Below are 129942 nucleotides of genomic sequence, written 5' to 3'. Positions count from 1 at the left end.
TTTCTATCTAATCGTATTGTCCCGATTGGGATAGAAAATCTATATTCCAGCTCGAAGTTTACAATGGGGATGCTTTTGCAGGGCTCCACCGGATCTCTGACACAGGTATTCTCCGGAAGGTTTCCAGATTCTTGCCTTCGCCAATGAATGTGTATCATTATGATATTACGACAGTGGAAATGTGGAAAATACACGTGTCATCTGGATAAATGATATTGCAATTGTGTTCCCATAAAAAATAAAAATGACTGAAATGAAAAAGAAAAAAAGAAAATAGCACGAGAGAAGAATTGTTGTGATTCATCCAATCTAGACCACTAGAGACCTAGTAATGAGCATGGAGTGGCAAGATCAGGGTTCTGAAACATCGTTATCTCACAATGCCCGTATTCTAAATTTTGTATGTTCCGCATCCAGAAATCGAAAGTATGACCGCGCGGACAAATTCCTTTGCCACAGCATTTTTTGAAAATTCTTTTAAAAGGGCCATTCGCGAAAGTTTATAGACAGAAAAAAACATCTGTAAAACTGGGAATAAAAATTAACATTTATACACCCCCGTCTCCTTAAAGTAAAATGTAAGATTTATACATCCCTGTCTCGGTGAAGTTTTGAAATCCAGGTGGACTATAAAAAAGGTAAAATACACCGTTAGTAACGTTATAAGCATCTTTCAGCCTTTTCAAGACCTCGACCGAAGCATCTCCGAGCCTGTCATAATTTTACCCGATGAAAATTCCCATTTCGCAATGCTCTTTATTTCTACTTGGCCTTCATATCCCTATCTCATCAAATGGAAATTTAAGGTAGTTAAAAGGAAAACCGTACCAAAATTCTCACGTCATTTTTTAAGTAAAAATTACATCGAATGGAAAAACATCGAAACAAGATATTTTTGCAGCTTGAACTCAAAGGAAAATCGAACTAAACTCGCTAAGAGGTGGAAAGTTTCACCCCTTGTCCCGGTGGTAATAAGCGTCACTGAGATAATATGATGTACCGTTTCCCCACTCTTCGCCCGTATTCATAAAAACTCTTTAACAGATATGAGGGACATGTGAGACAGGGGTGTGTTTCTTTTCGTAAAATTAGCCAAAAACCATGTCATGGTATTGGCGAAAAAAAGCCATAAATAAAAGTCTCACCTGTCGTTCATAATTGACATAATTCTGTAACTTTATAGTTACATTGTTTTAATTGATTTTCAGTTCGTTTATTCCCAAGATAATTACTTCGCACTTTTAACGACTTTAAAATCAACAATCATCGTTCGTTACAATTCATTACACATCGTGTTTTAGACGATTCCAATTTCAGATAACTTGAGATCCACCGCAGATGATTGAAAAAGTCAATTCTTCGTGTGCTTCAACTTCACAAACTTCGCCAATCCTGGTGGTGATAAGATTTATATGAGAGTAATCTTCACGAAAAGCGCTAATAAAATATCGAAAAATGGAGATTCCCAAGATTGGCGAAGGTATCTTAAATCTTAGTTAAAAAAAATCTCTTTGATCTTTCTTTTTTTTCTTTTGTTAATTGCTTACGTCATCGATGACTTGCGAGATATTTCTCATGATGAAAACACACGGGTTTTACCAAGCTGCTAACTGGTCAAGTTGCCGAACTGATCGAACTAATCTGTAGTAAACCAATCGAACTAATCGAAATTAATAGAACTAATCAAACTAATCACCTGACGACTCATCGAACTAATCGAACTCGAGTTTTATCAAAAATTGTGAGTGTTTGATTAGGTTCGATTAGTTCGACTGATCGGGTCTGGATTAAAGAGACCATAATTGTCTGCGTGTCTAGTCCCATGCATGTGGTCTGGACGATTAAATAAGCAATGTAATGAGGTTGGGAGTGTTTTATTGTTGACATACGAGTAAATGAGTTTACAACATTGCATGATATATAGTTTGTTTAGATTTAGAGGTTTAAAGTCATCAATTCCATCAGGATTATGTTTATTTAAATATTATGTATTATTTTTTCGATTATATTAGATATAGGGAGCTGTTCCCTTCGTTGAAGGTGACCCCCATGAAGACAATCCATACTGAATTTGTGATTGAATGAAGCTGAAATATAAAACACGGTTGGTAGAGTTCGAAACCAAATAGCTTACCTTTCTTAACATACCAGAGGCTTCATTAACTTTTCCTAAAACATAATTTACCTGCCCTGCTGTCCATTCAAGTTTATCGTCAATCATCATACTATTAGCTTAAAATCTTGGCTACTACTGTGATGGAAACTGTGAAGAAATGAAGGAATCAAGAACTTTACTGATACCAGGTTATATTGTTTTAAACTCTTATACCAGGCACGATCAGGTGACAATTTAAACCTGAAACCTGAATTGTGGTTTATAAGTAGAACAATCAATCAAAATTTAGGTACTTTCGATTTTAGTTTTTTTTTTCTCGCGTGGTTTTCTACCATTTTGGCGTTCTGCAAAATACATTGTTAAGGGCCGATCTAGATGTAGAAAATGTTAAATTCCGAGCATGTAAGCCAGTCTATAAAAGATCAAAGTCCACAACACAAACAAAGGTCCACCACAGCATCCAATGAATTTTCTGCTGGAAGAAAACAATCTAATCATCAATCACCCAACGTGACATTTGACATTTGATTCCAATTTTTTTTTGAAGTTACCAATAGCAATTGATGTGACATTGTAAGTAATCTATTTGTGTACTTGTTTATACAAGATCCATATTATCAGTCATATCAAATCAATTAATTTTTGCTGTGTTGATATCTTGCTCAATCTTGATGTTAGAAGGTTTAAGGTTTTGGGGTTTATTTTATTTTAAAACGTTTCTTTAAACATCTTGACTTTTATTATTTATTACCCATTCAGGTAATGTCTCACCTTCTAAAAACTTAATTCTAATTTCCTTAGGAAAAATCATGATGATATTGTACCGTGAGTGGTCCTAAATCCGACAGCCTTTCCTAAATCCGACCCCCCAAATAACTGCAATGAAAAAAAATTCTTTGTTTACAAACATTCCCTCTCCAAGTTGAACAATAAACTATATTGCAAGAACTCTTGAAACAAAACATCTAACAAGATGACTAAAATGTCAAGATGTCCATTAATGTGATAAAAAAAAGTGCGAGTTGTTAAAATAATTACCTCTATTATTTTGAATCCGTTGCTTGTGTTTAAAACGTTAACAATTTTGTAATAAAGAATTATGTTTTGTATAAGAAGCAATTAATGTTTTGGTTCAATTGGTTCGGTGAATCAAATCTCTCAGTTTAGTCGACACTTTGGTATCTTCATTGCGTCACAGCAAAAAGTTTGTTTTTATTTTAGTTTGTATCTTTGAAAGACCCCATCGGATTTAGGCAGGGCTGTCGGATTTAAGACCACTCACGGTATCATAATAACTAATAGGTATAAAGCTACGATATTTACAGCTATAATATATTGTATGTTGTTTTATCTTTTTGTTGTTTTGACTTTGTGCATGTGTTTTTCATTGGTGGAACGTATTATCAGAGTCAGAGATGACAAAGGAATGTCATGGGCGGTAGCTGTGTTTGTAACCACTGTCAAGTGTATAGACCTTTTTTTCAAAGAGGCCGCCCTGTTGAATAATTATGTAGTCCAGCAGAAAAACAATGATAAAACCATGCATAATTATTACAATATGCATGATACAGTAATTATGCATGGCTCTATCATTGTTTTTATGGCTGGACTACATAATTATTCAACTGGACGTCCTCTTTGAAAAAAGGTCTATTCATTTAATGGAACATAATACTAAGATGTACATATGTCCAGACGGTGTCAATCGAACAGATCGAGCGCCGAATCAATCGAATGCAATTGAACGCAATCGAATAATTGCAATTCGATTGTCGAACGCAATCAAATCGTAATTGAATATTACCCAGGATTTGCTGTTCGATTGCTTCCATTACGTTTGATTGTATTCGATTCCGTTCGATTGATTCAATTGTATTAGATTTTCGCTTTGGTATGGTGTACTTCAAGCACTCGGCTGCCCACGCTAAAAAGCTCTAACAGAGTGATCCAATTTAATTTAATCGCAATCAAACTCATCGAACATAATCGTAATTGAAAGAAATCGAAGATTAATCCAATGTAATTGACAATCAATCGAACCAATCGAACATAGTCAACTATCAATCGAACCAATCTAACCTTACTTGAACGCAATCGAACACAATCGAATATTACCCAGGAATCAGACGTTCGATTGAGATTTGATTACGTTCGACAATCGAATCCCAATTATTCGATCACGTTCGATTACGTTCGATTGGTTCAATTGCAATTTTTGTTTGAAGTTGTTCGATTGACACTGTCTGGATATGTTAGAACTGAAATATAAAAATTGAACAAAAATTATATTTTGAAAGTACTCGAGTGACTTAGGGCAAGTCTAAAAAACCTAACAGTTTACCCTAAGTTTTCGCTACCAATAGCAGCCAGATTCAGAGATCCACTTAGGGCTCTAAAGTACCTCTATACCTTGAAGTTTATGAACCGGGTTGTTACGTAATTAAATATCACCCCAAAAATCTATAATTAAAGAAATTGTAATCATGACGTCATGATCGAATTTGATGACGTCATGAATCGTATAAACGCTATAATATTAAGAATACATGTCCAATCTTTCCCAAATTTGAACCAAAGATGCATCTAACTGAAATGTAACTTTTTGAGAAAAAAATTTTTGGAAAAATTTGATGTTGTCAGGAAAAAATAGCATTTTTCGATTTTTTTCATTTTTTGCTGACGTTATCAAAATTTTCAAAAAAATTTTCATTGAAGGGTTTGGCACAATTAAGATGCATCTTTGGTTCAAATTTGACAAAGATTCGACATGTACTTATAGAGTTAGAGCTAATTTACGATTCACACTTTCTTTAATAATTAATATTTAGGTTAATATTTAATTACGTAACAACCAGGTCCTGAAACCTTATGGTATAGGATATCTAAAAATCCATAAGTGAGTCCGTGAGAATGGGTGCTATTGGTCGCGGATTCGGGATTTGTGATTTTTAAAAATCTAGACACGCCCTAACTCACCCGAGTATAAATATGAATAACAAAGTTCTATAAGTTCAATGACGAAGTACGCTCTATTCATAATCAATCAATCAACTTTGAAGCATGTCTGACGTTGCTTACCGTTAAAATTAAATAAAAGTTTTTAAATAAGGTAAAATTTCATTTCTAGTTGTTCAATACAGTATTTTATTTATTTTTTCTGTGTTTCCCTGTGTTTTTTAGTATTTTTTCTCGCGAGACTGAGTTTCCTGTCCCAATTTCTGAGTCACTTCTGTCAATAAAAGTATAGACGTAACAAAAGGGTAAAAGCATTAAAAATGGCCTAAAAGTGCTCCTTTATGATGGTATAGCATATTGCAGCAATGGAAAATTATCATGGAGGTGAGGAATTTAAAGAGGCACCACACCATAAAACTCAAATTAAAAAAAAAGTATTTACCAACTTTACCGTGCATTTCAAAATATAAACAGAGAAAGTTAAAAATGTAACGGAAGGGACAGTGTACTAAAAATGTGGCCTTTCCCCATATGTAGTTTTTTGTATTTTTGCGATTGCTGTTCTTATGTTTCTGCTTAGAATTTTTAACTTTTCATATCTATTGGTTCTAGGGGGAAGATGATACTTAGGCAAAAATGTACAGGCTGTTTTTTCACCTTTCAAAGTCTCTCTAAGGGTCTCAAAAATCAGAAAAATTTGAATCAGTCTCTCCAAGGATTGGAAAATTCACGATGGCTAAGAAATGTTTTTGATTTAAAGTGAAAAAATTGTAAAAAAGATTCTCTAAGGTAAGGGTAGGGAATTTTTCAAAAATCGAAGAACATTTTTCAAAAAAGCTCCAGGGGAATAAGGAGGGCTCTAGGAGGTCAAAATTCTTGCAACATTACAAATCATTTTCATAAGCTCATTTTAGGCTCAAACGAAGCGTATAACTAAATAAAGTAAGATCCAGTCTAATTTAAATTTTTTTTTTAAATCGTGATGACGTCAGCATTTTTCAAGGATTTCAGTTTTTTGGCTGAAAAGTATGAAAAATATGCATCTTTTGTGAAAATTTGAAATTATTTTGATGATTCTATCAAAAGTTATTGGAATTTCAATTTATGTGACGTCATCAAAATAGCGCAAATTTGAGGATTTTTGCGAATTACGCAAAATATCAAAATAAAAAAACATCTGCCTAGACTGAATCTTATTCTACTTAGTTATACGCTTCGTTTGAGCCCAAAATGAGCTTCTGAAAATGATTTGTAATGTTGCAAGCCTTTTGACCCCGCCTTAATCCCCTGGAGAGTCTCCCTAGGGTCACCTTTTCAGCAAAAATCAGTTACTCTCTAAGGGTTGGTTTTTGGAGGTCTCATTCGCACATACCCCTCATCGGCCAACCTTAGTACCCCCCGTTATTTCTTGACAGATTGTTAGATTGGTTTGATTCAAATGTTTAGAAAAATAAAATAAAAAATAGAAAAAAGCGTATAATTTGGAAATAAATATTTCTTTTTTTATGTTTCATTTTTAATAAACGGTGGTAGCTAATTAGAGGGTATTACTCGTAATTGCTCTACTTTTTTCACATGAAATATCAAGTCGAGTAGATAGAGATATTCTAGGAATCTGATTGGCTGTTGATGATGTAATGCCATTTACAATCGCGGCTAAAATTAAAAAAAATAATAGCTGGCGAAGTCATTTAGATTTGGAAAAGGTCACTTCAGTTTCTTATATGTTTGTAGTTCTAGTTAAAAGCTCATATTGATTAGCCTCGAGCTAAGTACACATTGTACTACTTTACATCAACTTTAAAGAAAAGAAACTAGACTAGAAATTAAACCAAAGAAATTTTCGAATCTTTGACTGAAAAATAATATTGCTTTTATTGTGTAGATGAAGGAAATTATGAGACATTAAGCAAGTAACATCTACCTATATAAAAAAACATTATAGATTTTTAAATCACCTTCACAACGAACTCATTTAGGGGCTTATACATCCGCACGGACACTAACGACTGTTAATAACAGTTAATAACAATTAATAACAGTTAATAACAGTTTAATAGTCACGCAGTTAAAGATAAATAACTTCCGTCCGGGTCCTAACGACGCTACGTTACGAAATAACCCGAATCGAGGAAAGTTATAAAAAGCCCTGAAAATGAACAAAAAGGGGGGACGAGAAAAGAAAAAAGAAAGGAAGAGAGCTGGAAGAGAGAAAAAGAGAACGGTCGTAAAGTATTCTCCAGCAGTTTGTGTAGTGGAGCCTGGAGTGAATATATTCTTTCAGTTTGATTGCATTATATAGAATTATATATAATTATATAATTACCTGAGTGGACTCTGTATGCTAGAATTTTGGCATCACCTGCACCCTTTACATCCCTATTCTTCAAAATATCTGTTCTGAAGGTATGCAGTTCCCCAACTCTCTTTTTGGAAAATTTAATCTTGAAGGTTGCCCAATTCTTTACAATTTGTTCTAGAGATGAAATATAATGTCTAGAGAAGAAAATGTCTCGTTGGTATGACACCTCATCTCTAGATTCGAACGAATCTTTGCCATTAATTGGATCACCATCAACACCACAAGAGAACTGCCGTAAAAGCAGAATTCACACACAAGCCAATTATTGGGGCTGTGTTAAACACACACTTTCTTATATTCTACGTTTTTTATTCTGGTCTGCTGGATTCAACCGTCACAAGAGCATCTTCACTAAAATATACAGTTGTACTATTCTATGCATTTGTTGGTATCAAGTTGTTTACGAGATAGCTCGTAATTCTGGACATTTAAATTTTGTTGAGAACAAGAATACCTCTGATATAACAACAAATCAGAAGTTAGAAAATGCATCATTTCTTACGTCAGCTTTTGGTACAGCATTTTCATATACTTTTATGTATATCTGCTTAATGATTATGTATAAACCAAGCAGCAATTCAATCACTCCTTATGCTGCATTGAGAGATATGGGAAATACAAAAGCTCGTATCATTCTGTTTACTTGGTTGTTTTTCTCATGTATTTTTGTTGGATATATTTTGATTTATGTTTACATACATGGGTCAGAGATTAATCACCATTCAACATTGGTAAATTTAATCAAATATTTCAGCGAGACAACGGAGTATTTAGCACAATGGGTGGCAACAGTTTCCATGTTTGCATTTTCCTGCTCAGCATTTGCAATCGGTAAGCTGTTAAGAGATCTTAAAGAATCATTTTTCAAGACTTTCATGCCTTCCCCTAACAAGTTTCAACTTTTATTTAGCATTTCCTAACTCGGTATTTATTTCTCCAACTTGTCTTTGCAGAATGCAGAATCTGAGTGATATATTTAATTAAGAAAAAGAAAGTCTCTCTGCTATCAGGTTTTCTTGTGACCAACTCATTGAAAAGAAATCTAATCAAGCAAATTTGTCCCTCCAAGTGTTTACTCGCAATTTATAATTAGGCTGAATTACTTTCATAATATTGATAATGCCATTAATTCATATCTTTTCTGTCTACATTTTAAGGTACTTTTGCATCAGACACTTTTCGCAGAATCAAAAGTCTCAATGGTGGATCAATCGACAGCGTTATAACAATACATAAAGAATTACGTGCCATTGTCACTGAAACTACAAATGCTTTTTCCTTCTGGTTTCTATTACATTGGCTCCTCTACGGCATTACTGTAATCATAGGCTTTGTTGTGGTGGCTTTACACAAATTGGGTCATTCTGAGACAGACAAGAAGATCTATTTTGGAACCTTTTTTGCCATTAATGTTTTCTCCTTTGTTTATCCATGCATATGTGCAGCTTACATAACAACAGCTTGTGCAGGTGAGTGTTATACACGTTTTTTTATAAGAACATCCAAAATTTTTGGAGCTCTGGGATTCTTAACTTTTTGAGTTTTTAAAAGTCTAAAAATGTCCTTAACATGTTTTTGTTTTAATCATTTTGTGAGTATTTCTGTTCAGAAATTGGGTGTTTTAGATTCCACTGAGACTTAAAATGTTCTTAACATGTTCTTATTTTCATCATTTTGTGAGTATTTCTGTGCAACTTACTAAGAAATTGGGTGTTTTAGATTCCACTGAGCCTTAAAATGTTCTTAACTTGTTCTTAGCATTTTGGTCATCGATGCCTTATGTTCTTATATAGCTTGTTCTTATAAAAGTCGATGTTAAAACCTTTAATGTCAGTCCTCTACAACGATTACCGCTCTACGTCAAAATTTATGGAAACTTTTTTTGGACCACCCGGTATAGTGAACTATTTGGCGCTAGATATTCTAGATGTTTATTGATAGTTATAAAGCATAGTAACCAACACCTAAAAATCAGGGCGTGATCTCCCATGAATTTAGAAATCATCTCAACCCAACCTAATTTGGAAATCTGGAGGTTGTTTGTCTATCCCCTTCCAGCTGAGATGTTGTGTAGCTCAGTCTTATACTGGAGCTGTTAAAAAGCAGGCTCGGTGGAACAACTTTAAAAGTGAGGAGGCTGAAGGCTCAAAATGAGATGAAATTTGCTAGAAATTTGAGAAAAAAATCTCATTTGCTCAAAATTGGTGAGGTTGAAGTCTCCCCAATCTCCCCGCTTTCGCCGGGTCGGAAAAGTGAAATTAGTTTTAGTTTCTTAAAATATTTTCTCCAAATTTTATTTCAGCCATTCCATCTCGAATCAACAACACCATCAGTGCTGACTGGCATGAAGGACATATTTTCAAAGAACGAAAAGAACTGCAGTTATTTGTTTCGTATTGTGCTGCATCTCCCGTATGTTTCAAAATTGGAAGAATCACTTTCACGTCAACTTTAGCATGGTTCTCTTTCTTTTTTGGGAGTACTGGACTCTTGTTCCATTTCTTTTGAGAAGGTTATCTCCATAGGCGGTTTTAGACCCTGTCGAACTTATCAGGGGAAGAGATTTGTAATTGTAATTTCATTGTCAATAAACGAGCATTGCACTCCTTCGCATGTTTCCAACGTACTTGCTCTATTGTCTTAAATCTGCCAGTGATCTCTTTCTTCTTTGGGAGCACTGGACTCTTGTTCCATTTCTTTTGAGGAACTATCACTACTAGGCCAAAAAGCATTGATGAGGCCTTACAGCAAGTTTTATTGACCGTCACAGTTTTTCATTGACTGTCAAATATAGAAATTAATGACTAGAAATATTATTTACAATGACTGTCAATATTTTGTTTTACAGTCAATGTTTTGTATTTACTGTCAATTATTTTGTTGCCAGCTGTCAAAAAATTGACTGTTAATATTGACGGTCAATATATTCTTTTAGTTTTCAAAAAAATTGATTGGCAGTCGATGTAAAACATTCTTTGTCAACAATTTATATTTGACGAGTCAATGAAAAGCATTGAACATGGGCCTAATCAATGTTTTTGACCTAGTAGTGCTTATCCCGGGAGGTAGAGGGGGCCCTCAAGGTTAAAGACCAACCGTACGTGTTGGCCTTTTTCCAAGCTTCCAAAGTGCGATCAAAGTGTAGAAATGAGCAAAGATGAGAAAAAGTAAACTCTAAGGGTGTAAAATTTGTAAATCTGCCCATTTTTTGCGTTAAAATGGCCACAACCATTCAAGAAAATGCACCGTAAGGGTCAATTTTCGCCCAAATTTACTCAAATTTAGCTAAATTCTCGTTTACGACATTGCCAATCGTCTCAGTTACACATGCCAGGTTTATTTTAAGTATGTAGAAAAAACATTTAAAAACTTGACCATGATCTGTTAACACTTCTCAAGATTTTTCAAAATTTGCGAAGGTAATTGTATTGAAGTGAGATATTGCCTGAACCTTTCATAAATCTGCTGATTACAAATTACAGTATAATAGATCTAATCGGAGTTTTTGATTTTTCTAAAAAAGCGATGCATTGTGGGATTGTTTCGGGAGTATTACAATAGAATTCTCTCGAAGAATTCCAAGAGATTTCTATTGTAATACTCCCAAAACAATCCCACAATGCATCGTTTTTTTTGAAAAATCAAAAAGCTCCGATAAGATCTATTGGACCACAGGTGTTAAATAAAAACCCTACACTAACTGTTTTTAGAGCAATACCTTAAAATATTGACCGATGTCAAAAAGTATTGTCCCAAGCTAGATAAATAAAGGAGGGGCAGAAGATTTCTCGGATATCAATAAAGTTAGATTTAAAAAACAATTTATATGTTAACAGCTAGTTTTTTTTCAAATGATTCTAGGCTCATTTGCAAGGAATCGACAATCGAACGAATAAATAGTCTGATGTTTCGATCTTTAGTGATGTTTGTCGGATTTGTTCAAAGATGTCGATTATGTCATTCAAAAATGGAACTAATCCAATTTACAAAGTTTCGTCAATGTTTCAACTGATTAAATTGTCGATTCCGTGCGATTGTCATTGTCTGGATACTACAGTTGTGTCTCCATAACTCAAACACACGAGGGGAACGCAAATTTGTTCGATTTAAGGAAATTGAGTAAAGTTTATATATAAGTTATTGTCAATTGAATGGACGAGAAAACTTGTTCGAATTAAGGAAACATTCGAATTATAGAGGTTCGAGTTCTGGGGATCCCTTCTTTGTTCAATTTTATAATTACACGTTTTTTTTTATAAGGAACACGTTTATAAGGAACTCGAGGCTGAAAATGGTCTGAGAAATAAGGAATTGTTAAGGAACTGCTCAGGCTGAGAATAAAAAATCAAGTTAAGAAACAGCAAGAGCTCAATTTGAACTTGCACACATTTACAACAACCTAAATAAAAAGGCGGAAAATATTGCTGAAACACCTTTCAATATGTCAAAAAAAACAAAAAATGCTGATAAAGAAGCCACACACTTAGCAAATCCAAACTTAACATCTAAGTAACTAAGGAACTCGATAAGGAACTTTGAAGCTGAAACTCTCTGGCAAAATAAGGAACTCCAGGCTCGGAGCCAAGTTAAGGTTCCTTATAAAAAAAAAACGTGTAATAGATTATCATGACAATTATATTATAATATTGAATTTACCGATAAAATTTTTTAAATACACTTTTTTATAAGAAAATTGAAATTTTGATAAAATACAGTATAAAACACAATAGTATTTGTAAGTTTTTAACAGTTTTTGTAACAGTAACATTTTGTAGTCTTTGTAGTATAATAATTTATTGGACAGTAATCTGAAATCTACATGTCTCATTTTTTTTGACCACCCCTTTATGATCGTATACACCTTTTCGACCGTAGCCACCGATTGCCGCGTGGGCATTTTTTTGTCCGCTTTATCCCACTAAAACCGCGTCCCAATCCTTTTTTCACACCTATAGACCATAGAAAAATGTGTTAAAAAAGGATTGGATCGAGTTTAGGGGGATAATTAAATAATCAAATGGTACGCGCCTGACTGTGCGACTAAAGTACATTTCAAATTAGCTGGCAGTAAATTTTCAATTGCGTATTACTTTTGATAGATTTTGAATTAGATAGCGATTTTATACTTTTTGGAAAGGTAATCCAGAGTGGAATATTATGCGTGTAAATTTTTTCTAAAATTTTCAAACACAGTTGAGCAATGCTATAACTACCATTTTTGGACTTGAGAAACTTCAATCTTTGCCCATGTCAGCTGTGAAATTTTTTTCGAAAAAAACAATTCATTCGAAAGATTTTGGACACAAAAGGAGTCTAGGTAGTACTTTAGGGACTTCAGGTGTATTAAATAATATATTCTTTTAAACTATGTCTAGAACTAAATGCGCAAAGAAATTTGGTTTGAAATAAGTTATCAAAGCCTTTTCTAGAAAACGAAGACATAGGTTGCTCTTGACGTAACTTTTGAAAGGGCGTAGTGTCAATATTGTGCTCTCCTTCTAATTTGATGAATCTTAAATTGTTACGTTACATTTTCTCGTACCATATTGTTCGACCAAATCCCAGAAATGGCTATCATATCATCTTTCCCAGCTGGCACATAAAGTCGTTTCAACGTTTTTCTAAAATTCTCAACGTCCATAAAACGTTAGATGAACATTGAAACAACGTTGTGTGCCAGCTGGGTTCAATCGAGTTTTCCCAACAACTTTAGAAATTATAGTGAAAGTCTTTAGATCATGTTCCCCATTTAGTTTATCGGTTGTAGGGGTGCTGTGGTATAGTGGTCATTGACCTTGGTTTCTGTACAGGCGACTGAAGTTCACTCGCAGTGGTTCACTTGGCATGTGAATGAGCCTTCGCCCGGGTCAATCCATGCCATGTGAGCTCGGAATTGGGTAGCCAGTCCAATGTGCTGACGAGGCGCTCATTGAAAGCCTTTATAGTTTCTGAAAATTGAGTTCAAAGCCAGCCATATAGAAAACAATTGTTCAGACGAAACCGCCGTCTGTACCTTTCACGGCCCGTTATCCGGCAAACGGGGACGGCAGAGTGGTAGAATTTGGCGCGCTTTCTCCCTTCGATATGCCCAAAACATGATTAAGTTTACATTTAAGAAACAAGAAAGAACTTTACTAAAAAATCAGAAAGATGTTTATATTCGGACTTTGCTGTTTCTGATATTTCATTAAATTGTCTGGTTTTGCAAGTTTACATTTGTTACGGCCAATTAGTATACAGTCAAGTTTCATCTAATTGAAGTCATCCGAGTTGAAGATTGAGTTTGTCTTCGTTTCATTTCTTGTTTTCCAGCTCGATCGAAAGTATCCCTGACACGTTTTTTCTGAAAATAATGCCTTGTATTCAAATGTTTTCGAAAAACCATCACAAAAACTTTTTGGCCATACATGAAAATGAGTACGACAAGGCTGTTCGCCATTAATGCAATTTGATGGATTACACTTTTTGTTTTGTGATCTCTTTGGAAGTAATAGATGGGGTAGACTGAAAGAAAAAACATGGTCGTGATGAAGGATAGGTAAAGAATAATCATGACTTCGCTCAGATAGGCTGGTAGTTTTCGACATCTGTATGCTTCCCAAATACTCACCATTTGTATTAGGATCATAAACGCAATCAGAATGTTGTTTTGCTGTCCGCCAGTGCAGATCTCCGAGCGCTTGTAGGTAGTGAAGTCAAGGATAAGCTCAACGGCAGGTAATTCTGAGTAAGAGATGACTGCGTATAGAGATAAAGCTATTATTACATTTACCAATATTATCAAAACTTGTTTTAGTTTGACTTTCAACACCTCGTTACCTTGAACTCTGATCTTAGCTTGGAACGCCATGACTAGCTTATGTGATTTAATCAATATAATTGAGATATTTAGATTGTATAGAATAGCAATAACCAAAGGTCGAATTATACATTTCCAAGAATTCATACCACCATAGAAATACAGGAAAAAGTTGGCAACGAATATCGATAGATTGACGACTAAGTGAATAACTGATGCAATGATGTCAGAGATTTTGACGATAGGTGTATCTTTGTTTTTGACGAAAACTATCAGGAATATGGCGGATGTTAAGGTACCAGTGGTGATCAGTAAGAAACATAGTAATCCACTTCCTTTGGTGAATTTAAGAGGATCATCTATGAATGGATCCATGCAAGATGTTTGTTGCTTGTTTGGTATATAGAAACCAGGGCATTGTTTGCAAGGTGTGTTTCCTGGGTTTTGTTTGATTGTATTGGTTGGACATGGTTTACATATGTAGCCTATTTCGAAATCCCATTTAGTAGTTTGATTATCTTTGATACCAAATGTTTGGTATAAACCGGGTGGACATTCGACTATCAGACACTCAGATCTGGTCAGGTTGGTGTTTTTGAGTGGTTTTTCATTCATTCTTATGTGTTCGTCACTCATGTCCAGATAGAAATTAGCCTGCTCTCTATTAAAGGATCCAGCCTGCATTGCAAGTTGGTTCTCAACGAAATTAATTGTATGCAGTAAGTGCATTTCAACTGCTGCTAATTCTTGGAAATATGGATTTTCATTTCGAGTTTGCAATCTGTCTCGATTATTTACAAAAAATTGTCGCCTATAATCCATACTGTTTATAATTTGGAGGCGACCACTTTCGTCTTTAGTCGACCAATCAAAAACAACAAAAAATATTGAAGAATATGTAAAATATGTCTCTTGAGCTCTTGCAATGAACGTTTTAACAGCGTTGTATGATCCCAGTAGCAGTACAATTTGAGTCTGATCTAGAGGCACCTTTTTAAGAGTTTCAAGAATTTCGTCAAAATCCATCGTTGCAATTTTAGAAGCTCTTATACACCTATCGTCATTCAAGTTTAGTTCTTTAATGCCGTCTTGATAAAGTATATCAAATATTTGAGTATTCGTATCTGAGTCGTGTTGTAAATGATAAATGATGACGTCATTCCAGCCATATTTGTTTGCATTATGGTTGGTTTCTGTCATAAACGCTTTGAAAGGCAGAATCCATCTGTGGTGATACCGGAAGTCGTCGGGTACACTGTTGTATTGAACGATGAAAATATCGGTGAAAGTCAAAATTTCTTGCAGTAGCTTGAACATGGATGATGGTATATGTACACCAATATTGAGTATGATTGATTGTTGACTTTTTGAGATGGTTTCTGCATAGCTGTATTTGGAATCTAGAAGCAAAACTGTCACAAAGTGCAGTAGTCTTTCATTTTCGGTACAAACATCAACAATTTCAATGTTTATATTTTTGGAATGGAACTTTTGGCTATCATTCAAAATTTGCTGGTTTTTCAAAGTGAATTCCGTTTGGAGTTGATTGTCCTCTTTGCAAAGAGAGAAAACTTGGAATATGATGTACTTGGATGCCCATATTTGTTGCAGACATAAAATCAAGAGAAAGCTCACCATTGTTTATTGTTTTGTTCCGTCATTGTTATTTTTATGCGGTTGAAAACAGAATGTTTATGAAATTGCCTCCCAGTTCTTCAATGTCCCTACAACTTTATTCATGAAGGTATGGTAAGATAATTCTACCCCCTGGTCAAGAAGGCCATGAAAACAAAACAAAAAACTGATCTTGGTAAAGTGCCCTTGATTGACTTGGCTAGCCTTGTAAAAAAAACAGCATTCTTCCTTCTTGGAACTGAAATTAGTATGTTATACCCCCCTAGTCTATTTCTTCTCATTTTATATAGAAAAAAAGCTAACGAAATATATAATGAACCGTGATTTTCCTCCTACGCAGGATTCTAGCTCAAAAGTTGGTTTTCAGAAGTATTTTTGTTAAGATTTCAAAACCTAGAATATTTTTTCTATTGTGAATGACCCAACCAAAAACACCCCCTGTTATGAAATTTTTAAAAGGTATTCGTCTGCAAAATTAATATTTATTAATTATGTTTAACCAATTTCAAAGTTCCTAAAGCACGCCAAAAATAAGAACAATGTTGAGCCTGGAATTATTCAATTTCAAGCAATTTAGGGGTCAAAGTGGTGGAAATTGGGTATAAATCCTCAAATACTTCAATTTCACCTTATAAATAAGAACAGGATAAGAACAATTTGAGGCTTAAAGTGCCAAAAAAATAAGAACAGCCATAAGTCTTAAAAATCATAGGTTTCATTCCATGGTAAACTTTTTTTATAAGATTTACCACACCCCCTTTCTCACACTGGAATTTTTCAGCTTGTGGGGATGAAAATAACGGACCATAACTCGAATTAATATTCCAATGTTTTTAGGGAATGGTCAGAAAGTATCTACTAGGGGTGTGTCAACATTTTTTCCAACCCTTAGGAGGGGTCTCTAAAAAGATTCATGTCTTTAGGAGGGGGTTATATATTAAAAGGGGGTGCCGAAAATATATCAACTGGTTAGGGGGGGGCTTGACATTTTTTTGAAGATATCAAGGGGGTGCAAACCACTCCTTTATGGCTGGATTTGAATTGGAGATTGAAAGAAAAGCACAATATTTTGCTGTGGGATTGGCTTTTCTGATTCTATTCAGCGGGGACAAAAATTATAGTATAATTTTTCACTGGGCAGTAGCGTTCTCAGGGGTGTCGCAAAATTTGTGTAGGAGAGCAAAATTTTGTTACGAAGTAATTATCTTTTAATGTTATGAATAGATAATTACTTTGTCATAAAAATCTGCTCTCTTCCACAGATTTTCCGACATCCCTGCGAAAGCTACTGCATGCTGGGGGACGATATTTTTGCCAATTTTTCCAGTGGGAGGGTGTCCAAGTGTGAATGTGAGAAGGGGTGTATTACAGATAGTATTGAACAGAAAGAATGAAAAGGGAAAAAGGAGACAGTTTTGTTTTTACTTGGTCATTTTAAATATTTTGGTAAATTCTGGAAGAATTCCCCTCAGATAAATAAGTAAATTAAATTACAAAGTTTGTTTTTCGTTTTTGGTTCGATTGTTTTCAGTTTTTCATCGTTTAATGAGATGGCTCGGTGAGGTATTTGCCTTCGTACAAGCAAGCATTTTCTTTTTGGTTGAATTTCAAGTTTCCTGGGCAAGCAATACATCCGACAGTGACTCCCTTCCAGCAAGCAACGTATTGACGGTCATTGCTTGGGTCTTCAACGTTTCCACTGAAGTGTGGTCCGTAATGGGGGCATTTGTCTGGGCAAGAGAAAGTGGTGGCTGGGTGCCATTTTTGTGTGGTGACACAGTCGTCCTTTTTGCTGTACAAACATTGGTTGCAAGTTTGACTGAATTCCAAGGAGAGAGGGAAGCAAGCTTGACAGTAAGCTAATCCGTTGGAGCATTGGACAAAGTAGTTACGTCTGTATTGGCCATAGAAGTAGTATTCGAAGTTTCCGTCGGCTTTTCCTTTGCAGAGGGAGTCTGGGCATGGAACAGCTGGTGGTGTGGTTCCAGTGATGGGTGGATTGGTGATGGCTGCAGCAACTAAAAGATTGAATGAAAATGAATGTTTAGAAATTATATTGATTGCAATTAGTTTTTATTTGAAAATTCTAGAAAGTTCTGAAAAGCCGGTAACTAGATCAAGCAACTTTATTTGATTACTAGAATGATTTTCGTGAGGTGAAGTTGAAGAAAATGAAAATAATTTCAAACAGACAATCGTTGTAAACATTGTAGCATTGCAATGAAACTTACCAGCGATAAGAGCGAAAGCAATGATACACTTCATCTTGTTGTTTTGTGATTGTCAAGTTCTTCAGAATTCAGAAATTGATGATTGAAGATATCTCATGCCCCACCTTTTATAGTGAAACCCTTTCTTATTAAAATGCCATTGTAATTAATGTTTGTAACACTGTCTATTGTTCTAAAGAACTTTTAAGGAAGTGAGTTAATATCTAATTGTTAATTGTTATAAAGTTATTTATTTGTACACAACAAGCAATCAGATGATTTGCAACTTCCTATTACAGTTATTAATTGATATTGCTTTCATACCTTTCTTGTTTGTGAAAGAATATACTCTTTTTCTTGTAAGCATAATGTTTATAAGTATACTTAGGCTCAAACTCAGTAAAAAATAAGCATAATGCTAAGCATTCCTCCAAGCTGAAATGTTTACTCACCTAGGGGACCTAGGGGTACAAGTATTTTGTGGGGGGGGGGGTGGGGTTATCATCTCGGGGCCTTGGGGACCTAAAAGATACATGAACATGGTGGGGGTATATAGTATATTTTCGTCTCGGGACATGCATTACCCAGCTGGCACACAACGTTGTTTCAACGTTCATCTAACGTTATATGGACGTTGTGAACGTTAGATAAACGTTGAAACAACGTCGTGTATTGATGCATTATGATGCGTTTAGATTTCCATCTTTGTTATAATTGTTATAATGAATAAGCTTCTGTCTTTTTCTTTAACCCATCAATTTGTTTGCTAATGATTTGTATACAACAAACAATCAGATTTGTTGCAACCTGTTGTCAGTTGTTGGTTACCATTAATTGGAGTCATTATAATTAATTGATATTGCTTTTGTGATTTATAATATCACCGAAGAAATTCAAAGGTGATTACTGTAATATTACTGAAAAAGCCATTCAAAGCGGGGCTGTGTTTCATGTTTCATGAATCAAGATTTCTTAATTTTGTTCCCATGGAGATATATGTACACGTTATTTATAAGAACGAACCATATAAGAACATAAGGTTTCGATGGCCAAAATGTTAAGAACAACTTAAGAACATTTTTAAGGCTTTGCGGACTCTTAACACCCGGATTTCCTAGGGAAATTGAGAACAATATTCATAAATGGGGAATATAAGGACGTTAAGAATATTTTTAGTCTTAAAACTAAAAAAGTTAAAAACATCCGAAGGCTTCAAAAAATTTTGAATGTTTGTATAAAAAATACGTTTATATTGTATCATTTTTTCATTCTTCTTAATGGCCTTCTCAAGTCGGGGCTTTTCAAAATCATCTTTTTTCTTCCAAGCTTTCGAAGTATTGATTTAATTTGAACTCCCGATAATACCCCTCTAGCTTATGCGGAGAAGAAGACCTAAAATGTCTGCCCACGTTTGGCTGGTAGGCTACAAACGCTGTCGGCATGGTAAAAACACCCCTGTCTCACAGCCCCGGTTGAACTTTTTTCCTTAGTGGGGATAAAAATTCCTATTGAAATCCCTATGGGGAAATTCTCTTGTTCCAAGGTTGAAAGATCCAGTGGGGATTGTTTTGGAGGGCAATTTTGAGCAGGGAATTTCGAATGGGGATGAAATCAAAGTCAATTTCCGAGTGGGGCTGAAGTTCCGGGGTATTCTCCCACTGGGGACAAAATATTTGCCAAATCTTCCAGTGGGGTTGGGGTCCCAGCGGGTCTGTGACATACAGGAGTGTTAAAAACGAGTGGTTAAGCTTGTAATGGGTTTCGAATGGCCTAACCAGTGATGAAAGTGACTGCCTGCGGTTGGCTGGAACGTCGTCAGAGGATAGCAACAAAGAGTGTTTCAGCCCCTCTCAAGTAGCTCAAAGCTACTGGAATAAAGTTGACTGAAAAATCTTCCCAGTGAGAAAATACCCTGAAATTTCTTCCCCATTGCAAAAATATTGTCTGTACTGGGAAAGTCGGTGTGAAAGATTTGGCGATCCTCATTGAGTAGACTTGTGAGCAATGGAATATGAAAGCCCCACTCATTAAAAAGGTTTAAACATTCTCTTTTCATATGTTTTTATTTTCATTATTTTGGGGGTAGTTTTGTTGTTCATTTTCCTAAGATATCGGATGTTTTAGAGCCTGGCAAGGCCTTAAAAATGTTCTCAACTTGTTCTTAATATTTTAGCCATCAAAACCTTATGCTCTTATATACTTTGTTCTTATAAAAAACGTGTATGAATTCGTCTAAAAGCTAGAAAATATTCTGATGTTGCTGATCTAGATCCATCTCTGAAGTTTTTTCTGGAGTGCATCATACTTTGTTTAAATCTGATAATTACTTCAGATGATCTTCATGGTTTAAGAGCAGAAAGGAAGCGGTTTTTTTTACTGCTGGATTTCTGGTGGATGTTACAACACCTAACGCCTAGATGACAAGTCTAGGACAGATTTAGAATATAATCAAAGAAATTGCGGAAATTGCGGAATCCTAAGTTTTTTGTAAAGCAATATGATTTTTGAAAGAGAATGTTTTTGAAGGTCTAATAAACAGATTTTGACAAATATGGAATGAAACAAGGCTTAAAATTAAAAACAGGCCCAATGGCTCCTGAGAATTAGATCAGTAGTTTTTTTTCATTTCTATAAGTGGAATCCCCAGTTAATGATTACAGTTTTATGAGCTGTATACTTCTATTAGACTCAAACAGACTTCGTTCAATATTCGCGAGTATAATGATAATTGTTCTGTTGTTATTCCTTGGAAAAAGCACTTTGTGAAAGTACTACCATCACGGCTATCGATGTATATAGTATGGTATATAGCGACTATATGGAATATTGGCTAGTTTATATGTAATCGGAGGATATCGAGGGCAACAGTGATTGAAGTCGACCTAAAACAAATTCGATAGTTGATGTACGGCCCAATATCACCTATGCTCACCTAAACAGACGACGGTTTTTTGGTGTTTTATTTTACCGTCGTCATTCAAAGGGAAATTTGTTTTATATCGTCCCCTTCGATTTATCTCGAATACATAAACTCGCTATTATTGGTTTCACTTTGTAAACAGAGTCCTGGCAAAATTCTAATTTTTTTTTTCATATCATGAATTTTTTGAACTTTTTTTCAGTACGAGGTTATGGAACGATTTTAAAAGCGCAACCAGTAGACGAAAAGCGTCAAATACAATACACTCGAATGTTTTTAGGCCTGATACTCTATCTTTACCGATGAAAGTCTCTGGTAAGTAAATTTTAAGGCCTCTCTCAAGATTTACGTGATGGTGTTGTATATTATAATTTTTTTCTTGCGTAATAGCGTGATTCCTAATCTTTTTGGTGTAATGGTGTGATTTTTATCAAATGCGTAAGGGGAGAAAATTCAAGGCATGATGCATGATTTTGACTATTCTTCACTATAATTGTGTGAAGATTTGGCAAACTTCCGAGCTTGTCCGCCAAGGGGACAACTTCTTAAACTATTACGCCCCCTATTACATACAAATTCAAAGTGGTAATAATTCTTTCTCTAAGATAAAAATTTGAATATAACCAGATTTGGGGTTCGTTGTGGAAAAGTATGGACAAATATGGATTCAGTGTCAAGCGTAAGCTTGATGATAAATTCTTAAATAAAGAATTCCCCTATTAAATAAGTAAATTAAATTACAAAATTGGTTTTTCGTTTTTGGTTCGTTTGTTTTGAGTTTTTCATCGCTTAGTGAGATGGCTCGGTGAGGTATTTGCCTTCGTACAAGCAAGCATTTTCTTTTTGGTTGAATTTCAAGTTTCCTGGGCAAGCAATACATCCAACAGTGACTCCCTTCCAGCAAGCAACGTATTGACGGTCATTGCTTGGGTCTTCAACGTTTCCACTGAAGTGCGGTCCGTAATGGGGGCATTTGTCTGGGCAAGAGAAAGTGGTGGCTGGGTGCCATTTTTGTGTGGTGACACAGTCATCGTTTTTGCTGTACAAACATTGGTTGCAAGTTTGACTGAATTCCAAGGAGAGAGGGAAGCAAGCTTGACAGTAAGCTAATCCATTTGAGCATTGGACAAAGTAGTTACGTCTGTATTGGCCATAGAAGTAGTATTCAAAGTTTCCGTCAGCTTTTCCTTTGCAGAGGGAGTCTGGGCATGGGACAGCTGGTGGTGTGGTTCCAGTAATGGGTGGGTTGGTGATGGCTGCAGCAGCTAAAAGATTGAATGAAAATGAATGTTTAGAAATATTGATCATCTTCTGTTTTGAAAATTCTAGAAAGTTCTCAAGAAATCTCGGCAAGCAACTTTATTTGATTGCTAGACTGATTTTCGTGAAGTCAAGTTGAAGAAAATGAAAATAATTTCAATCAGACAATCGTTGTATGTAAACATTCTGGCACTGCAATAAAACTTACCAGCAATAAGAGCGAAAGCAATGATACACTTCATCTTGTTGTTTTGAGATTGTCAAGTTCTTCAGATTTCAGAAATTGATGATTGAAGATATCTCATGCCCCACTTTTTATAGTGAACCCCTATCTCATTAAAATGCCATTGTAATTAGTGTTTGTAACACTGTCTATTGTTCTAAAGAATTTTTAAGGAAGTGACTTAATGAAGGACGTGTCTTAATATCTAATTAGCTTGTTATTATTTGTATGCAGCAAACAATCAGATTTGTTGCAACCTGCTGGTCATCAGCAACTTCCGTAGTTACAATTATAAATTGATATTGCTTTCGTGATTTATAATTCTGAAAGAATGTTTTTAAAGCTAGATTCATTCCATTTGAAGATATCATCATTTTGTTGTTTTTAATGTTTTGTGATGTATTTAGATTTCCTTTTTTATGATTGTCATAATGAAAAGCTTTTGTCTTTTTATAGAATTTTCCTCTTAACTTTTTTTGTGATTATAAAGAAGGGAAATTACTTCTTCTATGTTTCATAATAACACGTCTCTCTGCTTAAAGTGATAATAAAGTCGTAAATCAATGAAGAAGCGAAAAAAGTTCTTTGACTAAAGCCAGTTTCAAGAAGGTGCGCAGTGCTTTTATTTTTGACCAATAATTAGTTGTACGTAAGATAAAAAGTTTTGTATCGTTGTTGGAAAGATATTTACGCGAATATTTTTCCTCTGATTTGTTTTTTAAAATTCGTCCAAGAAAGTAAAAGAAATTAACCTCTTGTAAAATTAAAATAAAAACACTGCACACCTATATGACATAAACTTTGGTATAGTTCTTTTGTGAAGGGCGTACGGTTTTTCGGAATAGCGGAAATCGACCCTTTTTTCTTCGGAATTTCGGAAATCAGACAAAATTCCTTCGGTATTGCGGATATCTGAAATTGTTTTGGTATTGGAAATCCATGAATTTTTGCTTCGAAATTTCGGTATTATTAAGTTTTTATCCCCTTTTTTCGGAATTCATACATCAAAATATCAAATTTTGATGAAAAATCGGTCAGAACGAGGAAAAATACCCCAAAAAATTGGTATCGGAATTGCAAGTATTTTTTTTACGGAATTTCGGAAATTTTGGCAAAATTATTCGGTATTTCTGAAATCGCAAACCTTCTTTTGTTGGGTTTCAACCACAAGAAACGAAATTTATAAATCTAGTCCCTGAAAAAAGAATGATATCCTCGTTCTTTGATCTGGCTTTATATAATGATTTAAATTGCAAGTATTTTTCATCGCCATAACATTAAGAAAGTATTTCAAAAGGTATGTATATGGAGTCAGAGCCTATATGAATATGAAGCAGGGTAAAATAAATTACAGTGCAAGTTGAGGTTCTGCTTCAAAGTTCAGAAATTTTCAAAAGGATAAACTTTTGATGTATTTTTGCAATAAGGAATAAAATGTAACAGTCTATTCCCAACTGGGATGTCTATTTCAAAACCGTCTCTGACTGAGAAAATGACTGTTCCCATTTTATATCCGTCAACAATCATATTGTATCTCTCGTATTGATCATTTCTGAAATTCATCTCGACTTCATTACACTTTGTTTAAAATCTGATAATTACTTCAGATGATCTTCATGGATTAAGAGTAGAAGGAAGCGGCATTCTTTACTGCTGGATTTCTGGTGGATCTTACCGCACCTAACACCAAGATAACAAGTCTAGACAGATTTAGAATATTCAAAGAGTTGCGGAATCCTAGTTTTTTTGTAAAGCAATATCATTTGTAAAGATAATGTTTTCATAAGGGCTAATGAAACATTTTAACAAAATTTAATGAGACCAGTCCCATCAAGGATTTCCTAAATAACTGCAGTTTTTATTTTGAAAGCAGAATCGTAGGGTAAAGATTATAATTAAATTTCTTACTGTGCACTTTCATTTCACTTGTATTCTACATTAAGCAGTTCGTGCTACAAACTCCAAATTGATTCAAATGCATTCCGCTCAATATTGATAACTTTGTGAGCTTCAAGCTCAGAATCGATCCAAACACGTTCTCCTCAATATGATAATAAAAGTTGTGAGCTACAAGCTCTGAATCGATTCAAACACTCTCTGCTGAATATAATAAAAGTTGTGAGCTACAAGCTCTGAATCGATCCAAACACGTTCTGCTCAATATAATAAAATTTGTGAGCTACAAGCTCTGAATCGATCCAAACACGTTCTGCTCAATATAATAAAATTTGTGAGCTTCAAGCTCAGAATCGATCCAAACACGTTCTCCTCAATATGATAATAAAAGTTGTGAGCTACAAGCTCTGAATCGATTCAAACACTCTCTGCTGAATATAATAAAATTTGTGAGCTACAAGCTCTGAATCGATCCAAACACGTTCTGCTCAATATAATAAAATTTGTGAGCTACAAGCTCTGAATCGATTCAAACACGTTCTGCCCAATATAATAAAAGTTGTGAGCTACAAGCTCTGAATCGATTCAAACACGTTCTGCTCAATATAATAAAATTTGTGAGCTTCAAGCTCCGAATCGATTCAAACACGTTCTGCTCAATATAATAAAATTTGTGAGCTACAAGCTCTGAATCGATCCAAACACGTTCTGCTCAATATAATAAAATTTGTGAGCTACAAGCTCCGAATCGATTCAAACACGTTCTGCTCAATATAATAAAAGTTGTGAGCTACAAGCTCTGAATCGATCCAAACACGTTCTGCTCAATATAATAAAATTTGTGAGCTACAAGCTCTGAATCGATCCAAACACGGTCTGCTCAATATAATAAAATTTGTGAGCTACAAGCTCCGAATCGATCCAAACACGTTCTGCTCAATATAATAAAATTTGTGAGCAACAAGCTCCGAATCGATTCAAACACGTTCTGCTCAATATAATAAAATTTGTGAGCAACAAGCTCCGAATCGATTCAAACACGTTCTGCTCAATATAATAAAACTAGCCGGTACCCGGCGTCGCACGCCGGTTAAGCTGTTTGCTGAACGCATTTAAAGTCCTTTGGATGTTGGAAAGGTGGCTTAAACACGATGAAATCAAAATTAAAGGGAAGAATTCTCTTCAAAGTTTGACTCTATCCCTCCCGGGTGACGTATCTTTTAACCATATTTTGAAAAAGATTTTTGTGGCAAAAATGATCAGAAAGCAGAAAGGGCGTCATTCCCAAATTACACCATACCGGCGACCAGCGACGTCCGAGACGGCTCTGCAATTTTTTTCTCGCTTCGCTCGCTTTATATTTGCCGTAGTTCTTGATGTTTAGGAAAACTTTGATGTCAAGATAAGCGGAGTGAAATAATAGACATGACACGAGATTCGTCGAAAAAAGGCAGCCCGGGGGGGGGGTACTTAGGCAAGAGAAGGGTATGGGTATGTGCCGGCCTTAAAGGTGCCTTTTTTGAAACATGGCAGTTTGAAAAATCGGAAAATCAAACTTCAGTCCCACTAAGAATCGGAAAAATAGGAACTTTTTGCCTCCAGAAAGATAGAAATTTAGTGAAATTAGTCCCAAAAAGTGAATTAAAATTCACACAATTATTCTGCTAAGGGTCCGAGGGGCAGGGCCGAAAGTCAGCTCGAAACCATAGTCCCCCCCCCCACCCGGAAGGCAGCTAGGACACGCAGAAAAAAAGCGTGATAGCGCAATTTTATGTTGCTTTTTATAAAATAACTTCGTCATAACTTCAATAATTTTTCAAATTCAACAATGACTTAGATTTACAGCAAAATAATTATCGACATACATGTTTAAAGGTCCCTTTTTACGAAGAAAGAACTCTAGTTTTTACCGCCTTTTGAATGTATTTTTAATGTTGCTGTTGTTCTAACAAACTTGTCTTGTGATTCTTATGTTTTATTTTATATTTGTTCTTTTCTTTAACAGATTCTGTTTAAAAGATTTTCTTTTGTTTTGAAAAGAATTCGAATGTCTCAAATCAAATAAGGTCGTTAATTACATTCGAAAACATAAAACAAAAGAAAAGAAAGAAAAAAAAAGACACAGTCAAATCTATCAATCAAAACAAAGTCTTTATAAAACGGCGCGAATCTGATTTAACACATTTGTGGAGCAAGAAGCAAAAGTCATCTTTTAAAAGAACAAAACATTGCTTGCGAAAACGAAAGTGACACACAAAAAACAAACCAACAAACACACATACAGACTACGGCTATTAATATATAGATTTGTGAGCAACAAGCTCCGAATCGATTCAAACACGTTCTGCTGAATACTAAAATACTGGAGTAAGACCAATTGATCACCATCCTCACCTTCTCAATTTACACCCCTGTATCACATTTCATGGTTGGGCCCCTAATCCAACGCAAAATTTGATCAAGATTTCGTTCCAGTTAGATCCCCGATTCGAAATTCATTGTAAAAATTGCTTTCCAAAACCATGTAACTGGAATTTTTGAGCCTGGAACAACAGAATTTTTATCTTGGATCTTGATGGAAATTTTTTATCCGAACGGGGAGAAAAAGAACCATCGGGTCTGTGAGACAGGGGTGTTTTTAAGTTCAAGATGGCCAGAAAAATGAACTCAAAACGAATTTTTTTTGAGGAATATACATGAAAAATCAATCTGATAAGAAAGAAAGAAACAATTTTCACAAAAACTGTTGGGGGCCAATGCAACGACCCCCGCTGCCTTACCCGGTAGCTACAGCACTGAAAAAGATAAACCCAGACTTGGCAAACTAATTGGTTATTAAGTAGATACAAGACTTCTGTTATTATTCCCTTTGAAAAAGCACTTTGTGAATCCCATCTCCTGGATGGGAAATGAATAGTCCTAAACGCGCGACCCACATGGTTTTCACACAAATGCTAGATTGAAAGTAAAACATTATCGCCAGATTTTGAAAAATATGCTGCGTGAAAACAAAGAAAAAGCTAGATTCAATCTGTCATTCTAAATGCAGCGCAAATCTTAAGGCTTCAATGTTTCATGCTTGGGAAAGGTTGAAGATTCATCTCCAGTTCCTTTGGGGCTTCAAACTCAATGAGTGGTACCCACAAGACATTGCAATGTTAAAAATTAACATTTTTAAATGTTTTATAAAATATCCCATCATGGACCATCACTTCAGGATTGCTCCCAAAGGGATAGAGAATGGTGTGATATTTCGGGAAATTTGCGATCGTTATCCTAATGCTGCTTGTGGATGTGTGAATATGGAAAAATGGGTACCCTCCCTAGGAAGTGACATTCAGAGGAGGGATAAAATTAAAAAGGTTTTGTAAAATTTAGGTGCAAATACGGAAAATAATTGAAACTTGAAAGGAATATGAATCATAATTTTATCCTTATATTTTTATGCAGTTTTTCTTATGCTCGATCCCTGTAAGAAAATTTTCTTGCGCCTATTGTAAAATATCACATCATCCAGTATCCAACCAGGATTACTCCGGGTAGGATAAAGTTGGTGTGATATTTCTGGACATTTGCGGTCGTTATCCTAAAACAGCTATGTAATTTGTAAAATATCAGTGGAAGAAATTGATAGCCCCTCAAAATGTTTGAAATTATGTATCTTTTATAAAATATCACATCATCCAGTATCCAACCAGGATTACTCCCGGTAGGATAAAGTTGGTGTGATATTTCGGGACATTTGCGATTGTTATCCTAAAACAGCTATGTAATTTGTAAAATATCAGTGGAAGAAATTGATAGCCCCTCAAAATGTTTGAAATTATGTATCTTTTATAAAATATCACATCATCCAGTATCCAACCAGGATTACTCCCGGTAGGATAAAGTTGGTGTGATATTTCGGGACATTTGCGATCGTTATCCTAAAACAGCTATGTAATTTGTAAAATATCAGTGGATGAAATTGATGGACCCCTCAAAGTGTTCGAAATTATGTAAAGTTTTGGATTTTTTGAGGTTTCGAAGTTTGTTGAATATGATATTTTTCAGAGTTACATCAATTTTGTAAATGAAGTATTTTGTGGAACATGTAAAAATATTTTATTTTAATCGGCTTTTGGAAAATAAGTACAAATTATTGATCTCGTAACGAGACGCTACATCATCAAAAGTATTGGAGGAAAAGTAGATCTAGCGCTTTCGATACATTTACACCACTATCGTGTAGTGTTACCATTAGGGTACCACTATCAAAATAACTCTGTTTTAAAATTGTTTTAGTGTGATGCAGATTTTTGTGGTTATTTAGTAAATGTGTGATTTTTCGCTATATTTGTGCGATGAACAAATTTTTTTGAATTTTAATGAGTCCTGTTATTTGGCGAGTTTTTGAACTTGTCCGTCAAAGAGGCCAATTTCTTATATAAGTTAAATTCATATAAAGTAGTAGAAAACTCTGAGAGATACAATGAAAACAGATTTAGGGTTTGTGGTGGAAAAGTATGGACAAATTTGGATTCAGTGTCAAGCGTAAGCTTGATATAGTGTACTGTATTGATAAATTCTTAAATAAAGGATTCCCCTATGAAATAAGTAAATTAAATTACAAAGTTTGTTTTTCGTTTTTGGTTTGATTGTTTTCAGTTTTTCATCGTTTAATGAGATGGCTCGGTGAGGTATTTGCCTTCGTACAAGCAAGCATTTTCTTTTTGGTTGAATTTCAAGTTTCCTGGGCAAGCAATACATCCGACAGTGACTCCCTTCCAGCAAGCAACGTATTGACGGTCATTGCTTGGGTCTTCAACGTTTCCACTGAAGTGTGGTCCGTAATGTGGGCATTTGTCTGGGCAAGAGAAAGTGGTGGCTGGGTGCCATTTTTGTGTGGTGACACAGTCGTCGTTTTTGCTGTACAAACATTGGTTGCAAGTTTGACTGAATTCCAAGGAAAGAGGAAAGCAAGCTTGACAGTAAGCTAATCCGTTGGAGCATTGGACAAAGTAGTTACGTCTGTATTGGCCATAGAAGTAGTATTCGAAGTTTCCGTCAGCTTTTCCTTTGCAGAGGGAGTCTGGGCATGGGACAGCTGGTGGTGTGGTTCCAGTGATGGGTGGGTTGGTGATGGCTGCAGCAGCTAAAAGATTGAATGAAAATGAATGTTTAGAAATATTGATCATCTTCTGATTTTATTTGAAAGTTCTAGAAAGTTCTCAAGAAATCTCGGCAAGCAACTTTGTTTGATTGTTGGACTGCTTTTCGTGAAGTCAAGTTGAAGAAATTGAAAATAATTTCAAAATGACAATCGTTGTAAACATTATAGCATTGCAATAAAACTTACCAGCAATAAGAGCGAAAGCAATGATACACTTCATCTTGTTGTTTTGAGATTGTCAAGTTCTTCAGATTTCAGAAATTGATGATTGAAGATGTCTCATGTCCCACCTTTTATAGTCAAACCCTTTCTTATTAAAATGCCATTGTAATTAGTGTTTGTAACACTGTCTATTGTTCTAAAGAATTTTTAAGGAAGTGACTTGATATCTAATTAGCTTGTTATTTTTTGCATACAACAAACAATCAGATTTGTTGCAACCTGCTGGTCATCAGCAACTTCCGTAGTTACAATTTTTAATTGATATTGCTTTCGTGATTTACCTATAATTCTGAAAGAATGTTTTTAAAGCTGGATTCATTCCATTTGAAGATATCAACATTTTGTTTTTTTTAATGTTTTGTGATGTATTTAGATTTCCTTTTTTATGATTGTCATAATGAAAAGCTTTTGTCTTTTTATAGAATTTTCCTCTTAACTTTTTATGTGATTATAAAGAAGGGAAATTACTTCTTCTATGTTTCATAATAACACGTCTCTCTGCTTAAAGTGATAATAAAGTCGTAAATCAATGAAGAAGCGAAAAAGGTTCTTTGACTAAAGCCAGTTTCAAGAAGGTGCGCAGTGCTTTTATTTTTGACCAATAATTAGTTGTACGTAAGATAAAAAGTTTTGTATCGTTGTTGGAAAGATATTTACGCGAATATTTTTCCTCTGATTTGTTTTTTAAAATTCGTCCAAGAAAGTAAAAGAAATGAACCTCTTGTAAAATTAAAATAAAAACACTGCACACCTTTATGACATAAACTTGGTATAGTTCTTTTGTGAAGGGCGTACGGTTTTTCGGAATAGCGGAAATCGACCCTTTTTTCTTCGGAATTTCGGAAATCAGACAAAATTCCTTCCGTATTGCGGATATTTGAAATTGTTTTGGTATTGGAAATCCATGAATTTTTGCTTCGAAATTTCGGTATTATTAAGTTTTTATCCCCTATTTTCGGAATTCATACATGAAAAATCAAATTTGATGAAAAATCAGTCAGAACGAGGAAAAATGCCCCAAAAAATTGGTATCAGAATTGCAAGTATTTTTTTAAAGGAATTTCGGAAATTTTGGCAAATTTATTCGGTATTTCTGAAATCGCAAACCCCGTACGCCCCCTTCTTTTGTTGGGTTTCAACCACAAGAAACGAAATTTATAAATCTAGTGCCTGAGAAAAGAATGATATCCTCGTTCTTTGATCTGGCTTTATATAATAATTTAAATTCCAAGTATTTTTCATCGCCATAACATTAAGAAAGTATTTCAAAAGGTATGTATATGGAGTCAGAGCCTATATGAATAATCAAACAGGGTAAAATAAATTACAGTGCAAGTTGAGGCTCTGCTTCAAAGTTCAGAAAATTTCCAAAAGACAAGTTTTTGATGTACTTTTGCAATAAAGAATAAAATGTAACAGTCTATTCCCAACTGGGATGTCTATTTCAAACCGTCTCTGACTGAGAAAAGGATGGTTCCGATTTTATATCCTTCAACAATCATATTGTATCTCTCGTATTGATCATTTCTGAAATTCATCTCGACTTCATTACACTTTGTTTAAAATCTGATAATTACTTCAGATGATCTTCATGGATTAAGAGTAGAAGGAAGCGGCATTCTTTATTGCTGGATTTCTGGTGGATCTTACCGCACCTAACACCAAGATAACAAGTCTAGACAGATTTAGAATATTCAAAGAGTTGCGGAATCCTAGTTTTTTTGTAAAGCAATATCATTTGTAAAGATAATGTTTTCATAAGGGCTAATGAAACATTTTAACACAATTTAATGAGACCAGTCCCATCAAGGATTTCCTAAATAACTGCAGTTTTTATTTTGAAAGCAGAATCGTAGGGTAAAGATAATTATTAAATTTCTTACTGTGCACTTTCATTTCACTTGTATTCTACATTAAGCAGTTCGTGCTACAAACTCCAAATTGATTCAAATGCATTCCGCTCAATATTGATAACTTTGTGAGCTTCAAGCTCAGAATCGATCCAAACACGTTCTCCTCAATATGATAATAAAAGTTGTGAGCTACAAGCTCCGAATCGATTCAAACACGTTCTGCTCAATATAATAAAGGTTGTGAGCTACAAGCTCCGAATCGATTCAAACAAGTTCTGCTGAATATAATAATACTGGAGTAAGACCAATTGATCACCCTCCTCACCTTCTCATTAAACACTCCTTTGTCACATTTCTGGTTTGGCCCCTACTTCAATCCAAAATTTGATCAAGATTTCGTCCCAGTGAGATCCCCAATTTGAAATTCATTGTTAAAAATTGCTCTCCAAAGCCATACCCCCTGGAATTTTCGAGTTTGGAACAACATAATTTATATCCCTATTTGGATTTCAATAGAAATTTTTTATCCAAACTGGGAGAAAAAGTTCCATCGGGGCTGTGAGACAGGGGTGTTATTAAGTTTAAGATGTCCGGAAAAATGTACTCAAAACGAATTTTTTTGAGGAAAATACATGAAAAACCAATCTGATAAAAAAAGAAAAAAGCACTTTTCACAAAAATTATTGGGGGGTCAAAGCAACAACCTCCGCTGCCTTACCTGGTAGCAACACTGAAAAAGATAAACGCAAGCATGGCAAAATAATTGGTTATTAAAGTCTATTCACGATAAGTGTGCACTCTTTTTTCTTTTACCTATAACTTTTGAAGGAATTCTTCAATCTTTAGAAATTTGGTATCATTGGAAAGATAGCAGTGAGTGGAACAATTTGGAATCAAAAAATCTTTTAAAAAATTCTAAAAATGAAGATGAAAACGAAGAAGAAAAGATTGAAGAATTCCTTTAAAAGTTATAGGTAAAAGAAAATTAAAGAGTGCACACTTATCGTGAATAGACTTTAAGTACATACAAGCCTTCTGTTATTACTTCCTTTGAAAAAGCGCTTTGTGAATCCCATCTCCTGGATGGGAAATGAAGCATCATCGAAAAATATGCTGCTTCAAAACAAAGAAAGTGCTAGATTTAACCCGTCATTCTAATTACGTTGCAAACCTTAAGGCTTCACTTTTTATTGCCTGAGAAAGGTTGAAGATTCACCTCTAGTCCCTTTGATGCCTCAAACTCAATGAGTAGTTCCCTCAAGACATTGCAATGTTTAATATTAATGTTTAACGAGACGGTACATCATCAAAAGTATTTCGGGAAAAGTAGAGCTAGCGCTTTCGATACATGTACACCGCTACCGAGTAGTGTTACCATTAGTGTACCACTATCAAAATAACTGTGATCAAATATTTTGGTTGACCGATATTGAGAAACTTTGTCCAGTGTTTATAAAGCTGAGTAGTAGAGACAAATCCAAAAGACGAAAAGTCAACAATTTTGAGTTTCTAGTTCACCAATGAGATTTTCTGGCAAATAGTTTTATGAGGCCTCTCTTGTAATTACTCTAAAGGTGGTGTGATTGCAATTTATTTTGCGTGATCCAGGTTTTCTGGAGATTGAGTAAATGTGTGATTTTTCGCTATATTTATGTGATGAACGAATTGTCTTGATTTTGATGAGTACTGTAATTTGGCGAGCTTTTAAACTTTCCCGTCATAGAGGCCAATTTCTTATATATGTATAAATTCATTTAAAGGAATAGAAAACTCTGAGATACAACAGAAGCCAGATTTGGAGTTTGTGGTGGAAAAGTATGGACAAATATGGATTCAGTGTCAAGCGTAAGCTTGATATAGTGTATTGTATTAATAAATTCTTAAATAAAGGATTCCCCTATGAAATAAGTAAATTAAATTACAAAGTTTGTTTTTCGTTTTTGGTTCGATTGTTTTCAGTTTTTCATCGTTTAATGAGATGGCTCGGTGAGGTATTTGCCTTCGTACAAGCAAGCATTTTCTTTTTGGTTGAATTTCAAGTTTCCTGGGCAAGCAATACATCCGACAGTGACTCCCTTCCAGCAAGCAACGTATTGACGGTCATTGCTTGGGTCTTCAACGTTTCCACTGAAGTGTGGTCCGTAATGGGGGCATTTGTCTGGGCAAGAGAAAGTGGTGGCTGGGTGCCATTTTTGTGTGGTGACACAGTCATCGTTTTTGTTGTACAAACATTGGTTGCAAGTTTGACTGAATTCCAAAGAGAGAGGGAAGCAAGCTTGACAGTAAGCTAATCCGTTTGAGCATTGGACAAAGTAGTTACGTCTGTATTGGCCATAGAAGTAGTATTCGAAGTTTCCGTCAGCTTTTCCTTTGCAGAGGGAGTCTGGGCATGGGACAGCTGGTGGTGTAGTTCCAGTAATGGGTGGGTTGGTGATGGCTGCAGCAGCTAAAAGATTGAAATAAAATGAATGTTTAAAAATATAGATCATCTTCTGTTTTTATTTGAAAGTTCTATAAAGGTCTTAAAAAATCTCGGCAAGCAACTTTGTTTGATTGTTGGACTGATTTTCGTGAGGTGAAGTTGAAGAAATTGAAAATGATTTCAAAATGACAATCGTTGTAAACATTGAAGCATTGCAATAAAACTTACCAGCGATAAGAGCGAAAGCAATGATACACTTCATCTTGTTGTTTTGAGATTGTCAAGTTCTTCAGATTTCAGAAATTGATGATTGAAGATGTTTCATGCCCCACCTTTTATAGTCAAACCCCTGCTCATTAAAATGCCATTGTAATTAGTGTTTGTAACACTGTCCATTCTTCTAATAGGAAGTAGCTTTGAAGAGGCTAATTAGCCATTATATATTGATTGCGAGCCACGATAAACTAAATACCATATTATGCTATACTGTAATGATTTGTACATATACAGCAAACTGTCTGATTCCTCCCAACCTTTTAACGACAATTGATATTGCTTGCGTAATTTTTTTTAATCCTGAAAGAATAAGGGTTCCAAGCGGAAAATTGATTGAAAAATTTTCTATCAATTTTCATGGTGATTTTCTTTCTATTCTCTCTTTACAATATACCTCAAATGAATGTGCCTTCTTTTTTTCGGTTTCTAGCTGGCCATGTTTGTTGAGAATACACGAACGTTCATTCCATTCATTGAATCGAATCTTTGCTAGATTTTATCGACGTTGGAATGGACTTGTTTAGAAATGTTCCGCATCCCTCCCTATCGAGGATATCCATTTTCCGAATTCCACAGCCGAATATCTGACCTGAAAAGAAATCACCCCTTGATCTTCAAGTTGATAGAAGGGTTGACGATATCCAGGCATTTTTTCCTGTACCCTCTGGATATATTATTCCTCTTATATGATCCTACTCCCTGGATATCCAGATAGCATTGGACATCCCTGAATTTTCGATATCCTCAAGGGGAGGGGGCATGGACTATTTCTGAATAATCCAAATAAAAGATTCATCCTTGGTATACAATCCAATCCCTTTTGGTTCATTTTTGAAATTTATTTTCTAAACGTTTCGGCCTCAACAGAGTACCATCATCAGTAAAAAATGTTTGTTGTAATGAAAGTAAGTTTTTTTTTTACTGATGATGGTACTCTTGAGGCCGAAACGTTTAGAAAATAAATTTCAAAAATGAACCAAAAGCAGCTTCTGTTACTAAATTTTACTGAAGATGTATGGAAGGATTGTTTTTTTTTTAACCCAACCCCTATATTGTACAAATAATTGTACAGAAAAATCCCCAAATATCAAGTTAAAAATCAAAAAATCAAAAACTATTTCTATTTCTAAACGAGATATCTGAAAGCCATAGTAGAAAGTTCATAAAGTACAAGACGGATACGACTTTTTCTCGATACATTCTGTGTACATTCTGTGTACATTGGTGCTAAAACTAAATTCTCTGGTGAAAGCAAAACACGTAATAAATATCAACTTAGTGATAACAAATCGCGCTGTGGGGTCACTGACCTTTATACACCCTGGACCAAGTTTCTCAATCCTGGCCAAGCAAAACCTTTGATCGGAGTTTTTTTTGAAAGTGGTACCCTAATGATAGCACTACTCAAATGCATTGATAGCGCTAGATCTTTTTTTCCTCGAATACTTTTGATGATGTAAGGCCGTTAGTTAAATTTTAACATTGCAATGGCTTCTTCTTGGGTACCAATTCATAAAAAACTCCGCTCAAAGACGTTTTACAATTTTTCAAAGAACGATTTAAATCTTTGAATTCCATCTCGAGTGCATTACAGAGGTCCCCCCAGTCGACCCTCAATTCACGTATTCACGCACAAAATTTTGCCGATTCACGTATTCACGCGCAAAAAAAACGCTTTTCACGTTCACGCCAATTATTTTTGCTTTTATATCTTTGGTTAAAACGATTGTGACCTTATTGGGCTAAATATGACCTTTTTGTGGTTTTTTAAGTAATTTGACCAAACATTTTCGCCAATATGAAGTTTTCTACAGTTTTGTAACCTTATTCTCGATAGCGTCGACCTTTTAAGGCATCTTTTATAGCTATTCGAGCTTCAGTAAAGCAATGTTTTAGGTCTGCCGCTCCAAAGTTACAAAGAACTACCCCTCTGGCGTATGGTGGGCTTTTGGTGTGGGATTTTCTACCTCGCAGAACCGTAGGAAATCTTTTTTAATTTTAAATCGAGGATGGGCCAATCATGGTTTGAGAAGCCGTAGATTTCAAGACAAGCTTCAAAAAGGTGGAGCGTTAGTACAGTCAGAGGACTCAAATGCCAATGCAATTCCAAATCGAACCCTATCTCATGGAAGGAAATGTATTGAAAACAATAACGCGAGCGAAGCGAGCACGAAATTTTTCGACAATTTTCGCTCTTTTATGACTGACAAACGGGCCTTTACGTTATTGTTAGCCAACTATGCCTTGCTTTGTCGCACAATTCTTTTGAAAATCTTTGATTTTATTTAGCACTGACCATTTCTTGGCAAATATCTGGTACAGCAAGCAACGTACCTGCCGTCCCTGGTGCGGTGTTCCAAGAGTTTCGCCCAAGAGAAAACTTTTAAAATTTAGAATGCCTAGATTGCTTGAAAACGCATCACGTACATCATTATCTATGAGAATCATGGCCCCCGGCGAGCCATTTTGAGTGAGGGGGCCAAAATTTTAGAAAAATGGTTGGTCGACAAAGAAAATTTTTCACTTTTTAGACACTCAAAACACCTTAAAACGATATCTAATTGGGGAGAATAATAGTTTTTGTGGTTTGATTTGGTCTCAAACCAGCTTAAGATAGTAACCCTTTAAAACGTATGACATGGTCTACGAAAAAGTGTGGGGAGCATGGACTTTTTTGTTTTGGCTAAAAACGCTTTCGTTGGATGCAGTATTTGCATCACAAAAATTGCCATTAAAGATGAAAAATACGCCCTCAGAAAAATAACGAAAATATTTGTTTAGATATCTTTGATGATTTTAATATTACCGTACATCCGTACATCATGTGCCAAAGTTCAGGAGTTGCCATAAAGCCATTATGGTAATAACCGAGATGGCACATTGCTATACATTGATTTTAATATTATAAAGTTTTGATTATTTTGAATGACTTTACCATGACAATGTTACCAAGTTAATATGACAATAAGTTAATGAAAAACTATGCGAGCGAAGCGAGCAAGAAAACTTTACAGATTTAGGTCTTACATTTTTAGAGTTTCCTTGTGTTTTAGACAATGATTTGCTTTTCACGTTCACGTTAAAAATCTCGATTCACGAATTCACGGAGGAAAAATCTTATTTTCACGTTCACGCTGATATCTCAATTCACGTATTCACGCGCTAAAAAAGTCCAATTCACGTATTCACGTCCGAAAAAAGGATCATTCACGTGTCACGCCAGCCCCTGGGGGAGCCCCATTACACTTTTTTTAAATCTGATAATTACTTCAGATGATCTTCATGGATTAAGAGAAGAAAAGAAGCGGTTTTCTTTACTGCTGGATTTCTGGTTGATCTTACCACACCTAACGCCTAAAGTCTAGAAAGATTTAGAATCCATAATGAAGATGATGTTTTCCAATTTTTTCTAAATATTTATTTTAAAAAGAAAACTTCTAATATACACGCTTCTTCTTTTATAAGAATATACTTTATAAGAATATTTCGGATGAAATTGACCAAAAAATTAAGAATATACTAAGAATAGGAAATACATGTACTTTGGCAACTGAATCTAAGAATGCCAATTTTTAACTGTAAATTATCAATTATTTCCCAGCTAGGCTGAAATAGGACCCTGCCGACGCACCGGACTTAACGAACACCGGACACGCGAAAGTCCGGTGTAAAATGAGAATTTCTACACCGGACTTAAGGGAGTCGGATGTCCGGTGTCGGAGAAGGATATTTTTTCCCACCGGACAATCAAAACACCGGACATGACAAGTCCAGTGCGTCCGGTGTTTCTTAATTTTTTGTTTCATAAATGTCCGGCGTCCAAAATTCTCTGTATGCAACACCGGACTGACACCGGACTTATTGCGTCCGGTGTAGCGAAAGGATACTTTTTGCCACCGGACAAATACACCTGACAGTCCGGTGCGTCGTCAGGGTCCTGCTGAAATATGTTTCACAAAAATGCAAAATTTTAGCTTGAGGTTTGTATTGCATGCTTTTGGGTTTAGATTCTAGCCTAAGAATACTGTAAGAATATTTCAGGATAATTTCCCCCCCAAAAAATTAGGAATATTGATGAAATGGAAAACACCATTTTACAATAAAAAACGTTAACGTTAAGTATGTGTATTTATTCCCTAATTATTCTACAAAATAGTTTTAAAACCTAGATAACCTGTAGGCAATATAATAAAGGGACATGCATCTGGGGTGGGATAAACTATATACCTAATGAAAACTTTTATTAGTAAAAAAAATTCAAGGAATCCCAAATTGTCGTTTTGGCATTTAAAGGACATTCTTTTGTTTATTCTGCTTTATCAGCATAGAGGCGCGCCTTCTTTCTGTATCATAAAAAAACACTACCCTGAGTATCAGACCCGGTCAGTTTCCCAACCAACTGGAAATTTTGGTTGAAATTTCGTCCCCGGAGGGAGAAACACCCTACAATTTCAGCCCCACTGGGAAATTGACTTTGACCCTTTCGATACTCAATGTAAAATATTACGCTCTAAAACCATCCCCACTGGATTTTTCGATTTAGGAACAAAAGTTTTAAGCTCCATTTGGAATTTGACAGTAATTTTTATCCCCACTGTGGAAAAACATTCACCGGGACTGTGAGACAGGGGTGTCTTTAATTTCAGAGTTCTCTCACAGGAAATATGTATATTGATGTAATAGGGTCTAAAACTTTTAGGCTTGAAGCTCAAAGGGGCCCTCAAACAGCTAAGAACATCCTAAGGCTAAAAATTTTTAGACGTTCTAATAAAGAACCGTGTATTTCCATACTTACTACCAAACGTCGAGTCCTTTTTTTTCGATGCAATATATGTGAAAAAGCTCCATCGGGATAGGGGATAGGGCTACCGTGAAAAGCACAGGTCAATATTCTTTGAAAACTTAACCTCTGATACTCAGGGTAGGATAGGGCCATTGAGTTTAAAGTCGGATAGGCTAGAGAGGTATCTTCAACCTTTCTCGAGCAAGAAAAGCCCATGTTTTTTTCTCATGTTTTCCCATGTTTCTCATGTTTTCACATGCTCTTTGATAAAGCTTTCTGGACATAACAATTTGTTAATCTTGATCTTTTTCAGCTTGACGAAGCCAGTAGCTTACTACATCCGCTGATGGGGAGATATAAAAGATGGCGGTACCCGAGGGAATTCGAACACAATTTCAGGTTCGTAAAACTTTAAAATAGTCGTTTTCATCAAGCATTTTCCTATTTTTCTAAGTAGGGGAAGCATCTCCCAGACGGCACACAACGTCAAAACAACGTCCATGTGACATTCACAACGTCCATATAACGTTATTTGAACGTTGAAACAACGTTGTGTGTCAGCTGGGCTGGGACGAGATGGAGTTTCTACAAGTTCTTATTTGATTTGGTTGGTCGTTAACAAGTAATAAAACAATTTTGTTACTTTTTCTAAAGAACGCGTCATTTTTATTACTTCAAATGACCAATTAGGTATCTTGTAAAAACTCCATCTCATCTGAAGCATCATGAAACCTCTTTAAATATCAAGCTTGAAAAGTGCTGCAACCTTGAATTATTTTGGTATATTTTGATAATGGGATGTGATTTGAAAATGTTTACTTCAGCTCCCTCTCTCTGGTTAGTATGTGATACAAACAAGAATATAATTTTGACTAAAATCATGTATTGACTGACTGGCTCGTTTAATGTGATTGGTCTGTTTCTGAAGGCTTGCTTAAAATACACGCTACCAGCTACAGTGCGCAAGGTTGTGGGTTCAACCCCCAGCTGGGTCATACCAAAGATTTACAAAATGGTACTTGATCCCTCTCTGCTTGGTGCTCAGCAATTAAGACACGGATCAAGGGTAAGTGGAGCAATCCAGGGAGAAAGAGTGGCGCCCTCCCCTACCTTCGGGTGGATAGCTATCGAAAGAAAAGCGTTCGGGTCGCCTCCGACTGCGGTCGCAGACTTACTTGCTTAAAATACACGTCGATCCTCTGTCATAACTCAGAAACCGCTGAAGCTTTAGAAATTTTACCAGTGGTAGATATTGACCATCTAAGACGATGCACGTAATCTCAGTTCGGTTACTTGTGTGGTTGGTATTTTACAAACCGGTCCTTCATTTATTTAGCTCACTTTCAGTATAACTGCTAGTCCGATTTTGCTGAAAATTTGCCTGTAAGTTTGTAAGAGTTTGATATGCCTCCATCTATATTTTGGCCAACCTCCTTGTACATTTAGAAAAATGATTATATTTGACTAATACTGACAAAATGATGAAAATAAGAACATTATTAGAACATTTTTAGGCTTATAACTCAAAAACTTTGGATGCTCTTATACAAAACGTGTAATTAACATACTCAACGTGTCAGTAGTTCTTTTTATTCTCCATTCTCATAAAATCATTCAATAGGAGCCACACCAAAAACGAAAAAACTATTCCATTTTCCATTTTACGCAATGGTATTTGTGTTTAGAAATACAAGTTTGTATTTTTAATAAGAACATCCAGAATTTTAGAAGCCTTCGGATTTTTTGAGATTTAAGCTTGAAATATTCCTAATTTTACCATTTTGTGAGTATATTTCCTAAGAAAATGAGTGTTTTAGAGCTCATAAAGCCTTAAAATGTTCTTAGCTTGGTCTTAACATTTTGACCACCGAAAGCCTTAAAATGTTCTTATAAAGTTTGTTCTTATAGAAAATACGTGTACGAGGGTACATAGCATTTCATTATAATTTTTGTTTCGAAACAGGTCATCCATTGCGGAAAGAAAGAAATGTTTTTGAAAAATTTTGAAAAACAAAATAATTATATAGAACAATTTCTTTTTCATAATACAGTTAATTACTTTTCGTCATAGACACAGAAATATCTTTTCGATTGTAATTAATCTTACCGTGTCAGCGCTTGCAAGGATGTAATTGTTTGCTGTATACAAATCATTAGTTTGTCGACATCAATATATAATGGCTAATTAGCTTCTTTAAAGTCACTTCCTTTTAGAACAATAGACAGTGTTACAAACACTAACTACAATGGCATTTTAATGAGCAGGGGTCTGACTATAAAAGGTGGGGCGCGAGACATGTTCAATCATCAATTTCTGAAATCTGAAGAACTTGACAATCTCAAAACAACAAGATGAAGTGTATCATTGCTTTCGCTCTTATCGCTGGTGAGTTTTATTGCAGTGCCAGAATATTAACTTAATATCACTGTTTTTTTCAAAAAGATTTTTTAAAGCTGACCTATTTCCAATCTAGATCTATGAAAAACTACCCTTTAACAAGGAAGCAAAGTTTCCAGACGGCTTTTTTCAGGAATTTTTAGAATTTGCAAAATACAAACCGATGGTAGTCAATGTTTTTTAACTTTTATTTTCTTATTCGATCTTTTAGCTGCTGCAGCCATCACCAACCCACCCATTACTGGAACCACACCACCAGCTGTCCCATGCCCAGACTCCCTCTGCAAAGGAAAAGCTGACGGAAACTTCGAATACTACTTCTATGGACAATACAGACGTAACTATTTTGTCCAATGCTCAAACGGATTAGCTTACTGTCAAGCTTGCTTCCCTCTCTCCTTGGAATTCAGTCAAACTTGCAACCAATGTTTGTACAGCAAAAACGACGACTGTGTCACCACACAAAAATGGCACCCAGCCACCACTTTCTCTTGCCCAGACAAATGCCCCCATTACGGACCACACTTCAGTGGAAACGTTGAAGACCCAGCTAATGACCGTCAATACGTTGCTTGCTGGAAGGGAGTCACTGTCGGATGTATTGCTTGCCCAGGAAACTTGAAATTCAACCAAAAAGAAAATGCTTGCTTGTACGAAGGCAAATACCTCACCGAGCCATCCCACTAAACGATGAAAAACTGAAAACAATCGAACCAAAAACGAAAAACAAACCGTTGTAATTTAATTTACTTATTTAAATAGGGGAATTCTTTATTTAAGAATTTATCAACACAATACACTATATCAAGCTAATGCTTGACACTGAATCCATATTTGTCCATACTTTTCTACCACCAACCTCAATCTGGTTATCCGTTGCATCTTCGAGTTTTCTACTACTTTAGAATAATTTAAGAAAATTACCACTTTGGTGGGTTCAAAGTTCAAAAACTCGCCGAATTACAGTACTCTCATTAAGATCAAGAAAATTTGTTCGTCCCACAAATATAGGGAAAAATGGTCAAAATCACGGATTCACTCAATCCCCACAAAAATATGGATCATGTTAAAAAAATTGCAATCACCATACCATCAAAGCAATTACGGGATAGGACCCTCAAACTATTTGCCAGAATATGACATTAGTGACTGGGAGACAAGAAATAGACACAAAGTTGAGTCGTTTGACCCTGATGAAATATATTCTGTAGTATTTTATGAGTTTTATGTACAAGTGTGGCGGATATATTGTGGTCACTCCTAGAGGAACTAAGTGGATGGCGTAGTATACCCTTAATTCAGAGGGCGTATATCATAGGCGGCATAGCCTTAAAACAGAGGGCGTATACTAGAGGCTCTGTACAAAAGGCAAGATGGGCGGCGTGAACATTAGAGGCCCTAGAGAATCTAGACGTCACAATCAAGTGACCAACCGCGACATGATAGGAGAGACCCGTGTGGGCGCAATTCAGTAAGGGTGGGAAGGTGGGAAAGAAAACACGACTGAATACTGAGTGGGTTGAAGAAGGAAGAACACGAGGGGTCTGGGTACAACTACATACATGAGAGGACTGGAGAGAGTCGCGGGCGGTCTTCTTGTCTACCGATACTAACCACAATTTCGCGCCCTCGCCCGAAACTGCCATTAGTGACTGGGAGACAAGAAATAGACACAAAGTTGAGTCGTTTGACCCTGATGAAATATATTCTGTAGTATTTTATAAGTTTTATGCCTTGGAAAACATTCTCTAACAAAATGACATTGCTTTACAAAAACTTAAGATTCCGCGATTTCTTGATTATTCTAAATCTGTCTGGACTTGTCATCTAGATGTTAGGTGTGGTAAGATCCACCAGAAATCCAGCAGTAAAGAAGCGCTTCCTTTTTGCTCTTAATCCATGAAGATCATCTGAAGTAATTATCAGATTTAACCCTTAGGAGTCGAAATACGTATTATATATACGTTTTGAAAAGGTCATTTTACCGATACACAGTCTTTTGGTCATAACTCCTGACCACTTGAGATTAGAGAAAAAAAATCTGCTATTCTTTGTAGCTGAGAGAAAGAGCTTTCCAACGATACCAAAGTTGATACCTGAATCATTTGTCCTGGTCGAGAAATTGCCTTTGAAAGAATAAATTTCCAGAAAAAAATGATGAACTTTTTGGCCTTTTTCAAAAAGGTTAGCGGCTTTGAAAGGTTAAACAAATTAAAATGCACTCGAGGAGAATTTCAGAAATGATCAATAAAATATGATTGTTGAAAGATATAAAATCGGATCACTCATTTTCTTCTCTCAGAGCGAAAATACATGAAAAACTTGTCCTTGGGAAAGTTTCCGAACTTTGAAGCGGAACTTCAATTTCCACTATAATTTTTTTCACCCCGTTTTGACATCATTGGGCCATTCCATTTTAAATCCATATGCAGGAGGTGGACGTATAATTCCAGGGGGTCTAAATGAGTGTTTTTTTCATGAGGGTTAAAAGACTGATTATAGTTTCCGAACTTTGAAGCGGAACTTCAATTTCCACTATAATTTTTTTCACCCCGTTTTGACATCATTGGGCCATTCCATTTTAAATCCATATGCAGGAGGTGGACGTATAATTCCAAGGGGGTCTAAATGAATGTTTTTTTCATGAGGGTTAAAAGACTGATTATAGTTCGTTCGTCCACCGTCACTTTAAGGTATAAAAATAGATTTTCAAAGGTTTTTATGCAAATTTTGCCATTTTCTAGGGGGTATTCCACCCCCTCCCTGTATGAAAAATTAATGGGATGTCACATTGCATTACTTTTGAAATACTTATCTTTTCTTATTAAGATGAACAACCATTAAATAAAGTCAGAAAAGTAGACGAGGGTGTCATTCCCATTCATTCTTTTTCAGGGGCTAAGTTTATGAATTTCATTTTGTGGCTGAAATCAGCCAAAAAACTACAGAGATCTTCTGTTCACTTCTTCATTGATTTGTGATTGTCACTTTATGCAGAGATATCTGTTATTACGAAACATAGAAGTAATTGTTACGAAAAGAGAAGTGATTTCCCTTTTCTCATAATCCCAAAAAAAATGAGGAAAATTCTAAAAAAAGACAAAAGCCACTCATTATAACAATCATAAAGTAAGGAAATCTAAACACATCACAAATGAACAATAAAAGCCTGTTTCCATCGATCGCGCGAGCGTGCACGCTAGGCCAAAATTCTTAAAATAGATTTGGCCGCACACTCCACGCGATCAATGTTTGATTTCCATCAAAAACATACACAATCTGTATGTTTACATTTTTTTGTTTACTCAGCAGTTTTTCTCTTTCTTGATTGGTTGAAAAATTATCAATTGAGATGTGCGCTCCTGTACGCTCAAAAAAGTTGAAAATTTTCAGCGTAGAAAAGAGCACAAAAGCGTACAAGAGCGTACACTTTTTGTGTACAAGAAAATTTAATTCGTGACGTCAATAGGCTATTTTTTAGGAAATTTCGCCCTAGCGTGCACGCTCGCGCGAGCGATGGAAACAGGCCTTAAAATGTTGAAATCTTCAAAAGGAATGAATCCAACTTTAAAAACATTCTTTCAGAATTGTAAATCAATATCAATTAATAATTGTAATATTACGGAAGTTGAAACAAATCTGACTGTCTGCTGTATACAAATAATAACAAGCTAAGTAGATATTAAGTCACTTCCTTAAAACTTCTTTAAAACAATACACAGTGTTACAAACACTAATAACAATGGCATTTTAATGAGAAAGGGTTTATAAAAGGTGGGGCATGAGACATCTTCAATCATCAATTTCTGAAATCTGAAGAACTTGACAATCTCAAAACAACAAGATGAAGTGTATCATTGCTTTCGCTCTTATTGCTGGTAAGTTTTATTGCAATGCTACAATGCTTACAACGATTGTCCTTTTGAAATCATTTTCAATTTCTTCAACTTGACTTCACGAAAAGCAGTCTAACAATCAAACAAAGTTGCTTGCCGAGATTTTTAAGAACTTTCTAGAATTTTCAAACAAAAACAGAAGATGATCAATAATTCTAAACATTCAATATTATTTAAACTTTTAGCTGCTGCAGCCATCACCAACCCACCCATCACTGGAACCACACCACCAGCTGTCCCATGCCCAGACTCCCTCTGCAAAGGAAAAGCTGACGGAAACTTTGAATACTACTTCTATGGCCAATACAGATCTAACTACTTTGTCCAATGCTCCAACGGATTGGCTTACTGTCAAGCTTGTTTCCCTCTCTCCTTGGAATTCAGTCAAACTTGCAACCAATGTTTGCACAACAAATACGACGACTGTGTCACCACACAAAAATGGCATCCAGCCACCACTTTCTCTTGCCCAGACAAATGCCCCCATTACGGACCACACTTCAGTGGAAACGTTGAAGACCCAAGTAATGACCGTCAATACGTTGCTTGCTGGAAGGGAGTCACTGTCGGATGTATTGCTTGCCCAGGAAACTTGAAATTCAACCAAAAAGAAAACGCTTGCTTGTACGAAGGCAAATACCTCACCGAGCCATCTCACTAAACGATGAAAAACTGAAAACAATCAAAACCAAAAACGAAAAACAAACTTTGTAATTTATTTTACTTATTTAATAGGGGAATTCTTTATTTAAGAATTTATCAGTACAATACACCATATCAAGCTTACGCTTGACACTGAATCCACATTTGTCCATACTTTTCCACCCACGAACCCCAAATGTGGTTCCGTTGTATCTTAGAGTTTCCTACTACTTTAAACTAATTTAATATATATTTAAGAAATTGGCCTCTATGAAGGGGAAGTTTAAAAACTCGCCAAATTACAGTACTCTCATCAAGATCAAGACAATTTGTTCATCACACAAATATATAGCGAAAAATAGCATTTACTCAATGTCCAGAAAAACCTGTATCACGCAAAATAAATTGCAATCATACCACCATTAGAGTAATTAAGGGAGAGGCCTCATAAAACTATTTGCCAGAAAATCTAATTGGTGAACTAGAAACTCAAAATTGTTGACTTTTTGTCTGTTGGATCAGTCTCTACTACTCAGCTTTATAAACACTGGACAAAGTTTCTCAATCTCGGTCATACAGTTTTTTCGATAGTGGTACCCCTATGGTAACACTACTCGATAGTAGGTGTAAATGTATCGAAAGCGCTATATTTACTTTTCCTCGAATAACTTCTGATGGTGTAGCGTCGTTAAATATTAATTTTTAACATTGCAATGTCTCTTTTGGGGATGAGCTGGAGTTTGTATAAGATACTTCACTAATTGGTCATTTGAAATAATAGAGATGACGCGTTCTTTAGAAAAAGCAATAAAATCCTTTGTCTCAAGATTCAACCATCAACCAATCATCGAAAACCTTGTAAAAACTCCAGCTTGACCCCTCTTTTGCGGGTACCACTCATCGAGCTCAAAACTTCCAGTTAGATGGTTTTGGAGAGCAATTTTTATTTCTGAGCTTGTAGCTCACAAATTTTATTATATTGAGCAGAACGTGTTTGAATCGATCCAGAGCTTGTAGCTCACAAATTTTATTATATTGAGCAGAACGTGTTTGAATCGATCCAGAGCTTGTAGCTCACAAATTTTATTATAATGGGCAGAACGTGTTTGAATCGATTCAGTACCGTGAAAAGCACAGCTCAAAATCATATATTTACGCTGTGCCGACGAATCGAGATTCTATTCATCGCGCAATCAGCGAAGACAAAAGTAACCATGACGACCATCCAAGATCTTGGATGAGCGTCATAGTCGATATTTTTATTCCCGTCGTTGAAAACACAACTTACAAAAAGTCATCAATGCTTTGTAAAAAGAGTCAGTGATAGAGAATCATAACATAAAGTCTGTCTATTATTTCGATTCAATTAAAGTGAGATTTCCATAATTAAAAGTTTAGTAATTACTGTTATACATTTGGGGATCATGTAAAAGATTTCTTTCGAAATAAACTCATTTCAACTACACTTGGAGGTTTCTGGGGAATTCGTAAATAGTAAACTGCATACTGATACAGTCTGCTAGACATTAATATGGTAATATTTGCTCTTCATCTTTGATTTTTTCTACAGTGATTAGATTGACACATGCGCGATAAAATTTCTATTATTTGTCTTCAGAGGTTACTATTTTCTTTGAAAACTTAACCTCTGATACTCAGGGTATCGATTCAGAGCTTGTTGCTCACAAATTTTATTATATTGAGCAGAACGTGTTTGAATCGATTCGGAGCTTGTAGCTCACAAATTTTATTATAATGGGCAGAACGTGTTTGAATCGATTCAGAGCTTGTAGCTCACGAATTTTATTATATTGAGCAGAACGTGTTTGAATCGGTTCAGAGCTTGTAGCTCACAAATTTTATTATATTGAGCAGAACGTGTTTGAATCGATCCGGAGCTTTGTAGCTCAAAAATTTTATTATATTGAGCAGAACGTGTTTGAATCGATCCGGAGCTGGTAGCTCACAAATTTTATTATATTGAGCAGAACGTGTTTGAATCGATTCGGAGCTTGTAGCTCACAAATTTTATTATAATGGGCAGAACGTGTTTGAATCAATTCGGAGCTTGTAGCTCACAAATTTTATTATATTGAGCAGAACGTGTTTGAATCGATTCAGAGCTTGTAGCTCACAAATTTTATTATATTGAGCAGAACGTGTTTGAATCGATTCAGAGCTTGTAGCTCACAAATTTTATTATATTGAGCAGAACGTGTTTGAATCGATTCGGAGCTTGTAGCTCACAAATTTTATTATAATGGGCAGAACGTGTTTGAATCGATTCAGAGCTTGTAACTCACAAATTTTATTTATATTGAGCAGAACGTGTTTGATTCAGATTGTAGTCACAAATTTTATTATTGAGAGAATGTTTGATCGGTTCAAGCTTTTGCTCACAAATTTTATTATATTGAGCAGAACGTGTTTGAATCGATCCGGAGCTTGTAGCTCACAAATTTTATTATAATGGGCAGAACGTGTTTGAATCGATTCTGCTCAATATAATAAAATTTGCAACCAAAAAGAAAATGTAGATTCAGTGTCAAGCGTAAGCTTGATATAGTGTATTGTGCTGATAAATTCTTAAATAAGGAATTCCCCTATTAAATAAGTAAATTAAATTACAAAGTTTGTTTTTCGTTTTTGGTTCGATTGTTTTCAGTTTTTCATCGTTTAGTGGGATGGCTCGGTGAGGTATTTGCCTTCGTATAAGCAAGCATTTTCTTTTTGGTTGAATTTCAAGTTTCCTGGGCAAGCAATACATCCGACAGTGACTCCCTTCCAGCAAGCAACGTATTGACGATCATTGCTTGAGTCTTCAATGTTTCCACTGAAGTGTGGTCCGTAATGGGGGGCATTTGTCTGGGCAAGAGAAAGTGGTGGCTGGGTGCCATTTTTGTGTGGTGACACAGTCGTCGTTTTTGCTGTACAAACATTGGTTGCAAGTTTGACTGAATTCCAAAGAGAGAGGGAAACAAGCTTGACAGTAAGCTAATCCGTTTGAGCATTGGACAAAGTAGTTACGTCTGTATTGTCCATAGAAGTAGTATTCGAAGTTTCCGTCAGCTTTTCCTTTGCAGAGAGAGTCTGGGCATGGGACAGCTGGTGGTGTGGTCCCAGTGATCGGTGAGTTGGTGATGGCTGCAGCAGCTGAAAGATTGAAATAATATTGAATGTTTAAAATTATTGATCATCTTCTGTTTTTATCTTAAAATCCTAGAAAGTTCTTAAAAATCTCGGCAAGCAATTTTGTTTGATTGTTGGACTGATTTTGGTGAGGTGAAGTTGAAGAGATTGAAAATGATTTACATTGTAGTAAAGCAATAAAACTTACCAGCGATAAGAGCGAAAGCAATGATACACTTCATCTTGTTGTTTTGAGATTGTCAAGTTCTTCAGATTTTAGAAATTGATGATTGAAGATGTCTCATTTTGGATAAAAAATTTATGTTGAAATCCCATTGGGTATGGAAATTCTGTTGTTCTAAGCTCAAAAATTCCGGTGGCGATGGTTTTGGAGAGCAATTTTTAACAATGAATTTCGAATCGGGGATGGTATCAAAGTCAATTTTCAGATGGAGCTGAAAATTGTTGGCTATTGTTCTCACTGGGACCAAATCTTGATCAAATTGTCCAGTGGGTGTCTAATGATATGGTGAGGATGGGGGTCAAATTGGTCTTACTCCATTATTATTATACTGATCAGAACGTGTTTGAATCAATTCGGAGTTTGTAGCACAAAATCGTTAATGTAGAATACAAGTGAAGCAAAAGTGCACAGTAAATAATTTATTAATAATCTTTACCCTAAGATTCTACTTTAAAAATGAAAACTGCAGTTATCAAGACATCAGAAACCATACGGCCAGTTTTCGCTTTCTTGGGACTGGTCTCATTCCACCTTTGTTAGAATCTGTTTATTAAGTCTTTGGAAAACAGGCCCGGCTAAAGCGGGGAGGCTGGGGATGCTGAAGCTTCCCCACTTTTGAGCAAATTTGACTTTTTCTGCGATTCCTGGAAAATTCTATCTCATTTTGAGCCTTTAGCCCCTCCATTTTTACGGTTGTTTCACCGGGCCTGGAAAACTTACTTTAAAGAATATATTGCTTTACAAAGAAACTTAGGGTTCCACAATGTTTTTGGCTATTCTAAATCTGTCTCGACTTGTCATCTTGGTGTTAGGTGCGGTAAGATATACCAGAAATCCAGCAGTAAAGAAGCGCTTCCTTTCTACTCTTAATCCATGAAGATCTTCTGAAGTAATTATCAGATTTAAAAAAAGTGTAATGCACTCGAGATGAATTTCAAAAATGATCAATACAATATGATTGTTGAAGTATATAAAATCGGAACAGTCTTTTTCTTTCTCAGAGTACGTTTCGAAAATAGACCATTCCGGTTGTGAATATACTCTTACAATTCATTCCTTATTACAAAAGTACATCAAAAACTTGTCCTTTTGAAAATTTCTGAACTTTGAAACAGAACCTCAACTTCCACGTTATTTTATTTTACCCCGTTTGATATTCATATAGGTCCTGACTCAATATACATTGCTTTTGAAATACTTTCTCATGTTATGACGATAAAAAATACTTTGAATCTAGATCATTATATAAAGCCAGATCAAAGACGAGGAAATCATTCTTTTTTTCAGATTTATAAATTTCATTTCTTGTGGTTGAAACCCATCAAAGAACTACACCAAAGTCTATAGCAAAAAGGTGTGCAGTGTTTTTATTTTTATTCTACAAAAAGTTCATTTTTTTCTTTTTCATTTTTTATCCCACTTTTTTGAACGAATTTTGAAAAATAATTTAGTGGAAAAATATCTGCATAAATATTTTTCCAACGACGAAACTTTCTATCATACGACAAATTATTGGTGAAAAATAAAAGCACTGCGCACCTTTTTGATACAGGCTTTAGTTAGAGAACTTTTTTCGCTTCGTTGTCACTTTACTCAAGAAACCCCCGGGGGGGGGGTACTTAGGCAAAAATGGATGATGGGTATGTGCGGACGGTAAGGGTCGGTTTTTTTACCTTTCAAAGTCTCTCTAAGGTTCGGGAAAATCAGAAAGTTTTAAATTAGTCTCTCCAAGGGTCGGAAAATTCAGGATTTTTAGAAAATTTTTTGATTTCCAGAGAGAAAATTGTAATAACGTCTCTCTAAGGGTATGACTTTTTTCAAAAATCGAAAAAAAAACTGTAATAAAGTCTCTCTGAGGGTATGAATATTTTCAAAAATCGAAAAAAAAATTCAAAAAGTCTTTCTAAGGGTCACCTTTTCAGCAAAAATCAGTCTCTCTAAGGGTTGGTTTTCGGAGGTCCCGTCCGCACATACCCCTCATTCGCCAACCCTAGTACCCCCCCCCCCCCCCCCGGGGGAAAACCCCTTCTCACAGACCAACTGTGACCCCTTCCCACTGGAAAAATTGGCAAAAATATCGTCCTCAGTGCGAAATTATACTTTAATTTTTGTCCCAGTAGAAAATAACCAGATGAGCAAATCTACTGCAAGATATTGTGCTTTTTTCCATCCCACTGAATTTTTTGGCTAGAAAACAATGGAATTCAGATCCCCAGCCATTAGAAACATGGGACTATCAATCCCCATCAAGTTTTGGTCCTTTATTTTTACCCCCACTGGCTGATAAAACGATCCCACCGGGTCTGTGAGAAAGGAGTGTCAAAAACATTTCTCTAGTTTACTTCAGTAGTTATTACGAAACAGAGAAGTGACTGTCTTCCTCATAACTATGAAAAAATAAATGAGGAAAATTCTATAAAAAGACATCATTATAACAATCACAAATCTCAATGCATCACAAAAGAGCAATAAACCCAGCTTTGAACATTCTTTCAGAATTATAGGTAAATCAAGAAAGCAAAATCAATTAATAATTGTAACTACGGAAGTTGCTGATGACCAGCAGGTTGCAACAAATCTGATTGTTTGCTGTATACAAATAATAACAAGCTAATTAGATATTAAGTCATTTCTTTAAAACTTCCTTAGAACAATAGACAGTGTTACAAACACTAATTACAATGGCATTTTAACGAGAAGGGGTTTCACTATAAAAGGTGAGGCACGAGACATCTTCAATCATCAATTTCTGAAATCTGAAGAACTTGACAATCTCAAAACAACAAGATGAAGTGTATCATTGCTTTCGCTCTTATCGCTGGTAAGTTTCATTGCAGTGCCAAAATATTTTCTTAACTTAAAATCACTTGTTTTTTCAAAAATTACTTTAAAAACTGACCTATTTCCAAGCTGGATTTATGAAAAACCACCCTTAACAAGGAAACGAAGTTTCCAAACCGATAGACGGCTTTTTCAGAACTTTTTAGAATTTCCAAAATACAAACCGATGGTAGTCAAGTATTTTTAACTTTTATTTTCTTATTCAAATTTTAGCTGCTGCAGCCATTACCAACCCACCCATCACTGGAACCACACCACCAGCTGTCCCATGCCCAGACTCCCTCTGCAAAGGAAAAGCTGACGGAAACTTCGAATACTACTTCTATGGACAATACAGACGTAACTACTTTGTCCAATGCTCAAACGGATTAGCTTACTGTCAAGCTTGTTTCCCTCTCTCTTTGGAATTCAGTCAAACTTGCAACCAATGTTTGTACAGCAAAAACGACGACTGTGTCACCACACAAAAATGGCACCCAGCCACCACTTTCTCTTGCCCAGACAAATGTCCCCATTACGGACCACACTTCAGTGGAAACGTTGAAGACCCAAGCAATGACCGTCAATACGTTGCTTGCTGGAAGGGAGTCACTGTCGGATGTATTGCTTGCCCAGGAAACTTGAAATTCAACCAAAAAGAAAACGCTTGCTTGTACGAAGGAAAATACCTCACCGAGCCATCTCACTAAACGATGAAAAACTGAAAACAATCAAAACCAAAAACGAAAAACAAACTTTGTAATTTATTTTACTTATTTAATAGGGGAATTCTTTATTTAAGAATTTATCAGTACAATACACCATATCAAGCTTACGCTTGACACTGAATCCACATTTGTCCATACTTTTCCACCCACGAACCCCAAATGTGGTTCCGTTGTATCTTAGAGTTTTCTACTACTTTAAATGAATTTAATACATATTTAAGAAATTGGCCTCTTTGAAGGGTAAGTTTAAAAACTCGCCAAATTACAGTACTCTGATCAAGATCAAGACAATTTGTTCACCACACAAATATAGCGAAAAATAGCATTTACTCAATCTCCAGAAAAACCTGGATCACGCAAAATAAATTGCAATCATACCACCATTAGAGTAATTACAAGAAAGGCCTCTCAAAACTCAAATCTAATTGTTGAACTAGAAACTCAAAATTGTTGACACTTTTTGTCTGTTGGATCAGTCTCTACCACTCAGCTTTATAAACAAAGTTTCTGAATCCCGGTCATACAGTTTTTTCGATAGTGGTACCCCAATGGTAACACTACTCGATAGTGGGTGTAAATGTATCGAAAGCGCTATATTTACTTTTCCTCGAATAACTTCTGATGGTGTAGCGTCGTTAAATATTAATTTTTAACATTGCAATGTCTTTTTTGCGGGTACCACTCATCGAGCTCAAAACTTCCAGTTAGATGGTTTTGGAGAGCAATTTTTAACAATGAATTTCGAATTGGGGATATCACTGGGACGAAATCTTGATCAAATTTTCCAGTGGGTTGCAGGTCCAAGTAGAAATGTGATATCGGAGTGTTTATTGAGAAGGTGAGGAGGGTGGTCAATTGGTCTTACTCCATTATTTTTATATTCAGCAGAACGTGTTTGAATCGATTCGGAGCTTGTATCTCACAAGTTAATTATTATATTGAGCGGAATATGGTTGAATCGATTTGGAGTTATTAGAACAAACTGCTTATAATGTAGAATACAAGTGAAGCAAAAGTGCACAATAAGAAATTTAATAATTATCTTTCGTAATCTTTACTATCAGATTCTGCTTTAAAAATGAAAACTGCAGTTATCAAGGCAGAAAACCATACGGCCACTTTTCGGTTTTGGGACTGTTCTCATTTGCCACCTTTGTTAAAATCTCTTTATTAGGCCTTTGGAAAATATTTCTTTTTATTATATTGCTTTACAAAAAAAAACAAGACTTCCACAATGTTTTTGACTATTCTAAATATTCTAGACTTGTCATCTAGGCGTTAGGTGTAGGAACATCCAACAGAAATCCAGCAGTAAAGTAGCGCTTCCTCTTTAACTCTTAATCCATGAAGATCATCTGAAGTAATTATCAGATTTAAACAAAGTGTAATGAAGTCGAGATGAATCTCAGAAATGATTGTTGAAGGATTTAAAATCGGAACAGTCCTTTTCTTTCTCAGAGTACGTTTTGAAATAGACCATTCCGGTTGGGAATATATTCTTACTCATTATTCATTCCTTATCACAAAAGTACATCAAAACTTGTCCTTGGAAAAGTTTTCGAACTTTGAAGCAGAACCTCAACTTGCACTATCCCCCGGGGGGGGGGGGAGTGGGTTTATCAACTACGGTATGTGCCGCGAAAAAATTGGCTTTTAGAATCGCACCCTTACAGTGCAGAAAAAAATCGTTGAAATTCATACACTTACAGTGCATTTTTTCAAATTTTACACTCTTTTAGAGCAAAAAAAATCAACATTTTCGAGCAAATATTTGCAATTTCTCCCAGATTTGCTGAAATTTCCACCCTTACAGTGCATTTATCAAAAGTCCACCCTTACAGTGCATTGGGCTTTTGCAGAAAAAAACCGTATAGCCCCTGTTGAGGAGGTCCATTTCCGTTCCAAGGGGGGTAAGGTTTGATATGTGGCGAAATTCTATAGGGAGATGCAAAAATCTGCCTAAAATAACTGGAATTCCGTGGGGGTAGCTTTTTAAATCATATTAAAATTCCGAATTCCAGAGGGGTTTAAACCTGAAATTGCCTGGAATTCCAGGGGGTTGCAGCATTTCTAACCACAGAGGGATGGATCTCCTCAACAGGGGGTATACGGTTGTTTTCTGGAAAGGCCCATTTCTGATATTTTGAAAAACATACCCTTAACCGCCGCACATACCCGTCGGTCAATTTGCCTGACTGCCCCCCCCCCCGGGGCACTGTCACTTTTTCACCCCTTTTTATATTTGTATAGGTCGTGACTTCATTGGGCCATTCCATTTTATATCCATATTCAGGGGGTGGACGTATAATTCCAGGGGGTTTAAATAAGTGTTTTTTTCATGAGTGTTAAAAGACTGATTATAGTTCGTCCACCCTCACTTTAAGGGTATGAAAAGGAATTTTCCAAGGTTTTTAATGCAAATTTTGCCATTTTCTAGGGGGTATTCCACCCCCTCCCTGTATGAAAAATTAATGGGATGTCACATTGATTGCATTGCTTTTGAAATACTTATCTTTTCTTATTAAAATGAAAAACCATTAAATAAAGTCAGAAAAGAGGACGAGGATGTCATTCCCATTCATTCTTTTTCAGGGACTAAGTTTATGAATTTCATTTTGTGGCTGAAATCCGCCAAAGAACTACAGAGAACTTTTGTTCACTTCTTCATTGATTTGTGATTGTCACTTTATGCAGAGATACATGTTATTACGAAACATAGAAGTAATTGTTACGAAACAGAGAAGTGATTTCCCTTTTCTCATAATCCCAAAAAAAAATTAGGAAAATTCTAAAAAAAGACAAAAGCCACTCATTATAACAATCATAATAAAAGGAAATCTAAACGCATCACAAATGAACAATAAAATGTTGAAATCTTCAAATGGAATGAATCCAGCTTTAATTATAAAGCAATATCAATTAATAATTGTAACTACGGAAGTTGCAACAAATCTGACTGTCTGCTGTATACAAATAATAACAAGCTAATTAGATATTAAGTCTATTCCTTAAAAAATACTTACAACAATAGACAGTGTTACAAACACTAAATACAATGGCATTTTAATGAGAAAGGGTTTGACTATAAAAGGTGGAGCATGAGACATCTTCAATCATCAATTTCTGAAATCTGAAGAACTTGACAATCTCAAAACAACAAGATGAAGTGTATCATTGCTTTCGCTCTTATCGCTGGTAAGTTTTATTGCAGTACTAGAATGTTTACAACGATTGCCCTTTTGAAATTATTTTCATTTTCTTCAACTTGACCTCACAAAAATCAGTCCAACAATCAAACAAAATTGAATAAAGTTGCCAACCCAGATTGATGGTTTTTCAGAACTTAATAGACTTTACAACTACAAACCCACACATAGAAGTGAATATCCTAAACATTCATATTTAACTTTTAGCGGCTGCAGCCATCACCAATCCACCAATCACTGGAACCACACCACCAGCTGTTCCATGCCCAGACTCCCTTTGCAAAGGGAAAGCTGACGGAAACTTCGAATACTACTTCTATGGTCAATACAGACCTAACTACTTTGTCCAATGCTCAAACGGATTAGCTTACTGTCAAGCTTGCTTCCCTCTCTCTTTGGAATTCAGTCAAACTTGCAACCAATGTTTGTACAGCAAATACGACGACTGTGTCACCACACAGAAATGGCACCCAGCCACCACTTTCTCTTGCCCAGACAAATGCCCCCATTACGGACCACACTTCAGTGGAAACGTTGAAGACCCAAGCAATGACCGTCAATACGTTGCTTGCTGGAAGGGAGTCACTGTCGGATGTATTGCTTGCCCAGGAAACTTGAAATTCAACCAAAAAGAAAATGCTTGCTTGTACGAAGGAAAATACCTCACCGAGCCATCTCACTAAGCGATGAAAAACTGAAAACAATCGAACCAAAAACGAAAAACAAACCGTTGTAATTTAATTTACTTATTTAATAGGGGAATTCTTTATTTAAGAATTTATCAACATAATAAACTATATCAAGCTTATGCTTGACACTGAATCCATATTTGTCCATACTTTTCCACCACGAACCCTAATTCTGGTTCCATTGAGGGAGTAAGTAGGGCTTATAGCGGTAAAAAAATAGGGTAGGTTATTAACAAATTTTGTCACAGGACAGTTGCTCCACGTAGCCTGATACCTAGCTAAACTTTGTCTTTTGAATACACCCCCCCCCCCAAAAAAAAAAAAACATCTACTCTTTCTTTTACATTACAATATAGATTTATTAGTCCTTTAAATGAAAAATTCTCTAAATAAAATATTCATAACTATTCTTCAAAATAAGTAGCGGTTCATGCGAAAATACAGTGCTATAGTCGACATGATTAAAGTTGTGCTTTAGTGAGAGGAACTTTAATTATTTTGACTTTGTGATGGAAAGAAAACTTAAAAACAATACGAAGAAGTTATTGACTAAAATTTTACAAGAAAAAAATAATTTTGTCTAATTTTAAGCCGAACGTACAATACTTTTGATCGAGTGAATTCGGTTTTTTTATTCTTCTATCCACCCAGTTGGCACACAACGTTGTTTCAACGTTCATCATCTAATGTTATATGAACGCTGTTATGACGTTGTGTGCTAACGTCGTTTTGCATAAGATTCTCATTCCTGCAATAAGATTTCCCTGACTTTTCCGGAATCTTTCCGCTATTTTTCCCGGGATAACCGGTATGAGAAGGAAAGGATTTGTTTCTAAAGGTACGAAAAATCTTGTGTTTACTCACGAAATTGCTTAACTTTCCGAAGCTCATTTTCAACTACCCGGAGCAGTAGCGTAGACAAGGGGGGGGGCGCAAAATCTGTGTAGGAGAGAGTAGATTTTTTATGACACAGTAATTATCCTTTCATATTATGCATGGATAACTACAGTGTCATGAAAAATCTGCTCTCCTACACAAATTGTGCGCTACTACCGGAGCGCTGGTCTTTTTCCGATAAAAGAGTGGTAGTGGAATCATAATGCGGGAATGAGAATCTTATAAAAAACGATGGCAGCTGGGAAAGCAACAAGTTGCAATTTTCTAGCTTAGTTCTATTTCATCTGTAGGGTTGACAGCAGGGGATCCTTTCTCGCATTGATCACCACCGAAACCTTTCTTGCATTGGCAAACATAATCGTTTGTACCAATGGTCAAACATTTTCCTTCGTTCTTACATGGTGATGTTGCGCACTTGTGTGGTCCTGAAACATGGAAAATAGTTGTGTTATAATCTGATAGTTCAGGGTACTCCTCCGGGGGTGTATTACGGTTGGAGAATGTTGAGAATACACGGATCGGACCGAAAACCGACCCTTAAAGAGACAAAATTTAAATGAATTGAGTAATTCCAAGCGTTGCAGTTCTCTTTTATATTGTTATTATTCTTTGGAGATTTTGAGCCTCATTGTTCTTATAAAATAGTTCTCATAAAAAAGGGTCTATACCTTGTTTCAATTCGTAGACTTTGTTGGCTTTCCACTTTCCAGCACATAATTGAGCACGACATTTTGTTTTTTGATCGACATCACAAACATCAAATTTGTTATCAACGCATCGGTCGGTTTTTTCATCACGTTTAAAATTCGTTTCGTTATTCCCTAACCAACATTCACCTGAGAAAAAAAAAAGATTCTTAGGCGAGGCCAATTTAATTTGTTGTTTTACGAGCCAAGCTACCCAAAAAAAGAGTCGGTCGGTCGGCAAAAATAAAAATAAAAGTAGAATTACACTTATAAAATCTCCTAAAAAGACAGTAAAAACTACTACTAGTCCCCTAAAGAAAGCCGACCGCGGCGCTGGCTATCATGGCAGAGCAATATTAAATTTCGAAGATTTCTCACATGTTGGGTTACTTTTAAATGTAATATGTTAGATGGGAACATCCCTTGATCTGTCATGATAGTTTTCTATTAACTGAACAGGCCACAAATTATTGATATTCGGAAAGTTAAATTAGAATCCGCCATAATAAGAATCTGTAGAATGGTTTCGCTCTAGAATCTTTGCAATTTGCAATAGAAACGTTTGAGATTTTCAGTTCCCCACCTTTGAAATGAACCCCTCAAAAATCTGTGGTCCGTTCGGTTCATAGAAAAGTATCTTGGCAGCTCAAGGGCTGTTCCCATCTAAAATATTGCATTTTAAAGTAACCCTGCAATATCTGAGAAATCTTCAAAATCTAATGGGCTTTTCCAGAAAAAAACCTCTTGAGGAGGTCCATTTCCATTCCAAGGGGGTAAGCCCAATATTGCCCTGCCATGATAGAATACGGTTTTTTAGGGGACTAGTAATGAATTTACAACGAAATATGAATGTTAATTATTGTCTTACCGTAAAATTGGATGGAGAAGTATTTCATGTTTTCTTTTTTGGCTAGCTCTGCACATCGGCACAACAAATCTCCCAAGTAGCCTTTACCCCAGTTTCCCCAATCAATCAATTTCTTGTTCCAGTTATTAATATAAGGATCTCTTTCATTCATTTTATAGACTGTCATAGGGCGTTGGTGTGGCTTCAAGTATGGATCGTTGTCCGCCCAGCATCCGCTCGATTCGAAGTATGGACACGTTTTTGAATCTTCGTCCTTGTTATATCTAAGAGACGACAGGAAGATACACTGTTAATGAAAATTAAGGTGCTACAGGTCTTCAAGTTGGTATGTTTCCTTTACTCATTTTTTTTGCAGTGTTGCAACTTACCCGTCTGTATAGACGGAAATCCGTCCAGTTAAGATAATAACACACAATTTATGTCTTCACAGTAAGAGAGTTCTTTCGTCACCTAGTATTGTCAAAATATTTTCGATCTTTTTTCCGGCCTGAAGAGGTTGCAGTGTTAAGATAACAAGCCCGTATAGAAGGCCGATAATTTTTCCATCGATATATTAAGGTGCTGTCTGGGTAGCTCATGCCAGTCGATAGAGCATTCACCTTTTAAAATCTAAGGGTTGTAGGTTCTGTTCTATCCCCGGTCACCGCCAACTCTGCGCAAGAGTAGCCTATATTGGGTAGACTGCTCCTGGTGGTAATTACTGGGAGTTGAGAGTAGGTGTGACGCTCTACCTCTCAGAAAATAGAATAGGGGTTACACTCTTGGCACTACCGACAGCCACCAGATGGATATATACTCACTTACTTAATGTACTATAGCGACTTACCTGGTAACTTTGTATACATAATTAGCGAGTTCATCTCCAACGAATAATCCACATTGTGTTGGCTTATGTGAAAGCACTTTCTTGTAATTTCCATTCACACAGTTCAATGAGGAGCCATATTTATTGTATTTCGTTCGTACCTCTTCATCAAGATTGGCCCAAATTTCACCTGTGTTTAGAAAAACACAAATTACATTATTGAGCCTGTTGCACCTATAAATGGGGGGGGGGTATTTATGCAAAAGGAGGGTACTGTTATGTGGCGCTCATAGTATTTATCTCTAAAAACGCTAAATTTTAGGAGAAAAGTCTCGATAATAGGCCCCAAAATTCACAAAATTTCTCTATTTTTGTCTCTGAAATTTCCGAGTTTCAAAAATGGGCGAGACCCCTCCTTATTTCGCAAACCTAATAATCGCCGCCATTATTAGAGTAAAAAATTTGGGTAAAGAAGGGGGTAAAATCGACGGGGGTCGTGCTATTTTTTGCCCAAACTTCAAATTTCTTTGTTATTTGAAATTGTTAAGTTGACTTATTGGACCTACTTTTGGTTATTCATAATAGTGGCATATTGTAATTTTTTCTGAAATTTTATATGAAGGTAGGGCAAAAAAACACACATATATTTACTATGAAATGCCACTTGACTCAAAGCACACCCCTGTGTCACAGACCAACTGAAAAATTTACCCTGGAATTTCAGCCTCACTGGGAAATTGACTTTGATTTTATCTCCACTCGAAATTCAATGTTTAAAATTTGCGCTCCAAAACTATCCCCACTGGGTTTTTTAACCTTGGAACAATTTCTACTCCATGGAGATTTCAAAAGGAATTTTCATCCCCATTGAGGAAAATAGTTCGGCCGGGGCTGTAAGACACTTAAAAGCCATTTCTTTAGTAATCTTAATACGTAAGGTTTAATTCTTCTGAAGAATAATTTATGAAAATTTGAAAGTCGCTATATCAACTTACCGTAAAATTGAACGCCAATGTAGTCAGCAAATGTATTTGGCTTCTTTTCAAAAAGTTTCCTTGCGCCCCTATAATATAAGTACATAGTGGCATGAACATATAAACGACTGGACATCTATCTTTTATTGTCTCTTTGAAGCGAGCTTCGTTGCCGCCTGTATTTCAAAATTGCTATAAAAAATCCGACAATATTCCGTCGTAATTTTATTTCTTTGAATTGTTTAGGTAAAATGATTGATAGAGCTTGAACATTACTCCTAATGCACAAAAAGATTATTTTCAAATTTTTTCACGAGTTTGCAATATATTTTATCAACATTTTCAACTCTGAAATGCAGAATTTCAACTGCGTGTATACTTTTGAATCCCTTTTGTCACTCCAGTAATTTTTTTTATGACTTGAAAAAAATAGCTTGCCAAAGTTGAGTGCCTGTGTCATAAGAATATCGAAATTAGAATGTGACACTCTCTAAAATTATTAGACACTTTTAAGTCAAAATTTGGAAATATTGTCCAGTCGTTTATATGTTCATGATCGTGGTTAAGCTTAGCCAGAGTGACAGATCCCGGGGGGGGGGGGGGGGGGGGTACTAGGTTTGCGAGGTGACGGGTATGTCCGAGCCGAAAATCGAAAATCGACCCTTTGAGAGACAAAATTTTGGTGATTTTGGGACCCTTTGAGAGACTTTTTCCTAATTTTTGGTCCATTTTTTCCAAATTTTGGTTTGATTTTCACCAAATTTTGGTCAAAATTCTTGGAAATCGTGACCCTTTGAGAGAGAAATTTTTGATTTTTGTGATTTTGGGACCCTTTCAGAGACTAACTTTTGAATTTGTACCCCTTTGAGAGACTTTTGAGGAATGAGAAAAGGTACCCTTATGGCTCGCACATACCCGGCACCCATTTTGCCTAAGTACCCCCCCCCCCCGGGTGACAAATATAAAATGTGTACATATTTCGTAGTAATGTGATGTAAGCAGTACAAAATATAGAGCTATTCCCATTAAAACTTTTATAGCCAAAAAACCTTACGATAACAGCATAACCAATAAAGTAAAGCCGTTTAAAACCTTTTCCAAAGCTAGTGATGCCTTAAAATAGACGCTAGATGGATAGCGAGCACCGTACCAAAAACCGAGATTTCAATAGCCTGTATCATCCCGCCCACGGGCGTTTTTAATAGTCAGCGAAGCAGAGTTTGGTACAGACTAGAGATTTATTTAATCAAATACAACATACAACATGACGAATAAATAAAGAAGCGAATATACTACTTACTGACAAATGAAGTTTGCCAACCAATGATTATAATTTGTCCATTGGATTTGTGGTTCCATAAAAATCGATCTTCGGGTTCGGTCACGACTGTTCAAGATCTACAATCCATATCAAAAAGAAAATTAAGTTTTTTCTCAATTAACTTGTTCAGGACTTATGGAAAGGGAAAAATATTTCATCAACGGATTTTTTTGGAAACATTTGTTCACTTATTTTGAGTTTATTCTCTTTTACTCCAATTCTTATTTTCCACTTCAATCAAATTTACGAGAGTCCTAGTAAGTTGTAAACTGCCAAAGTTGGAATCCCAAAGTCTCCTCTCGCAGTGGTTGCTTTTGAGTGAAATGCTTTCCGATTTAAGAATTGAAAATAGAGTCATCTTGAAATCTCAACCGCATTTCGGTTATATGGATCCCATAAAAATGGTACCCTGATCTTCTTTACAGGTTAAAGAACTTATACATCCCCTTCTCACAGATCCACTGGGACCCCTTCCCATTGGAAAAATTGGCCAAAATATCGACCCTGTTGAAAGTTTTCCTGACTTGAAAACAAAAGAAACTTAAATCCCCAGCCATTTAAAGTATCAGAATATCAATCCCCGTCGAGATTCATTTCGTTATTTTTATCCCCACTGGTTAGAAAAATCCCAGCGGGTCTGTAAGAAGAAGGTGTCTTTTATTTCACCGAGTCTTTACTAATCCTATACCAAAACAAACTTGCTCATCAATTTTTGTCTACGTGCGAAAGTTCAGACTAACGAATTTTAGTATATTTTACCTCACTTGGAAGGGCACGATTCAAATCATCTTTGTAACATCCGATCGCTTCAACTTGATATGGACAATCAGCTGAAAAAAAGCAAATACAATAAATTCTCGTTTATTTGAACGTCTATTATTTGAATCTTAAAGTTTGGCATGAAACTTTGAGTATGAAATTAACTTAAATCGTTTTCTTTACTCAAACTGGTTATTCGAATCTTTGCATATTTCGAACTTGTTTCCAGTCCCTGTCAAGGAGAAACCCTCTTAGAATATTTTTTATTATTCGAATCTCTCTGTAATTCGAACGAAAAAGATTCCCCGTGCGTTCGAGTTCGAATTAGCAAGAGTCAACCGTCATTATTAGATAAAGTCCAATTCGAAATTACAATTCGAAACAGCTTCTGAGTAATTTTGCAAGATAGGGGGTATACTATATTCCGGGTCAGTTGAAAAGGTTGGGTACCCAATTTGGCTTCTTATTTGGGTACCTAAAATAATTTGCAGACCGGAATAGAAAGCCGAAAAATCGTTGTCACAGCCTGATTTTAAGCTGCTAAATCGTTAGAGGAAAACAAAGTCAAGGTGAGCGTGCATTAACAGATCCTGAGGTGAGATAGAGAGGAATGCGATCTAAATCTATATAATAATATTTTTCACCAATATAAAACAGAAGAAGATATTGAAAAATACTAAAACTTGACATTCTTCGTCAGACTCAGGTCAACCATTTATTGCCACAGTCGTTATAGAAATTTTTCGAGAGAGATTGTTTCGACCTTGAAAATATTTTACAGACTTCATTTTATACAGCTTTTTCAACAATTGGGAAAGTTAAATGAAAATATTTGCCCTCCCAATCAACACTTAGAGTAGCAAAAAGCACTTTTTCAGCCTAATTGACTGCAAGTTATTTACTCTTACAATTTTGATTATTAATCACAGTATCATATTTCTTTGCACAGTAGTTAGGGATCAGTGTTCTGGTCTGTTACTTTTCAAAGCCGCAAAGCATCACGGAGTCTGAGTCAACCCAGGGCAAACAGGGGGGATCCCCCTTTAATTTTAAGAACTCCTTTATATTAAGTCAATTTTGGTACCAGTGGATAACCCCTTGAATCCACATACCCCTTACAACCTACAAAGTTGAGTTTTGGGGGCTCTCTTAACCTCCAAACTTCATTTAATATTGCATAATTCACTTTTCTACAATCTCTAATATAGGTAATTTCATAAATTACCTAATTTCAAGAATTTTAATTATCGTAAGTGTCGTAAAATTCAAAGTTACTGAAAATTTTACAAGAAATCCCTTCAAAAAATCAAGTTTTTTAGACCTAGAGATTACACAAATGAATTTAAGGTCATAAAACCTATATACTTTTTAGGTACCTATACTTATGGTAGGTACGAAAAAATCACTTTCTTCTCCATGGTTACACCCCAAAGAAATCCTAAGTCCCTCAAAGTTCTATTTTAAAGCTCATTTATGGTAGTGGCCAATCAAGTCTGAAAATTCGACTTTCTCAAAACAAGGTCATATTACATACCAAAATGTCACAAATTTGATGGAGATTTAGAAAAACATTAGTAGCATACGTGAAAAAAATGAAGTGAATAAAAGTTTTAACCCTTCAAAGCCGTTTTTTGACAAAAAAAAGGCGAAATTGCATTAAGGGGGTTTTAAGGTGTACATAGTGTAGGTTTTTAAGGTGTAATTTGATTTTAACGTACAGTTTTGAAAATATTTAGGTACCAATGCTCTATTTTTAGTATTAGTAACTTTGCAGTGAATCACTGTTCAAAATTATGAGACCAAAAGGGCTATTTTATAAAAAGTTATTCAAGAAAAACATTTTGTAGGTTTTAAGGGGTAAATAACTAAAATTGCATTTTTTCACGAAGCAAAAAGAATTTTCTTAGCAGCTTTTACAAAAAACCATATCCAGGAAGAAATTCATAGGTAGCCTAGACTCACCAGAAAAAAGTTTCAGCTCTTACTGTTTTCTCTATCATGATATAGGGGGTACCTTTTTTTGTTGTAGGTTTTAAGGGGTACCACTGGTACTTACAGTATATTTATTGATATTTTCTGGATTTCACAATGTAAAATTCCCCCATGTGTGGAAATTAAAATATTTTCCGCGCTGATTCGCCATTTTTCTAGCACCCAGATAGGTAGCCAAATTTTGGTGCCAAATTGGGTACCCAACGTTTTCAACTGACCCCTATATTCCAGACGGCATCTCGCGTATAAAGTAGCGTAGTACTACGGCAATGTACACGTCTTTTTAATAAGAAAAGTGGTACTTTGGATGAGGATCAAGTATTCTTAAGAAATTACCAGTGATAAAATTGAGGGTGGAATATTCTTAATGTATTCTTACTTTTTGAGACTTGACTTTTAAACAAACATGACAAACGGTCAATTTGAGAGTTGGAGAATTTTGGGTGCACACTGGGAGCTAAAATTACATTTTTGTCTCAAAGTTTCAATTTAAGTCTAACAAAAGAAGCAATTTTTTTCTGTTAACCAACTACAAAATGACTGTATTCTTATCAAGTTCTGTGAAACTTACCCTAGAGGGTATTCTTAGGGTATTCTCATGATTTGGCCAATTTGCACCCTGATGTTCTTAAAGAAGATATTCTTATAAGCGTATTGATATTGATATCGATATTGGTTCTGTTTACAGATAAGGTAGAGTGTGAAAATAAAAAATTTCTTCCCTCGAAAAAGAACTAAGTAACCAGCTACTTGATAACTATATATTTTTGACCCCTTCCCTTTTGAAATCAAGTACAGGAATGCTCCACTCACCTAATTCAAGATATTCGAGCTGCTTATCCAGTTCAGCATCCCAGTAACGTTTTGCTGACGTCAGCAGAGCAAGGAATAATAGCTGTATTGTTGCTTCAATCCACCTAAAAAATTAAGAATTAGACATTAGTTTCGGCAGTTGGGAGTATAATATTTTGTTTTGCTTCAAAATGACTAAGCCCTCATTTTGACCCCGGGGGAAAAATAATAGTCCTGAGTGAAACAGGGTAATATTCGTTTTTATTATATACCTGCAGGTAAAAACGCCCATTGAGTAATTCCTGATATATCACGGTAGAATTAGTTTTTTCAAATTTTGCTTTCGAAGTTTGATTTTTTGTCGCTCTTGTTGTTTGTCCAAGAAATTTATTAAAAAAGGTCTATTGTCGATTTTATGAACAAATTTTATGATTCAAAGCAAGATAAGAACATCCAAGAAGCCTTCGAATGTTTTTAATTTTTTGAGTTTTAAGCTTCTTACTTCACAATTTTTTGAGTATTTCTGTTCATTTTCTTAAGAAATCGGGTGTTTTAGATCCCGCAAAGCCTTAAAATGTTCTTAACTTGTTCTCTAGATTTTGGCTATCGAAGCTTTATGTTCTTATATAGTTTGTTCTTGTAAAAAGAAAATGCGTATCTGCTTATTATTGATGAATGATAAAATATTTGCTGTGATTAGATCTAGATTATATCCTGTCCAAAATGCAATCTCTTCCACGTTTCATCACACCCTTACATGTTTTTTATATAACTTTTTGAGACTTGAGAAAAATGTTCTTATTTTATGAGTGCTTCTGTTCGATTTCCAAGACATTGGGTGTTTCAGAGTCCACGAAGCCTTAAAATGTTCTTAACATGTTCTTAGCATTTTGACCCTCGAAGCCTTATGGTCTCATATAGTTTGTTCTTATAAAAAGTGCGACCAACCTATTGAAAGTCCAGCAGACACAATTAAACGAGCAATAAATGTGCATACGGCGTCCATGTATAGAACATTGAATGAACGTTTTGTGCTACACTTTTTAGTTTTATAAGAACAATTTCATAAGAACAATTAGGCTCAAAATCGCAAAAAAATAAGAACAATTTAAAAAGCCTGAAATTACTCAATTTCAAACAATTTAGGGGTCAAAGTAGTAAAAATTGGGTAAAGAGCCTAAAACACATCAATTACACCCTATATATAAATAAGAACAGGATAAAGATTTAAGTCTCAAAGTGACAAAAAATAAGAACAATCATGCTCCAGCCAAAATTTTACTGGTTCTTATAAAAAGAAAAGAGTATACACGTTTTTTATGAGAACAAACTATATAAGGCTTCAATGGCCAAAATATTAAGAACAAGTTAAGAACATTTTAAAGCTTTGCAGACTCTAAAACCCCGAATTCTTAGGAAAATGGACACAAATAAGAACATGTTAAGAACATTTTTAGGCTTAAAACTCAAAAAGTGAAGAACATCCGAAGGCCTCTAAACCTTTGGATGTTCTTATAAAGAAAGAACGCGTAGGGAAATGAAGACTCTCAGTCAAAAAAATTTAAACTCTCCTTCAGGTCCCCCAATGGGTCAACTATAATATAATTACTCACATATTGTCAACTTTAATTTGAATTCTTTCAACAAATAATTTCCGTCCTCGCACTCAGCCTGTAAATTCTCTCACTTAATCATCCATAGTCCTCTATTCGAATTTCACAGCTTTTTATATGGTGCCTGGGCCTTCCTTAATTTTAGGCAGGTGGTCGAAACTAGGAAAAATTGATATTGCTTCATAGTAAAATTCACAATAAGATGACGACTTATTCCGGACTGTGTGCCCTCCTATTAGTAGGAATTTTCTTGATTAATCAAAAGATCCTCACCAATATTTTAATCAATTTTTAATAATAAATCACAGGAGATATTCTTTTTTGGAACCCTAAAATATAGACGACCTTTTTCAATAAATATTATGCGATATTTACTTTAAAACTTAGAGGATCGTGTTTCCTTTGTTTCATCTTTAATATGAAAGGCAATATTTATCGTCGATTTTTCATAGTAGATAAATTTTGGGGGCTTTATTTATCCCGCCTAAAGATTTCCATTTTCACCTGCTTATATACCATCTGAGCGCAAAAACCTTGAATGTACTTAATTAATCAAATTTGAAGTGGTCTAATTCCTTGAACAAACTATCAAATTTTCTTTATCTAAAATTAGATATATCTTTTAAATTAATTTGACCTTTCAAAAGGAATGTACTTTTTCATTCCATATTCCATAAGCTTAAGCGAGCACAGGCTAAGCTTTGTATAAAATCTTATTACAAACTCGGCCTCAGATTCCTAAAGTCTTTTCGTTTCAAGTGTGCACTTATAATATTTGTTTTGCTTACAATTTTTCAATGTTTCAAATCTTAACAGAATTCCAAACCGTTGAAAAGATAATCCAGAGTTAAGGGAACTTATTTTGGCGGAAACTAAGTTTGACGAGCGGAAAAAATCCTGAAAATTTTTAATTTTGGGGAGAACTTATTTTGGCGATTGATAATTTTTTTTAATTTTGGCGGGAACTAATTTTGGCGAATGACAGCGTAAACCTGTTCTATTTTGCCTTATTTGAAGCTTTTTTTTGTGAACTCAAGAAGTTATAAGCAAAATACCAAAAAAATCAATTTTGATATAGAATTGTTGAATAGAAAGTCTGAGAAGGTCGCCCTTTTAAGTGAAAAAACAGCAAATAACGGTTTTTTTCCGACTCCAACGAGCCTCTCAAATTTGGCATACCTCTTTTTAAGGTCAAAGGTTACAAACCCGTTATACTGAAGACATCCCTTTTTAAGCAACTATCTTTTTCGGAGGGTCGTAACGTTCAATCCGAAACAGATATAAAAAATTTGTACACAAGTCAGTGAGGTCTGAAAAGTATTTGATAAAAGTTTTTTTGGTCCAATCATTTTCAAATTTTCAACTTGTCAAACTTGTTTTTGAGCGGCCTATTTTTCGAAATCTACCGATAGGTTTTACTTTCAATCCGTCGTTCGTATGAAAACCACACAGGTCACGTGTTTTGGATGGTTTTATCTTCCATCCAAGAGTTTCGGGTCTAGCCTCTTCGGGGCTTTGAAATCAATCCTTAAACCCTCTGAAAACTTTTCTCGGATTATTCCTTGAAATGTTCTTCCATCTCTATACCATATGGATACAAAATGGAATGTCCCAATCAATGGCTGGAGTTACCTTAAGTAATTTGGCGTGTACTTAATATGGCGGTTGGCCAAGATGTAATTTTTGACGGGTATTTGACTTGGCGGATGGCAAAATTTGTAAAACTAGGTGGATGGGGAGATTTTTTTTGCCCTTGCAAATCAAAAATTAATTGGTATGTTAATAGCTTCCACTTAAAAATGCATATTTTAGATAGAATTTATATCCTAAAAAGATTTTGTTAATATTTGGTGGGTATTAAATTTGGATGGACAATTTGAAAAACTATGGCGTGTATTGGGCGAATTTTACTAAAAATCCGCAAAATTTAATCCCCGCCAAAATTAATACACTTAAGGCGGACACATACAAATAACTCGGATTGTTATAATCAAGCTGTTAATCAGCATTATTGTCAAATTATGTTTATGCTTTTAAAATAATACATTTAAATACATTAAAAGGATTAAATTATATCAATTAAAACAAATTAAAAAATCTTATACATTAGATGTTGTTCTTGAAAAAAATAATTCAAACGTTTGACGACTTAAACATGTTTGTTTGTGTTTATTTACAAAAATAAAACGACTTTAAACCCAATTTACAATAAAATAGGAATCACTGAAGAAAAATGAAACTTCAGCACTGCTTGAAAATATGTGACAAAATAACTGAAAAATAATTCTAAAAACAAAATTTCTGAAGATCTGAAATACCTCCTGAGACCCCATAAAAGGAATATTAAGAAAGCTCAAAACAACCGTCTGCCCGCCTCTAATTTATTCTCCTTAGTTTTCTTCAATGTGGGTGCATTTAACTCAATGTGAGGGTGCATCTTTAGGTGTTTCAATTCCGCAATCCTCTCCACTATATCCTGGTTTACATTGGCAAACGAAATCGTTTGTACCAACTGTCAAACATTTTCCTTCGTTTTTGCATGGAGATGATTGGCACATGTGTGGTCCTGAAACATGGAAAATAGTCGCATTTACATTAGACTGCATTAGTTGATTATATATCTAAGAAAAGACTGGAAGCACACTATACACTCTTGTAAAAACACATTAAATAAGAGACGGTCTGCCATATACGGTCTGCCATATACCAGGGGATTGAATTTAGTCTTTTTGTTAAAAATAAAGATTGTGAAAAATGGCCTAAACTGTCTATAAGGGGGATCGGAACCCAGGGGGGGTACAACCCTTACCGACCGACGGGGGTGTGCCGCTGAAATTCGAAAAATGGACCCTACGTGAGACTCGTTTTTTTGAAAAAAGTGACCCTGAATGCCTGAGTGACTGAATTCCAAAAATTTTCTCAAAATTTTCCATAGATTTTTTCCAAATTTCCCCAAAATAGGTACCCTACGAGGGACTGATTTTTCCATTTTGGTATTTTTCTTTTCTGTACGAAGACATTCTTCAAACCGACCGCTGCGATGGAGTGTGTGTGTGAGAGGCGGCACATCTCCGTACCCCTTTTTCCCCCGCGGTCGGAATCTCAGAAAAGCGAACTTTTCTTCACATATTGTATGTACTAGGGTGACTCCACTTGAATTTATTTATTAATTGGATTACCTTGCATGAGTTGATAAACTTTGTTAGCTTCAGCTTTTCCAGCACAGAAATGATTTCTGCATTTCTTTCCCATTCCATTGTTCATATCACAGACGCCCCATTCTCCATCTACACACTGTGTCGATGCGCCATCTTCTTTGAACCTCGGTTCCACGTTCGTAATCCAACACTCACCTACAAAAGAATGAAAACTCAATCAAGTTATTCATGATATTCACGGCGTCATGTTTTCTACGGAAATACCCCGTAGCCAGTAGTGGCAAATTTAAACTAGACAAAAGTTGTATAAATTTTGCCATTATTGGCAAAAACCGGGGTCTTTCCGTAGAAAACATTACGTCATAAATGTCATGAATTTCTTTCTTCATTTTAAATGTCTTCCTAAATCTTAGCTTAAAAGATTTAAAAAGTTACTAAAAATCAGCCTTTTCTAGTAATTTCTGAAATCTGAAGCTTGGATTGTTCTTAATTTATTCTTGCTTCGGCCCAAAGTTGAATCTCATGTTCTAATAAAATTTGTTCTTATAAAACAGTATATGAACTTACCATAAAATTGAATGGAAAAGAACTTCTTGTTTGATTTCTTAGCTAAGTCAGCACATCGGCACAACAAATCTCCCAAATACCCTTTACCCCAATTTCCCCAATCAATCATTCTTTTGTTCCAGTTATTAGCGTAAGGATCCCTCTCATTCATAGCGTACACTTCCATAGGACGTTTTTCAATATCCTTATGCCATGGCTCTTTGTCCGCCCAACAGCCTTTCGATTGGAAATAGGGACAGTTATCGATTTTCTCTACTGATTTGTAATTCGTAACTTTGTAGACGTAATTTGTGACAGATTTTCCGGCAAAAAGACCACATTGGTTAGGTTCTTCTGATGTGACGTCCTTGTAGTCGCCGTCACAGCACGTCATCGCTTTTCCATGTTTGTCGTGTGTCGTTTTCTCGTTTCCCATGTTTGCCCAAATCTCACCTGAATAAGATAGGAAGTTTTAGGGGTTCAGGGTTTCATACGTTTTTCTTTGTGATTTTATAATTCGGTTTCAAACGTTGCATTGGCGTTTTGTTTGTTTCATATACACGCTTTTTTAGAATATTTTTTAGAATATGGCCAAATCGTAAGAATACCCTAAAAATACCCTCTAGGGTGAGTTTCACAGAATTTGATAAGAATACAGTGATTTTCTATTTTGTATCTGCTTCCTTTGTTAGACTTGAATATAAACTTTGGGGTAGAAATGTAATGTTAGCTCTAAATGTTCATTCAAAAGTCCAAAACTCTCAAAATGATCATTTCTCATGTTTGTAAAAAGTCAAGTCTAAAAAAGTAAGAATATTTCATACTCAATTTTGGCACTTTCTTAGTAATACTTGACCCTCATCCAAAGTACACTATTCTTATAGAAAAAAGCATATAGATTAGTTCCTTTTCCTAATTTTTCATATTTTTTTACATTTTGTGTTGATTGGGTAAAGTATGAGAAATTTTGAGAACAAAATGATATCTCTCTTATTCGGTTTTCATGAGAACAAAATTTTTCTTCGAATTAGAGAAAGTTGTGTAGTACAGAGAGTAATTTTAGACACTTTCCAGCTGAGGGGACCAATATTTTAGCTCGAATTACAGAAAGGTTCGAATTACAGAAAAGTTCGAATAATAAAAGTTCGAATTACAGAAAAGTTCGAATAATAGAAGTTCGAATTACAGAAAAGTTCAATTTATAGAGGTTCGAATTACAGAAAAGTTCGAATAATAAAACTTTGAGTTACAGATAGGTTCGAATAATAGAAGTTCGAATTACAGAAAAGTTCGAATAATAAAAGTTTGAGTTACAGAGAGGTTCGAATAATAGAAGTTCGAATTACAGAAAGGTTCGAATAATAGAGGTTCGAACAGGAATTCGAAGAACCAAAATTTTTGCAAAAAATATAAAATGCTTTACCATAGTATTGGACGCCAATGTAGTCAGTTTTTATGTCGGGTTTCTTTTCGAACAATTTTTGTGCACCGCTAAGAATTCAATAAAGAAAGATAAAGAGTTAAATGCGCTCGGTTGGAAAACTTAAAAAACATCTTAAATGAAATTTGTAACTCGAACACTTATAGGAATTAATCAAGTTATGAAGGATGTGAGAAATAAAATATAAGAATACACTCTTCTCGAGATGCATAAATTTATTGTTATCCTCGTTTTTAAACAGATTTCATTGCTATAAAATTACATATTCACAATGATAATTGTGTTGTTTACACCTCATGAGACATTTTGAATTTCAAGTACTTTTGTTTTAGAGTTAATGATTGCCTTTTGGAAATTTAAATTGGTTCAAATGTATAATTTTATAGCAATGAAATCTGTTTGAAAACGAGGACAACAATAAATTTATGCATCTCGAGAAGAGTGTATTCGTATAATGGACACGTTCAAGATATAGGGTTCGAGACACTATAACGAAATATTCAATACACAAGCCTTAGCTGCGCGGTCAGGGACTGGTAACGAAACTTAAATGGCATGAAGTTTTGGCGCGAAATTGCTTGGTTTGTTTTAGAGGCAGTCTTAAAATGCCGTTTGCCGAGAACAAAATATTCCTTGTAAATTCACCGCCAGTCTTCTAAAAAGCCAACCGGGCTGCTAAGGGTTTATAGGTGTGTAGCATTAATACTGCTTTGAATATCTCAATGTTCTCAAAGTTGAACTTAGCCTGGTGTCCATGCTTGACTGGATGGCGCCAGTAAGGACTGGACTCAGCATCTTTAGAAATTATCAAAAAGCAGAGTTCAGTCAGGTTCAGACTCTAGTCTAGTAGATACCCATCTGGCACACAATGTTGTTTCAACGTTTATCTAACGTTCACAACGTCCATATAACGTTAAATGTGAACGTTGAAACAACGTTGTGTGCAAGCTGGATAAGTTAAACTTACTAGCAAATGAAGTTAGCCAACCAATGATTGTAATTGGTCCATTGGATTTGTGCCAAGAATTTAGTGTGTTGATCACGAGTGGGGTCACGCCCATTACAAATCTATTGTGGAGGGAAATGGGTTGAAAAAATTATATTGTGTACATAGGTGAATGAGATAAAAAGAATTTGTATGACTTTAGGCCTAGTGAAGGACGGTACGCAGGTGCCATATACACCTGGGGTGGGAGCACTCAAGGTAAATGACCTACCATACGTGCGGCCCTTAAGGGTATATTTCCCAAGCTTCCCAAAGTGCACTGTAAGGTTTGAAATCAGCAAAAGATGAGACAAATTGCACTCTAAGTGTTTTAATACACAAGCTTTTTCACATTGGATTGACACGGATGTGGAGCAAGATTGGTCAGAAAGAGGAAAAGCAATAAACATTTTTTGCTTATACCAGCATAATATAACAATAGTAAGACAATGTCCTGATATGAAATATGTGTCTGATATGAAAATTATGTATAAATAAAACCTTTAACCTTGAAACTTTATATCAGTGTTTGACTTACTTCATCAGGTAGTGCTCGATCATCTTTTTTGTCTTTGAAGCATCCGACAGGTTCAATTTGAAAAGGACAATCAGCTATTGAAAAGAAGAAGAAAAATACAAACCGTACTTAAATTTAGCGGATGATTGTCGTCCATACGGGCGCCATGAAACTTAAAGTTGTAAATAATAGTTTATTTTCCGACACTCGGAGTTTCGTGCAAATAATAGTGAGTTTATGTCTTTGCACTTTTGAGGACGGTGGAGTGACTGAAGCGATTTGGAAAAACTCGTAATTCTAGCCCGAAAAATCGAAGACGGTAAAAGTGCTGATTTACCGTCGTCCTCAAATCGCATACATACACATACATTAACTCACTAATAACTGGAGACGGGGCGTGTGTGATATAGTAGGCGTAGGTGTATATAGGTGTGATATCTTTATAAGGAGTATATCCCTGAGAATTTAAGTAAATAATGATTTTCAGGAAACCTTAGGATTAATACCTTGCAAATCGCATGCTATTAGGTTCTGGTCATCCGAAAAAGCTTGTTATTCATAGGAAGTAGAAACTTGTGAATCGGACTAAGTAAAAATTGATTGGCAGAGATTCTTAATCTATACTGATTTTATGAATTCGAGATAAATCGAGGAGGACGGTATAAAGCAAAGTTGACATGTCTCCGAAATCGCCATCCACTTTACTCGACGACGGTAAAAACACCAAAATACCGTCGTCTGTTTAGGCGTTCAAAGGCGATATAGAGCCGTACATCGACTTTGCGTCGAGTTCACTTACCGTCGCCCTCGATATCCTCCGATACATAATCTTGTTTATATTCTATCGAGGGAAGTCTTACCTAATTCTAAGAATGCAGGTTGAAATTCAGCAAGGTCATTATCCTGTTTTTGGGTCCAGAATCGTTTGGTGGCCGAAATGACGGAAGCCAGAAGCAAAACATCCAAAATATGGATGAGATACCTAAAGAGCAAAGATAAAACCAATCACAGTGAACTCTCGTTAATTCGAACTTCTATTATTCGAATCTTTCTCTAATTCGAACTAATTCTCAGTCCCCGTCAAGGAGGATACTTCGTAAATGCTTTCTCAAATTCTCCGTAATTCGAACAAATTAGATTCCCCGTTCGATTTTGACTTGACTCGATGTTAACTGCACAAGATTTATAAAAAGTAATAGAGTGAAAAAGGGACAAAACTTACGAATAAGCTTAGAAGCGACTTAGAATCGGTTTTTTAGAATCTACTACATATAATTATAGTATCAAGCTTTTAAGTTGAGGAAATAATAAGCGCATTAAGAACATTTGAAGAATAATTAAGCTTAAAATTTCGCAGAGCAACCAAAAGCTTAATCAAAATTTTCTCTTAATTAAAAAATGCTACCGTCGTTTTTTATAAGTTTCCTATTTCCGCACTAAGATTTCTTTGCCACTTTACTAGCGGAAAAAGACCAGGACTTAAAAATGAGCTTCGGAAAGTTAGACAGTTTCGTGAGTAAACACAAGATTTTCCGTACCATTAGTAACCAAACCCTTTCCAATCTAATGCCGGTTATCCCGGGAAAAGTAGCGGAAAGATTCCGGAAAAGTGACAAGAATGGGAAACTTCAAAAAAACGACGGTATCCAGCAGAGGTATAATTAAACTCCGGTTAAGGAGTTTCTTAAAATCAGTGTTTTTCATTTGTAAATGTGCGTAAATCCGATCAATCGCGATAGTCGGGTTCAATTTCCCGATCTTTCAGGTTTGATTTCCCGATTTGGTTTCCGTTTGCGCTCGCATTTACTAGGATATATACTCTTTTTGATTTTATGTTAGATATATTTAGAAAGGCTGACCCATGACAATTACCGGAGTTTGCAGCCGTCATTACGGCTGTTTTATTATGTATAAAGAAGAAAAAAACATGATAATTTCAACCAACTCTCATGGGTGAGTGGGATGTGTAACCAGTTGTCCCTCCCTCCAAAAGGTTGATAGAACTTTTCCAAATGAATTGCAAAGGTATCTACACCCGATTTCTTAGGGAAATTGACAAAAATAGTCACAAAACGATGAAAATAAGAACATGTTAAAGAACATTTTAAGGCTAAAATTTCATAGAGTTAACGTGTAAAAGTATCAGTACATTTCCACCCCGTTCCAAAAGGAATGGGCTAAAGTGCGAAGGTATCTATAGTTTAAGTGACTTTTTTTCCAATTATATTTGAAGGTGAATGTTAGCTCCTTTTGGAACGGGGTGGAAATGTACTGGTACTTTTACATGGTAAATTTATGAAATTTTAGCCTTAAAATGTTCTTATTTTCACCGTTTTGTGATTATTTCTGTCAACTTAAGAAATCGGGTGATTAGAGTACTTAAAATGTTCTTAACTCAGTTCTTAATATTTTGGCAATCGAAGCCTTATGTTCTTATATAGTTTGTTCTTATAAAAAATGCGTAATGCCACAAAACAATGCATGGGTGCATACCCTGAAATGAGCCTGCGCTTAAGTGAGTCTCCATACTAGATTACTGGGCGAAAGTAAATATTGTTTTAGTCTCAAAAACCGAACTGAAAAATGGTCATAAAATTATTTACGAAAATACTAGTCTAGCAAGCTAGACGACTAATTCAGACATTTCAGCAAAAAGTAATGGAGGGAGCGAATCTATACAAACTAAATCCCATAACAATAATCGTATTATCATATAACGCCTATACTACTGTATTACACCATGATTACACGCATTATAAACGACTCCAGTCTACGAAAATACTTACATTTTTGCCTGGCTGACAAAATTCGACGAAGAAGATAGTTTTCGATGTCTGTCCAAATGACACGTCCAGTTGTATTTGAAAAAATATTTTCCCAAAAACCCTATTTATACCCATTACGCCTAACTTTTCAAAAAATACGTCAATATCAATCCGAAATAAAGAAAACAATTTCTTTTCCTTCCGACTTTTCTCACGGGACTTTTTTATAAAATTAGCGCTAATTTTCTATTTCTCCACATTCTTAGCAACTTTTTAGAAATTTGATATTGGCTACACTAATGCGTGACCACTTAGCGGTTGAAATTAGCTTTTTTTCCGACCTGATATTAGGTCATCTATCGATTTTAATGAGAAAGGAGGATTGTGCATTATGCTTTTTATAAGAGCCAATATTTGTTGGGTTTTATTTCTATTTGCTACATTAAATAAGTTATTTTCCTTACGGGAAAATTTAGAACAAATATTTGTTGAGAATTCGTACCAGGCTGAATAAGCTTGTTCTTAAAATCTTCTTAATTTTAGGGAACTTTTGAGTATCATTGTTCTAATAAACTTTGTAAAAATAGAACAGCAACTGAGAGAATTCTGTCCATCGTATTCTCGTTCTTCGTATTCTTTTTTAGTTCTGACCAGTTGTGTCAATCTTCCATCTGGCCTTTCGTGAAATGTAACACTACTCCAGGGTGCTGGTCCCCAATATATTTACTTTTGTTTGTAGTGAGTGAGTTTTTTTTCTTAACTTTTTTTCTGGAAAATTAGAAATCGGCTACTTCAAAGAAGATTCAAGAATTGTATTTAGACAAAATTTTGCCATGTTGAATTTTATGTTGTAAGAATATTTTAGGATGATTTTCCGAAAAAAGGTTAAGAATATCCATGATGAAATGGATTTACACCATTCTTATAAAAAAAAGCGTGTATTACGCTGAAACATAGCCACTTTCTATTTAGCAATTTACAGACCGGATGTTTAGATTTCTAGCATCTTTAATTATAGCTTCCTTACTAATGCTTATTATAAGCTCGATTCTCGAATGTATTGGAGGTTATTTTCAATTTCTTTTCTATTTCATAATACCAGCCTCAGACGTAGTTCGAACACGAAAATATTGATTCTGAACACTTTTGCAGCAAAAGGTCGAAGAAAGCGCACGAACACCTGGAAAATCGAGGCGGTCTTATTTTTAGAGCATTTGAGTCAGACGTGATTAGCTCGAGTGCCCCTGTTTATGAAAAGATCCATAGATCTATAGGGTTTCTGAAATTCTACGATAATACACCGGTGTAGCGGATAATTTTAACTCCCTGTAAAAGATAACTCCCCCAGTCATAATAAACTAGTAAAAAAACACTCCCCTAGAGTAGAAATTTTAGTCTTTTATTAATAAATAATGACTCCCCAAAACCGTGAAGAGGTAGGGAGTTAAAAAAACTAGTTGAATAAGACTCCCCGCCTTCAAATGTCAAGCAAAAGAAGTTAATGTATTGCATTGCTTTAACCCTTACTAACCCTAATACGCAAATCTTGAGAAATTTTGCAGTCAATTTTGTTCCAAGTGACCCAAAAAAACCAAAGAGAGTCTTTATAGAATTAAAGTTTTAAGAACTGGGGAGTCATAATAAACTAGTGTATTTTAACTGGGGAGTTATAATTCAAGGGAGTTAATATTTACTGTGACACCGGGTATCTTAAAATTGGTCAGAATGCCCATAAGAGTTTTTCAGAAAAAAGCCGGGAAAAAAGACGAAAAATATTTGGGATTTCTAAAATTTTGGTAATAAGTAACCTTGCTTTCCTATTCTTTCCTGTAACAGCTAATTGCATTCGCAAAAAGTTCTATGACCCGTTTTTGTTTTTTCAACTTTATATTTTCCTTGTGCTATTAAAGTAAGCGAATTTTTTTACAATTTTTGTTGAGGTCACTCACAATAAAATATTTCGATCTGATGAGTTCACCATTATCAAGTTCGAGAAAGGGTGGTAAAAAATGAATTAATGTGACTAAAATACCCTTCCTATTTTCCCATATAAAACATATGAAATAATTCACAAGAAAAATCATTTATATTTAATATAAGATTTACCAAATTTATCCATGAAGGTAAGGAAATATTCCCTCCCATGACTAGCCTAGTTAACTAAGCCCGTATTCACAAGGCTAGGACACACGGCTAATGGCAATATAGCATTTTCGGCGCTTTAAAGATTTTTTAGATTTACGGATTTTAATTTTGCCTTGGAATACTGTTACTTGTTATTTATAATCAGTCACAACTTACCATCAGATTTATCCTAGTGACTGAATCAAACTAGCTTAGATTTCTAGGCTATCCCATGACTAAATATTATTTGAAATTTTGTCCATTATTTTATAGTATACGTTCTTTTATAAGAACATCCAAAATTAAGGCTTTAGATGTTCTTAACCTTTTGAATTTTAAGCCTGAAAATGTTCTTAACATGTTCTTATTTTCACCATAATGTGAGTATTTTTGTCCATTTTATTTTCGTCCATTTTCCTATGAAATTGGATGGTTATTATAGAGTCCACAAAGCCATAAAATGTTTTTAACCTGTTCTTAACATTTTGGCCATCAAAGCGTTATGTTCTTATGTAGTTCGTTCTTATAAAAAAACATGTAGTGAACAAATACAAACGTGTATTAAAACCTTACTTTCAATTTGAGTGCAAGTAAGATTTTTGGAACCAATCAAAATCTTTCGTCCTCAGTTTTCTAAATCATCGTTAGAATTGGCTTCAAATGAAATGGTTCCAAGCTTTTAAAGAAAGGGTCAGAAAAAGGGTCGTTTCTTAAACGAAATATTTTTGTGTTTGAACGACTAAAATGTTAACCCGCGTTAAACTCAGGGAGGGGGTTACTTACGCAAAATGGTATGTAGTACACGTTTGGCTGTTTTACGAGTCCGCGAAGCCTTGAAATATTCTTAATTTGTTCCTAACATTTTGGCCAACGAAACCTTATGTTCTTATATAGTTTGTTCTGATAAAAAATTAACGTACAGAGAGGATATTAGTGAGACAGCTGAAAATTTTTGATTGAAAAATTTCCTTTTCGCCACACATTAAGACAATTATTTGAAAATCCTTTCAGTCTTTCGAAATTTCGAAATATTACCGATCCCCTGATGTAAACAAACAAACTTAATTGTTTGGTAGCACACGTTTTTTATAAGAACAAACTATATAAAAACATAAGGCTTCGATGGTCAAAATATTAAAAACATTTTAACCCTATTAGCCCCAGGGGGGGAGGTAGAATCTACCACGCTGGAGTTCTTTCATGAATATCTCAGAGAAAAATTTTTTAAACGACTTGAAACTTTCTGACTTTTAACAAAATCTTATTAAGAGTACTTGTGCAAAATTTTAAGGTCATAGGTTGTTCAGATCAGGTTTTATGACTTTATTGTAAAACATGACATAAAACCCAGCTAAAATCGCTTAAAACTCAAAATTTAAAAGTGCTGATAACTTCTGAACTATTTATTCAATCATTTTCAAATTTTGACACGTGATAGGCATTGACAATATGAATTTGAAAAATGGATAAAAAATTTTTGAAAATGATAACGTCATCATTTATGACGTCATCAAATTTTGAAAATTTTGCTCATCTTCAGCATAGATTTTAAGAAAAAGTATTCAATTAGGTAAAAGGACAACCTTTTATCTTTCTGAATCTTTAAACAGAACCTAATTATCTTTATTGGTTCGATTGTAATAGACATTTTTGTAAACCATATATTTGGGCTTTTTTCCGACAGGTGGAAATTTTGTGATGACGTCATCGGTTTTTGAATGACGTCATCAATTTTTTTTTCTTCCTGGAAATTTGTTTCAGGATGGAGAACATCTGTACCAAATTTCATGACCATACACTTTTTTTTTTATAAGAACAATTTTATAAGAACAATGAGGCTCAAAAATGCCAAAAAATAAGAACAATTTAAGAACAATCCTGAGCCTGGAGTTGCTGAGGTTTAGGTAAAATAAGGGCCAAATTAATGAAATTAGGGTTCAAACCCAAAAATACCCCCAAATTTGCCCTAAAAATAAGAACAGGATAAGAACAATTTGAGGCTCGAAGTGCCAAAAAAATAAGAACAGCCGAGCCTCAACAAAAATTTACTGGTTCTTATAAAAAAAAAAGTGTAGCTCTTCTAGATCAAAAATAATCGAGGGTGGTAGATTCTACCCCCCCCCCCTGGGGATACCAAAGTCAAAAAAGCTTGGGGCCAATAGGGTTTAAGGCTTGGCGGACTCTAAAACACACAATTTCTTAGGAAAATTGACAAAAGTACTCAAAAAATGGTGAAAATAAGAACACGTTAAGAACATTTTTGGGCTTAAATCTAAAAAAGTTAAGAACACCCGACGGCTTCAAAAATGGATGTTCTAATAAAAAAACGTGTAGAACAAATATTAACAATAATGATTAGAAGTCATCAAATGCATTCAAAAGCAGCACTAGCCTGTTTTCTATATTTTTTTTGGTCTAAAAAATTACACAGGAAACAAAGCGATCAATTAACACATGCCTAACTTCCAGCAATCAAATTCTTGGAAGAAATTAACAAGTAGCCGTCCAATACAGTTACGGAATAAGTCAGCACAAAATGATTGGTCAGAAAATAATTCTCCTTCCAAATGATCCAAATACACTTTTTTATAAGGAACACGTTTATAAGAAACTCGAGGCTGAAAATGTTCTGAAAATAAGGAACTGTTAAGGAACTGCTCAGGCTCATTATAAGAAATCAAGTTAATATAAGGAACAGTAAGAATTAAAATCGAGCTTGCACAAACTTACAATAACCTAAACAAAAAGGTGATAAAATATCGCTGAAATGACATTGAATGTTCCAAAAAGAGGAAATATACAGGAGTTTTCCTTATACATAAGTTACATACTTAGCAAATCTAATCTTAGCAGCTAAGTAAATAAGAAACTTGATAAGGAACTTCGAAGTTTTAACTCTCTTTAAAAATAAAGAACTCCAAGCTTGGAGCCAAATTTAGGTTCCTTATAAAAGAAATGTAGAAAGCTTCTATTTTGTAACACATCTGTGCACAAAATTTATACTGTAGGTCCGTAAAGGAAATTGCTGGTTGGTTTTCTAAACTTCAGATCTTCCTATCGCTCTTTCTAGCAAGAGCAAGCTAGACGACTAATTCAGACATAGTAGTAGAAATAAAGCAAAAAGTATTAGAGGGAACAATTTTAGTCGTCTATAAACCTTTGTGCACTAGCTCCAAACAAAAGAAAAGTGTCAATATTGCAATTATAATTTTTTCCTGGTCAAAAAAAATTCTTCAAAAAAAAAGTGTGTGCATTTGTGTGTTAAAAATGTTTCATTTGAGTTGATTTTGGTTTGAGAGTTTGTTGTAGACGAGTATTTTTATAATCTGATGTATACAGGACGGGTATAACCTGCGTCAAAAAAGATTTACACTGGGAAATTCGAATTTAGCGCAGTCCTCACTTACTAAAATAAAAACCAAATTTCGGAAGTTGCGTTTTCTCTAAGAAAATGTGACCAGTGAAATAATAACAGGATTTGATTGGCTGTGGTGCGGTGCTCTCATTAGGATCTGGGAAATTCAAACTTTCAGCCCTAACCATGCTATATATTTCGCCAATAGTATATAAAATAAGAAATTGGGTGGATCTCCTAATCTCATAACCGATCACCATTGCTAAGGCATATGATGATCTGAAAAGTTTCTCCAGCGGAATTTTACAAAACCGCGTTCGGCGGGGTCTGGGAAAAACTATGACACGTGACCAGATACCGGTATCCGATTGGCCCGCAGTTTTCAAGATTTATTTATCATTTTATAGGAAACAATTTTTTGTAAGAAATAAGTAGCAAAATCCTCTGTATCTTTTGAAAAATTGAATATTTTCCAAGAATTTTTTCAGATGATAACAGGCAATTGTACATGGAACAATCTGAATCTTCACCTGTCAAAAATACTAACTTTTTTCCTGTTGGAATGCCCTTTGAGCACCTGAACATATCATGGCTACAAAATCATAAATAATATAATTTAATTTGGAGTTTTGAGACCTTTTCAAGCCAAACAATAATTTCCAGAACTTAGAGTTGGTATTTGTTTATCTTCCAAATCTATTAAAAGTTCTCATGAAAGTTTTTTGAAGTCTGATTGCAAAAAGTATCAACCCAAAAAAATGATCATCGAAACCGCTTAAAAAAGCTCAACAAACATAAAACAAAATATTTTATCCAAAAAGAGTATCCAAATATCCAACAATACAAAGAGAGCCTAAACTAGTCAACCTCTTAGTGTTTGAATCAAATTTTTTGTCTGTTGAATGCCTGACAGACATTTCGCACACGTTAAGTTATAATTGTTCTGATAAAATGCTTCATTCCTCCTAATAATCAAGCAGATAGCAAGAGAGAAGTAATCATTACATAAGAGAACATGCCTGTATAATAATTTGGTTGGTGTTTGAGCCTTCATCTTGAACAAAAATGAGAAAACATCAAAGCAAAATCAGTGTACAATTAATACAACTTTCAAAAAGTCTTTCAAAGCTTTTAGGTCAATAAGTATGAGCAGCCATTTCTGTGGGTGTATGTCAGAGCTACACTAAAATGAATAAACAACATTTGAAACATTGAATTTTCCTTCATAAGTCTCAAAAGCCATAAAAAAATCAAAACATTGACCAAGAGCCAAAACGTGAATTTCAGGCGCCATCTTGGATTTGGTTCGGAGCAAGAAAGTCACGGTCGCAGTAGAATCGATTTTGTTTAGCCCACGCATCCAAAGACGGCCCGAGCAAATCGATAAATTTTATGCGAATGCTGCGATTGAATCAGATTGAATCGTGAAAAGTACTCTGAAATTTCAGAGTGTCGGCCATCAAAGAAAACCCGAGAACATTCGCAGCTCTTCTTGCAGAACCATTCCCTTTAGAGCGCATGCGTGGAATGAGTGGAGCACGAAGAGCTGCTTGGAGGTTATGGATCTCCAGGCTAAGTTTGTCGTTGCTTGATAAATTGTCTTCTCGCTAAGCAAGTTTCTTTCATCATGATGAGGCAGTAGCGTAGACAAGAGGGGCGCAAAATTTGTGTAGGATATTTTATGACACTTTTATTATCTTTTTATATTACGAATATACAAAAATACACAAATTTTGCGCCCTTCTTGTCTACGCTACTGATGAGGTAAGTATCTATTTCCTAGAAATCTAGGTCTCAGTGCTTCTTCCCCTGTTTTTATTACTCTAATATTTGTTGTACCACTATTCAGTTTGTTTACACGTTACCTGAGGTCCGTTTAAAATCAACACATCAAGTGATGACCTCTGGCCAATCTTAAGCGGAAAAATCCACGCTTTGTAAATTTCAAGTGCAGCGCGGAAAATTCTTAGTAACGCTTGTGATTTAATCTGTAGTGGAAAAAATTCTCACACTGCACATGTAATCATAGTTATGATTTCGTAATTGATCAACACATTCTCACACTTATTTCTACCATATGTGTAGATATGTAAACATCTGTAAATCTACCATATGCGTAGATATTAGAATCCGTAAATCTACTATATGTGTAGACATTGTAAATCTACCATATGTGTAGATACGGTAAATGCTTATGCGCATGTGTAATTTTATCGTTCTTTTCAACCACTTGCAGTTAATTCCCGTGATAAACAAAAAGGAATGAATCGGTAGGGGTGGTACAGTCACGGATGTTTACATATCTACACATATGGTAGAAATAAGTGCGAGAATTGGCCTTAAAAGATAGGGCAGTAGCCCAACTGGCACACAACGTTGTTTCAACGTCCGTCTAACGTTATTATAGACGTTGCGAACGTTAGATAAACGTTGAAACAACGTTGTGTGCCAGCTGGGAGTGCTTCATGTTTAAGTTTCAACGCGGAAGAAAAACGAATAGTGCTTCTGATTGAAATAGAAGCGCGGAATGTTTTTTCCACTTCAAAGTGTTGGCCCTAATGAGCTTCCGTAAACTCAAAACAAGCGAAAACTTCTTTTTTTTCTTCCCGTCATTTAAGACATTTGAACGTTAGAAAAGAAGACGCTACAATGACGAAAAGAAGACGCTGCAAAGGCTGCACAGTAAGGGTCCGATTTTGAAAGCAACTTTTTGAGTTTTAAGTCTAAAAATCTTCTTAACATGCTCCTATTTTCATCATTTTGTGGGTATTTTTGTCCATTCATTTGATTGCTGACGATTCGATAAAGATGAAGCTTGAAGTAGGCCGTGGCCAGTGGATTGTTACTGTTTCAAAAATAAGGAAAAAATTCAAAATGTCTGGGACCAACTTTTTGATATGTTTCTTACTCAGTTTGAGGGTACTGATTCCAATATTGAATGTTACCAAGCTTGAAAACCCGCAGTTTTTGCGTAATTTGCGATTTTTTGCGTTTTTAGGCAAAATTGTAAGCCCTGAAAATGTGTGATTTTTGGGGGGTCTTCAAAATCAAAAAAGATGCCAAAAACTGCGGGCTTTCAAGCTTGGTAACATTCAAATTCCGAATCAGCACCCTCAAATTGACCAAAATCAATTCTAAAAGCTTGGTCACGGACATTTTGAAAAAAAGTGAAACGTTTTGGTGGCACTGGCCATGGCCAAGCCTTAAAATTAAATAAATTCTAGCCATAAACGGAAACCTTATGTTCCCATATAGTTTGTTCTTATAAAAAAGAAGTGTTCTGAACAACTTTTATTCACCGGTCGAATAAAGCACCAAATAATATGACCTTTTTTGTTCATAGGCGAAATCCAAGATGCCAAAATTTGGGAAGGTTTACCGCAAGCTATCAGAGTAAGTGAATTGTTTTTTAAGGATAATTTCTATCAAAATATTTCTATCCAAAACTAAGGTCCCTTAAAAAGCTTTTAAAAAGCCTTCTAACGCTAACTTTATACCTAAGGGAGGGAGTACCGCTGAAGTTCAAGAAATGGACATTGCCAGATTCCAATTTTCAGATTCAAGATTTATTTCAATCCTAGAACGAATCATAAAAATTAGTTTTTTTGAAAATATCTGTTCTTACTTGCCAGCTGGAAATATTTTCAATGTTAGAATAGATCCCAAATTTCCAGCTTTCCAACCTTTAGAACAGATCAGAAGGGAGCGAGTGTTTACGATGCGGAACTTATTAGAACAGATTACGAATTTTTAGCTGGAAAACTTATAGAACAGATCAAATCGATGACCAAAGCGGGCAACGGGGGCAAGGTTTAGAACAGATACTATTTTCCCAGCTTAACCAAAATTGGGAAGCATATAAAATTTAGGGAAGATATTGGCCATAATTTTTGCTTAGAACTGATCAATAATTTCCAGGTAGACAACTTTCCCGTTTTTCTTAGAACAGATCGCTATTTTCAGCTGGAACATACCTTTAGAACAGATATTTTGAAAAAACCCCTCGGTGGCTGCTTTCGGATCCACTTCGGGCTTATACTTCATTGGGTGTCAATTACCATTTTCGCTAAACTTTTGCTGATTCGTGAAATTCAATCAATGTGAAATTTTTCAAAACGTCGATTCCTGAAAACAAATTCAAGAATGTTCGTGATATTTTTTGGCGAAATTGATCAAATGAAAAATATTTATCCAAGGATTCCAAAAAGTATCACAACTTATACCTGAAAATCAATATTTGAGAAGCTATAAAGAAATAAAGCTTAAGAAATGACGTCATCGATGACGCCATCGACAATTAAAAAATCGTCAAAATCGAAAAATCTTTGTTATTACCCGCAAACAGCGAAATTCCGCTGACCTTAAACGCCTTAAAAAGTGACATCGACTGAATAAATGCTTTTTAGCAAGAGCATCCAAGAACATCCCTTCATTTTTAATTTTCCAGAGATAGATCTGCCAAAGGGATGGATGAAACCGATTTCTCGGACATCTCCAAAGCCGATCTGAAGCCATGCAATCAAAGAAGAAGCTCTGTTAGATGGGTCAAATCGACCATCAAAGCATACGAGGAGCCTGGCAAAACAATCGAAACCAACAGCTTTGGAGAATGTCACTTCTTAGGTGCTACAAGAAAAGCCAAAGGAAAGGTAATACTTTTCTAACATGTGATATTACTACGAGATTAAGTATACCAGGATAATTGCAACGACGGACGGACGAAAATTGTAATTGGCTAGTCAAAATCCAAGCTTTGATTGGGTGAAGCTCAACTAGCCTTTTACATTTTTCGTCTGTTGCCGTGATTATACCGATTTACTTAACCTGACTGTTATAATGTCTTGCCAGCTTTTTCTTTTCGAGTAGCAGCAATTTATCGGGAATTTGCCCAGTCCAGAATATGACCGAATCCAGAGTACAACCCACTGTGTGTTTTGCGATCAACAATTTGGACCTCTGTTTTAAATTAGATCGTTTCTGTCTGAAGTATTGATGCGATAATTGTTCTAGAATTCGTTATTACAAGAACGTTATAATAAATGATTTGAATCGCTTGAAGCGTCGTATTTTATACAATTTTAATGTAAAGTCTGTCTCAAAATAATCTGCAGCGGAGACAAAAAGACTTTTTTTTGTCTCAGCTGCAGATTATATTGAGACCGACTTTTAATACTATGCTAGAAAGGTCTTAAAAGACTGTACAGTATTTGATATTTTCTCTCCGCCCCACACAGTTCATCCGTATTGCGCATGACACATCCATGAAGAATACTTTCAGTTTGCTTACTGAACATTGGATGATTGACGTGCCACAATTGTTAATATCTGTCACAGGAGGCGCCAAAAGCTTTCATATGGACCCAAGATTGAAACAGCAGTTTGCATCTGGTTTAGTGAAGGTAAAACGGCTTATGAGTGATGGTTTGTTTTTATCAAGTCTATTTTGACGTTATTTTGTCCTAACTTTACAAATTTCTACTGCAAAATTTTGAACATTTTTAAACCGCGACGTTGTACTCCAGCAGAGTGAGAAAAGGATCTCTGTTACGTCTATTTCCAGGTTGCGAACACCCCAGGAGCGTGGGTGATCACTGGCGGAACAAACACAGGCGTAATGAAACACGTTGGTGAGGCGTTACAAGGAGCCACCAAATGTCTTATTGGCATAGCAACCTACGGTATCGTTACTAACAAAGACCATCTTTTGGAAAGCGAGAGAAATCATTTTGGCGGCAAATTCAAGTATAATGTAGCGAGTAGCCTTGTAGAACAGGGTATGAAATTATCAATATTTGTTTTCGTGGTCAGTGCAGAATGTTGATTTGTAAGCTCATAGAAGCCATCAATGGAGAAATTCACATAGGTTTACCCATTGAGAATTTAATCCACTTATATCACTCTTTATTCTGTAATTTTCACGATCTTCAAAAATCCTTCACATTTATGTTGACTGGAACAAACATCTTCCGTTTTTTTCGATCAATAAACTCCCTTGACATCTAAAAACCTCATCAAGCATATCTGACGACTTTACGAATTTAATAACTTTGTGGCCGGGTAGCTTAGTCGGTAGAGCATTCACTTTACAATCAAAAGAGTTTTAGTTTTGATCCCCGGTCACCACCAATGAGCGAATGAGTAGCTTAGATTGGATAATCTGATCTAGGCGGTTAAATTACTGGGAACTGATGAGAGTAGGTGTGGTGCTCAATCTCAGTATTCGGCTTCCCAGGCCTAGCGCAAATAAAAAAGGGGATAGGCTCCCTCACTTCCAGTTCCCCCGATAGCAACCAAGTGAATACTTGCGTAACTTCAAAAACACTTTTCTTAGGTGCATTTTTAGATCACAATCATACCCATTTCTTGCTGGTGGACAATGGAACGACCGGGAAATTTGGTGTTGAAATTCCATTCCGATCTGCGCTTGAAGAATACATTGTGAAAGGTAAAAGGAGCCTATATCTATGTCTAGAGAAAAACGTCGCGCTGGGTAGTCCTGGAGATTTAGGTTAGGTTTGTACCTGGAAAAAACATGTTTGTATTAAATTTGACACAAAACTTCTTTTTAGGGTTCTTTGACCACCAGAAAATAATCAAAAAGTTTTTGACAAAAAACCCCCCAAAATAATGTATTTATAAACTAAAACCAGGCTATTTAGAGCAATTCAGCTTGTGATGGCTGAAATTTTCTTCAATAATAAATAAACGGGGCGTCCTAATAAGAACGGGTGAGAGGGTTGTTGCTCTGAAAAATATTCGGAAAGATGGTGGATTATTTTGCTTCACCTACCGTTGCTAATTAGTGTTTTTTATAATTTTTATAAGATATCCGTGGTCAGTTCCATGCTGGTACTAGTTCTTATTAATTTTCTAGTCTTTTCGAACTAAGAGATTTTCATCTTTAGGAGACATATTCAGGGGTCTTTTTTAGAAAAAAATTACAATTCGCCGTTTCGAAAAGTTCGCCGGTTCGCCACCTCAAGTACATATTTACGCTAATCAATACACTGCGCTTGCTAAGAATTAGCCGTCCTAGAATCTAGAAATCGCCAGGAATTAATTTTTCATTCGCCAGCCTACCAAAAACAAAGCAAAACCCCTGCAATCTCATTATAGTCTACCATAGCTTCTGAACAATTTTTTTTCTATAGTGGAAAATCTCTAACGATTGTCCAGAGGATAGTGGTTGTACGATATTTATTCAAGCTCACATTTAGAAATTATAATATAATCTTCATACTATTTTGATTTATTCCAGAGAAAGTCCCTTCAGTTTTATTAGTACTGGAAGGCGGTGTAGGAACAATCGGTACCGTCCTTGGGTCACTCAAAAGCGGTGTACCAGCTGTTATCATCAAAGACAGTGGAAGAGCTGCAGATTTATTAGGTAGGTTGATTTAAATCAAAATCGTTGGCGATCCTTCAGACCTTAGAAGCTTGTTATGGACTTCAATACAGCTTTTCGACCATAGCTGCCAATTGCTGCGCGGGTATTTTTTTGTCCGCTTTATCCCATTAAAACCGTCCAGGCCTTTTTTTGCACCTATAGACAATAGAAAAATGTGTCAAAAAAGGATTGGATCGAGTTTAGTGGGATAAAAGTGGCACGCGCCTGACCGCGCGACTACGGTCGAAAAGGTGTATATGTTCAACATCGTATTTTAAAAAGCTTTCCGAGAAATATAGTGAAGTTATATACACTACCTCAGGTAAGTTATGGCATGTCTCAAATTACCATAATTTTTGAAGGCCATTAGCCGGCAGAAAATGAGGAAACCAATGATTTGCAACGAAGGATACCATGATGAAGTTTCGCTGTAGGGGTGTTACCTAATTGTTAACGCCCTTATTTTCGCGAAAAACCGCAAAAACTAAAAAATGCTGACGTCAGCAAAACTTGTTTTTTGAATAACTCCAGTTTGGCCAAAGATAGAAACATGAAATTTGGACTTAAGTTAGACATCATTTAAAGGATCATTTTGCAAAAAAAAAATTTTGAAATTTTGCTGACATCAGCACTTTATTACAAAATTTCGTATTTTGCTGATTTCTGCTGACGATAGCAAAATTTCGAAAAGTTTTTTCTTGCAAAATGACCCTTTTAATGATATTCAACGTTGGTCCAAATTTTATGTTTCTACCATTAGCCAAACTGGAGATATTTAAAAAACAAGTTTTGCTGACGTCTGCATTTTTTGGTTTTTGCGGTTTTTCGCGAAAATAAAGGCGTATAGGTAACACCCCTACAGCGAAACTTCATCATGGTATCCTTCGTTGCAAATCATTGGTTTCCTCATTTTCTGACGGCTAATGGCCTTCAAAAATTATGGTAATTTTCAGGTTTTTGAGACATGCCATAACTTACCTGAGACACTGAAGAAGATACAAACTAGCGACTAACCATGACAATCTATAATAAAAATCCAATATATATTTTGGAAGAAAGAAATAAAAAAGTAAAAAACAAAAGGAATGCACAAGACACAAAAGGAAGTGATAAGCTGAAGACCGAAGTCTGAGATCAGGTGCGGTACCTTGAGTAAGCATCCCCTACCACTCTACAATCCGTGCCATAATATATTTGCACTTTTGGCTAATTTACCATTTTTCGCAAATTGAAGTTCGAGCGAGAATGTCAATTTCAGGCCCTCAACTTGATTTCATCGATTATTTCGATCTGGGAGGGATTTATTGGTTTCTAGGCTATATTTCAAGCCCTACTAGACCATTTTTAAACTTTTGGATCCTTAGATCCTAAGGTCCTCTTAAGTCTAGCGTTAAAACTCAGAGTTAAAACTCTAGCCTTCGAACCTACTTTAGAGCACTTACAAATCGATTGTGGTTTCAAAAAACCCCGGTGAATTTCCCTTTTGTGCCAAGTATTTTGTCCCTGATTGTAGAGTCACCTGTCAGCTTAACAAGAAGAAAGAAATCAAAAAAGCAGCAATTTTTGCATGTTTATTTGATAAAAGAACACAACTCTTATGGTCTCAAAGAGATGGGTGGTCTCAATATTGAGGAAAAATCAATTTCAAGTAACCTATTTAACAATTAACAAATTTCTTGGCCTCTATTATCAGAAAGTATTGACAGACTTATAACACCAAAAACTCCCTTTTTATCAGGTTATGGGTTAAACACATTCACTGAAGAAAAAATCGATAAAATTTGTTCCAATTTTGACCATCAAAACAAAGCACTTCGGGAAAAAATTGAGCAAACTTTCCCAGAGGTGAATAATCCACGCAAAAGCGCTGAAGAAATTGAAGAAGGTTTCAAAAAAGCATATGAAAATGTCGCCTTATGTTTAAAGGAACGGAAATTGGTAAGAAATATTTAGCTGCAATCATGAGCTGTCATGTTTGAGAGAAACACTGGAAATGCTGGAAAAACAATGGAATGGGTTCCCAAATGGCAATGTTTGGTGCGAACGGCCTTCCCACTGACTTTTCCAATGCTCTTTAACATTGCCACTGGGGGGAGGTGCCTTGAAGCTTTTATTCTACTCTTGTTTCACAATTTCCCTCCATGATTGTATATATGTACTTTGATTACACGTTGGCTGAGTGCTTTATGGCATAATCGCAACAAACCAGTGGTTTCACTCCTTACAATGTTCCATTTAGTTCATTGATAGCTGGTTGACGTGAACCCCGTGAAAAAAATCGATGAACTGTCCAAGTCCACAATAACAGGGCTATCCACGTAAAATATCGAAATCCCAAAATTTCAGTAGAGCTTACTTGGCAGATTTAATTTATATCATGCATTACCCAAAGTCTTGTTGTTTCAAGCCTTAAAAACAGGAGTTTTTTGTGTAACTCCACTTTTATATTCCTGGATGAAATTTAATTCCTGGAAAAGTACCGGAACAAACACTAACTCGCAAGAGGAATATTGCTTACTGCAAGGCCACCCTCTCTTTTTCTAACACTTTCTTTTAGATTCGCGTATTTGAAATGGGTGGTAGTTCAGATCTTGATGAAGCAATCCTCACTGCTTTACTGGACAGTAAGTTTCCAAAATTCTACATCTAACACATAGAAGCCTTACTCTTGTCTCCCAAATAGACGGGGGTCTGAATAAGCAGTGGGTAGAAAAATTTTCTAAATTCTAATAAGCGCGGGGGAGGGGTGGGTTTAATAAGAGGGGGGTAATTTAAAGACAGAATTTTTTTAACTGATATCAATTTCAACAACAAAAAAGAAACTTTAACAAATGGACACGTAAAATAAGAAACAATACTAACAAAAAGGAAAATTTTAACAAGTTTAAGGTCTATTTACACTGTAATAAAATATTGAATTATTCGAATTTTATTAGCAGGCAGGGGGGCCTTAATAAGAGCGGGGGTAGATTTTTTTTCTCTTAACAATTAGTGGGGGGACGTCTATTCGGGAGACAATAATAAGTGGATTAATTTTCCCGTGGACTTCTTTCACGAATTGAGAGTCTAAAAATTTCGCTTTCATTGAAAAACTAAATCCTTTGATGTTAACACGCTTTTTTTATAAGAATGGTGTAAATCCATTTCATCATTATGGATATTCTTAACATTTTTGGGAAAATCATCCTAAAATATTCTTACAGCATTCTTAGGTTAGGATCCTAATTCAGTCTAGATTCAACATTTAGTACATACGTCTCAAGCATAAAATAGCATTTTTGTAAAAGGAGTGAGCCTTACTTGGGGATAATTGGCAATTTATAATTGAAAATGCTCTAAAAATGGCGTTCTTAGCTTGAGCAGCAAAACTCCATGATGGTGATATTCTTAGCATATTCTTAATTTTTCGGCCATCATGGACATTCTTATAAAGTGTATTCTTATAAGAAAAGCGTGTAACTGATGCCTGGAAGTGAATTTTCATACATAAAGGGCAAAGTCCAATTCATTTCCTCTTTTAAACAAAGTCTATCAAAAAAGCATCAAAGGAAAAAACCACCGTGACGTGAAAAGAGACTGTTTTTTAGTTACCATAGAGATGAAATTCAAAATAAAACATAAGAAGCAAATACGTCTTTTCACCTAATAGCCGTCCCCCCGCTTATTAATTTTTCGAAAATTTTCCACCCAGGACATTCTTATTCCCCCCCCCCCCCCCCCCCCCCCGCTTATTAATTTTTGGAAAAATATTTTTGAAAGTTCCCTCTTTTGTCCTAATTCTGCTGTATTAGCCTCCTTTTCTAAAAATTTCCACCCAGGACATTTTTATTCCACCCCCCCCCGCTTAAGTTTTTAGATTTTTCCAACCCCCCCCCCGCTTATTCTAAACCCCCCGGCTATTAGGTACCCGAGAGTACACCGGGCTAAATTTGAAACCTTTGGATATAGGAAGTGAAGTCACTTATTTCCCAACCAAAATGCGTGACCCGCGTGGCTTTCACACAAAGCTAAATTAAAAATTCAGAGGAATGAATGATAATTTTCTTAAATTTCTACCATCACTAATTTTGGAACAAGACCAAGCTTTCCTTGTGTAATTTACAAATCAACGCTAATTTGTGACCTTATCTTCCAAGTGTTAGTGGTTTGACGTCATTGCAATCATAAAAACGGAAAATGACAATACAGTATATGGCCCCCAAAACGGAGACGGCCCCCAAAACGGAGGTTTTCATTAAAATGAAGATTCTGACTTGTAGATTTATCAGAATTAAACGATTTTTGTTTATTTTGAAAGAATGATGGTTATACTTAAAAATGAGCATGTTTTTGCTGGTTTGAGACGGATGCAAAATAACATATTTGCGTCTAAAGGAAATATTTTAACACCAAAATTAGATAAAAATTGCATATAACTCACTCTAGCTCCTTGGATATTGAAAATAAGTTATGAAAACGGGGTATAGAAAACTTTCTACACCTAGATTTGAGAGAAGTTTCAAATTTGATCGCCGTTTTGGGGGCCACATACTGTACAAAGAATTGGTACAACTAGCAGTGAGATGCGCATATAAGAAAAGAAGCTCTTTTGTCTAAATATGAAGTCTAAGTAATAAAGTATAGCCGAATGTGAGAAATGAAAACTTTTTATTGGCTGGGAAAGGTTTCGGCTATACTTCATTGTTGATTGGCTTTATGTTTTAGTTTAAACTAGCCGTCACCCGGCGTCGCACCCGCCGAGTAGAGTGTTGTTGAACACATCAAAAGTCCTTTGGATGGTGGGGGGAGGGTAATAAGGTTAAATTCTAAGCCCAAAGAACGAAATATTACCACTTATCACTGATCGAAGCTCGAGAAATCGCATATTTAATGTTTTGTGACGTTATTTGGGCCCTAAATGACGTCATCGAAAGTGCAATTAACTTTTCAATTTATTTTTTGATCGACTCAAAAGATTCTCTTGCTGATTTCCGATCCAATGAGGGGTCAACCATTGCATAAATCCTTCTCAAACTCGAAATATTGTATTTTCCGTTTTTAATGACGTCATCGGACCGAAAAAGCCTTAATCTGGATATTTTTAATTTCGAAAGTTTCTATATACCCACTCTTACCCCCCAACTAATTCCACATAAAATTTCCGATCCAATAAGGGGTCAACGACCTCCCAACTCCTTTTTAAACTCGAGATATCGCATTTTTCAGGTTTTGATGACGTCATCAACTGAAAACACCTGAAAATTCAGCCAAATTTCTAAGTCACACTCAAGCCTCATAACCCCTCCCATCTTATTCTCCATAAAATTCTCGATCCAATGAGGGGTCACCGACCTCCCAACTCCTATTCAAACTCGAGATATCGCATTTTCAAGTTTTTCCCAGATCTGTGACGTCATTGGGTCCCTTTACCCCTAATGTTGTCAACGGTCAATTCGCGAATTTTGAAATTTTTGCGGTTAACGGGTAGCTTATGCCCCAAGGGTCCCAAAAAGCTAAAAAACGTCAATTATTTCCACGGGAAAGTGGGTTTTTAAATTTGCGAAAAATTGACACTGCAACGACTTCTTTAAAAAAACGCTAATTTTCACTCTTCCCCTGACCACTTTCGCTTTCGTTTTCAACCACCCACCCAACCAACCAACCATCCAACCAAAAATCGGTCACGTAACTCTCGAACCCCCATCTCAAAAATCCATAATGGCCCCCCCACGGCTCACTCACATTAGACTTTTAGTATATAGATTAGTATGTACTATTTATGAAAAAACAAGGGTGCACGTAATATAATATTAAAATACTGCAGATTACCAAGAAAATTATAATCTGTAAGGCGAGACCAATTTCATTTGTTGTTCTACGGGCCCGACCGACCCTATTTTTGCTAAAATCAAAAAAATAATAATGAATTTCCACTACAATACATTTTACACACTAGTTATTTGTAAGAATTAAATTTGAATAAAGCTGAAAATTAATTCAAGAAATTGAAAATCAAGCATTAAGATTTTATTATGATCTTCATCGAAGATAAAAAAAGTGAAATTTTGATCCAGATATTTTTTTGGAAAACATTTTCGATACTTTACCAATCCTGATAAATTAAAAGTTTATTCTTATTTTACCGACCGACCGACCCATATTTTGCTAACGATCTGCCCGTAGAACAACAAATTAAATTGGTCTCGCCTAAATTGCTAATATTCCGAGTACAACAAACGAAAATATACTGATGTTAAAAAAACAAAAAATAAAATATACATTGACCTGATTAGGCCTCAGAGGCTCAATTCATTTCAGCACATTTAATACAGAAGAACTAAGAAGTTGCGAATTTCCATTCACGAGGAGATTAAAGGAAGGACAAAGGATTCTCTCATTTTTCGGAGCACAAAAATAAAAGCTTTATTCAGTCGATACTAAAGGTTGTTGCGTCAGAAGGAAAATGTTACTGGGAAATGTTTGCTTATCAGGACCTTTAAAAACCTATCCGAAAAGCAGTTTCTCAAAAAAGTTTGAACAATAAGATTAAAATACTAAAATTATAAAATTTAACTTTAAGAGGTTTGCACTCAGTCCAAATCCTCGATTTCTTCGAGAGCTTTTTCAGTCTTTTCTTCATTTTCGGTTGTAATCTCATCTGTTTCACGAACAGTTCGTTCAATGTTACTCTCCTCTTGATCCGTACCACCCTCCGTCGACATCATCTTCGCGGTCTTTTTCATTCTTATTTGTCAACTTTTTAGCAGCTCTCACCATGTTGGGTATAAAACTCCCGTAAAAATCAAGCAGTTTAGAAGTGTCAAAGGACCTACTCGAAAAACCGGAAGTCAAACTTTGAAACGACTTTTTTACTCCTTCCTCATTCATAGTCGCAATCGTAAAATCTAAAGGCATATATTGAAGATTTTTTTGATTGACTCCAAGGGCACTTAAGCACGATCGCAATACTTCAGGATTCAACGCCTGCAAAAGAGTGTCTGTGATAAGTCCAGGGGATCGACTCTCAACATCAACATCTTTAGAAGCTTTCTCTACAATGCTTGTGAAATTTTCTGCCATTGTTTCAAAGTTTGATATATCCTTATCATCAGAATTTTTTAAACAGACTTCCCCCACTTCCTCAAAGCTCAGTGATGTGTCATTGTCGCCAACACTCTCTTCACTATGTCCATTCAATTTAACTGAGATATCTTTGATTCGTTTCATCACTATTGGATTAGCTCTCTCCTCAAACATTTCTAACATACGAGACAAATACGGTTGACCTACTTTAAAACGACCAACGTCCTCTTTAACAATACCACGTATCTTAGATTTAATTTCAGGTAAAACTTTCGCGATTTCAACCTCAAGTTTCTCCTCGTCGATTCTTGAGACGTCTTTTAAAAATTCATCCTTCTCTTTTGCGTATTCGGCACCAACTTCCTTTCCATCAACAATGATGAGGGTGTTGGTACATCTCAAGACGATATTGCAATCATGATACTCAAGATAAGGAAAATCCATGTTTCGGTTGTTAGATAAAAATATGACAGTAGGCCACTCAAACCCGGAAACAAAGTCTGGATTCGTAATCAAAACTTTACCCTCCTTCAAAGTTTGAATTGGATCCAGAATCTTTTCAACAGGAAAAACAAAACATTTCACTCCACCGTAAAGCTTAGTTCCCTCATCACGAATATACCGCAGTGGGACATCATACAAACTTTTAGCGACCAGGAGAATTCCTCCAGAAGTTAATTTTCGGGCGTGGACAATGGCTTCTTCGATAGTTTTCATATAGACTGGTGGAGCACCACGAGGGAAGTTCGGTGGAGTGGGTGCTAGGCCTGCTCCGTATCGAAACGGTTTCGTCTCAATGATTGATTCAGACTTTTGTACAATTTCGACGGCGTTCCGCAAATTATAAGTCAACTGCAGGAACTCAAAGTCTTCATTAAGGTCGTTTTGTTTTTTATACATTTGGTTGGTTGCATCGGATACAATCCAAAGGAACGAAATAGAATCAGCAATGTCTTTGATATCTCTCATATCAATTATCCATTCATCTAAGAACAACGCTTTGACTTTTCCTGAAGTTATCATCTGCTTCAAGTCAATTTCTAATACCTAAAAAAGGAGATCGAAGTATCAGCATTAAAGGGACATAAAAGTAAGAAAATGTAAACATTGCACGAACCACGTGTCATTAGAGAGAACAATTATAATCACGTGTCCAAAACAAACTTGTATAACAATTGAAACAATTAAAATCAGCCATATTTGCTTTTACCAAAATAATAAATATCAAAAACCGGTTTTTCCAGGCTCTGTCACATTTTGGGCATTACTATTTTGCATCTTTGTGCCAAATATCAGAAAAAACTAATTAGCCAATTTCAAGAAAAGCTGGTAACAGACGGACGGACGGACGAACGGACAAAGATTAATTTATAAGAACTCCAGGTAGGTCCAAAAAAGCAAATAGAGTTAAAAAATGAAAGACAAAACTAACCTCATTCGATTGTCTAACAGTGATTCCTCTTGGTTCAAGTTCATGTTTTACAGACCAGTAAAATAAATTTTTCATGTCTGTCTTTCGGAAGCGGCAAACGTACATCACTTTCCCTCGATACTCTGGGTCTTCGTTCAACAACAGAGCTTTTTGTTTGAGAAGGAAACTTTTCCCTGTACTATAGCCACCGGTGATGACGAGATTTTTGTAACGTTGATTGTCATCTACGAAGACTGGAAGTTGATTCTTGGAATAGAAAACTATGTTGTCTCGGCTTGACACAACTTCTATTGCATTGGTGATATAATCAAACCAAGTGGTTGCGGTGATTGGCTTTGACACGTGAAGAACAAAAAGCATCATTTGAAGAACCTTTTTCAATCCTTCGACAGGGTGAATTAAAGGTCCTTCTAGATAAGTCATCTCTGGGAATTTCAACAAAACACTTGTTAACCATTGTTTAATGTCAGTACGCATGTCAATAAAATGATGACTTTGTATTGGGAGCTTTTCTTCTTCAAAACAGACGACAGGAAAAAATGTCCAGCCCTGTCCGAACTGGTCACCTAAGTATTCTTCGAAAAGGCTTAGGTATTCATCAAGTTGATCAACAGCGTGCCCTGCCTGTTTCATACTCCGCTTCATCTCAACACCGATAATCAACTTTCTTGACCAAGAGAAAATAAGGAGGTCAAACTCTCGGCTCATACGATTTTTGAGGTTTCTGAGAATATCAGTGTTAGTAAGAACAAGATCCAGTAAAGCATCAGCATTTATATCGTTGTTTTCCAAGGCTAATTGGTCGAAAAACCAACGCTCAACCTTCTCACCCCTGACTGAGAAAGTCATATCAAATATCCATCGAATATTTGAATCTCTTGGCCAATTACTTTGAATAAATTCATTGCTCATTTTATTGCACGATTTTCTTCCATTTTTTGACCTAGAAAATCTTGAGAGACCTTCTGTAAGCTCCGACTCTGGTGCGATCCGTCTTAGTTCGCTAATACATCCTTTAAGAAAAATATCAAATTTTTCGATGGTGGAGGGCAAGGTAAGTTTTTCAGTTTTGAATTTTTCAGCTATCATATACATTAGCTTGACGTTTGAAAGCCAATCTTGAAACTTCTGCTCGTTTATTTTAATGTCATCACTAATGGGGTTCCCATCACTTTGAGAAGTCATGAAGCTTTCGAATTCACAGGTGAACCAGTGGTGAGGAGATGATTCGATAAGGTTATCCAAAGTTTTCTTCAAATCTTTATCGATTTCAAAATCAAGTACAGAGATTTGCGAATGTGAATGTGTAGTGTCCACTAAACCTTTGTTGTCCTGCTTTTCAAATTGTTTCGATGTCCATACGGACGGGATAAAAAGCGGATCATGCTTGGTAGGATGGAAGAGGAATGAGTCTCCGTATTCTCTTTGGAGAAGATACTCAGCAGATAGGATGGGGTCATTGAAGGTTTGGCCATTACCAAGATTAAAGACTTTTTCTTGTTTACTAAGACGTTCGTTTGAGTTTTTCAAGATTTGGTGGTAGAGTGATTTTTGTTTGGTGCATTTGCTTGGATCGATTGTTTCAGGAGCTAAAGTTGACAACCAACTTATCACCTTATCCATATCTTGTGTATGTATATTGGAGTTTTGTTTCTTTGGAAAAATCTGAAAAATAATAATTTACAGGTGAATCTTTACAGAAAGCGATTGCGTTTACCAACGTAATCTATGAAATCTACATAGTCAAACTACAAATAAAAAACAGGCGACTAAACCATCAAATATCTACAAATCATTCTCGAATTCATATGATTCAAACATAAGTCATATATGATATGCATAGGAGTTTTAATGATTAGCAATGAGTATTAATTAGTAAGATTAAATATATTTTTTTTAAATAGTTTTTAATTTTTAAATACTTAGTTTAGGATGCTAACAATGGCAACAGAAAATAGTGATAATTGGGAAAAACGAAACGAACTAGTTTCAACTAAAACAACTAAACCGGTCATATGAACTATTCTATTGATTTGAATTCTACTCCACTGTCAGAGAATATTCTGACATTTGCAGCTGGTCCAAATCGAATTCGTCATCACATACGAAAAGTTTCGTTTAGAAAATTCGGGTTTGTTGCAAGTGCCGTGACATAAAAGTTACACGCTTTTTTTTTATAAATCCATTTCATCATGGATATTCTTAACTTTTTTGGGAAAATCATCCTAAAATATTCTTACAGCATTCTTAGGTTAGGATCCTAATTGACAATTTATAATTTAAAATGGTTTAAAAATGGCATTCTTAGCTTGAGTAGCAAACTTCTATGATGGTGATATTCTTAGCATTATTCTTAGTTTTTTTGGCCATTTTCATCATGGACATTCTTATAAAGTGTATTCTTATAAAAAAACATGCATCAATTAAAGCCAAGCCAAGTTTTAATTAAAAAAAACAATCAAACAATAAGCTTGCAAATGGTGAAAACACCGAAATATATCGCTTGATGAAATTCTTTGAATTTTTTAAATATTTCTTTTTTTACAGCCCAATCTGACAATCTATACCTCACATTTTACAGCTACAGAACCTGAAAAACAATTGAATTTGACTTTGCTTTGGGATCGTGCTGACGTTGCAGAAAACAAAATTTTATCCCAAATCGGACGTCGGTGGACGGTAAGTATAACAGTTACGATTCAACGTTGTTTTAACGTCCATATAACGTCATTTTATGGATTCTAAATAAACAAATCAAGCAAACCAATGTTTGATTTCAGTTGTGGGGCGCACCTCACAAAAAACCGCTAGAATTTGTTCATTCTGTTTTTTGTTGAGTTACACTTTGACGATTTTCGATAAAAGAAGTCTTTCAAGTGCTCGGATGCATTTTTTTGGCCATTTTTTCCTACTGCAAGAGCTTCGAAAGTTTAAAAAGCGGTCAAAAAATCAAATGTTTGGAGCCCGAAACATTCGAAAAAGTCGCAGAGTGGAGACGTTACTGCGTAGGAAAAATCCGTGGCGTTTAGTACAGGCTAGCGCGGGTGTTGATGGAGTGATTTTTAGTCTACACGTTTATTTATTTTATAAGAACATCCAAAATTTTTGAAGCCTTTGGGTGCTCTCAACATGTTCTTATTTTCACCATTTTGTGAGTATTTTTGCCCATTTTTCTAAGAATTTGGGTGTATTAGGGTCTGCAAAGCCTTAGGTTCTTATATAGTTTGTTCTTATAAAAAACACGTTTTTCAATTTATCTTCGATATCTTCATCATTTTAGGACGACCAACTTCATTACGCCATGTTAATGGCCCTGGCAGAAGATCGCGTTGACTTCGTTCGTTTATTCTTATCATACGGTGTCAGTGTACCAAAAGTGGTGGATCAAAAAACATTAGAATTCTTATACGCTTACAGGTCTGAGCAATCTACTCTCAGGTTTGATTTACGCTCAACCAATGCTTCTTTTACTGAAGTGACCAACCCTCTGGTGAAAAGATTCTGTCAAGAAAATGATGTAGACTTGAGAGTTATCACCATGGATCGTATTCTAATGTTTATTGATGAGCTGACTTCAAATATTCGACATGGAACGCCAATGCTCTCTAGTGACGTAAGTTTTCTTTCGTTGTTACATCCATTGGGTGCTAACCTTAGCGGCCGACGCAGATTTGCCGCTGAGGTTTTTTAATGAACTCTACGTGGGAAAAAAGCGTCCCTGAATGCGACTGAAATTTCAAAATGTTCTCAAAATGTTCACTTTTTTTCCCGAATTCCCCTAAAAATACCCCAACTGATTTTTCCATTTTGGTGTTTTTGTAACCCTACCTGGGACTCGTGGAGGGCACATGCCGTACCCCTTTTGGGCCAAGTAAAAACTTCTACGTTGTAACATTTTGTATTTTTATGGTATTAGAAGGTCTGTTTAAAAATCATCAGTGGTTCCCTTTGTTAAATAATTTGTAATTGTTTAATTTATCTCTCCTCTTCCGAAGATCTACAGAAGTCGAACAATTAATTTCAAAGAGAGAAGCCTTTTTTGTTGCACACCCGGTAGAAGGGAAAAGATGGCGATTTCATCGTCGGAGACGGTTAATTTCGAGTTTTTTAGAACCTGACTAACTGAGGACGACAGTAAATCAGGGCGATAGTAACATGTCAAAACTGCGGGTTGTTTTAAATCCTTTAAAAAGGCATGCCACCGTCCTCAAAAAGCTATACATAAAACTCAAACTAGAAATCTTAATTCGTGCTAACACCGTTTAAAAGGGATAACCAGGTGGTTTGGGATATTTGGCATGTGGAATCCTTCTATTGTCCTGGGCAAAACCTCAAAATATTTTTGCCTAAACATTTCCCTTACTTTTAGTAAGGAAACAATAGAATTTCAACGTAAAAACCGTGTGAAAACCCATTTTCAGAAATTTGGTATATCGACTTTAAGATATAATTAGACAAAATTATTTGACGATTTTATTCAAAACCACAGAGGGTTTCTCCAAGGAAAAAAATCTCAAACCATCTGATTATCCCTTTAAAAAAGTATCAAATATTATCTCTTTCAGGTGTCAGTTGAAAACGACCCTTATCTACATCTTTTCTTGTGGGCAGTACTCAATGGTCAACATCAAATGGCTCTTTATCTCTGGGAATTCGGTGAAGAAGGACTCGCCAAATCCTTAGTGGCCATTGAAATAAATGAAAAACTGGCGGCCAAAGCAGCTAGAATATCCAATCTTCCGGACGAAGTAGCTTCAGATCTAAACGATTATTCGGCGTAAGTTAAAGGGACAATAAAGTAGTAAAATGTAAACATTGCGCGAAACACGTGTCATTAAAGAGAACAATTAAAATCACGTGTCCAAAACAAACTTGTAAAACAATTGAAACAATCAAAATCAGTCATATTTGTTTTAACTTTTTATTCTGACATGTGACATTTGTTTTGATTTTGTATCCCGCTGCATACGGTTTGTTTACAAATTTCGTCAGTACTTTTTTGTCCCTTTAATGACGTAATATCTAGCACGTACAATAAACTCTCTACATCTCGATCTCGTTGGGAACATGCATTTTGTACGAGTTAGGGAGGTTCTCTTGTATTTCAAGTATATAACGTCATGAAAAATATTTCTTAGGTTGGACAAAAGTAGTCGAACGTTATTATTGACATTTTGGTCCAAGAAATAAGCTCTAAATAAGCTAAATTTGTTATGCGTCTTGCTCGACACTAAGTTACTTCAATTCATAACAAGAAGCCCGTTAGGCGTGAAGGCCCAGCAAAAGCGAAATTTACGCGATTTTCGCGAATTTCGAGATTTCCAAAAATTCCAAAAAATGTTTAACAAGATTTCAGGAAAGGGATGTCCAAAGGATTTAAAATTTTACTGCGTCAAGCAAAACAAAATGAAAAATAAGTCGACAAGGATAATTCTCCCTTTCTTCATTTCTTAGAACAGGGAAGTGAAAAAATAAACGAAACATAATGTAGTCAATCAAAAATAAATTGAATGTTGAAAGCTCGAAACTTTCTACCCGAAGGTAAACAATCAAATTCAAAATATCATTAAATTCAACTTCCATAAGAAACAACATCATTGCATGAAAAAAGTTCTAATCTTGTTCAAATTTACACATGAGCTGCATTTTAGTCTACATTTACCATGTCCATATTCCATTTAAAATTAGTATTTATAATAATTCTGTGTCGAGTTTGAAAAATCAAGCCGCCAATTCGTAAAACACAACAGATCCAGAAACAACCATATTCACACGTAGCATCATGGAAAAAGTTCCAATCTTGTTCAAATTTACACATGAGCTGCAGTATAGTCTCCATTGCCATATTCCATTTAATCGGTATTTGAAATAATTCTGTGTCGAGTTTGAAAAATCAAGCCACCAATTCGTTGAACGAGACAGATCTAGAAATATATAACCATTTTCACACGTAGCATCATGGAAAAAGTTCCAATCTTGTTCAAATTTACACATGAGCTGCATTTTAGTCTCCATTGCCATATTCCATTTAATCGGTATTTGAAATAATTCCGTGTCGAGTTTGAAAAATCAAGCCACCAATTCGTTGAACGAGACAGATCTAGAAATATATAACCATTTTCACACGTTGCATCATGGAAAAAGTTCCAATCTTGTTCAAATTTACACATGAGCTGCATTTTAGTCTCCATTGCCATATTCCATTTAATCGGTATTTGAAATAATTCCGTGTCGAGTTTGAAAAATCAAGCCACCAATTCGTTGAACGAGACAGATCTAGAAATATATAACCATTTTCACACGTAGCATCATGGAAAAAGTTCCAATCTTGTTCAATTTACACATGAGCTGCATTTTAGTCTCCATTGCCATATTCCATTTAATCGGTATTTGAAATAATTCCGTGTTGAGTTTGAAAAATCAAGCCACCAATTCGTTAAACGAGACAGATCTAGAAATAACCATTTTCACACGTAGTATCATTGAAAAAGTTCCAATCTTATTATAATTTACACATGAACTCCATTTTAGTGTTCATCAGCAAATTCCAGAATCAAGTCTTTTTGAAAACAAGAAACTAAAAGTGAAAGTGATTTAAGGTGTATAGAATTTTCACTCAGAAAGCTTTATGAAAACTATAACATATGACAGAATGTTGAAAAAGTTTACAAAGAAAAATTACTACAAAGTTTCTTTGGTTTGAAAGTCTCTTGATCACTAAAGCAAAGAAAATGTTCAAGAAAGTATGAATCAACACATGAAATCAATCTCCTCGCTTCAACCGCCATCTTGTATCTGTTTTGTTTTGAAAACGTTTGTTGTTTAAGGAGCGCGAAATCAGAAAATATATCTTTTTTAGCCAGTACCTGACTTTCGCAAGCTTTTTCCTCTCCAAGCGGCAAAAAGTGTTACTGGTATTAAGCGCCGTTTCTACCAAAACGGACACACAGAAGGAAACACGGAAAAAAAAATAGTGACACTCTCTTTAAAGGCCCACTCGCTAGCGCTGGGCCAAAAATTACTCTACGTAGCCCTGAAGTTTTCCCCTCCTTCTTATAATCTTTTTTTGATACCATTAGACTAACAAGCACCTCACCACAAACCGGGCTTTTTCATCCCGTTTCTTTGTGAGTTCCACTTTGACGATTTTTGAAAAATAGAAGCCTTCCAAGTGCGTTGACGCAAATTTGAATGTTTCGCTACTGCAAGAGCTTTGAAAGTTAAAAGTGACGTTAGAAAATCGAATTTTTTGAGCCCGCGAAAACCCTTGCTCCGAACATTAGAAAAAGTCGCAAAGTGGAATAGACGTTAATTCATGATATGCACCACTGGAGAGTTTTCTGAGAACTTTTAAAATTTTCCACCCAATGCGTCAATAAAACAATAGAAAAAGTAACGTATTGGGTGGAAAAGAACAGAAAAGTTGCATAATTTCGTGAAGTCATTGTAGTAGTGGTGCATATCTATCATGAACTGTGTAGAAAAAACCAATAGACTGGTTTCCTTAAGAGTGGTTTACACCACTGACCTTTATATACCCTGGACCAAGTTTCTCAATACCGGCAAAGCAAAATCTTTGATCGGAGTTTTTTGAAAAGTACCCTAATGACGGCACTACTCATTAGCGGTGTAAATGCATCGAGAGCGCTAGATGTACTTACACTCAAATAATTTTAATGATTTAGCGCCGTTAGACGTTAATTTTTAACATTGCAATGGCTTCTTCTCCAATTCCAAAAAAAACTTTAATCAAAGATGGTGGATATAGCTTGGTCTAGGGTATATAAAGGTTAGTGGTTTACACACGGTAGCAAAATAGATTGCACACTCAAAGTGAATAGGCTTTAGCCACTGACCTTTGTATATAATTCACTAGACTAGCAAACTAGTTAATTAATCATGTCAGAGGGTGGGAACATAAAGGCGGTGGGCGTTTGCTAGAATAGGAGCTGCGTAGGAGAACGAGCAAAAGTTGGTGAGAGGCTGCTGATTTCAGCCCTTGCCGCCGAAAAAAATTCTTCCTACGCTTACCTAACTCCTACGCTCACTTTTCCCGCGTGATACCGTTCCAGCCCGACTGGCGTGGCAGTCTAATAATTCACTATCTTTCATCGGAGTTTTTTTTAGTGGTACCCGCAAAGAAACCATTTCAATGTTAAGAATTAACGTTTAACGGCACAACATCATCAAAAGTCTTCCAGGAAAAGTAGATCTAGCGCTCTCGATGCATTTACACCGTTATTGATTAATGCTACCATTAAGACCAGTCTCCACTTGCACGCACTTCGATCGCACTTTTTCGAGTTAAGCTTCAACGCTTTTGGTCAAAAGAAAAATGAAGCAACTCCATTGGGGCGATCTGACGTAACGGTTGAAAAAAGTTGAAATCACCGATATATACAAACAGTGTTTGTATATATCGGTGGTTGAAATGTGTTCAACTTCTTTTTCGAGCGTGTGCTCTACATTTTTATGACGTAATTTTTTTTTCAAGAAAAAAGGATTGAAGCCAAAAGGTGCAATCGCAGCGCGCGCAAGTGGAGACCGGCCTTTAGGGTAACACTTTTCAAAAAACTTCGATCAAAGATTTTGCTTGGCCGGGATCGGGAAACTTTGTCCAGGGTATTTAAAGGTCAGTGATTTTAGCTGTCACACACGCTTTTTGAAAATGTTTAAAATCTCATTCATATTCATTTGGTCTTTCCAGCGAATTCAGAACCCTATCTCACGATTTATTGGACAAATGCTATCTTGATTGTGAAAGAAAAACACTAAAATTGATTACTGAACAATCGGAACAATTTAACAAACGAACCTCCATTAATATGGCAGTCAGTATGATGCATTTAGAATTTGTATCACATAGTTGTGTACAAGCTCTCTTGAATGACGTGTGGACAGGTATGAAACATTTTTAAATTTACAACCCCCATGGACCCAGTGGGACCCTTGCCCCGAGAGTACTAGGTTTGCGAGATGACGAATATGAGCCAAAGTTCGAAAATCTTTTTAATGGTTTTTGTACCCTTTTGAGGGACTGTTTTAAGCAGTGCAAGCTCGGGACCCTTATGGCTCTTACATACCGGCACCTATCTTGCCTAAGTACCCTTCCCCTCCCTCCCTGGACCCTTACCCACTAGAAAAAAGTCAACGTTGTTAGTCTCATAAGTTTTATTTCCATTATAAAACAACATTGGAGTCTCAAATTCCACTGTGAATTCTATTTTTAAAATTCGAAATCCCCATTGGATTATCTTAGCTGTAAATAATAGAATTTTTTTTTTTTTTTTTTTTTTTTTTTTTTCTTTATTGAAACAAAAACACGTGTACACTACGAACATATATTACAAAACATTACTTAAACATAAAATATAGTCCCTCCCCCCCGCTAGGAACTAACGTTATATCGCAAGAGGTACTAGACTATGTAAAAATAAATAAATAAGTAAATAAAGAGAAAAGAAAAGAAAAAATCTTGGAGAAGGAAGCTACAATTGTTAGGTAAAAGCCTAAAATAAAGCACCGCTAAACCTTCCAGTTTCGTTAAGAAATTCAACAACAGAACAAAGAATAGATTTATTTAGATTTGAGCTCAAACTTTCATCCATAATAGAATTTGAAACCCAAATTGCATGAATGACAATTTACATATCCCATTACATAGTTTATTCATTTTGAATCAAACTTTTAAAATTAAGAAATCAAAATTTAAAACAAACTTTTTTTTATGAAAATTCATTTACAATATTTCCTAAAATAAGAGCCGCGGTACTTTTGAAATTTGCAAGATGTGCGGTTCCAGCTGGCACACAACGTTGTTTCGACGTCAATCTAATGTTCACAACGTCCATGTTCACGTTTATAACGTTAGATGAACGTTGAAACAAAGTTGTGTGCCAGCTGGGGCGCGACGCTTTTTGGAGTTTCTTTAACTTCTGAAAGACAGTCATATACCTTTAGCACCAAATCTCGATTGTTTAAGGTTATATCAAGGATTCGGATATCACCACTCGTGATTTCTTGTTGACAATGTTATTCCCGCCATATTTAATGACGTACAATTTCCGAACTGAAAACGAGACGAAAGATATGATCCAAATGGCTGAAAACGAAGACTCAGGGCCAACTACCATTCAAAGCATAACAATGGGTTTAACACTAGCCTCCAAAACGAAAGATGAAGAGAAAGAAAACGAGCAGGAGAACATCATAGAACATCCGTCAGTAAATTATTACATTTAGGGTCTGAAAAGAGGGTCGCGGGGGTACTGTAATTGTCGGATGTTACCCTGAGTATCAGAGGTTAAGTTTTCAAAGAAAGTAGTAACCTCTGAAGACAAATAATAGAAATTTTATCGCGCATGTGTCAATCTAATCACTGTAGAAAAAATCAAAGATGAAGAGCAAATATTACCATATTAATGTCTAGCAGACTGTATCAGTATGCAGTTTACTATTTACGAATTCCCCAGAAACCTCCAAGTGTAGTTGAAATGAGTTTATTTCGAAAGAAATCTTTTACATGATCCCCAAATGTATAACAGTAATTACTAAACTTTTAATTATGGAAATGTCACTTTAATTGAATCGAAATAATAGACAGACTTTATGTTATGATTCTCTATCACTGACTCTTTTTACAAAGCATTGATGACTTTTTGTAAGTTGTGTTTTCAACGACGGGAATAAAAATATCGACTATGACGCTCATCCAAGATCTTGGATGGTCGTCATGGTTACTTTTGTCTTCGCTGATTGCGCGATGAATAGAATCTCGATTCGTCGGCACAGCGTAAATATATGATTTTGAGCTGTGCTTTTCACGGTAGTCGGATGTTGGATATGCATTGACTGAACTTTAAAAAACCGAACCGAATTTAATTGCAGCGTAAAGTCAAAAAGCAACTTTATTTCACTGGTATAAGAAGAATTAGAAATTTCTTTGCCCCTTTATTGTTGCTTTACTGTTACAAGAAAATCGTTTAAAGGTGTCCCAACTGGCACACAACGTTGTTTCGACGTTTTTCTAACGTTCACAACGTTCATATAACGTTAGAAAAACGTCGAAACAACGTTGTGTGCCAGCTGGGGTAAGTTCCAACATACAGATAGCGAATGCTGTTCTGGGATACGTGCGTCTGTTATGTTAGACGGCAGGAGACTAATCTCTCTTACTTTAGACGTACAAACTTTCGCGAGCAGAAACTTTTGCGAGGACGAAAAATCGCGAAATTCACCACATTTACTTTCGCGAATTTAACGGAAAAATATTTTTTGCGAGCATAAACTTTCGCGAATGGCCCTTTCTAGAATTTCTAAAGACATTTACTTTCGCGAAAAGGTCCAAAATTCGTGAAAATCGCGAAAGTTTCTGCTCGCGAAAGTTTGTACGCCTAAAGTAATCTCTATTTTCTCTCCAGTGATTCAAAGGGAAGTTCTATCCAATTAGTACAGTTGGGAGGGCCACAGAAAAGCTACCAGTCAACGCAAGACACGTCGTCGCCATCGTACACCAATCAGGATGAAACTCTTTCTGCTCAAAGAGATAAAGAACTCTCGTTTTGTGGCAAAATGTATTTGTTTTATGCTAAAACACCTGCTGTCAAGTTCTACTTAAATCTTGTAAGAAAAAATTTTATATCACTCATCTTTAACAACTAGGGGGGAGAGATTTGACCAAGTTTTAGTGAAAAGTCAGTTCAGAGAACGGGTGTAAATTATTCCTTTTTACTTTTTTCAGTTTTAATCCTTTTTGCGAGTCGAACACCTAAAAAAAAAATAAGTAAAATTTCGCTATTCGGTCTATAATCTTTTTTACCAATTTTTTTTCTCGCTTTGTTAGAGATTTTTGCAAAATTCCTAATTTCAACATTTTTGCAAAGACTTAATTTCGCGAAAATGGTCAAATTTCGCAAAAACTAACCCATTAAATTAACCCAAATTAATTATAAGTTCCTTGTTCCGGTCTACAATCGTAATAACTAGCCATAATTTTCATTAAGGTGCCACCGCAGCAAAACGAACACATAGAGTTGAATTTGCGTTCAAAAGGAATGATCTTAGCCCTACAGTAATTTTTGTTAAGAGTGACCTCTCATCTGAAACAAAATTCTTTCAAATGCTAAAAAATGTGTCAAAGGAGTGATTTACAGTCTACTTAGAGTGACATCCGTGCCTTGTCTTACACGTTTTTTACAAGAACAATTTCATAAGAATACAAGGCTGAAATTTGGCTAAAACATAAGAACAAATTAAGAAGAATCTGAACCTCAGATTTCAGAAATTACTGAGAAGTACATGTTTCCATTTTAATTAATATTGACATTTAAGAGTGAAAAACTCATATAAATTTAAGAGCAGCCCAGCCAGAATCATATGACTTACTGGTTTTTCCTATAAAAAGCGTATATATCTGAAGATACTGCTCTTCATATGTTATTTTACTAATGTACACGTTTAGCAACATAACTGTTCGAATACATTGAGCAGAGTATTATTTTTAACCTTTGAAGAGCGCTTAATAACTACTTGTGGTATAAAAAGGGAATTTCCCAGAAAAGGGAATTTCCTTAGATTCATTTAACTCTCCAGGGATAAGAAAAAGACAAACTGACATTTCAAAATGAGTAATCAGATCAAAATAACTCCGGAAAAGTCTTTTTGATGATGATAAAACAATAGAGAGACCGTAAGATAAGAATGCTACCGTTAAGCGGCACTAAAATACTGAGAAACGCGCAAAATTATGAGATGTTTGCCCAACTTCCTTATGAGTGAAGCTATGAATGCCATCCTCAGAAGCTTTAGGCTTCCTGCGGTGGCAATTATTAATTATTTCTATTCCAACACTCTAGGTGTCTTACATAGCGTTCTTGTGTATCTACGCGTATGTGGCAATCAAAGAGAAAGTTCCAGGCTCAACACCAAGTGTCACAGAGTACATTGTGCTGGCTTTCGTCGTCTCTTTTACTACTGAAGAAATACATCAGGTATTATTAACCTTTTCGACGGTAGCCGCCAATTGCCGTGCAGGCATTTTCTTGTCCGCTTTATCCCACTTAAATCGTCCCAGTCTTTTTTTCGCACCTATAGATAATAGAAAAATGTGTCAAAAAAGGGTTGGAGGGATAGGGGGTTTAGGGGGATAATTAGATAGTTAAGTGGCACGCACCTGACCGCGCGACTACGGTCGAATAGGTGTATTAAAGAGGCTTTTAAGTGGGTTTTTAGGTTGGGCAGGGCTGAGTAATTAAGTCATTGGGCTTTTACAGATAAAATTTGAATATGAGGGGTGAAGGATATAACAATTTTCAGTGATTTAACCCCCCCCCCCCCGGACAAAGTGACTTTTGGCCCCCTGGACAAGCATCAGTGGACCCCCCGGACAGAGCAAATTTACCCCCCCCCCCCGGACAAGGAAATTTTTGATGATTTTTCACTACCTCCCCCCCCCTCCGGACAATATATCCTTCACAGCCCATGTACGGACATTTTCTGGAAGAGCCCATTACAAAAGAAAACTTTCCTTTCTACTTATTTTATGCAAAGCCCAGTAAACTTTTGTTTTTTTTAGAAATCATAGTCGGCTCTTATTGTATTTTTAATAATAATCATTCAAATTGCAATGTCGCAAATCGTAATGGGTAATCAGGACCACTGCGCGCTAATGACAATTTACTAATGGTCCAAAGTTTTGAAAAATATTGAAGATTATTGCGTCTAACCAACGGAAAACCGTTATCGGAGCGCCACCAGTCCTGATTACCCATGATCCATTTCGGCTGTGAAATGGCCTTTATAATCATTCAAATTTCACTGAAGAAATCAAAACGAGCTCTTTTAAACACTTTTCTCTTTTTTTCTGACAGTGTAAATGTAGCTATCACTAATTTTTCACCCCAAATTTTATAGCTGGTACAAACTGAATACTCAACTTTCCGTGCTAAAATAGAAGACTATTTATCAAATTACTGGAATTTGGTGGATATAGTAGCAATTATCACATACTTTATTGGTTTTGCGCTTCGATGGTTTTCCTCGACTACGAATGTCGGACATTTGATCTTAGCTCTCAATGCTGGCATTTGGATTCTGAGATTGCTACATGTGTTTTATATGCACAGGATTATGGGACCTTACGTCGTTATGATTTACAGAATGGTAAGCTTTGGTTAAGGTCCACTATATGCCCTACCTAGAGAAAGGACGTTAAAAAAAACACGGTTATATACATTGATCCAACATTCCAAACATTAGTTTTTGGGCCATAATGTACGGAGTAAACAACAGGTATTCTATTATAAAAAGGAATTTTCTTTATGTAAACAATCCCCCTTTTTTGTTGGAATATTGCAAATCGAGCTGATAATGGGGAGTTTCTAAACATCGACCAGAAATGGCGACCACGACCAGCGACCACGACCGGCGACCACGACCGGCGACCACAACCGGCGACCAGATAAATTTGGATTATCGAGTTTATCTACTCTCTCCACCGTAGAGAATGTCTAAATCAAGTCCTCAGAATACTAAAAAGTGACCTTTGAAGTAACCAGTCATTTTCTTGACAAAGTGAAACTATTTGACAAGAATATTGACAGGGTCATTAAGTATGATGTTTGTAAGCTTTGTTACACCAACTATTTTAATTATGCTGAATGAGATGCCTTTAGTATGAATAGATAGAACTTGTCAGTAGGAAAACATTAGGAAGGCCAGTTTTAAAGATATGACTCTAATCAATTATTCTATTGTCTTTATGCTGACAAAATGACTAATTTTGGCAGAAATAACAATCTGATGATGAAATACAAAGCTTCTCAAACCATTTTAAAAAGTTTTGTGCCACTAATTATCTTGATGCCGATAATACACAAGGATAGAAGTTGACACCATAATCAAGCTCCAAATGGTTGTTTTCGGCATTTGGCTCGTGACTTTAACTAGACGAGACAGGGGTGAGCTTACTCTTCAATATGATATAATATTTAAATGATTAGGAGAGACAATCTACGTTGAGAAAGGGAAAAAACTCGATAACCCAGATTTATCTGGTCGCTGGTCGTGGTCACCGGTCGTGGTCGTCATTTCTGGTCGACGTTTAGAAACTCCCCTGACAATGTCTTGCGGACACCTTTTCATTATATTGCCGGCATTCAGAAATGTATTATCAATATACTGCATGACAATATATTGTGTAGTGTATGTAGTCCTTTACTGTAAAAGTTGGGAATACTATGGGTTAGACAGTAAACTTTTCGCCCAAGTTTTTAATTTCTCCTTAAAGGTTTATAGCCAAAATTGAAGCCTTATATTCTTATGAAATTGTCCTTTTAAAAAAAGTATAGCTTTTCAAAAGTTTCTTCTTTTTTTCTGGTGTACTCAACCGTATGGTCAGACTTTGTGCTTTGATTATTTCTACAGTGATTAGATTGACACATGCGCAATAAAATTTCTTTTATTGGTCTTCAGAGGTTAATATATTCTTTGAAAACTTAACCTCTGATACTCAGGGTAGACAGATGACTCTAGAGTGGCAGGAGATGCTTACTCAAGGTACCGCACCTGATCTCAGACTTCGGTCTTCAGCTTATCACTTCCTTTTGTGTCTTGTGCATTCCTTTTGTCTTTTGTTTTTTTATTTCTTTCTTCCAAAATGTATATTGGATTTTTATTACAGATTGTCATGGTTAGTCGCTAGTTTGTATCTTCTTCAGTGTATTTAACTTCACTATATTTATTTAGTTCATAGACATGATGTACTTCTTGACCATTCTGTTCGTTTTCATGGTTGCTTACGGTGTCTGCTCAACTGCTATCCTCGTCCCGCAAAAAGCGTCCTGGAAAATGTTCATTGACGTTATTTTTCACCCTTATTACAACATCTATGGTGAATTGTTTATTGACCGAGATCCAGAAGACTGTAAGTTGTTTTTGTGAAGCTTTTAAGTTCGATAAGGGTACATTTAAGTCTAGTATTCTTTATCAAAAAAACCTATAATGGGTTGATTTGTTCGTTGAGTGGGATTTAAAAAAGTAGTGGGCGGGATGGTGGCGATAGTGGCGCCCTCCCCTACCTTTGAATAGATAGGTCGCGTCTGACTTCGGTCGCAGACTTACACATTAGCGAGTTTATGTATTCGAGATAAATCGAGGGGGACGGTATAAAGCAAAGCTGACATAGGGTCGAAATCGCCGTCCACTTTACTCGACAACGGTAAAAACACCAAGATACCGTCGTCTGTTTAATGTTAATGTTAATGTATATATTCTTTAAAGTCGAAAAAAGTGTACAAATCTGTACTAGCTTTAAAGCTAATAGAGTTCGACTGCCATTCATCACCATCTGTAGACGAATAGTCTACATCATCTGTTGATGCCCAGTCGCGGACGATTTCTTCTGTAGAGTATTTTGGTTTATAATTTGAAGATATTTTTGTTTGGTTTTGTAATTTTTTAACGATGCGTAGTTTTGTTCTTGGGCTTCCTCTTACGCGCCAGTTGAATCCTTTATTGTTAATGTCTTTGTTAAGCTTCTTTGTTTGTTCGTGCATCTCCTTTATCTTTTTCCGATCGTTGATTGTGAAATCTTCCGTGATACTTACCTGAAAGAAACAAGTTTCTTTCAACATGTGTAAATTCTTCATGATAAGATCTTTGTCATGCAGACTTTGCAGGATGACTTTAAGAGGACGACCATTCTTTGTTTTTTTGTTTCCTAATCTGTGGTGTTTAACATTTATTTCTGGAACATTGATGTCCTCCAGGAGTTCTCGGAACCGAAATATGTCATATTTTACTCCATTTTCTTCTTCTTCCTTATCTGGGCCTGAATATTCGAGAAACCCGTGAACGATGATATTCAGTTTTCTAGAGTCTATGTCTTTCTTTTCATTTTCTTCCTTCCGTTTTTGGTTTTCGGCAGATCTTAAGTCTTCTTTGTGCTTCTTGGTAATTTCGGCGTATTTTTTCTTTGATGTTTCCGTCATTATTTCTGTTGTGTGCTTGATTTCTTCCTTTGTCATGCTTCTTGTCTTTTCCTCCATTTCTTGTAGTTTTCCTGCCAGAAAAGTTTTGAGATCATTTTTGATGGAATCACGGGTTTTCGTGTTAGTGTTGACCTCGTTGTTCAGTTTTTGTGTGACGTCGTCTTTCTTTTTAACTTCATTTTGCATCATATGTTGAGTGTTTTTTCCCACTTTATTTCTTAGGTTCTTCGTTATTCGGACGCAGTTTGAACATAAATAATGATCGTTATAGGATGTCACGAATATTTGTAGTTGATACAAAGGTAGCTGTGTGCACTCATAATGAACTGATCTTTTACATTTTTTGCATGTTAAGCGATCCAGGTCTTCGTCTTCAGTACATCTTGACGGCGTGCAAGCTTGAGGTGGTGAGGCTGCTTCGAAAGGCTGATCTTTATCCATTTTGATGTTATTTTCATGAATTTTGATGTTTTTCTTTGTTTTCAGCCATTTTTTCGAAGAGCGTTGCAAAAGCGTCTTATCTAATTGACGTCAAATAAAAACTCCGGTTTTCCGTTTAGGTGAGCAAAGGCGATATAAAGCCGTTCATCAACTATCGACTTTGTTTTGTATCGATTTCACTTACCGTCACCCTCGATATCCTCCGATACATAAACTCGGTATTTTTTTATAAGCAAGGATTTATTATACACTGGATAATACTACTGTGAATAGCACAGGTCAAAATCATATATTGACGCTGTGCCAACGAATCGAGATTCTATTCAGCGCGCAATCAACGAAGACAAAAGTAACCATGGCGACCATCCAAGATCTTGGATGAGGTTCAAAGTTGATATTTTTATTCCCGTCGTTGAAAACACAACTTACAAAAAGTCATCAATGCTTTGTAAAAAGAGTCAGTGATAGAGAATCATAACATAAAGTCTGTCTATTATATCGATTCAATTAAAGTGACATTTCCATAATTAAAAGTTTAGTAATTACTGTTATACATTTGGGGATCATGTAAAAGATTTCTTTCGAAATAAACTCATTTCAATTACACTTGGAGGTTTCTGGGGAACTCGTAAATAGTAAACTGCATACTGATACAGTCTGCTAGACATTAATATGGTAATATTTGCTCTTCATCTTTGATTTTTTGTACAGTGATTAGATTGACACATGCGCGATAAAATTTCTATTATTTGTCTGAGGTTAATATATTTTTTGAAAACTTAACCTCTGATACTCAGGGTAGGATAATACAAGTAACATATTTTTGCCGATTTCTCATGTCCTAGCTATGTCCGCAGTAATGATATTATTGTTCACTCTCCTTCCCCAGTGCCGTAGGAAGCATTTCCATATTGGGGGGGCTGAAGTTTAGTGACACTGCGAGGGCCAACCGGGGAGTTTTGAAAATTTAAGCTCTAGATTGCTTGAATAAAATGCACTCAAAACAGAATGCTTTCAAGAAAAAACAAGAAAAACTTTGCATTAATTGCAAAATAACCATTTTTGAAAAAATTATTGGGGGGGGCTATGCCCCCCCCCCCAGTTGCTACGGCACTGTTCCCTCATTAAATGATTTTTCGAAGCATTTTTATTGCATTTCTTATCGAAAATCACTAATCCAATTCCAAAAAGAGACTTAAAAATTTCCTGTGAGAGTTAGATTCTTCCACTTAATTTCTAATTCGTTATGACGTTTTAAGCTGTGAGAGGGATGCAAAAGACGTGTTGTGTATAAGCGTGTTTCTCGGCGATCGAAGAAAGACGAGAAACGAGTTTCTCAACGGTTTCGCAGGCTAGCACCCTATGCTGCTTTATATATCTTACGCACGCAGATTGGGACAAGCTGCGCTCATGCGTTGAAAATATATTTAAAATGGTACCTTTCGATTCTGATAATCCTCGCATTTGCAGAAGAGCGCTAACTGAGATTAGTTAAGTTAACCAAAACAAAATGGCAAATCAAGAGCTTCAAGATCAAATCAAGAAAATTGTCGAGGATGAATTAAACAAGGAAGGAAACGTGGTGGCAAAGTTACAACAAAGATTAGAAAGAAAAAGATCATACGACCAAACTGAATTTGACAAAAAGGGCCACGATGAACAATTCAAACATACAATCAATGTTTTGGAAACTGTCGACGACGCTCTGGATGAACTTGAAAAGGGTGACAACAACTCAGCAACCGGATTTATGAAACAAGGTAAGAAACTTTTAGAAGACAGAATTTCCATTATCAAATTAGCAGACAAGGAAGGATGGGGTGTCGTAAAACACTACAAACAAAACCTTCTTCTCTCGACTGGGGACCTCAGTGAGAAACATCTGAAAGAAGCAAGAAAATCGTTCGAGCAATTCAGATCGAGAATCGAAACAGAGAAAAAAGCACACAAGGAATCCTCTTTCACTCAAAGTTTAGACGAAATTCAATGCTTTAACTGCAGACGCATGGGACATTATGCCAGTTATTGTCCTTTAGTTCAAAAAGAGCAACCTCAGGTTCCTGTATCATCAAAAACGTCATCAAGTTCCTCTAGTTCTACATCAAAACATAAATCATCGTCATCCAAAGTGGGAAAAGAAATTAAAAGACTGAAAGTGTTTCAAAAAGACATTTCGTCATTATTATGGTTACTTGTTATTAAGTTTTTTAATTGAATTTTTTATTAGTGTTGAGGAAAGTCTATACTGCTTTCGTTATTAATAAGTCCTTTTATCAACTTGAGAATACTGGGAGAATTGTCAAGGGGGAATTCTTTTGTCGCTTTATGGTCATCTGCTTATTTTTGGCCTTTACTCACACCTAATGGCACAACTTTCCTGCCTTTTTTTAAACAATTTCTTGTACTTGACCATTACCTTATTAACAATTCTAACTGTTGTTGTATTTTTGATGTTTTTGCGAGTTTTTATTCGCTAGCTTTATACATCGTATTTGATGAATGAAACTATTCAAGATTTATTGTCATTTTTTCTGAACATATTTTATTTTCTTTACATGTCATTCTTGATATTTTGACCATCAGCAATTTTCAAACTTTTACAAGGAACTTTGCACTGTGGCAAAGACAGGTGTTATTTTCTGCTTTCTCTTGTTTTTCATGTACGAAACGTTACAATTAAATTACGGAGTTGAAAGAATTTTGGATATCACTGCCACGTTTGCACATATCAACTTGGAGATGTCAATGCCTCGTTGCACGCATCAATTTAGAGATATGGTTGCCTCGTTGCGCCTATTATTTTGAAAGATATCCCTGCCGTCGTTGCATATATCGCTTGTTGTTGATCGTGGTGTCAATGCCTCGTTGCACATACCACCTTACAAGTTGAAACAACTTTGGATATCACTGCCACGTTTGCACATATCAACTTGGAGATGTCAATGCCTCGTTGCACGCATCAATTTAGAGATATGGTTGCCTCGTTGCGCCTATTATTTTGAAAGATATCCCTGCCGTCGTTGCATATATCGCTTGTTGTTGATCGTGGTGTCAATGCCTCGTTGCACATACCACCTTACAAGGTATGAGAGTTACATTTACATTTTTTCTATATTTTTTCTTTACCATTCAGAGGTAACTACACAGGATTTATTGTCATTTTTTTCTGAACAGATTTTTATTTTCTTTACATGTCATTCTTGAGATTTTGACGATCAGCGGTTTTCAAACTTTTACAAGGAACTTTGCACTGTGGCAAAGACAGGTGTTAATTTCTGCTTTCTCTTGTTTTTCACGTACGAAACGTTACAATTAAATTACGGAGTTGAAAGAATTTTGGATATCACTGCCACGTTTGCACATATCAACTTGGAGATGTCAATGCCTCGTTGCACGCATCAATTTAGAGATATGGTTGCCTCGTTGCGCCTATTATTTTGAAAGATATCCCTGCCGTCGTTGCATATATCGCTTGTTGTCGATCGTGGTGTCAATGCCTCGTTGCACATACCACCTTACAAGTTGAAACAATTTTGGATATCACTGCCACGTTTGCACATATCAACTTGGAGATGTCAATGCCTCGTTGCACGCATCAATTTAGAGATATGGTTGCCTTGTTGCGCCTATTATTTTGAAAGATATCCCTGCCGTCGTTGCATATATCACTTGTTGTTGATCGTGGTGTCAATGCCTCGTTGCACATACCACCTTACAAGGTATGAGAGTTACATTTACATTTTTTCTATATTTTTTCTTTACCATTCAGAGGCAACTACACAGGATTTATTGTCATTTTTTTCTGAACAGATTTTTATTTTCTTTACATGTCATTCTTGAGATTTTGACGATCAGCGGTTTTCAAACTTTTACAAGGAACTTTGCAAGGTGGCAAAGACAGGTGTTAATTTCTGCTTTCTCTTGTTTTTCATGTACGAAACGTTACAATTAAATTACGGAGTTGAAAGAATTTTGGATATCACTGCCACGTTTGCACATATCAACTTGGAGATGTCAATGCCTCGTTGCACACATCTATTTAGAGATATGGTTGCCTCGTTGCGCCTATTATTTTGAAAGATATCCCTGCCGTCGTTGCATATATCACTTGTTGTTGATCGTGGTATCAATGCCTCGTTGCACATACCACCTTACAAGGTATGAGAGTTACATTTACATTTTTTCTATATTGTTGACCTTATGACCTTAATTGTTCTGGTGCTACAGAAGGAGCCTTGACCGTTGCATTCGTTGGGGCCATCATTCCTCAGGTTTTTATTCTCCTACAGACAACCCTCTAGTGAAGCTTGCGCTTGAAGGTGATAGACATGTCAATGCTAGCAGAAACTTAAATTAAAGAAGAACAGCAAGGAACCTTTAACCTCAGATCTTATTCTTATTCGTCATGCTAAAAGATTCCAATTTCCTAGTAACCTTGGCACTTAACGTTACGTAGTTACAACATTTGCGTTGCGTCTTTTTTCTCCTCGTGTTCAATGCAATATGATTCCAAAATTAAATTAAGATTTGTTCTTTATATCTTTACCACTCCAAGCTAAGACGAGAAATAGTGGAGAAGCGTGTTTCTCGGCGATCGAAGAAAGACGAGAAACGAGTTTCTCAACGGTTTCGCAGGCTAGCGCCTTATGCTGCTTTATATATCTTACGCACGCAGATTGGGACAAGCTGCGCGCATGCGTTGAAAATATATTTAAAATGGTACCTTTCGATTCTGATAATCCTCGCATTTGCAGAAGAGCGCTAACTGAGATTAGTTAAGTTAACCTTTTTAACTCTTCTTTCCTAATTTTTTCTTATATATGTGTAAACCGAGACGATCAAATTTCTACAGCCCGTTCGATAAGAAACAAAGACAACGAAATCTGTGAAGAAGTGGTTCGAACAAACGTGAATGTACGATTAGTAACCGAAAATTTACAAATGTAGAAATATTTTTGTTTAACAAAATTGTACGTAAAGGGAGGGAAGACCTTTAACCTCCGAAGGTTGGGGTGACGGATGCCATCGGTTCGGAGATAATGTTTCCTCCAGAATAAACAGCCACTGGGGGTTTTACGCCACATGCTTCGTCACAAACTTTATTTTTTATATTTTTACGAGTTTATTTTTGGAATTCTCGTAAACTGAAAAGCGGAAAAATTATCATTGTTTTAGTGTTAACCAGATTGTTATGGTGTTACCACTTCAGTATTTTTCACTGGTCGATCGTTCCATAATCATTTAACTTTTATATCATATGAGCGTGATGTTCAAAAGATAAAATAAATGATCGCTTTACTTTTCAGGGGGGGGTTTCATGGTTGGCGGAGGAGCGGAATCGGCCCTTTTTTCGGACGGAGTGGCGGAATTTGGCGAAAATTTAGACGGAATTACGAAATTGGGTTCTCTGACGGAGACGGAAAATTAGACAATTTTAGTGCGGAAAAACGGAATTTAGCAAAAAGATTTGCGGAAAAACGGAATTTAGCAAAAAAATTTGCGGAATTTCGGAATTGGTAAAAGATTTTCAAAATTTGCGGAATTTTCGACAAAAATATTGAATTTCAAAGGAATTTTCGGTGACGGAATTTTGGTTCAATTTAAGACGGTGTGACGGAAATTGGAGAAAAAATTGGCGGAATTACGGAATCGGGTACCCCCTGAAACCCCCCCTTTTCACTTATAAGTATTATATTATATACGTATATATTATCTCAGTTAGTCGTGTTCAATGCAATATGATTCCAAAATTAAATTAAGATTTGTTCTTTATATCTTTACCACTCCAAGCTAAGACGAGAAATAGTGGAGAAGAAATTGAATGTTGACACGGGAAATTTCAAACTTCAACCTCAAAAAAATCTTGCCACCACGTGCCTACAAAAGAATTTCATATCACAGTGGAGCCAAGACACTCAAGTCTTGTGTATGCTGATTTCAGCTCTTCTGGGAACAGTTTCGGAAAGATATTTCCAATTGAAAATTTCGTGTCACTATAGCATTTCGTCTGAATTTCTTGTCTAATAATGATTTTCTCACACCAGATTTCACAAATGTATCCAGCTTGGCATGCTAGCCTTACTTTCAAGCTTTTTTTCTGCAAATGTATAAAAGGAAAGAGCTAAGATAACTTTTTTGAATAAGACTAATAAGCATTTTTTTTAAATCAGACACCTTCGAGCCGCCATGACAGTTGTCCTTTGCGGACAAAGCTAGAACATCAATTGTTTTCTGAAACAATAGAAATACAATAATCGCTCTCCACTCCACCGTTTTATGAGTCGTTTATCCAGTGTATAATAAAACTTTGTTATAAGTAACTCAAATTTTTGGGTCTGGGCTGAGGTTACTTAGCATTCTAGCCACTGACCTTTATATACCAAGTTTCTCAATCCCGGCCGAGCAAAATTTTTGATCGGAGTTTTTTGAAAAGTGGTACCCTAATGGCGGCACTACTCAATATCATTATAAATGTATCGAGAGCGCTAGATCTATGCTCCGTGGGGAATACTTTTGATGATATAGCGCCGTTAGACGTTAATTTTGAGCACTGCAATGGCTTCTTTACGGGTACCACTTCAAAAAAACTTCGATCAAAGATGACGGAAGTAATTTGGTCCAGGGATATATAAAGGTTAGTGATTCTAGCTCATTTTCTGAATAATTTCCCTTGACCAACCCTAAAATGATACCATATTTATGTTTATTGGTTATAAGGGCTATAGTTGCAATGGTTAGGTTATGTTGAAAGTTTTTGACTAAAATTTGACTAATTTCAGGGCCTTAGCAACCTGGTTGCTTACATAAAAAGTGTTTACACATAAATAGTTATTTACAATCTCTCTATAGCACAAACCACACGATTTGGAACTGACGTCATCAACAGTTATGCTGAACCAATCAGTTGGGTCATGTTGGCTTTGTACCTTTTGATTGCTAATGTTCTTTTGTTGAACCTGTTGATCGCTATCTTTGGGTACGTACATACAATAAAGCTAGTCGTAGTTAGGCACCCCTGTCTCACAGCTCCGGTTTAACCTTTTACCACAGCTGGGATAAAAATTCTATTGTTCAAAGCTACATTTTAGTTCGAATTGAGATGAAATGAAAGTCAATTTCCAGTGGGGCTAAAATTATAGGGTATCTTTCCCACCGCACCGGGGACATAATTTTGGCCAAATCTTCCAGTATGGCATTGGTGCTGGAGTCCGCCAGCTGGTCTGTGACCCAGCGGTGTAGTTAGCACTTTTTGAAGATTCAATTATTCAAGGAGAACAATTCCAGCTGGCACACAACGTTGTTTCAACATTCATCTAACGTTATATGGACGTTGTGAACGTAAGATAAACGTTGAAACAACGTTGTGTACCAGCTGGGATTCCTTTTCCATTTATCTACGAAGCTGCAGTTATTGCAAATGTTCTCAAGCAGCTCTGTAGATAGAAAGTAGGTTTTCTACAGTTGTCAGCCGTTAATATTCTAAAACTAAAAAGTCGCTAACTCTTTCGAGTTACCCGATTCCACAATCCGTCAAGTATGTAAGTAAGCATATTCATCTGGTGAAAAGAGGGAGTCTATCCCCTTTTCTATTTGCGCTAGACCTGGGAGATCGAATGCTGAGGTGGAGAGCCACACCTACTCTGAGCGCCCAGTAATTTATCACCTAGATCAAATTACCTCATCTAAGTTACTCATCCGCTGAGTTGGCGGTGACCGGGAATCGAACTCACAACCCTTAGATTATAAGGCGAATGCTCTACCAACTGAGCTACCCGGCCAATCCGCCCGCAATTCTTTCCTCAATTCCCGTCAAATCGTCTAAGAAAGAGCCAAACTTCCAAAGAACCCCCTTTGCATTTGTTGTTTTCTTCTTTTAAAGAGTTTAACATCCAAAAAATCGTAAAAATCGTAAATATAGAAAAAAAGCGAAATTCCAAAAAATGAAAAAACTACCCCTAAGTTTTAACATAAGGAGGACGTGTGCCAAATTTCAGCTCCTTAAACCAATTATTCCGCTCTCTACGCTGCCCCAAAGTTTGTGGACAAACAAACTCACAAACTCACAAACATTCTGAGATTCTAGCTCAACTGAAGTTGAGAATATCATATTTTCAAGATATTCCCAGGATTGGAAATCTCTTATTTCGCCCATCAGTGAAACACACTCTATTATTCGAATATATCTGTAATTCGGACAGATTTGACTTCCCATTCGATAGTTCAAATTAGTGATAGTTAACTGTATCTTCCTTTCTCAGCTGGCAAACAACGTTGTTTCAACGTTTATCGAACGTTCACAACGTCCATATAACGTTAGGTAAACGTTGAAACAACGTTGTGTGCCAGCTGTAACTGTATCTTCCTTTATTTCAACAGAGACACATTTTCAAGTGTGAAAGACAACTCGGCACAAATCTGGAAATACCAACGTTATGGACTTATACGTGAATATGCAGCACGCTCAGCTCTTATCCCGCCGTTCATACTTTTCGTGCATATTTATTTGTTTTTGAGATGGATTTGGGATTGTTGTTGTTGTAAGAAACATGAAGAAGGAGGAGGGGTCAGATTGAGTAAGCCTTTTGTTTTTATGTTTCTCACACACGTTCTTTTTATTAGAACGTCCTTATTTGGAAGTTTTAACCCTATTCGTACTGGGGGGGTGCTTTTTCTGTTCGGGGCTGAAACAAATGGTAGTGACTCCTAAAATAAAAGAGCTTTTTGCATGAAATTTTCTGTGAATTCCTAACTTTTATTTAGCTTTAAAACAAAAGAAATTGACACCTAAAAATTTTCACACCTTGAGCATGATGACATGAAAATTGACACATTTCCAATACAATTTTTTTTATGTCAAATATATCGTTTAAACCGTGATTTATTGAATATTTAGGATAAAATAAGCATTTTATACCCAGGGAACTTTTTTCTAAAGCCTTTTTTGGAATGCAATAGCTATTTATAAGAACAAAGGAAATATTCGGTTTTTGCTCACTTTGTGCATGATGAGTGACGTCATCAGTTGCCCTACAAGACAAGAATCTTGTGTGCCAATTTTCATCCAAAAAGACCAACCAGATCAAAAGTTAAGGGGTTGTACAGGAAAAGCCCTCCCCCCCTAGTTTGAACCGCCCCTAAAAGCTTAGTATGAATAGTATGTTCTTATTTTTATCATTTTATGAGTATTTAATGCAATTTTTTTTTTATTCTAATTTTTTTTAATTGAGTGTTGTATTCTTAATTTGTTCTTCATACTTTGCAATGGAAGCCTTATATAAAAAACGTGCCCAGCTGGCACACAACGTTGTTTCAACGTTCATTTAACGTTATATGGACGTTGTGAACGTTAGATAAACGTTGAAACAACGTTGTGTGCCAGCTGGATGCATACTTGACTTTTATAATAATATCCAAACCACGCATAAAGATTTTCTTGCCCCTTGATAAAATTATAGAGTATTTTGCCTTGCTATTAACTTGAAATGCCGTTAACTGAAACGGTGCAGGAATACTTTAATGGGATAAATTTTCGCAGGGATTAAATTTCGTGGTTGAGCTCATCTGCGAAATTTTTAAGATTTCGTGGGAACTTAATTTCGTGGATGGCATTAAAGGAAGACATTATTTTCACGATTTTGTGCCTTTTTTCACCAAATGATGCATTTTGGTTTTCAAAACACGCATCAGTAGCCCTTCTTTGATGCCAGTAAACATTTTAAAAGTAACTATTTGACATTTTTTGAGTTTTTCTCGAAAATATTTCGCGGATAAGGCCTTTCCAAATTGCCATTGAGACTTAATTTCGCGGATGACACCCGCGAAATCTGCGAAATCTAATTCACGCCAATTCCACCATTTTTCTAGTTAGGTAATCTCTGGCGTAAGCTTAGCTGATTGAATGAGGGTCTTGAAAGACGAATTCTCGAGTCAGTAGATATTTCTCTCTTTTCCATCTACTCAAACTTGATTATTTTCATTTTTGTTCAAAGCGACGAAACTTGACGAATATGAAAAGGAAGAGATGAACGAATTCGAATCAGACTCTGTGGCATCATATGTTCGTTCTGTACGATCACAGGCTAATGACAATACAACAGAGAATGAATCAGTTCAAGAGCTTCTTGAAAGGTTTGTTCATTTTTGTTTGATTAATTCTGGCCATTGCATATTGTAATGGGTTCTTCCTGAAAATTTTCGAACATAGGATATATTGTCCGGGGGTAGTGAAAAATCTACAAAATTTGCTATGTTCAGGGGGAGGGTTGTTTTTGGCTCTGTTTGAGGGGTAATTTTGAATTTCCAGAGGTGAAGTGATTCTTGTTCTAAGGTTAGACAGACTGACTGTCCGGATAGAAGGGGCAAAAGTCACAATGTTCGGGGTGCAAATTTTCAAAAAAAATTTTATCCTCCACTTCACAAATTCAAAAAAGAGCCCGATCAAGCTCAACTTCTGTTGTTGCCTTTCGACAAAAATCGTTTTGTCTTTCACAAATTACCCGCGATTTGAATGTTCATTTTTTTCTGAGTACAGACGGTATTTTTGAAAATAAGGGACGTGGCCACGCGGATTTTTATAGTACATTTTTTACCCTTTTACCATTCAAATCTCTAGATAGTCTCAGAATTCATAAATTCAGATTGAAATTGTCTAGTTTTCAACGTCAAGTGGCGCACTTTCTCCTCAAAGGTTAATGTTCTTCTAATAAAAGTGAACTTGCAATTCGAAAATTTGAACTTCTGCTTGAAATTGTAATTTAGAATTTTCTCTTTTACACTTTTTTAAGATACTAACTTTATTTTTCATTGCAGGGTAAAACATTTAACAAAGATTTGTACAACCATGGAAGGGCGCTTGAAAGCATGCGAAGACAAAAATTAAATTTCGAAATATAATTACAAGAAACACTGAAAGGTTCTTCCAGCAATATACAGTTTTGACTCCAGGAAACCATACCAAAGTCTGTTCTTTAGAATTTTAAGCTTATTTATAAGAACTTGTAAATGTTGGCTCAGCTTCGCCTCGGTTCGAAATTTCAAAGCGTTTTCAGCCTTTATAATGTTCCCACTAAGATATTTTTGGTGTGATGAGTTTCTTCACAGCAATGGTTGAAAAGGGCCTTAGAATCAAGATCTCCTTAAAAGTTCTTGAAATCTGCCAATCAGCTTATTCTGTATTTGTTCTCAAGTTTATTTCAGACCATGTTCGCACGTGGCGGTTTCCGTTTCGCTTCTAAACGAAATGAAGCCATTTTATTGGTAAGAAGTGACGTAAAACTTGAATTTAACCAATATCATTTCGTTTCGGGGCGAAATGGAACCTTCACGTGCGAACATGGTATCAATTAATTTTCAATATTCGTATGGGATTGTTCTAATGAAATTTTATTCGTACAGTTTGATTTTAAATATGCATATGGACTCGTTAAATAAATAATCGAAAGGTATAAATTATAGACACTATTGAAATTAAGTAAAAATTCTTATAGAATTTTTGTACCTTTTTTTGAAAATCTATAGTATCTTATGTATTTTAGTACTATTTTTTTCATCTTCTTTTTTGGTAGTCTTTAGTGCATTTTGATGATTTTGAATAATTTGAATTTTATTGGATATATTATAACTGTAACATAAATTGAATTAAAATACATAAACAAAAAGTTATATTTTATCAGAAAAACAAATCTCAAATCTTTGTCTTTATTTTTAAATTCGTTTAGACTAAAGTCATCTATAATGCAATGAATGAAATCTTTCTAACTCAAACTCCAAAGTAATCAAAAGTTTTATTAAAGTGTCATTAGCGAGTTTATGTATTTTCACATTTGAGGACGTTAGTAGAGTGACTGAAGCGATTTAGAATAACCCGCACTTCTGACCCGAAAAATCGCGCCAAATCGAGGACGGTAAAATAGCTAATTTACCGTCGTCCTTAGTTGGTCAGGATTTAGTCAAATTAGAACCTTACTGTCTCCCTCCCAAAACAACATACATAAACTCGGTGAGAAGATCTGCTCTCCATCTTCGATTCTTTGAATAACAATGTGATTAAGACATGCGCGATAAAACTCTTATCTCTTAAATGTTTAATTTCAGATACCTTATATCGGCCAAAACTTAGTCGGCCCTAAGTGACTAAATTTTGGCTTGGTGACTAAAATTTTTGCCAACTAAAAATTTGGGCCGACTAAAAATTTAAAAATGGCCAAAACTTAATTATTAGTCGGCCCTTAGTGACTAAATTTTGACGAAGTGTCTAAAATTAGGGCTGACTAATAATTAAGGCCGACTAAGTTTTGGCCGATAAGGTAAGCTAAACAGGCACTGTTTTCATAGAAACACTATTTTCCGCCAGAACTTTAAAATTTGAAACGCGTAACCAAAGAAAGCGCTTGATTCCCGCAGTGAATTTTAAGGCTTCAAATATCCTTGCTTAATATGGGAAAGGTAGAAGATTATTGTCTAGCATTGTGCTTGAGACTCAAATATGCTATATTTAATGATATTCAAGCCTGGTCTGTTCTAGTAATGATGCGATCTGTTCTGAGTATAAAATGGTGCCCTGGAAATCGGGGGACCTGTTTTAAAATCGAGAAATCTTTCCAGCTGACAAAATAAGAACAGGTTTTTGCGAATTTTGCGTCGGTGGCTGCTTTTGTGTTGGTATATATTTTCTAACATTTTGTTAAACACACGCAACAACCCTCTACTCAGAATCATGTTCGAACTTGATACTTTTTTTCCGGACAAAAATATCAAAAGTCAAAAATATAGAAGTAAAAATAACAACATAAAAGTAATTGTTGTTAACATCTCCCAGTGGTCGTTTATCGTCGATGGCTATAATGGCAGAACACTAAACATTTTAAATCATATCAAAGTCTATAAAGTAACACACAGTAGTTGGTTAACCAAAGCATCACTGGGCGAAATTATAAATTTCCTAAGTCGGAAATATATAGGAAATATTATATTTCAAGGGTTTTCCAGCGATTCGAAAGATCATATTTCCTATGAAATTGTAAATGTGGTAAGATGACATTCCACATATTTACAATCTTGATAAAAATCTATATTTACCAAATTTACATGGAATTGAAATATCATATTTACCAAATTTACATGGAATTGAAATATCATATTTACCAAATTTACAGAGAATGTAAATATCATATTTCCTATGAAATTGTAAATGTGGTAAGATGACATTCCACATATTTACAATTTTGATAAAAGTTCATATTTACCAAATTTACATGGAATCGAAATATCATATTTACCAAATTTACAGAGAATGTAAATATCATATTTTCTATGAAATTGTAAATGTGGTAAGATGACATTCCGGATATTTACATGGAATGGAAATATCATATCTACCAAATTTACAGGGAATGGAAATATCATATTTCCCGTGAAATTGTAAAGGTGTTAAGATCTGGTAAGATGACAATCTTGTAAAAAGTCCATATTACAAAAACTACACAGAAAGGAATTTTAATTTATAATCAATTTTAAAAGACTCCCCAAAAATGGAAAACAAATAGGTACTATGGTGTTTAGAAAACAGAGAAGGAGGGTCTAATAATCAGTGGCGTTGTGGGAAAATTTTTCTGGAGGGGCCAAAGTCAATTTTTTTTAAATGGCGCCCCCCCTCCAGTTTTTCAAAGTGGTGTCCCCACCCATCCTTTTCTAAAGTTTTACCAAATTCATTTGCCTAGGCATAATGAGGAAGGAAATATTTAGTGGAGAAAAGTAGAATTATCTTTGATGAATGGAAAAGGGGAAAACAGGCCCCACCATGGTTGGGGCCGACTTGAAAATTTTTTTAAATCAACTGCCAAGATACCCTAAATCACTAAATAAAAATGGACAAATTTGACACTTGCTAGAGTGAAATGAAACTTAAAGAAACAATGTGTTATGCGAGCGAAGCGAGCGAAAAATAGATGTTTTATGATTTCAATATTGTTGTCAGCAGATTGGTCTTGGGACGCAGTTAGCTTTACATTTAATAATGCTATATTGTACACAAAAAAAACTTGTAAATTAGCTAGATCTCAAAGAAGTTACCAATTAACTGTATTGCGAGCGAAGCGAGCGAAAAAAATTGCAAGTATTTTAAAATTATCTCAGTAAAATTGGTCCTGGGCGCAATTTAAGGCGCATAAAGTATGATTTTTAAGATTGGGGCGTTTAAA

At 35.6% G+C, this 129942-nt stretch overlaps 14 protein-coding genes across 15 annotated transcripts; 6 read left to right on the top strand and 8 right to left on the bottom strand.

Moving 5' to 3' along the window:
- Positions 1–7555: 7555 nt before the first annotated feature.
- On the top strand, positions 7556–9961 carry LOC136823537 (uncharacterized). The gene is made up of 3 exons (XM_067079723.1): positions 7556–8264; positions 8591–8902; positions 9736–9961. Exons 1-3 carry the CDS (start codon positions 7580–7582, stop codon positions 9939–9941), a joined length of 1203 nt encoding a protein of 400 aa, XP_066935824.1. The 5' UTR covers positions 7556–7579; the 3' UTR covers positions 9942–9961.
- A 7331-nt stretch (positions 9962–17292) lies between these two features.
- Positions 17293–18170, bottom strand: LOC136823545 (uncharacterized). The gene is made up of 2 exons (XM_067079733.1): positions 18099–18170; positions 17293–17885 (listed from the first exon to the last, which is right to left on the bottom strand). The coding sequence occupies exons 1-2, from the start codon at positions 18130–18132 to the stop codon at positions 17410–17412; spliced, it is 510 nt and encodes a 169-aa protein (XP_066935834.1). The 5' UTR covers positions 18133–18170; the 3' UTR covers positions 17293–17409.
- Positions 18171–21774: 3604 nt separating this feature from the next.
- Positions 21775–22554, bottom strand: LOC136823554 (uncharacterized). The gene is made up of 2 exons (XM_067079742.1): positions 22466–22554; positions 21775–22262 (listed from the first exon to the last, which is right to left on the bottom strand). Exons 1-2 carry the CDS (start codon positions 22497–22499, stop codon positions 21787–21789), a joined length of 510 nt encoding a protein of 169 aa, XP_066935843.1. The 5' UTR covers positions 22500–22554; the 3' UTR covers positions 21775–21786.
- A 6342-nt stretch (positions 22555–28896) lies between these two features.
- Positions 28897–29800, bottom strand: LOC136823544 (uncharacterized). The gene is made up of 2 exons (XM_067079732.1): positions 29715–29800; positions 28897–29510 (listed from the first exon to the last, which is right to left on the bottom strand). The coding sequence occupies exons 1-2, from the start codon at positions 29746–29748 to the stop codon at positions 29035–29037; spliced, it is 510 nt and encodes a 169-aa protein (XP_066935833.1). The 5' UTR covers positions 29749–29800; the 3' UTR covers positions 28897–29034.
- Positions 29801–33435: 3635 nt separating this feature from the next.
- LOC136823548 (uncharacterized) lies at positions 33436–34338 on the bottom strand. The gene is made up of 2 exons (XM_067079735.1): positions 34254–34338; positions 33436–34049 (listed from the first exon to the last, which is right to left on the bottom strand). The coding sequence occupies exons 1-2, from the start codon at positions 34285–34287 to the stop codon at positions 33574–33576; spliced, it is 510 nt and encodes a 169-aa protein (XP_066935836.1). The 5' UTR covers positions 34288–34338; the 3' UTR covers positions 33436–33573.
- Positions 34339–41389: 7051 nt separating this feature from the next.
- Positions 41390–42309, top strand: LOC136823540 (uncharacterized). Its single transcript, XM_067079728.1, has 2 exons — positions 41390–41470; positions 41694–42309. Exons 1-2 carry the CDS (start codon positions 41437–41439, stop codon positions 42167–42169), a joined length of 510 nt encoding a protein of 169 aa, XP_066935829.1. The 5' UTR covers positions 41390–41436; the 3' UTR covers positions 42170–42309.
- Positions 42310–45273: 2964 nt separating this feature from the next.
- LOC136823555 (uncharacterized) lies at positions 45274–46059 on the top strand. The gene is made up of 2 exons (XM_067079743.1): positions 45274–45360; positions 45564–46059. Exons 1-2 carry the CDS (start codon positions 45327–45329, stop codon positions 46037–46039), a joined length of 510 nt encoding a protein of 169 aa, XP_066935844.1. The 5' UTR covers positions 45274–45326; the 3' UTR covers positions 46040–46059.
- A 2782-nt stretch (positions 46060–48841) lies between these two features.
- LOC136823529 (uncharacterized) lies at positions 48842–49422 on the bottom strand. Its single transcript, XM_067079716.1, has 2 exons — positions 49358–49422; positions 48842–49173 (listed from the first exon to the last, which is right to left on the bottom strand). Exons 1-2 carry the CDS (start codon positions 49389–49391, stop codon positions 48842–48844), a joined length of 366 nt encoding a protein of 121 aa, XP_066935817.1. The 5' UTR covers positions 49392–49422.
- A 2702-nt stretch (positions 49423–52124) lies between these two features.
- LOC136823553 (uncharacterized) lies at positions 52125–52944 on the top strand. The gene is made up of 2 exons (XM_067079741.1): positions 52125–52214; positions 52448–52944. The coding sequence occupies exons 1-2, from the start codon at positions 52181–52183 to the stop codon at positions 52921–52923; spliced, it is 510 nt and encodes a 169-aa protein (XP_066935842.1). The 5' UTR covers positions 52125–52180; the 3' UTR covers positions 52924–52944.
- Positions 52945–57959: 5015 nt separating this feature from the next.
- On the bottom strand, positions 57960–67646 carry LOC136823538 (uncharacterized). Of its 2 annotated transcripts, none has more exons than XM_067079725.1 (9): positions 67544–67646; positions 65952–66055; positions 63147–63217; positions 62367–62464; positions 61088–61155; positions 60114–60282; positions 59288–59550; positions 58402–58569; positions 57960–58158 (listed from the first exon to the last, which is right to left on the bottom strand). In XM_067079725.1, coding segments are annotated over exons 1-9 (1104 nt in total). In that variant the 5' UTR covers positions 67546–67646; the 3' UTR covers positions 57960–57997. The 2 variants fall into 2 exon arrangements, with proteins under 2 accessions (XP_066935826.1, XP_066935825.1); XM_067079724.1 differs by lacking the exon at positions 67544–67646 and adding an exon at positions 66203–66308.
- Positions 67647–69927: 2281 nt separating this feature from the next.
- LOC136823543 (uncharacterized) lies at positions 69928–77074 on the bottom strand. The gene is made up of 8 exons (XM_067079731.1): positions 76977–77074; positions 75051–75172; positions 74212–74285; positions 73656–73756; positions 72671–72738; positions 71269–71700; positions 70723–70896; positions 69928–70109 (listed from the first exon to the last, which is right to left on the bottom strand). Coding segments are annotated over exons 1-8 (1119 nt in total). The 5' UTR covers positions 76979–77074; the 3' UTR covers positions 69928–69963.
- Positions 77075–85052: 7978 nt separating this feature from the next.
- LOC136823541 (transient receptor potential cation channel subfamily M member-like 2) lies at positions 85053–122788 on the top strand. Its single transcript, XM_067079729.1, has 19 exons — positions 85053–85116; positions 85778–85827; positions 86882–87083; positions 87669–87833; positions 87995–88208; positions 88766–88879; positions 89693–89821; positions 91560–91759; positions 92379–92445; positions 100897–100994; positions 101596–101928; positions 102881–103092; positions 107023–107216; positions 108298–108535; positions 109736–109937; positions 111170–111304; positions 112227–112475; positions 114060–114237; positions 122594–122788. The coding sequence occupies exons 1-19, from the start codon at positions 85084–85086 to the stop codon at positions 122779–122781; spliced, it is 3201 nt and encodes a 1066-aa protein (XP_066935830.1). The 5' UTR covers positions 85053–85083; the 3' UTR covers positions 122782–122788.
- LOC136823542 (uncharacterized) lies at positions 96252–100041 on the bottom strand. Its single transcript, XM_067079730.1, has 2 exons — positions 98316–100041; positions 96252–97930 (listed from the first exon to the last, which is right to left on the bottom strand). The coding sequence occupies exons 1-2, from the start codon at positions 99936–99938 to the stop codon at positions 96485–96487; spliced, it is 3069 nt and encodes a 1022-aa protein (XP_066935831.1). The 5' UTR covers positions 99939–100041; the 3' UTR covers positions 96252–96484.
- Positions 122789–123161: 373 nt separating the features above from the next.
- Positions 123162–126869, top strand: LOC136823528 (transient receptor potential cation channel subfamily M member-like 2). Its single transcript, XM_067079714.1, has 4 exons — positions 123162–123190; positions 124121–124317; positions 125734–125872; positions 126554–126869. The coding sequence occupies exons 1-4, from the start codon at positions 123162–123164 to the stop codon at positions 126621–126623; spliced, it is 435 nt and encodes a 144-aa protein (XP_066935815.1). The 3' UTR covers positions 126624–126869.
- Positions 126870–129942: the final 3073 nt, after the last annotated feature.

The sequence above is a fragment of the Clytia hemisphaerica genome, unplaced genomic scaffold, assembly GCF_902728285.1.
Source record: "Clytia hemisphaerica strain Z4C2 unplaced genomic scaffold, Clytia hemisphaerica genome assembly, whole genome shotgun sequence".
Classification (NCBI taxonomy): domain Eukaryota; kingdom Metazoa; phylum Cnidaria; class Hydrozoa; order Leptothecata; family Clytiidae; genus Clytia; species Clytia hemisphaerica.
The sequence above is the reverse complement of the archived record's forward strand: the minus strand, read 5'-3'. Positions and strand labels throughout refer to the sequence as shown.

What these genes read in the sequence shown, in the direction of transcription:
- LOC136823555 (XM_067079743.1), top strand. Translation starts at nt 45,327, where the DNA reads ATGAAGTGTATCATTGCTTTCGCTCTTATTGCTG. An exon ending in TGCTTTCGCTCTTATTGCTG is followed by an intron (nt 45,361 to 45,563) that starts GTAAGTTTTATT and finishes TTAAACTTTTAG; the next exon opens with CTGCTGCAGCCATCACCAAC.
- LOC136823538 (XM_067079724.1), bottom strand. Translation starts at nt 66,222, where the DNA reads ATGGGCGTTTTTACCTGCAG. An exon ending in TTGGCAAACTTCATTTGTCA is followed by an intron (nt 61,156 to 62,366) that starts GTAAGTAGTATA and finishes CTTATATTATAG; the next exon opens with GGGCGCAAGGAAACTTTTTG. An exon ending in AGTCTACGAATTGAAACAAG is followed by an intron (nt 58,159 to 58,401) that starts GTATAGACCCTT and finishes TCCATGTTTCAG; the next exon opens with GACCACACAAGTGCGCAACA.
- LOC136823544 (XM_067079732.1), bottom strand. Translation starts at nt 29,748, where the DNA reads ATGAAGTGTATCATTGCTTTCGCTCTTATTGCTG. An exon ending in TGCTTTCGCTCTTATTGCTG is followed by an intron (nt 29,511 to 29,714) that starts GTAAGTTTTATT and finishes TCAATCTTTTAG; the next exon opens with CTGCTGCAGCCATCACCAAC.
- LOC136823541 (XM_067079729.1), top strand. Translation starts at nt 85,084, where the DNA reads ATGACGAAAAGAAGACGCTGCAAAGGCTGCACA. An exon ending in CAAGAAAAGCCAAAGGAAAG is followed by an intron (nt 87,084 to 87,668) that starts GTAATACTTTTC and finishes CGCCCCACACAG; the next exon opens with TTCATCCGTATTGCGCATGA. An exon ending in TTGCATCTGGTTTAGTGAAG is followed by an intron (nt 87,834 to 87,994) that starts GTAAAACGGCTT and finishes GTCTATTTCCAG; the next exon opens with GTTGCGAACACCCCAGGAGC.
- LOC136823543 (XM_067079731.1), bottom strand. An exon ending in ACCTGCATTCTTAGAATTAG is followed by an intron (nt 74,286 to 75,050) that starts GTAAGACTTCCC and finishes TCTTTTCAATAG; the next exon opens with CTGATTGTCCTTTTCAAATT. An exon ending in CTTTTCCATTCAATTTTATG is followed by an intron (nt 70,897 to 71,268) that starts GTAAGTTCATAT and finishes ATTCTTTTGTAG; the next exon opens with GTGAGTGTTGGATTACGAAC.
- LOC136823528 (XM_067079714.1), top strand. Translation starts at nt 123,162, where the DNA reads ATGTTCTCAAGCAGCTCTGTAGATAGAAA. An exon ending in AGGAGGAGGGGTCAGATTGA is followed by an intron (nt 124,318 to 125,733) that starts GTAAGCCTTTTG and finishes TTTTGTTCAAAG; the next exon opens with CGACGAAACTTGACGAATAT. An exon ending in GTTCAAGAGCTTCTTGAAAG is followed by an intron (nt 125,873 to 126,553) that starts GTTTGTTCATTT and finishes TTTTCATTGCAG; the next exon opens with GGTAAAACATTTAACAAAGA.
- LOC136823545 (XM_067079733.1), bottom strand. Translation starts at nt 18,132, where the DNA reads ATGAAGTGTATCATTGCTTTCGCTCTTATCGCTG. An exon ending in TGCTTTCGCTCTTATCGCTG is followed by an intron (nt 17,886 to 18,098) that starts GTAAGTTTCATT and finishes TCAATCTTTTAG; the next exon opens with TTGCTGCAGCCATCACCAAT.
- LOC136823529 (XM_067079716.1), bottom strand. Translation starts at nt 49,391, where the DNA reads ATGAAGTGTATCATTGCTTTCGCTCTTATCGCTG. An exon ending in TGCTTTCGCTCTTATCGCTG is followed by an intron (nt 49,174 to 49,357) that starts GTAAGTTTTATT and finishes TCAATCTTTCAG; the next exon opens with CTGCTGCAGCCATCACCAAC.
- LOC136823537 (XM_067079723.1), top strand. Translation starts at nt 7,580, where the DNA reads ATGTCTCGTTGGTATGACACCTCATCTCTAGATTCGAACGAATCTTTG. An exon ending in CTGCTCAGCATTTGCAATCG is followed by an intron (nt 8,265 to 8,590) that starts GTAAGCTGTTAA and finishes CTACATTTTAAG; the next exon opens with GTACTTTTGCATCAGACACT. An exon ending in CATAACAACAGCTTGTGCAG is followed by an intron (nt 8,903 to 9,735) that starts GTGAGTGTTATA and finishes ATTTTATTTCAG; the next exon opens with CCATTCCATCTCGAATCAAC.
- LOC136823554 (XM_067079742.1), bottom strand. Translation starts at nt 22,499, where the DNA reads ATGAAGTGTATCATTGCTTTCGCTCTTATTGCTG. An exon ending in TGCTTTCGCTCTTATTGCTG is followed by an intron (nt 22,263 to 22,465) that starts GTAAGTTTTATT and finishes TCAATCTTTTAG; the next exon opens with CTGCTGCAGCCATCACCAAC.
- LOC136823548 (XM_067079735.1), bottom strand. Translation starts at nt 34,287, where the DNA reads ATGAAGTGTATCATTGCTTTCGCTCTTATCGCTG. An exon ending in TGCTTTCGCTCTTATCGCTG is followed by an intron (nt 34,050 to 34,253) that starts GTAAGTTTTATT and finishes TCAATCTTTTAG; the next exon opens with CTGCTGCAGCCATCACCAAC.
- LOC136823540 (XM_067079728.1), top strand. Translation starts at nt 41,437, where the DNA reads ATGAAGTGTATCATTGCTTTCGCTCTTATCGCTG. An exon ending in TGCTTTCGCTCTTATCGCTG is followed by an intron (nt 41,471 to 41,693) that starts GTGAGTTTTATT and finishes TCGATCTTTTAG; the next exon opens with CTGCTGCAGCCATCACCAAC.
- LOC136823553 (XM_067079741.1), top strand. Translation starts at nt 52,181, where the DNA reads ATGAAGTGTATCATTGCTTTCGCTCTTATCGCTG. An exon ending in TGCTTTCGCTCTTATCGCTG is followed by an intron (nt 52,215 to 52,447) that starts GTAAGTTTCATT and finishes TTCAAATTTTAG; the next exon opens with CTGCTGCAGCCATTACCAAC.
- LOC136823542 (XM_067079730.1), bottom strand. Translation starts at nt 99,938, where the DNA reads ATGGATAAGGTGATAAGTTGGTTGTCAACTTTAGCTCCTGAAACAATC. An exon ending in CTGTTAGACAATCGAATGAG is followed by an intron (nt 97,931 to 98,315) that starts GTTAGTTTTGTC and finishes CTCCTTTTTTAG; the next exon opens with GTATTAGAAATTGACTTGAA.